Source organism: Girardinichthys multiradiatus, chromosome 18 (genome assembly GCF_021462225.1).
Source record: "Girardinichthys multiradiatus isolate DD_20200921_A chromosome 18, DD_fGirMul_XY1, whole genome shotgun sequence".
NCBI classification, from domain to species: domain Eukaryota; kingdom Metazoa; phylum Chordata; class Actinopteri; order Cyprinodontiformes; family Goodeidae; genus Girardinichthys; species Girardinichthys multiradiatus.
This window is the reverse complement of record NC_061810.1, coordinates 5,846,989-5,986,166: the sequence shown is the minus strand read 5'-3', so window position 1 is coordinate 5,986,166 and position 139,178 is coordinate 5,846,989. Positions and strand designations below refer to the sequence as shown.

Here is a 139,178-nt window from a genome sequence, read left to right as displayed (position 1 = left end):
TTCTCCAATAATCAATAAGAAAACAGAGGACAGGAAGCCAGGAACTGAGCATGCTCGAAGAAACTGGTTCCTACAAGGCAAAACATCAAAGGTAAGTGCGATAACTTCAAGGGGAGCAATGACACAATAAAAGGCCTGATTATCATGCATGTGAGCAAAACAATCTGGCATCTGCCTTTTCTTGTTTGGTGTATTACGGTGTATTGTGTCCACTCTGTTGCATTTTTGCCTCCTTGAGAATGAACCCCGTGCCTACATTTGAAATTTGATGCAATTACCCAGTCATCTTTAAAACCATACAATAACTCTCCACCCTCCTCTTCTCCACACCTCACGATCTTTCCACACCCTTTTATACTTCCCACATCTAATTAATATGTGCTCCACAGTTTCATCCTTGAGACAATACTATAATAACCAGCATTGTTGCTTCCCAGATAAATGCTGAGATACACTACATTGGCAAAAGTATTTGTCTAGTTTTACATGAATTTTGAATACATCATTTTCTTAATCTATAAGGTCCAGTTTGTTGATGGATCCACCTTGCCAGCAGTAGCAACTATTTTGTCTAATCTCCCACAAGAATTGCAGCCTCTGCTCTAACTTGTCTCAAAGGTGTTTAAAAAGGTTGAGGTCAGAACTCTGCAGGCCAGTCAAGTTTCTCTACCAAATTTTATACACCTGCAGCAATGGAAGTGATTGGAACACCAGAATTAATTGATTTGGTGGTTCGACCCAATACTTTTGGCAATATAGTGTATGTTCAGCTGTGTGTGTCTAATTCTTAACCGGCTAAAAGCCAGGGCCAATTCACAAAGATTCCTAAACGTAAAGGTAGAAAAATCTTAGAATTTCTAAGATTTTTCTTAGAATTGTAACTCAGTAAGTTAAAAGTTCTTTACAAAGAACCTTAGGCCTTATAGGCAGCCGTAAGTGGACAAATGTTAAGAGTAGTGAAGATGACTTTTAAGAGTGTCTTAAGCAGGCAATATGGTGGAAAGACCGAGAGAAATGAGAGATATTTTCCGTACAATGAGCAATGAATTAATAAAATGCGACCGGCTCGACCACCCAGGGTTCCACCCCCTAAACAGTCGAATAAATGAGCAAATAAACTTCTATAACAATCATACAATTAATAATATATAGATAAGATTAACCTTATTATCCCCCAATGGTGAACAAAATTACAAACAAACTAGTACAGATTTATTTTAATATTTACACACTATTGTTGGGACCCACAGCCACGGATTACAACATGTGGAACGACCTTTTCTGGAACTTTCAAAATAAATCGCATTAACCTACTTCCAGCCAGCCAGGAAAGGGGATAACAGCAGACTTCCCGTGATGTCACTTGCTGTATAAAAACAACCCCTTTCCAATGAATCGATCTCTTCCACACTGATCTCGAGAGGATCTGGATAGGAGAGACAGCGCGCTAATGTCTCTTTGCTGGCAAATAGACATAACTCTTCAAACTGGATCCACGGGTGTCATACGATAACGCGATCATATGCACTAAGTTAAGAACAAATAAATTGCTGTTTGTGTATCCGGTATTCATTCATTAATGGGGGTAATTAAGGTACAAGCGTGACTTGACTTTTCTCTCTGAGATCTACAGATCAAACTGTGTTAAAGAGAGTTCCCAGCAGAGACCCTGTCTCTACGACACTGAGTGGAGCAGTTTTCCCGGTCTGAAGAAGGACAACGGGGACCGCATCACCATGGCTACAGCTGTAACGTGCAGTTTGGCTGGCCGACAGAACGAGCCGCCCACCCAACAGCTATGGAGATTACCTGACACTAATCTTTTGTTCACAGAGCTTTCTTCAAACTTCGTCGTCGCCCGGACAACTTTTCCTCAGCACGGTTCACATACGAGGTTAGGTTGGGGAGAGAGAGATAGAAGTGATTTAGGATGAAATAATCTAAACGTTTTTCCATTTTATGAAGATTAGTTTTGTTTGTGTAAAACTCAGCTATCTTAGTGCTAGCAGGCTATCTGCTCAGCACGTGCCCGGTTTTGTGTTCGGTGTTTGTGTGTTTTTAAAGTTAAGACAAACTTTTCTTGAAGGGGGATTTTAAACACAGAAGATTGACCATAACGCGCCATCCACGCTTATGCATTTTAACCCTTTTATTAATGGTATTTTAAAGGTGTTTGTTTGATTCTGATGATAAGCTATAAGCTTCTTTTGTTAGCTTTAACTGCTAATAGCTAAGAACACGTGCTTACAGCTAATCTGCTCATTTACCCAAAAAGGTTGCTAGTTTTCAATCCAGTAAAATATTTCCCCAAACATTGTTTTGCTAAACTTGATAACTAAGTAAACACCATTAAGCCCCATTTCTACAGAAAGATTTGGTTCTTTTTCAAAATATTTCCTTAAATATTTTCCTATTTCCTAAATATTTCTTTAAATATTATTTCAATAAATAAAGGCAGCTAATGAGACACCTTTGAGAATTGGTCATCCAGAAGGCTGGTTTTATTCAGCAGACCATTCTTTAAAACATTGTTTTATTAAAATAATATTTTATCTGATCTTGCATTGTGAATTATTGTCTAAAGGTATACTGATTATTGCCTGAGTTGGTTCCAAGACTAACTTAACTTAATTTCCAGACTCTTCAAGATAATCCTTGGTTCTCAAACACAAACATTGCATGGTAATGTTGCATCACTCTTTTAGTCATGGTTTTCAACCATCTTTAATCAACTTGTTTATATTGTACATAGTCCATTAGTCTTCCTTATTCTTTAATTCTGCGTGGTAGTTTAGTTGGATTGTTTTAGCAAGGTGAAGAGTTTGATTGAAATATGTTTGACTTTGAGTTGACTTATTTTTGTTAATAAATTCTTGTATTTTAAGAAATTGTGTGAATTCATTCCTTGTGTGTGCAGAGTTTTGCTGTTCAATAATGTCAGAGCTTTGCTCATCCCTTTTGAATTTGTCCTAATACCACCGCCCTATTGGGCTGGTATTCACAGGGCAACCCTTAACAGACTGAAATATTATTTGATAAAATATTAAAGTATTAATATTAAATAATATATTCATATTCATAATCACAACACTCTAAAACAAACTGTTGCTGATGTTTCTGTGTTATGCAGCAAAGCCTGTCTGACACATGACAGAAGAAGGTTAGCATGCACCTTGCATGACTCGGTCACATTTCTCTGATGGTGACATCACCTGAGTTGAAAAATTGACATGAGCACTTTGAGAACATGGTGTCTGCTCACTCACATTACATTGGTTCTCAGAACAGTGAGGAACATTGACGTTTGGTAGCTGATTTTGGTAGCTGTATTTTTCTGCCTAATACTTCGTTCCTCAAGCTGCAATCTATTTTGTTAAGTGCAACATTCCGTCCTGCAGCAAAACACCGACATAACATGATGCTACCAACCCATTATTGCACTGTTTGGATGTTGTTCCCAGGGTTGCAAGCTTCTCTATTTTTCCTCCAAATGTAACAGTAGTCATTATGGCCAAGCACTTCAATACAGTTTCATCAGACCACAGCACATGCCTCCAAAAATAAAGGAAGAGGCAAGAGTCTTTGCCTCTGCCTTTATGGCTTCTTCTTAATGAGAGGCCTTTGAGGTAATGTTAATTCAGGACTCTTCTCTGTTGATAGTGGCACTCTCAGCATCCTCAAGGTCTTCTGCTTTTGTTCTGGGGTTCATATGAATTGTTGGGACCCAGTTAAGGGTTACAAAATTAAAAGCCAGTAAGAACTTTTCTGGAACTTTCAAAATAAATCACATTAACCTACGTCCAGTTCAGCCAGGAACAGGAACATGAGTAACAGCGGACTTCCCGTGACATCACTGTTTGAATAAAAACAAACAACAAAAACAGATCTTTTTTCATGCGGATTCCAGACGGGAACCGGACAGGAGAGGCATCAAACACCCGTATGTCTCCTTGCTGGCAAGCAGACATAACTCTTCAACTTGGATCCAGAGTGACATACGATCACATGCAACAAAGTTAAGTAATGATTTGCTGCTTGAGTATCTGGCATTCATTCATATAAAGGGTGTAATTAGACAAGCGTGACTTGACTTTTCTTCTGAGGCCTCAAGAAGCAGCCCTAATTGAAGTGGATTTCCCCCACAGCCTGGAAAAGAAGACATCAGAACTGCAGCATCGCACACCTTCCTGCATGTCCAGGTAGCGAGAGCTACCACGCCACATCGCGGCCACTCAAGAAGCCAAACGTGCCATTTTCGTACGGTTCGGCTAGGCCAGCTAAAAGCCCTTTCCCACAGGTACGGAGGTTAGCTGCAGGTTAACCCTTTGTTTACCCACCCTTTGTTTTCTTTAATGCCCAGGACAACTGATCTTCAGCATGGTTCACGTAATAGGAAATGTTTTGGCAGAGCAGATCAGTTAGACACTTTACAGGCTGTGCCAGGACAAAACACTCATGATTTCTCCAGAGAAGAAGTTACATTTGTTTTCTTTAAACAAACATGTCACTGCAAGAAGCATAATTTCCAACCAGGACTCTCATACTGTAGCAGCACCTCTATGGCCAAGTTCTTCTTTACACAGAAAGCAGATGCGGTTTTGACTTTAACATGTATTTCAACCTGGAAAGACTCACACAATGGAGAAACAACAAGAAGACGGTTAAAGAGTTTATTAATGAAAGATTATTTCTTTGGCGCTTGGACCCCTAAGGAAGACGTGAACGCTGAGGATGAAGTGAGTTTGAATAAACATCTTATGATTAGGTACGTCTTCCCCCCTGGGATCTGATCCTAGTGGTGGTGTAGGTCTTGCTATGGAAGAAGTTGGGAGCCTATGGTGGAGAAAGGGGGGAGGAGGGTCGAAGCTCAGCAGAAGAGCGGTGTCTTCCATGCAGATGGTCTTTAAAAGTGATGCCCTGGGAGATGATTGGCCGAGAAGGAGCCTTTGATTGGAGCAGCCAGTGAGGAGTGATTGGACGAGACGGGTTGGTGAGTCTTCCATGTTGAATTTTCATTTAAACTCCATTTGTGAACAAAATAATTATTTAACAAAATCAATTAACCCATGAAAAGTCCTGACTTTTGAAGTCATTTGTGATTGATGTGCATTGATGTGTACCTTATCAAGTAAGGGGTCAATTAAGAGGTCCTGATTTTGAGTTCAGGACATTGCACTATTCATTTTATGATTGTCAGTCTTGGCTAACAGCTCTACATCTAGACTATAATAAAAAATTAAAACCAGACTTTGGGATAGGTAAAAACAATAACCAGTTTTAGCCTGGATGTCTTTAGACCCTTCAGATGGTATCCAGACATACTTTCAATTAAACATGCTCACAGGATATACTCAAACTATTTAAACTGAAGGAGTTCATCACTCTGGTTCAATTATGGCGCCGCAGATGGCCGCTTCGGCATGTTGGTGCGCATTGTTTTGTTTTGTTTTTTGCTTTAAAATGGTCTTCCATGAGCTCTCTCACCAGAGAAGAACTCATGAACATCAGGGCTACTACACCAGAGGAGTTATTTCCCACTTTTCTGCCTACTGCTCTGGAATTTTTGGACATTCTGGTCAAAGGTGCGCTCACCTTTGTTCACGCGGTGAAACGCCAGAAGAGAGGGAAACGGGCTGGGGTGCTAGTACGTCTTCGCCAGCGCTCACTTCCCAACAAAATTGAGGAACTACAACTGCTGTTGGGGAAAAACAGGGACTTTTATTCATCAGATCAGTTTTGTGCTTCACGGAGACGTGGCTGTGTGGATTAATACCGGACTCTGCGCTGCAGCTGGCAGGATTCCAGCTCTACACAGCGGACAGAGACACGGAACTCTCCGGCAAAGCGAAAGGTGGAGGAATCTGTTTCTACCTCAACAGTGGTTGGTGCAACGATGTGACAGTGATTCAGCAGCACTGTTCTCCAGACCTGGAAGCCTTCATCATAAACTGTAAGCCTTTCTATTCCCCCCGTGAGTTCGCTTCGTTCATCCTGGTCGGTGTTTACATCCCGCCGCAAGCTAACGTGCAGGTCGCACAGCGCATGCTCGCCGACCAGATACTGAGTGTGGAGCGGACCAACCCGGACTCCTTAGTTATCGTCGTTGGCGACTTTAACAAAGGTAATCTCACCCACGAACTCCCCAAATATAGACAGTTTATAAAATGTCCAACCAGAGAGGACAACATTCTGGATCACTGTTACAGCACCATCAGAGATGCTTATCACGCCATCCCACGTGCTGCACTGGGCCAATCCGACCACATCATGGTCCACCTGATTCCTGCATACAGGCAGAAACTAAAGCTCTGCAAACCTGTTGTGAGGACGACAAGGAAGTGGAGCAGTGAGGCTGTGGAGAATCTTCAGGCGTGTTTAGGCTGTACAGACTGGGATGTGTTCAGGACTACTACCAACAGTCTGGACGAGTACACAGAGGCCGTGACTTCCTACATCAGCTTCTGTGAGGACAGCTGTGTACCATCATGCACCAGGGTGAGTTACAACAACGACAAACCCTGGTTCACAGCTAAACTCAGAAGGTTAAGACTGGATAAGGAAGAGGCCTTCAGGAGTGGGGACAAAGACATATACAGAGAGGCAAAGTACAAGTTTGGCAAGGCAGTGAAAGAGGCCAAACGACTCTACTCTGAGAAGCTCCAAAACCAGTTCTCAGCCAACGACTCTGCGTCTGTCTGGAAAGGGCTCAAGCAAATCAACAACTACAAGCCGAAAGCCCCCCACTCCATCAACGACCGATGCCTCTCCAACGACCTGAATGAGTTCTACTGCCGCTTTGAAAGACAAAGGGACAGTCCTGCAACCATCCCCCACGACGCCCCCCAACAGCTGCAGCCACAATCCACCACCCCCACCTCCCCAACCTCAAGAGGGGCCTTGGCACCTCCAACCCCCACCCTGAAGTTCCCCCCCACCAGCCCCCTACCCATTCCGAGGACGGCTCTTTCCATCCAGGAGAGGGACGTCAACAAACTCTTCAGGAGACAGAACCCCCGGAAAGCTGCTGGTCCGGATTCTGTCTCACCAGCCAGCCTGAAGCACTGCGCTGATCAGCTGTCTCCAGTCTTCACAGACATTTTTAACACCTCACTGGAGACATGTCATGTGCCAGCCTGCTTCAAGTCCTCCACCATCGTCCCTGTTCCCAAGAAGCCAAGGACCACAGGGCTTAATGACTTCAGACCCGTCGCCCTGACCTCTGTGGTGATGAAGTCCTTTGAGCGCCTTGTGCTCTCACACCTAAAAGACATCACCGACCCCCTCCTGGACCCCCTGCAGTTTGCCTACAGAGCCAACAGGTCTGTAGATGATGCAGTCAACCTAGTCCTTCACTTCATCCTCCGGCACCTGGACTCCACAGGAACCTATGCCAGGATCCTGTTTGTGGATTTCAGCTCTGCCTTCAACACCATCGTCCCAGTTCTGCTACAGGAGAAGCTCTCCCAGCTGAGTGTGCCCGACTCCACCTGCAGGTGGATCACTGACTTCCTGTCTGACAGGAAGCAGCGCGTGAGAGCACGTCTCTGACTCCCTGACCATCAGCACTGGTTCCCCCCAAGGCTGTGTTCTCTCTCCTCTGCTCTTCTCCCTGTACACCAACAGCTGCACCTCCAGTCACCAGTCTGTCAAGCATCTGAAGTTTGCGGACGACACCACCCTGATCGGACTCATCCCTGATGGCGACGAGTCCGCGTACAGATGGGAGGTGGACCATCTGTTGGACTGGTGCAGCCAGAACAACCTTGAGCTCAACGCTCTAAAGACAGTGGAGATGGTTGTGGACTTCAGGCAGAACCCAGCCCCACCTGCCCCCATCACCCTCTGTGACTCCACAATTGACACTGTGGAATCTTTCCGCTTCCTGGGTACCATCATCTCAGGATCTCAAGTGGGAGCCAAACATCAGCTCCCTCATCAAGAAAGCCCAGCAGAGGATGTTCTTCCTGCGGCAGCTGAAGAAATTCAACCTGCCAAAGACTATGATGGTGCACTTCTACACAGCCATCATTGAGTCCATCCTCACCTCCTCCATCACCATCTGGTACGCCGCTGCTACAGCCAAGGATAAGGGCAGGCTGCAGCATGTCATTCGGTCTGCTGAGAAGGTGATTGGCTGCAGTCTACTGTCGCTTCAGGAACTGTACACCTCCAGGGCCCTGAAGCGGGCAGGGAAGATTCTGGCTGATCCCTCCCACCCCGGTCACAGACTCTTTGAGACTCTCCCCTCTGGCAGGAGGCTGCGGTCCATCCGGACCAAAACCTCACGCCACAAGAACAGTTTTTTCCCATCTGCCACCAGCCTGGTTAACAAAGCCCGGAAACCACCCTGACACTCTCTCTCCCTCCCCCACCCCCTTTTTTTTTTGCTGACAGGACACCTGTAACGTGTAACTCTATGTGTTACATTAACGCTCAGCATGGACTCCTGCTTTACTTGCACTGCCATACTTGCACAATGATCACCTGCACTGTTGTATTGCTCTTTCATCTTATACTGCTCTATATTTACTCTCACTCACTTAAAACTGTGCACATATATTTATATTATATTGTAGATATGTTTATACTGTTTAATTTGTACTGTATTGCACCGACTATGCCAAAACAAATTCCTTGCATGTCCAAAAACGTACTTGGCAATAAAGCTTTTCTGATTCTGATTCTGATTCTGATTCTGAAATTACAGCCCAAACAATCCTTAAACTATGACAAAGAAAAATTATTTTTTTGAATATGAGAGTTTTTGGGTGTTCCAGAATTGTAAGTGGACCAGATCCCTTTTTCTAAGAAGGTATGTCTGTTTTAAACTATCGCTATATAATTAAATGGAGTACGCACCTTTCTGTCACAGTTTGTTAAATAATGAAACTCTGCATTTTCCTTTAAACTGAATGAGGAAAAATCTAAAACAAGGCGGCATCATGACATTTTGTTATAAAGCTGCTGCAGTTTTTGCCTTCATCTTCTTCCCTTCAGTTGTCACTCTGGTGTGGAATGTCAGGTTCCAGCATCTGCTCTTCATCACCACCTCCACATTTAAATTTGTAAATCCTCCACTTTTTGCCAGATCATAAAACAACTTTCCATCAGTTCCATGGACCTATCTTCAAGATCCTTCTCATCAGCTTGTTTCAATAAATCTTTTCAAACTGTCAACAAAGTTTGGTTCATTAAACTGAACAGAGATTTTATGGAAATGACTAACCTAAAATATATTGTTTGAAAGGAATTAAACCGACAAGGATTTTGCCATTGTTCTTGGGTGGTATGTGAAAAAAAAATGCAACATTATTATAGAAAACATTTGTGTAGTTTCATTCGCCTCTCTTCTGTTTTTGCACACAGGTGGTTTATCTCTGCTTTGATCAGTAATGGAAAACCCAACCTCAGCAGGAGATGCACGTCAGCAGCATGCATGGCACTGAAACCAGATCAGTCAAGCTCAGGCCTGTTCCTTCAGTTCATCTCCCAGAGAAAAATTGAGGTAAAGTTTATCCTCAAACAGCGAAAGACTGAGATCAAGATAACAAGATGTACTCCAAAGCAGCGCAAATGTTTTTGCTTTTTCCAGTTTCATCATTCCTTTTAACTGTTCTCACATTGTGGATATCTCTACAGTTATCACATTGGAGGCGTCCTATTGCCAAGACAGCTGTAGTGAAATCAAGGAGAAATGAACAACCTTTTCTAATTGAGAAGAATCTGTTTGTATCATGGAAGACAAGTCAAATGCAGTGCCTGTGATCTATTTAATATGCATTTTTACATTCTGTTTCTTGGGATAAACCAACACAAAGTTGCACATGATTGTGACAGGGAAGGAAGTGATTCATTATTTTCACCATTTCTACACTGAATAAGTCTAAGAAGTGTGGAATGTATCAGTATTCAGCCCATTTATTTGAATAAATAAAATCAAGTATAGTCCTAAATGCTTTCAAAAGTCTGTTTTGTGAAGGCCATAGAGGTTTGTTAGAGAACATTAGTGGACAAACAGCATCATGAAGACCAAGGAACACAACAGACACATCAGGAAGAAAGTCGTGGAGAAGTTTAAAGCTGGGTTAGGTTATAATCTATTAATATATTGTCTGGAAATAGAAAGAGTATGACACAACTGCGAACCTACCAACACATGGCAGTCCACTTAAACTGACAAGGAGAGCATTAATTAGCGAAGTGAGGTGATTCTGAAGGAGCTGCAGAGTCCCACTGCTCAGGTACGGATATCAATTAATAGGACAACTATTAGTCATGAATTTCACAAAGCTGACCTTTATGGGTAAACCAGGAATGGGACACAGTCAACATATGTAAGAAGGTGCTCTGGTCACAGATCAAAATGGAACATTTTTGACTGAAAACTAACACTACATCTCCCTGAATACACTACCCCTGCAGTGAAACATCATGGTGGCAATACTGAGGTATTGATTTTTTTCAGAAGGGACAGGAAGCTGGTTAGAAATGATGAAACTAAATACAGACAATCCCAGAAGAAAACCTGTTTGTACCTGAAAAGGGCTTCAGATGTGGATGGAGATTTACCTTCCTGCACGGAAATTACCCTAAACATACAACCAGAGCTATAATGTGTGTGCAGCTGGAGGCGTGGTAAGGCGTATTTGTCACTTTCTGTTTTCACTATTGCACTCGGTGGATTGTTTGGTGTGTGAAGGCTCTCTCGTTTGATCTGATTTCTCTCTACTGTGATATCTCTGACTTGTTCTAAAACATAAGCACGTTAAAACACATACTTTCTGTTGCTGCATTTAACGTTTGGGGACTCTCCGTGTCTTACACGATTTTTCTAGTAGCGGTAAGGGGTCGCTAGCTTAGCGTTAGCTTTAGCTCCACCATGACTACCCGTTCTGCTGTTTCTCTCTCTGAGTCTCCTCCTCTCTCCTGCTCTTTGTGTCAGATGTTCAGTTACCCCTCTGACTCCTTTATTGTTAATGGTACGTGTAATGAATGTAGCATTTTTGTTGCTTTCGAGTCGAGGGTGTTGGAATTGGAGGCACAGCTCCGCGCTGTTGAAAAACCAGCAGATATAGCCGAGGCCCCTTAGCCAGCGCGGAGCCACCGAGGGTAGCTCCCCGTAGCAGTCCTTCAGCAGAGCCCGCGCAGCCGGGGCCTCAGGCCGGCTGGGTGACAGTACGTAGAAAGCATAGTCCTAGATCCCAGCCCACAGGTCACCACCAACCAGTCTGCGTTTCTAACAGATTTTCCCCACTCAGCGACACACCCGCTGAGAAGCCAACTCTGGTAATTGGCAACTCCATAGTCAGAAACTTGGCACCTGAGAAACCAGCGACCTAAGTCAAATGTCTGCCAGGGGCCAGAACCGGCGACATCAAATCCTACCTGAAACTGCTGGCTAAGGATAAGCGTAAATACAGTAAGATTGTTATTCACACTGGCGGTAATGACACCCGGTTACGCCAATCGGAGATCACCAAAGTTAGTGTTGCTTCAATGTGTAAGCTTGCCAAAACAATGTCGGACTCCGTGAATTTCATTATAGTAGATCATTATCAGATAACGCTGTAAGAACCTTTAAAGAATCTGTTCCACTTTCAATTTCCTCATTATCACAGAAAAACACAGTGGAGGGCAATAATTTAGTTTCTTCCCCTTCACAAATTGATTCTCTTGTTCATAGTGTTACTTAATCATTGCGTGGTGCATTAGACAATGCAGCCCCCTTGAAAAAGAAGGTAATTATTCATAGGAGGCTGGCTCCCTGGTTTAATTCAGAGCTGCGTACTTTAAAGCACAATGTTAGTAAACTGGAGAGAAAATAGTGCTCTACACACCTAGAGGATTCCTACTTAATCTGGAAAATAGCCATCTGTTGTATAAAAAGACACTTCGCCAAGCCAGAACCACATATTTCTCATCATTAATAGAAGAGAACAATAATAATCCTAGGTTTCTCTTTAGTACAGTTGCTAAACACAGTCATAGCTCTGTTGAACCATCCATTCCCTTAGCTCTTAGCAGTCATGACTTTATGGGATTCTATTAAAAATAAAATCTTTGACATACTCCCGAAGATAACTACTTCATCCTCAGCAAGAGAGACAACAATGGAAGTAACTGTAGAACCTGATCTGTGTTTGGACTATTTTGATCCTTTGGAGCTTCCCGAGTTATCAGAAATATTAGCTTCATCTAAACCTTCAACTTGAATTTTAGACCCAATGTTCCCTCTGAGAACCAGCCCCATTTTCGATATGATTAATCTATCCTTAGTAAATGGATATGTACCACAAGCTTTTAAGGTAGCTGTAATTAAACCTTTAAAGAAACCAAGAGAAAATTACAGACCTATATCCAATCTTCCATTCTTATCTAAAATTCTTGAGAAAAGAGTTGCTAGTGAAATGTGTGAGCATTTACACAGCAATGACCTGTTTGAAGAGTTTCAGTTAGGTTTCAAAGCTTATCATAGCACTGAAACATATCTGCTGAAAGTCACTACTGATATTCTTATGGCCTCAGATAATGGACTTGTGTCTGTACTTGTCCTGTTGGATCGCAGTGCTGCATTTGATACGGTCGATCACAATATTCTCTTAGAAAGGCTGGAATATGCTGTAGGGATCAGGGGAACAGCACTAGGCTGGTTTAAATCTTATTTGTCTGACAGATTCCAGTTTGTTCATGTACATAATAAATCATCTTTAAACTCCAGGGTTAATTGTGGAGTACCACAGGGTTCAGTGCTTGGGCCAATTCTCTTTACTATATATATGCTTCCAATAGGTAAAATTATCAGGCAGCATAGGATACATTTTCACAGTTACGCTGATGATACTCAGCTTTACTTATCCATAAATCCTGATGAGCCCAACCAGTTAGATAGACTACAAGCATGTCTTGAAGACATTAAAACGAGGATGACTTTACATTTTTTGCTTCTAAATTCAGACAAGACAGAAGCTGTCGTCTGTTGACCGGAGTCTTTGAAAAAGAAACTGCTTAGTCAATCACTTAACCTGGATGGCATTTAATTGACCTGCGGTAATAAAGTAAAAAACCTTGGTGTTATTTTTGACCAGGACATGTCATTTAAATCCCATATTAAACAGGTTTCTAGGATTTCCTTCCTTCATCTCCCAAACATTGCCAAAATTAGAAATATCCTATCCAAGAGTGACGCTGAAAAACTAGTCCATGCATTTGTTACTTCAAGGCTGGACTATTGTAATTCTTTACTATCAGGATGTCCACAAAATGCAATTAAAAGCTTTCAGCTGATTCAAAATGCTGTAGCAAGAGTTCTGATGAAAATTAAAAAGAGAGATCATATTTCTTCTATTGAAGCTTCCCTTCATTGGCTCCCTGTTAAATACAAAATATAATTTAAAATGATCCTCCTCACATATAAAGCCCTTAATGATCAAGTTCCATCATACATCAGAGATCTGATTGTTCCTTATATTCCTAACAGGGCACTTTGTTCTCAGACTGCAGATTTACTGATGGTTCAGAGTCTCTAGAAGTACAATGGGAGGCAGATCCTTTAGTTATCAGGCTCCTCTCCTGTGGAACCAGCACCCAGTTTTAGTCCGTGAGGCAGACACCCTTTCTACTTTTAAGGCTAGGCTTAAAACATTCCTTTTTGACAAAGCTTATGGTTAGAGTGGCTTAGGTTATCGTCTGAGAAGCTGTGACAAGATTGGCTAAATGATCTTCAAAGATTATCTCAATCTAAACAAGCTTGAGACAGATTGCACAGAAGAATGGGCAAAAATGTCATCTCTAGACATGCAAAGCTGGTAGAGACAAACCCCACAATACTTTCACCTGTAACAGCAGCAAATGGTAGTTCTGCAAAATATTGGATCAGGTGGCTGAATTCCTTTGCACCCCACACTTTTCTTGTTTAAAAACACAAAAAACCTTGATACAATACAATGAAGTTTGTGGTTGTGACATGACAAAATATGGCATGGAATATAAATAATTCTGCACAGCACTGTACACAATCAAACACAAGTTCCAAAAGTATTCACTCATCCATCCAAATAATTGAAATCAGGTCAATCGCTTTCATGGCCACAGGTGTATAAAATCCAGCACCTAGGCAAACATTAGTGAAAGAATGGGTCGCTCTCAGGAGCTCAGTGAATTCTAGAGTGATACTGTGATAAAATGCCACCTCTGCAACAAGTCCAGTGGTGAAATTTCCTCGCACCTAAATATCCCGCCGTCAACTATTATAAGAAAGCGGAAGTGAATGGGAACAACAGCAACTTAGTCATGAAGATCATGTAAACTGATGGAGTGGGGGCAGCAGATGCTGAAGCGCATAGTTCACAAAGGTCGCTAACTTTCTGCAGTCATTCGCTACAGACCTCCAAACTTCACATGCTGCTTCTGGACTTTAAAGAAGTGGAGTGACAAATCGCGCTTCTCCATCTCGCAATCTGATGGAATAGTCTGAGTTTGGCAGTTGTCAGGAGAGTGGTACTTGTTTGACTTTAAGTTTGGTGGAGGGGGGGATTGTTATGTGCAGTTGTTTTTCGGAATCTGGGCTTGCCTACTTAGTTCCAGTGAAATAAACTCTGAATGCTTTAGCATACCAATACATTTTGGACAATTCATGCTCCTAACTTTGTTGGGACAGTTTGGAGATAGCCCCTTTCTCTTCCAACATGACTGCGCACCATTGCACAAATCAAGGTTCATAAAGACATGGATGAGAAAGTCTGGTGTAAATTAGCTTGATTGGCCTGCACTGAACCCCAGAAGGGGGAGTCCTGACCTCAACCCAGGACACCTTTGGGATGAATTAGAGCGGAGACTGAGAGCCAGGCCTTCTCGTCCAACATCAGTGTATGACCTCACAAATGTGCTTCAAGAAGAATGGTCATAAATTACCATTAACACGCTAATAAACCATGTGGACAGCCTTTTCACAAGAGCTGAAGTTGTTATAGCTGCAAAGGCTGGACCAACATCATGTTGAACCCTATGCATTGAGAATGGGATGTCATTTAAGTTCATATGTGAGTCAAGGCAGGTCAGGGAATAATTTTGGCCATATAGTGTATCTATAATTAGAAATATTAGTCAAAATGTTTTTCTTGGATGCCGCTCTAACAGCAGCTTTTTGTGGGGTTTTCCAGAGAAATTTCAGACGTAGATCTTTTAAGTGGTGCCTATCATAGATCATCGTTGTCAGAGAATGTTCCTTGGAAATAGAATCCAGACACCATACTACAATAAACAAAATAACGTTTTGACACTTTGCTATTTATATAGCAAATATTTTTGCAAAGAGCAAAAAAGATTAATGGTGCTTGTTGCTCCACTAACAGTGTTTACAGAGCAGTGCTATCTAAAATTAGATGTGTTCAGCCTTTGCTTGTACTGTTTGATGTGTAAATAGTGCTTTTCTGTCACTTTTTAAGACACACTGCATTGTGAATGACCTCTCAGGCTACTGTTTCTGTTAGTAGAGTTCAGTATGTGTTACAATGCTGAAAACAGGAATGCGTGTAAACAGCCCCTGATTTACTCAGTAAAACAACACTTTGGTGTATGACGACACACACATTAAGGCCTTACCTGTGAGTTGTTGCAAAATACTGTGTGATGTTATGTATGCCTCTAAACTACAAACTATTCTGAAGTCGTGTTAAAACTTTATCAAAGGCTGTTATTGTTAATGTTATGGCAACCTTGGAAATGTTTTCATATCTGCTCCATCAGCTGGGGGGCAAGGGGAGGTGACTCAGATCTACCCGTTTAAATATTAACATCTTCAACAAAAGGCATTGTGTCACAACTCAAAGAAGACAGTTTCATAAATCAGATGATAGAACTTCAAAGCAGTGTCATAAATGCGCATGTTCTGTGTTTACAGCTGATGCTTCAAAGGAACCTGCTGTACAATAGTCACAATAAACACTTCCAGTCTTAGAGCACAATGTACAAGAGACAACTTTATTGTATTGCATTACAACATGACCACCTGCTTCATTCTATGTTTGTTTCATTGTTTTGTGAAATCATGAAGCACATTGGTCTACTTTGTTATTTTTAAATGTGCTATAAATGTCACATTGCACTACTCAATATATTGGGTCTCCCTTTGCTAACCCAGCAATTTATAGACTTCACTAGACCCCGAAGGTGGGCTGTTGTATCTGGCACCAAGATGTAAAGCGGCAGATTCTTCAGGTCATGTAAACTGCAAGGTGGGATTCTCCATGAATTACACCTGTTTGTCTAGCACACTCAATGGATGTTGGATTGGATGAAAATCAAGCAACTCTATAATAACAATACATTTATTTAAATTTTATCGCACTTTACATTTTTCAATCTAAAAGTACTACAATATAAAAAGTAGAAGAAAGTGCAAGAACTAAATGCAGCAAAATTAAAAACACATTTGAAGATAATAAAATACTTTCAAGAGAAACATTTATTTTATTGATTTTCTAGTCTGGTTCTGATGCTTGCATGCCCTTTTATGGTCCCTCTAGCAGTGGACAAGTAGCACCATGGCCACCTTTACTGACATTGTTAGCAATACGAAATGCAAAATTTGATGTTGGATCAGATCACATAGTTCAGTTTAATACATCAAGTTTGAGAACAAAATGCTCGCTTCCTCTCTAATATAGAACATCCCACCCACTAACATGTGCCATCAACAAATAATCAGTGTTATGCATTTTAACTGTCAGTGGTCATAATGTTATGCTTGGTTGGTAAAGGTTTAGTTAATGTCCCATCTGTGTGATAGCTTTCAACGTAAAGTATAAATTCATCCTGTCATACATACAAAAAAATAAAGTACTCCCTCCATTAAGTCCAGGATGATCAAGTTGTCTCCAAATTCTAGAATTTATTTAAATGTAACCTTACATGTTCTGTATCACAATGGCAGGGAGGTAAGACATGAGCAATGACCTTAGGGAAGTAGATGTAGCTGCCCATTATCTGCGAAGGTTTATTTCAGTTGAAAAGGCAACACCTTAATGGGTGAAGGAAATGTGACTCACAATAGTATGGGTAATTTGATTCATTTCCAGGGCCATGTTTTCTCATGTATGTTTGCCATGAATTGTTTTCATCCAGTGTTCTTGTCAATAGTCTGTATACAAGCACATCAGAAGATGATAAACAAGTTTTTTTTCACTCAATTCAGAAAGTGAAACTCACAGAATGAAATATATGTAATTTGATGATTATGATTACACATAATGTAAACCCAAAATTCAGTATCTCAGAAAATTAGAATATTGTGAAGAAGTTCAATTTTGAAACTCGTGGTGTCACACACTAATCAGCTAAATTACTGAAAACACCTGCAAAGACTTCCTGAGTGTCTAAATGGACTTTCAGTCTGGGTCAGTACACTAAGCAATTCTGGGGAAGACTGCTGACTTGACAAATGTCTGGAAGATAGTCACTGACACTCTCCACAGGGGAGCAGGAGGGATTGGCATTATAAGGTCAGTGTGCCCCAGACCAGATGGAACCCCTATGGACTCTGACAATATCTTTGGGATGCCAGACACCAGATCATACACCAATCTTCCAAAACAACAGATCTTCTTTCTTAAGCATGAAAAAATAGCATCCAATGGCAGTGTCTGGTTCAAGTTAGATATCATTACATGATAAACAGGAAGTAGAACCAACACGGGTTCTTCATTAGAAGAAAAATGAAACAAATCAGCGATGGACTTCTTGAAAGGATGTAACAATCATTGTGACTTTTTAACCACTGCCCACAGGGATTTTAAAGTAACAGAGAAAAGAACTGACATTTATTAATAGGGTTGGGTATATCGCCTTGCCTTGGGACTAAGGTTAATTAGAAGGGGCAAGGTTTTAAATGGGATTCAGGCTTTTTATTGCCATGGTTCAGCTAACCACTTGAATGGAATGAGAGAATGTCCTTAAATCTCTGACCTTTTGGATGCCATTTTGTTAACCTCAAGCACTGGATTTCACAATAAAACACATTGTACCCATCACTAGTCTGGAGGGGCTGTAGAGTGAGAGAATGGCACACTTAAGCTTAAATTGTCAAAAATGTGTAAGGAGACAGGTCACTCATGGACAAATATTTTGCCCCTCGCACTAATGTATATGAGAATAAGAAAAAGAGGATGGGTAAATCTTAGTTCTTATGAAATATTGTTTGGCAGACCAGCACACATGGGAAGCACCCCGACTAGACCACTGACTGACTTATCTACGCCCCTGTATGTTATGATTTGGGCTTGTTTGGTTTCTGTTTTTTTCTTATATATTCTCACAGTTTTTGAATCATGCTTCTGTTTGTTGTTTTCCTGGTCATGCTTTAGTTTTGTCAAGTTTGGTTTTTGGATCTGGTTATGTTTAGTTTCATGTTTTTCTAGTTTGTATTCAAGAGTCTGTTTTGCTACAGTAACGTTTTGTTCTCTCCTGTCTGTTAATCAACTCTATTCGGTTCACTTGCATCTAGTTAATCTGTCTTGCTTCACCTGGTTCACACTCCATATATACACACCTGTTCTGTTTATTCCTCGCGGAAACATTCTCAAATCATGTCTTGTTTACAGATCATGCTCATGTCTTGCTTTTTGGACCATGCTATGCCTGTCTAGCCAGCCTGTTTCTGTTTTGTTCCTGCCTCATCTGTAAGTGAATTTTTGTTGATTAAATCTTTTTTTTCACTTACCATTACACTGCCTGCTCATTTGCATTCTGGGCTCCTATTTGGTAAGCCATAACACTGTAGGAGCATGATATGTTGGTATATTGTCAGAATCTGTCACGGTCTTTGTGTACTTCTCATCAGAAAATCAGGACCACCCTCCGAGCCCAGCTGAGGGACCATTACATGCGTTCCAGCCCGGACAGTGAGTGCTGATTAAAGATCTCCGAAGGAAGCCTTGGAAGTCCAGAGGGACCAGGGACCTCTCCAGATTTTTCTCATCATTCACACTGTCGTGAAGGTTGCTGAAAGAGCCATCTGGGTCCACACATCGCATTGCAAGCTGTTCAGCGGAGAACCACTAGATGAATCAAATCATGGTTAAAGTTTTCCTCTCCCTGCTGGGATTTATTGCCCTCTTCTTTTTCATGATTACATTTTCTACTGGCCCTGCAATTGGTTGAGTGGAATGAAGACCTTTTCCAAGGCCAGAGCAAAATCCTTGGGTGAAACGGAACTTGTATCAATTTGCAAACTTTTCAGCTAAAACTACAACAGCAGAAAACTGTTTTATCTGCATGTCACACCATCTCCCCTCTACTTATGTTGCTGTACCATGCTGTTCCAAGAGGAAGGAATATTACAGATTGCGTGTCATCCTGTTATAATGCTTCAGATCCCCAGGATATTAATCCCTCTGAGAACATGACCGAGGTTGGATTTCAGATAACTTTTGAGAAGAGTCAACTCACATGTTGTTTGTGCCTTATGATGCGGTCCATTGAGAGTGTACAATATCACATGTTATCTTTCTCTAAACCATCTGCCTATCGGACTTCTGCAGAAAACATTGAAGATGAGGATGATTAATATTACATTGCTTAATGAAACATTGATCTTAAAGTGCTGAAAGCATCTTATCCTTGTGGAGAAGCCTACGTCATGCTGACATGATTTGCATTGTGTTTTTTTGTACAAATGTCTTTTTATGGTTTGTCAATTTTTATTTTGTTTTATTGTGATTAAGGAATAATCAAAAGGGTGGAAATGTAGTGGAAAAATTATCTTATGCTTTAGGTATGAAGAAGTGACTTTGTTTTGACCAACAGTTATAATAGTTGCAAAAGAGTTAATTAAAATGTTCTCATAACCTTGCTGAATCTGTTCTGAGATTTGTAGAGCGAGGGAGTAAAAACTGCCAGAGCAGTTTCAGACAGGAGGTCATGGCCTTGTCAAAAGAAAACTGTACTGTCTCTAACTATTTTTTACTGAATTTGTTTTTTATCTAGCCTTGTAATGTATAAAGGAGCACTGAAGACTGCCTAAGTACGCATTCACTGAACTGTGTTTTGTGCCTTTCAAACGCTGTGAGCCGTTGAAATAAACACTCTGAAGACTAGTCTTGGGAGAAATCAATTTATTGAAGTAGTATCTCACTTTATTGATAATGGATTTCCATGACAACATACAGTAGACTGCCAAGAACTCTCCAGACCTTTGGAATTGGTCTCAGATTCTTTGAAGCTTTGAACAAGAAACGAAGGGATTTCAATGCTATTTAGACCTCCGAATTTGTGATGCATTTTTGAATTTTAAATGATGACACAAAGTAAGGCACAACTGGAAAGTACAATAAAATGATACACAGATCTCATACTTTTTTTTATTCCCAAATCAAGATTTTTAAAGTGTGGTGTACACTTCATCAGCCTCTACTTACCCTGATGTTCCGAAATAAAGACAACCTCTTGTCTTCAGAAGTCACCAAATAGTAAATGAAGTTCACATGTGTGTAAATTATTACCAGTATAAATACAGTTGTTCTGCACTAAGGGTTAGGTTAAAGCTTCATCTCACAGAGCTCAGTTCAGTCCACTATATGAACATAGAAAGGAGTATGATGTAACTGCAAACCTAACAAGACATAGATGTCCATTTGAGCTGACTGTGGTTTAGTAGGTAGAGTAGTTGTCTTGCAATCAGAATTTCAGCTGTCTTTTGTCACATGTTGACGTATCCCTGGGCAAGGCATGCATCAATGTATGAATGTGTGTGCATTAGTGAGTGCAATTTGATGAATGTGGCTATAGTGTAAAGTGCTTTGAGTGGTCAGTATGACTAAAAAAGCGCTATATAAATTTAGACCATTTACCATTTCAACTGACAGGCCAGGCAAGAAAAGTATTAATCTGGGCCCGTATTCACAAAGAATCCTAAGACTAAAAGTAGCTCCTAGTGACGTCATTCTAAGAAAACTCTTAAAGGTTCTCGAATTCTAAGATTTTTCTCAGAATTTTCCCTTTGTAAAATAAAAGTTGTTCATGAAGAATCTTAGACCTTAAGAGAGCTCCTAAAGAAGGAAAATCTTAAGAGGAGTGAGGAGGACTTTTAGAGAACCTAAGAGTGTATTAAGCAGAGAAGATAGAGAGAACGGAGAGATATTCTCCGTACAATGAATAACAAACGCTACAGGCTCAATCGTGCAGGGATCCGCCCCCTAAATAGTCGAATAAATGAGCGCATAGACATCTACAGGTCCTTCTCAAAATATTAGCATATTGTGATAAAGTTCATTATTTTCCATAATGTCATGGTGAAAATTTAACATTCCTATATTTTAGATTCATTGCACACTAACTGAAATATTTCAGGTCTTTTATTGTCTTAATACGGATGATTTTGGCATACAGCTCATGAAAACCCAAAATTCCTATCTCACAAAATTAGCATATTTCATCCGACCAATAAAAGAAAAGTGTTTTTAATACAAAAAACGTCAACCTTCAAATAATCATGTACAGTTATGCACTCAATACTTGGTCGGGAATCCTTTGGCAGAAATTACTGCTTCAATGCGGCGTGGCATGGAGGCAATCAGCCTGTGGCACTGCTGAGGTCTTATGGAGGCCCAGGGTGTTTCGATAGCAGCCTTTAGCTCATCCAGAGTGTTGGGTCTTGAGTCTCTCAACATTCTCTTCACAATATCCCACAGATTCTCTATGGGGTTCAGGTCAGGAGAGTTGGCAGGCCAATTGAGCACAGTGATACCATGGTCAGTAAACCATTTACCAGTGGTTTTGGCACTGTGAGCAGGTGCCAGGTCGTGCTGAAAAATGAAATCTTCATCTCCATAAAGCTTTTCAGCAGATGGAAGCATGAAGTGCTCCAAAATCTCCTGATAGCTAGCTGCATTGACCCTGCCCTTGATAAAACACAGTGGACCAACACCAGCAGCTGACACGGCACCCCGGACCATCACTGACTGTGGGTACTTGACACTGGACTTTTGGCATTTTGGCATTTCCTTCTCCCCAGTCTTCCTCCAGACTCTGGCACCTTGATTTCTGAATGACATGCAGAATTTGCTTTCATCCGAAAAAGGTACTTTGGACCACTGAGCAACAGTCCAGTGCTGCTTCTCTGTAGCCCAGGTCTGGGGAATGCGGCACCTGTAGCCCATTTCCTGCACACGCCTGTGCACGGTGGCTCTGGATGTTTCTACTCCAGACTCAGTCCACTGGTTCCGCAGGTCCCCCAAGGTCTGGATTCGGCCCTTCTCCACAATCTTCCTCAGGGTCCGGTCACCTCTTCTCGTTGTGCAGCGTTTTCTGCCACACTTTTTCCTTCCCACAGACTTCCCACTGAGGTGCCTTGATACAGCACTCTGGGAACAGCCTATTCGTACAGAAATGTCTTTCTGTGTCTTACCCTCTTGCTTGAGGGTGTCAATAGTGGCCTTCTGGACAGCAGTCAGGTCGGCAGTCTTACCCATGATTGGGGTTTTGAGTGATGAACCAGGCTGGGAGTTTTAAAGGCCTCAGGAATCTTTTGCAGGTGTTTAGAGTTAACTCGTTGATTCAGATGATTAGGTTCATAGCTCGTTTAGAGACCCTTTTAATGATATGCTAATTTTGTGAGATAGGAATTTTGGGTTTTCATGAGCTGTATGCCAAAATCATCCATATTAAGACAATAAAAGACCTGAAATATTTCAGTTAGTGTGCAATGAATCTAAAATATATGAATGTTAAATTTTCATCATGACATTATGGAAAATAATGAACTTTATCACAATATGCTAATATTTTGAGAAGGACCAGTATAACAATCATGCAATAATTAATATAGAGATAAGATTAACCTCATCATCGCCCTAGGGCAAAATTAAACAGTTTCAGCAGCAGGACAGGTTAAAGGTGCACCTCTAGCAAGGTGATATTAGGAAGGATAAACTATGAACAAAAGGTGAACAAAATTATAGCAAAATATAGTACAGAATTATTTATATATTCACAGCCTGTAAAACGCTTACAAAAAATAAATTTGAAAAAAAAACTCGATAAAAATAATATATATATATTTATTCAAATAAATACAACATCTAGACAAGCTACAGTTTATTCATCTAAGCACTGCATACAAAGAAAGAAGATGAGGTGAATATGTATTTGCTGTATTGTACATGATGATGTCAGCAGCCTAAGCCTAAATAGTCATCTACAATGCTCCCTGTCTGTGGAGAAGTTCTCTGGTGTGCTGCTATCTCCTTTCTAGCTTCTGAATGCAGCAGGAACCAGAGCTGCTCACATTCCAGGCTGGTGCTGAAAGCAGAGGGAACAACACATTGATCTGCTGGGAATGCCTGTTTGGTGGCACCGTGATCCCAGGACCAAATCTACCTTTCAACACTCCTCTCTTCTCCTCCACCAGCAGGCTCTGCTCCTCTTTTCAGTTCGGTTTTCTCCACCTTTTCTTTTCCGTTTTGTTTTGGTCATTTCACCAAACTACATCTCATTATACAAGAAGACAAACACAGTAAAATGCTGAATATTAATATGAAATGAATTAATATGATATAGATGCAGTATGGAAACAACCAGTGTGGCAAGTAAACATAAGAATAAGCAAATCAAAGTAATGAATATGTACATAAGCTATGTTCAAACATGTTGACGCTGTGTGACAATTTAATCTTTCTAAGTTTTATCATCATACTTAACACATTTCAAAATCCAGTTTAAATTCTATCATCAGTTAATTTCTCTCCATTGATTACTAGGTGTGCATTTGGTTTTATTGTTGTGTGTTTTAACAACCAATCCCAGCTCTTCAAAGACAGCGTCACACCTAGCAACGGGATCAACCACACCTCACTAAGACAGAAAGCTCTGTCGTCTCCTAGCTCAGAGTTGCTCTCAGCAGTGAAATGAATCACTCTTAAGCTTGGAGTCACTTGGCAAGGATTTTTAGCCTAAGATCAGAGCTCTCTGAGAGGACTCTGAGAGTCTTTGTGAAAATGGGCCCTGACCTCTAGGGGACAAAGAAAAATACTGAAGAAGGTGCGTAGGCCAAATATGGCAAAGCTTTAACTATTTCGCCTACACACAAAGTGCAATTTGTGGTTGAAACATAAGACTACATCACTGTTAACACGGTTTCCCTATGATTGTGGCAGTATCATGCTGTGGGGATGCAGTGAAAGAGAAGCTTGTCAGAGTTGATGGGAGGTTACATTTAGCCACAGGGAGGAAATCTTTTTTTAAGCTGAAAAAGCCTTGAGACCCTAACCATACAGCCAGATACAGGGATGTAGTTCAAATCAAATAAGACCTTGGTGTTCGCAGACACTCTCCAACCAATCTTACTGAGCATGAGGTACTCTGTGTCCAGACGTGCAAAGCTGGTTGACATACGAATACTCCAGCAGGATAGTGGTTCTACAAAACTGTTAAATCAGGGGGGTGAATCCAAATGCACACCACATTCTTCAGGATTAAGTAGAATCTTCTTTCCACTTCACAGTTATGAGCTACATTATTTTGACCCATTACATAAAATCCCATTGAAACGTATAATTTGTGGGTGTAATGCGACATAATATGAAAAGTAATTCAGGGTATATGAATAGTTTTGCAAGGCACTTTAAGGTATTAAGCTCTAAAAGTCCTTTAGACTATCATAGAATTCAATAAATTAAAAGCAGCTGCATGAATGTCTACCCATATTGCTTATTTAATACTTTCCATGGAACTGGTATGGAAGCTGACAGAGTTATTTTTCAGTGAGAAGGTTCTCCGTTTGAATCTTGGCTGGGGCCCATCTTAGGCAAATTTGGATCTTTTAATTAGGCCTGGCTTGACTCCACGTGCCGTTTTCCACAAATCAAAACATTTTTGTTTCCATGAGAAAATAAGAGCTGATTACATTATTCTAGTCCCTTGGTAACTGGTAGATATGATGTCATTTTAACCCCCACATTTGTTGTTTTGTTTTTTGGCTTCAGAATGTCCTGTGGTCAGGGCTGACTCCATCGACTGGGACTCGACTACATACTTACTGAGGGGTATGCAGACACATTACAGCCACCCCTGGGACGGGATTTGACTTTTTGTTGATGTTTGCATGTATAAATCTTATTGTGTCCTTCTCTGCTACATCATATGGTCAAACAAGCATTATTTAATAGCATTAAATAAATTACACATCTTTCTAATTCACTTTTCAACATAAATAATATTTGACGTGGTATTAAGTGGCTGTTCCTATATTTCCACCTAATGTCAGACCAACCTGTCGCCTTCCCCTGTCTGTCCTGATTCATTCTCTCTCTTCATCTCTCCATCCTCACAGCTGAGTGACATGAACTGTGTTATGGATGTCTTAAAAATTCTGCAGTCAAACCATATATAAAAAACATTTTAATTTGAAAATATATTCTTGTTGGACATCAGTGACTGGACGCTGCATCTGATCAGACTTATCAGATCACTCCCAAGTTCTGTACTTTATCTGTTTTATGGTTCATCATCTAGTTAAACAAATGAATACAGTCTGAACAACAAAATAACCACAAAAAGTTCCCTTATTTTTCTTGTCATGATCTGTTATACTGTAAATACTGATCAGTACACAGTTGCTAAACAGTCACCTGTCATTTTACTAGTGGTGGCTTTAGCTAACCTAAACTCATCAGCGCCTATAGTGTGTGTGTGTCCAGGACCCCAGGTGGAGCAACTTCTTAACAAATGACTTTACACAAAATAACTGATCAGAATTAGATTTGCTGCTTATTGTTCACTCCCAGACTTGAATTATTTCAGGAAATGTCCCTGTCACAAATATCCTGGAGGCCACCCAGTAAGACCACAGTTTGAGCTGCTAGCCACTGCACTAAAACACTCCTAGATTAAGCAGTCAGGTCTTGCTTGAAGTCACTGTACTAGATAGATGGATAGATAGTTACATGAATGTTTGTGGTTGTAATGTGGCAAAATGTGAAAATCAATTAAAGAATATGAATCATGAATACTTTTTTGCTCATTGAAGAATCAACAAGTCAAGAATAAAACAAACATTCTTTCTAATGTTATAGCTCTTTAATTGTTGCTTAACTTTAATTTGAAAATCATTTAAACCACAACTACTATAACAGTGCAGTTCTGAAAAAAGAAAAAGAAAAGACATCTTCCCAACTTTTGTCATGCCTCCTTTCAACCTTTTGCCAACCTATCAGTATCAAAAGCAATTGCCTGATGGGAAACACGGGCACAGTCAGGTAGAGCATCTTTCGGGTGCTGCGACATGTCATTAAAATGACAAGTTTCATCAAGTTTGGAAAACTGAAGTTCTTAACTGTTTCTTGTGTCAAGTATGTACTTGACCTTTTGGTGTCAGGTAGGCCGGTCTCAGAAACAAAAAGGTTTTTTACCTGGTATTATTTAAATGCCTGAACAAAACAAAAACAAATCTTCAGTGGGTGTGAAATGAGGGTGGGTTTGTTGGTGGTGGGTTAGGGGTAGGGGTTGCTTATGGCTTTCCGTCTGGCTTCATTTCACACCTGTTTCCAGGCTCTGCAACTAAAAGCAGTGTGTTAGATATCCAGGCTCTAAGAGTGTGCATATCATGTGTTCCACAAATCCTGTTGGCAATCGTCCCGTATGCTCCTGCTGAGCCAAAACTTGTGGAAATCCCCCAATGGAGGCTCAGGACTATTGGCTCAGTATGAAGAAACACCCACACCGACAGCGAACAAAGAGGCTCAGTCAGCTTTTATTTTCTGGTTGTGACATTTCAGCAGGCCGACAAAGACAGCAACGTTTTTATGACTTTTTCTCTCCTGCCTTTAAAACGACCTCTCCATAAACTTCAATAATTAATTTGCAGACCAATGTAAAACAGAGCATTGTTTCCTTAGTTACTGATCTGCAGGATCTGTTGTTGTGAAACATTAAAGCAGGACATGTGTCTTAGATTAGGAAAACAGCTCAAAGCAGTGAAAGTGAACAAGATTGCTTAGACTGAGTGACACTCAACTGAAAGAAAAAAACATAACCTCATTTTTTATTTTTTAAATATCATTACATGAATAGAAACTGAAAAACAAATTGAAAATATGTAAGAATATAAGGGTGCAATTACCTGGTTGCAAAGGTTTTTACACCCTTAAACTAATGCTTTGTTGAACCACCTCCAGTCTCCTTTGGGGGGAGTCTATAAGCATCCCACATCTTAACTTGATTATTTATGCTCACTCTCCCCTGTGAAAGTTGTCAACATCTATGGTTTGTGAGGACATATCTTGTCTGCACTCTTCTTTATGTGTTCCCAAAGATTTGCTTTGAATTTAGGTTTGGACTTTGGCCAGGTGATCCCAAAACATTTGTTTCCTGTTATGAAGTCATTATTTTACAGTTGGATATATGCTTTGAATCATAGAGAATCTGAAAAGTAAAACCACTCTTTATCTGAAGGCTTTGAGCCAAAAGTAACTTGTATTTAGAGCTGTTCTCCATTGGCCACCACAGCTCCACACCATGATGCTGCTACAACCATTTTTCACTGTGGGTATTGTGTTCTTTTGATGAGGTGTTGTTTTTATGACAAAAATATCATTCAAAATGGTTGCCAAATGTTTCAGTATGGTATTCTCATCCAATAAACACATTTTTGACAGAGTTGTGAGAAGTCTTTAGCCAAACCTGGATGTTTTCTTTAAAAAATAATCGACATATTATTTATACCATGAGATGTTTCAGATCTTTTCTAACTGCAATCTAACTGGCTGTAACAAAAAATGCTGCAAATGAGGAATCGTCCACAAAATCCTGCTAGCACAGATACCTTATTTCACATTTATCAGATTTACTATACACACATGGACAAAATTGTTGGTACCTCTTGGTTAATGATAGAAAAACCCACAATGGTCACAGAAATAACTTAAAGCTGACAAAGGTAATAATGAACAAAAATTCTATGAAAATGAACAATTGAAAGTCAGACATTGCTTATCAAACAAGCTTCAACAGAATTATTTTAAAAATAATCTCATGAAACTGGCCTGGACAAAAATGATGGTACCTCTGAAAATAATGTGACCAAAGGGACATGTTAAATCAAGGTGTGTCCGTTAATCAGCATCACAGGTGTCTGCATTCTTGTAATCAGTCAGTGGGCCTATATATAGGGCTACAGGTAGTCACTGTGCTGTTTGGTGACATGGTGTGTACCACACTCAACATGGACCAGAGGACGCGAAGGAAAGAGTTGTCTCAGGAGATTAGAAAGAAAATAGACCAGCATGTTAAAGGTTATAAGACCATCTCCAAGCAGCTTCATGTTCATGTGACTACAGTTGCACATATTATTCAGAAATTTAAGATCCATGGAACTGTAGCCAACCTCCCTGGTCGTGGCCGCAGGAGAAAAATTGATGACTAAACAAAGAGACGGATAATATGAACGGCAACAAAAGAGCCCAGAAAAACATCTAAAGAGATTAAAGGTGAACTTCAAGCTCAGGAAACATCAGTGTCAGAACGCACCATCTGACATTGTTTGAGGCAAAGTGGACTTAATGGGAGACGACCAAGGAGAACACCATTGTCGAAAACAAATTATATAAAAGCCAGACTGGAGTTTGCCAAACTACATTTTGACAAGCCACAGAGCTTCTGGGAGAATGTCCTATAGACAGATGAGACAAAAATTAAACTTTTTGGCACAGGGTGTCTTGAATCTGTACAGGGTATAATGAAATCTCAAGACTATCAAGGGATTCTAGAGAGAAATGTGTTGCCCAGTGTCAGAAAGCTTGGTCTCAGTTGCAGGTCATGGGTCTTACAACAGGATAATGACCCAAAACAAACAGCTAAAAACACCCAAGAATGGCTAAGAGGAAAACATTGGACCATTCTGAAGTGGCCTTCTATGAGCCCTGACCTAAATCCTATTGAGCATCTTGGGAAGGAGCTGAAGCATGCCGTCTGGAAAGGCACCCTTCAAACCTGAGACAACTGGAGCAGTTTGCTCATGAGGAGTGGGCCAAAATACCTGCTGAGAGGTGCTGAAGTCTCATTGACAGATATAGGAATCGTTTGATTGCAGTGATTGCCTCAAAAGGTTGTGCAACAAAATATTAAGTTAAGGGTACCATCATTTATGTCTAGTCCTGTTTCATGAGTTTATTTTTTTAAATAATTTTGTTGAAGCATGTTTTAAAAGTAATGTCTGACTTTCATTTGTTCATTTTCATAGAATATTTATTCATTATTACCTTTGTCAGATTCAAGTTATTTCTATGACCATTGTGGGGTTTTCTTTTTTTAATAACCGAGTTGTACCAACAAATTTGTCCACGTGTGTATTTGATGGCAGGTCTTAACATGAAAAGACTAAATCCAGAAAAAGAATCAGAGTGGTGTTACAGCAAAGCGTTAATTATCAGGTGTGCAAACTTATGCGACTGGCCCTTGGAGCTTTATTTTTTCTTGTAACCAATTTATTTAATTTTTTAATTGAAATATCAAAGCATAAATATTATTTTGGGAAACATGTTTGAAATGTTTATGACAACCTTAATTTTATATGTCACAAAAACCTGGCCTTTAACAGCGGTGTGTAGACTTTTGACTGTATCTGGATTTCAGGCGAGTTATCAGACATAGGTTGGTTAGGTTTCTTGGTTCAGTGCCAGTGTTTGTAGCTACTATAGTTTTTCATGAAGCCCTGAGCCAACATGGCTGGATTAATAGGCTGGATTACAAACTTAAAATGCAACTTTTATCAAACTCTGAGGCTGCTCTCAAATGCATCTTTGAGGCCTCTGACTGACTGTCAGATGCTCTGGCAACTGGCTCTACTGCCGCTCACTTTGTGACATCATCACTTGATGCATTCTAGTTCCCATTTGAGACATAAGACAGGTCCCTGCAAACCAAATCGTTTGATACTGGACGGATCACACTAATCCTGCTTTATTCTTTTTGTTAGAGTATACAGTTGAAATCAGTTGAAACCAGATATTTAAATACTCTGCAATAAAAGACAATTTTTTTTTCACAGTTCTAAATTAAATCTAACTCAACTTTTTTTCTGTTAGGTCAGTAAGGACCACCACAATTATTTTTGTTTGCTAAAAACCAGAATCGTAAAAGAGTATGTTTTATTTACCATCTTTTCTAATTCTAAAGTTGACATGCACTAAGATTACTATGCCTTTTAAATAAGTTGGGAAGCCTAGATGATGTCACAGCTTTGTAAGTTTCTGATAAATTAATTTGAGGTAGCTGTAGGTGTGGATGTATTTCAAAGGGTTAGTTTGGAATTTTCTCTTAAAGTGAGGCTCAGTGAGGATATTACCTCTGCCATTACCTTATGGTTTTGTCAGTGTTGGTTTGTCTGTCTGTTTGCAAAATAACTCAAAGTTGTGAACTGATTTGAATGGAATTTTTAGACAAGGTGCCTATTGGGAAAAGGAACAGATGATTATGTTTTTGTGGTGATGTGGAACACCATCCATTCTTTATCACTGTCAGATCATGATGTGACAACTTGGAATTCCTAGTTGATTCCTCACCCTGTCAGCAGCTGATATGCAGTGGCCAGAAGTCATCCAGATCACAGCTCATCAGTATAAAAAAAAGCTGACATGTCAATGAGCCTTTTGCCTTGGCAGAGGCCTGCACTCTGAGTTCTTTTCTTGTTGGTAATAGTTGCTATATCTGTAGTAGAAGGGTTTCATCTCATCACAAGGTTATTGAAAATGGAAATACATTATTATAGTGATGGAAGCTAACAGCTAGTCAGACATCTGTTTTTAAAAGACAAAAGTCAAAGTGAAAATGTTCTTATCAGTAGGATAAAACAATACAATGGAGTATATTAACAATCCACAATTTCACAAGAGACTGACGTTACATTTGGAGCAGTTTTGTTTAGCTGAACAACATCCATATTTCTATATGATGTTATTTTGTTTTATCACTCCAGCTTTATTTTAAAAAGTTGTTTGTCCTATTATTTGTTTTTAGGTCAAGAAATAAAATTAAAACATTGTTCCTTTGTATTTCTATCTAGATATTATATTATTCGAATGAATTTACACTTTACAGTGTTCGTTTTAACAGCAACAGTTTGGAATTGACCTCTTCCTGTTCCAACATGGCTGTGCACCAGTGCCCAAAGCAAGATACATGAAGACATGGGTGAGTGAGTTTGGTTTGAAGGAACCTGACTGGTCTTTATTAAGTCTTGATCCCAACTGCATGAACAACTTTGCCATGAATTTGCAACCCTTGGCCTTCTCGTCCAACATCAAAGTGTGACCTCACAAATACATTTTGGGTGGTCGTAAATTCCCATAAACACACTCATAAGGTTTGTGGAAAACCTACTCTGTAGATTTAAAGCTGCAAAGGGTGGGCCGACATTGTATTAAACCATGTGGATTAAGAATGGGATGACACTCAATATGTGTGTGAGAGGCAGACATGTGGATACTTTTGGGCATGTAGTGTCGATAAAGAATACAAAACACAAAACAGAAGTAATGCACACAATGTTAATTCAATTCAATTCAATTCAAAAATACTTTATTAATCCCAAAGGGAAATTAAATGTTGTAGCTCATTATGAAAGTTTCTTCAAAGAGCCGTTGTAGATGCTGATGGCTGCGGGCAGGAAGGATCTCCTGTAGCTCCGTCTTACAGCAGATCTGAAGAAGCCTCTGACTGAAGACACTGTTGTTGTAGGACAGTCTCATGAAGAGGATGCTCAGGGTTCTCCATAATGTTCTTCATTTTATGAAGAATCCGTCTTTCCACAATGATCTCCAGAGGTTCCAGAGGAGTCCCCAGAACAGAGCCAGCCTTCTTTATCAGCTTGTTGAGCTTTTTTTTAAGTCCCTGGCTCTGATGCTGCTTCCCCAGCAGATGATGGCAGAAGAGATCACACTTTCCACAACAGACTTATAGAAGATATGCAGCATCTTGCTGCAAACACCAAAGGACCTAAGCTTCCTCAAGAAGTACAGTCTGCTCTGTCCCTTCTTGTAGACGGCTTCACAGTTGCATCTCCACTCTAGTCTGTTGTCCAGGTGAACACCAAGGTATTTATACTCCTCCACCACCTCCACTTCTTCTCCCATGATGGAAATAGTGTTTGACTTATTCCTGTTTCTCTTAAAATGTACAATAATCTCCTTTGTTTTAGTCACGTTCAAAATGAGATGATTGTTTCCACACCATGCCACAAAGCGGTCCACCACCCTCCTGTACTCAGCTTCTTGTCCATCTCTGATCCACCCCACGACTGCAGAATCATCCGAGTATTTCTGCAGATGACAGGAGTCTGTCTTGTACTGGAAGTCTGAGGTGTACAGAGTGAAAAGGAATGGTGAGAGTACAGTCCCCTGTGGTGCTCCTGTACTGCTGACTACCTGGTTAGACTCATAACCCTTCAGTCTCACAAACTGTGGTCTGTTTATCAGGTAGTCTTTAATCCAGGAGATTGTTGAGGCCTCCACCTGAGTCTTCTGAAGTTTCTGACAAAGCAAATCAGGTTGGATTGTATTAAATGCACTGGAGAAATCAAAGAACATGATCCTCACAGTGCTGCTGGCTTTGTCCAGATGACAGTGGGTTTGTTGAAGCAGGTGTATGATGGCATCTTCAACCCCAACTCCACAGCGATAAGGAAACTGAAGGGGGTCCTGATAGTTTATTGTTTGCTTACTCAGGTGGGCCAACAGGAGTCTCTCTTCATGATGTGGGATGCCAGGACAACAAGTCTATAGTCATTGAGGACTGATGGAAGAGTTTTCTTTGGTTCTGGAACAAGACAGGAGGTCTTCCACAACACTGGAACCTTCTTCTGGGCCAGGCTAAGGTTGAAGAGGTGCTGCAGAATCCCACAGAGCTGCTCTGCACGGGCCTTCGGGACTCTAGGGCTGACATGACCTGGACCTGCAGCCTTATTCCAATTCAGTCTCTCCAGTTGTATCTTCACTTGACTTCTTGAGACACACAGGTGGAAGGGGGAAGCAAAAGGAAGCATCAGCATCTTCTGATATGGTTGAAGGCAAACATATAGAAGCAGAAGGGTCTAGGGCTGAGGTGGAAGATAAAAATTTGAGGTGTTACTGGACAACTGTGGGTCCTGTGGGTCAAAAGAGGGTGGAATGTCTGTTTGGCTGTGAGCAGGAGAGGAGGATGCAAAGCTTGTTTCTGAACTGAATCTATTGAAGAATGTGTTCAGTTCATTGGCTCTGTCCAGACCTTCATCGGTCTGATCATCCCTCTGCCTGAAGCCCGTGATCTTCTTCATCCCTGTCCACACATCTCTGATATTGTTTTGCTGGAGCTTGCTCTCCAGCTTCTTCTTGTACACCTCCTTGCTGTCTCTTATCTTGACTTTAAGTTGCTTCTGTAAACTCCTCAATAATTCTCTGTCTCCTTCTCTGAAGGCTCTTTTTTTCTACTTAAGCAGGTCCTTTAGGTCACTGGTGATCCAAGGTTTGTTATTGGGGAAGCATCACACGGTTCTGGTAGGGATGATGTTATCCACACAGAAGTTTATATAGTTGGTTACACACTCCGTCATGGCATTGATGTCCTCTCCATGTGGCTGGCAGTGTGTCCCAGTCTGTAGCCTCAAAGCAACCTTGCAGAGCTTCTTCAGATTCCTGTGACCATTTTCTCACAGTCCTCTTTATTACAGGTTGCCTCTGAACAAGGGGCTTATATTTCGAGCAGAGAAAAACAAGATTGTGATCTGATTTGCCTAGAGGAGGTCTTGCTGTAGAGATGTATGAGTCCTTGACATTTGTATAAAACAAATCCAATGTTTTGTTTTCTCTGGTAGAGCAGCTGACAAACTGTTGAAACGTTGGAAGTGTAGCAGAGAGTGAAGCATGGTTAAAATCACCAGAAATTGCCACAAAAGCATTGGGGTTTTGTGTCTGTAGCTTAGCAACAACTGAGCTGATGGCATCACATGCAGTGTCAGCAACAGCGGAAGGTGGAACGTAAACTGTTGCCAAAATAACACTGGTGAACTCTCTGGGTAAATAATATGGACGAAAACTTACTGCCAACAGTTCAATATCTGGACTGCAGAGATGACACTTCACAGTTACATGTCCTGGTTTACACCATCTGTTGTTCACAAGTACTGCCAGTCCACCTCCTTTACATTTGCCGCTCCTCTTTAAATCTCTGTCTGCTCGTATGGTTAAAAAGCCCGGCAAAGAGACGCTGGAGTCGGGGATATGATCCTGCAGCCATGTCTCAGTAAAACACATAATACTGCATGCCCGGTACTCTGGCTGGGTCCTTTGTAGGGCTTGGAGTTCATCCAACTTGTTTCCCAACGATCTCACATTGCCCATCATAATCGACGGAAAAGATGGTTTGAACTTCCTCCTTCTCTCTCTTCTCTTAGCTCCTGCTCTGCATCCACAGCGTCTCCTTTTCAACTCATCAGGGATTTGGGGTTGTAGTTGAAGTATTATTTGAGCTTTTGAGATATTAATCAGCTGCTCTCGGTTGTAAGAAACAACACCGTTGCCATGGCAATGCATCATAACAAATGTCCAAAAATAGAAAGTATTAGGAAAAATCCTCCAAGCTGCACAGCATCTGACACCGAAGAAGACCATTGTCCAAAAAAAATGAAATTAACTGTATCCACCACAAGAGGAATAGTTCCCAAAAAAGAATAAATCAGAATAAAAAAACAGGAGGGCAGTATTTCAACAGCTTGAGGCAGACCACTGTTTGACTGTAGGTCAGACAATGCTGTGGTACTTTTCTCTCTAAAGCTGTTCACAACCCTGAAACACTCCAATGATCTTTTCAGCTCCCCTCACTATCTTCTGCAGGGCCATCTTGTGTGACATATTGAAGCTGGAGTATCACGCTAAAATGTAGTACATAGACACACTCTCCACTCCAGCTCTGTACAATGCTGTGAGGATGCTGGTAGGGAAGGATGTTTGTTTCAGCTTCTTCAGAAAGTGCAGGTTCTGCTTGACCCGTTTCATGATCTCAGCAGAGGTTCTCAACCAGGTGAAATCAGACATTTTTATTTGATGAACATGTTTCTTTCAGGCATAACATTAAGAGGAAGCTGGTTGCATAGATGTGCCAGGGCAATCTTGCTCTACAAAAAAAAATTTTTGGAATTGGTATCCAAGTTTTTTTTATTATTTTTATTTTTTTTTCAGTATGGTGAAGTAGGACCTCTAAATAAAACAGAGTATGAATTGTATGAAGGTCCTAAAAGTTTATCCAAATAACTATAGTCTTACCCCTCCACACACGCACACACACTCCCTGCCAGAGAAATATTACATATCAGATTGTATCAATACATTAACTGGAGTCCATACTGCACATAGCAAGCACATAAAATTTCTGAATTGGCAACACCTTTAATAACATTTTAGCAATTAAAGTGTCTTTTCTGTAGAGAAAAATAACACAAACGTAACTGTTTTCCAATCATATTTATGAAAAGTGGAATTTTTAATCGGTATATTATACAAGCCTGGAAGAATCACATCCTAAGATCGGGAGGGTATTGATTCAAATCAACAACAAATCAAGTTTTTGCAAATTTATGTCTAAAAAGATTTTCTTTCTGGGTCTTTTGGACAAAAAATTGTTTGCCAAATAAATATAATGCATCGCCATTTTTTTTTTATAAAAACTATTTATTATTTCAAATACCATGTAAATGGATTTGTATGTCTGCGATCCTGAGAGTGTCAAAAATAACTGATTCAATTTAATTTAAATTTTTATCTAAACTTTGTGTAAAGTTGTTTGTATGTAATTTTAGAATGCACAGCGGTTAAAATAATTATCAAACACGAACATTTTTCTCACTAAATATATTTCTAATATTTCCTTACACTGGGAATCACAGGGAAAACAGGTCATGGAACACAGACAGTCAAAAGGACAGAATCTGTGTAACAGTGTGGAGTGGAGTGATGGAAAAATCCAGCTATGAAAAATAAAAAACTAGCAGCTTAAATACTGAGGCAGGTGTGGAAAATGACTAAGGAATGAAAGCAGCTGAGTTGAGGAAAGGAGACTAATTAACACAGAGGGAGCTGACCTAAGTCACTAAGAAACTTCTAACCAAGGTAAAAGAGGAACAATGAACTAAGAAAAATAAATCCAAATGCACAAAGATCAGAACACACAAACAAAACTAAGAAACTAAAACCCAGAGGGATCAACTAATATGAAAAACACTAATGGCAAAATACCTAAATATTGCAAGACCTAAAGAGCATACTAAGGGAATAATGAAAGCACAAAAAACAATTGAAACCCAAAACCCAAACATCCAAGGATTGTGTCAGACCTATTCTATTCTTCCTCACAAACCTTCATGAAATCTTGAAGGTTCAGAGGTCTCATTTATAAAACATTGCGTATGATGTATACTAAATGTGTACGCATGCCCAAAATGGCAAATCCAGACCCTGCACACACACAAGGAATTTCCACTTTTTGAATCATAGCTGTACCTCAATGTTTGCGTACAAGGTTCCGGTTCATGTTCTGCCCTGTGCACACCCACATTCCACCATAAATGGTCAATACAAAGTACTTTATGAATGTCAATCTGTATTTAAATGAGCCAGCTGATCAATGTTATTTCATGGTTAACAAGGGAAGAAAGAGCAAAGAAACACATTTTCACCAAGGCAGAAATCAAGGAGTTGGTGAGTGAGGTGGAGGGTAGCCACAGTGTAGGTAAATCTGATGTATCGTCTGGTCATGTTAACAATGCCATCCAGGACAACAGGTATTAATGTGCTTAGAGCTGGCTGAGATATCCCAGATCTATGGATAGTTTTGCAGAATTATGATGTACCTAAAAGTGTCGTCAGGAAGAAATAATTAACTGTTGATGTTAAACACATACCCGATGGCTAACTCATGCAGGTAAAAGCCAGTTGAAAGGAATCCCAGAGTGGTTAACACCTGTAATTGAACAAGGGATGGCATGGTTCCATTGGGTTGGTCTCTCCAATACTGGACCCAATTCAACGCATAGATCCAACAGCACTGAGCTAGAGGGTCTAAATCAGCATATCAGCCAGTCATCAAGAGCCAGGAAATCCTGATGAACCCTGAAAACACGTTCCCTCCTAATTCTCCCATTTGCAAGGTCTTCCAGCAGTGCCAATGCATCCATTGGCAGCATAACACAAAATTGTCATGGCGGTATTTAAAATGTTTACAGCTCTCAGTGTTATTGCCTTAAACCTTGTCAAAATGTATGTGTTAATATGTGGTACACATCACCGTGGTGATTATTGGGGAGAGGAATGTGATGGTGAGAATGCTTTGATGAAATGTTGTGCAGTCTTTGATTTAAGATTTAAGTTGGCTTATAGGCCTTTTTTAAGTTTGATATGGAGTGTATCACGTTTATAAATGACACCCTTGGTCTTTTCTATGTACTCTTATCTTCAGATCTTTCCAATGATATTCTATTAGAAACAAGTCAGCTGAATAACTGGGGCAATCTAGGAGTTTTTTTTTTTCTTTATCTGAAACCAATTAGTAGTTTCCTTGGCTGTGCATTTATGATTATTGCTTGAAATCCACAATTTCATCTTCAGATTCATGTCAAGAGGTCTCATCCTGTCCTCCATTCATTTGCCCGTCAACTATATAAAGTCTGCCAGTGCCATATGCTGTAAGAGAGCCCATACCATGATGTTGCCACCTTTTAAAGGATTCAACATGCTTTTTCAATTCAGCAAGCAAGTCTTGTACAGAAAGTGTGCATCACATTGAGACCATTGTGGTTGAGGGCATAACTTCTTTTAATAAATGCCCTTATTTACCATTGTCCCCAGCCTAGGTTAAAAATATATTCACAAGAATATTGGTAGTACTAGTTTTCAATTAAATATGCTCATTATGCAGATTATTTCTCTGTGCCATTTTTCTCTGCAAAGTTACATTGGTAGTCCAAATAACTGAGACTAACTTACTAATTAAATGGGATACCTGCCTAAATAGGTAGGTTTGAGCTACTTAACAGGCATTTTGTTCATAGCCAATTTGTTTTAAAACAGTGTTACCTTAAGTGTATCGGGTGGTGCTTCTTTAGTTTTCATACCATCACTATTCATGTTATTTGTGACCAGAAATATTTCAAATTAGCCAAATTTGCCCATATTGTAAGCAAAAAATAAAATAAAAACAAAAAGTTAAAAACCTTCCTTCATCCAACTGACTTGCAGTGTGCGGCAACAGATGGGAGAGGGCCATAGAGTTGGAGAACATTCCAATCAATATGGCACATTCTCTGGCTGACTGAGCAGGTTAGGCATGAGGACACTGTGGTAATTTTCCCCAAGAAAAGTGGGTTTCATTTCCCCAAAGTAACAAAATTCAAACAATTAAACAGGGCCCTTAAAAAGAAGTCAAGCTCAAGCCATAACAATACAACTCTAACTTTTCAAACCAATTGAACTGACCTAAAAACAAAGGGGTCTTAAATAGTGGCTAATCAGACCAGACTGACACACTAGGGAGGGGGGAAGGGGACCACCTACTTACTAATTTAACTGACACCAAGGAACTTTTAAGAATAAACTTAAAAGGACATATAACTAAACATTAACTTAACCAAATAGGCAGTTTACAAAACAAAAGGATTTATGCAAGAATTAGAATAAGTGACTCAATAGTCCTCCCCCATGGTGGAGCTCTGCATGGCATTACCCGATCAACACTTGCTGGATCAATGTGCCAGCCCAAGTCCATCTTTTTTGTCCTCCATAGTTTCAGCGCTCAGTCCAAAAAACCCTCCCCACAGTACTGGAAAACAGGAAAACACAACAAATATTAAAAGGTGTTTGTGTTAATCCAGATCCTAACAATGCTCTAGATAATCCCTTTGTAGAATGTGATGAGGACAAGTTGTGGGATATGAGCTCCAGTGATAGATACCGTTCTGCTTACTGGCTAAGAGTGGATAGCGGAACTAACTTTTCGTTCAGCGGATTAGCATTTTTGCTAACTTTGGAAACTGTTAGCAGAACAGTTAGCTTCCACTATGTTGGGTTACACTGACTCTAAATCCACTAGGAACAAAAAGACGTAGCAGCAGCCAGTTAAAGGCGCACTATTGGCTTACTATGCGGGTCAATGTGACACGTCACTGTCTACGTCATCATCCCCATAAAAAAAGAAGAAGACACCATTGTGCGACGTGATTTATTTCAAGCAGCAGCAGCATCTATCTGATAGGCCACATTCTTCTAGTCATGGAGTGTGACTACAGCAATTTTGATTGGCCTGTGGAAGAATCTGCAGTGATTGTGTGTTAGCCAGAGTTTATTCATAGCCTGACTTCTCAGAACCCATGGCCTCAATTGCACAACTGCTTTCAATTTAGTGAAAGGGATCAATCTAACACCAAAAGTGGACACAGCTGGACACTTCTGATGAAATCTCACAGACTGCAGCTTTTGCTCTGTTCCTTCCCACAAATGGCCTACAGCTCAGTCTCCTTGTAACTTTGTCTTACATTTTCTTTTCCACACACACACAGTTATCTTGTACACTTAAGGCCAAAATAATTCATACCCCTGGCAGTTTTTGTTTGTGGCAATGTCTTCCACTACAAAAGTTTGTTTCTGATAGGAAATGGAAAGTTTTGAAAGATATTACAGAAATAGAGCCCTTCTTATAATTGTTCCCACTGGTATTTTGACCATCTTTAGAGAGCTCAAAGTGTCTGAGGTTGGAAGGCTTTTTCATCACCCTAATGTTTAGCTCCCTCCTGAGACAGATTCTTAATCTGGACTCTGGCTGTGTAACTCCTAAATTTCATTACTTCAAGAAGGCAGAAAATAAAGGTAATATTGAAAGATTACTTTAAACCTACAGTGCTCTGTAAAAGATTTAGGTAGGTGTGAAAAAATGCTGTAAACAAAGAATGCTTTCAAAAGTGGAAGTGTTAATCATTAATTTTCATCAATCAATGTAATGCAGTGAATGAACAAAAAAGAAATCTAAATCAAATCAATATTTAGTGCGACCACCCGTTGCCTTCAAAACAGCATGAGTTCATCTAGATACATTTGCACACAGTTTTTGAAGGAACTCAGCTGGTAGGTTGTTTCAAACATCTTAGAGAACTAACCACAGATCTTCTGTTGATGTAGGCTTTCTCACATCCTTCTGTCTCTTCATGTAATCCCAGACACACTCCATGATGTCAAGGTCATGACTCTGAGGAGCCATACCATCACTTCCAGTAAGTCTTGTTCTTCTTTACGCTGAAGATAGTTCTTAATGACTTTGGGTGTATGTTTGGGTTTGCTCACTTAGCATTTTATAAATTGATAAAATTAAACAATCATTTATATTTCTGAAAGCATTCTTTGTTTACAGAATTTTTTCACATCTACCTAAAACCTTTGCACAGAACTGTAAATTTGCCAGGGTATGAATCATACCTATCTGTATTTTGAGAGATAGGAGCCCCGAATGTGCAGACTCAGGATTAATATGCGCAGTATTAATGTATTTTTAAATTGAAATCCCTGGAGTTTTCTGGAAATCTAATCTTTAATGCGGCATTTGTCTTGATTTAGTTTCTCTTTTGTATGATCTTTGGGGATTTCATAAAATGGTCAAATATTGCAACAGTGCCTGAACCAGGACTTTCTCTTCCTCAATGTTTTGCTAGTGTCAAGGGCCCAGACAATGAGTAGTTTCCCACAATACGTTACTCCCCTAAGAAATAGGGTATAAAAATTCTAGTTTAATGTTCTCTTCAGTCATTATGTCAAAACTGATTTTTCTTTGGATGAAAAGCATAATACTGTCATCACTTTCTCATTTTCCATCCGTCTGCCTTCCTTCCAAAGAAAACAGAGTTAAGTCTGCAAACATTTGGTAACAAATTCCAGTGGTTATTAAAAAACTAGGAGTGTGTTATTCTATGTCCATTCATGGAATATCACAGGGCTAACCCTTAAGGTCAATTGTGGCAACCTGATTAAAGATAACAGAGTGTAGAGGAACAGACAATTTAGATGATCACTTTCCCACTGTAGATGCAGAGCCATGACCGTTTAATCTAATCCATTCAAATCCTAATTGAAACAGAGATGTTTTTCTGACCCTAAAGCTTCCTGTGAAAAAAAAAAAAAAAAAAAAAAAAGGACAAAGTGTACTTACAAGAAAACATAGAAATCAAAAGGCAATACCTAAATATGCAACTGCAGAAAAAGCTAATCAAAATACAACTACTGGAGCCTCAGTTAAATGTGGGTGAGGGGACCACAGAGGTGGAGGATTTTATGTTTGAACAAAATATCGATTACATTTAGGTATTTTCACTTGCGGGCAATGAAGAACACTATTGAGACTTGAACTCAGGGTAATGGCTACCTCACTTTCTGAAACCGAAAACACAGGGTATGCACATACTTCACTCAGAACTTAAGATATCACTAACCCTACTCTCTGAAAGGGCCCTGGCATCCAAACTAAAATACCACAGTGACAAAGAATGACATAAGCCATTATAAATGGAGGTAAAGCAGGCTATTGCAAGTTTCAGTACATGTATGAATACACAGAACTCATGTTGAACCTATAGGTCAACATAACTTCCAAAGTCAGAGAGCAAGTTATAATCATCCCCCTGAACTTTCACATTTTGTTGTATTACAACCACAACTTTCCATGTGAAATGAGACCTGGTTTTCAAAAGCAAATCTGATAAGGTATGCATTTGTACTCAACCATCTTCACCTAGATGCCCCAAAATAAAATCCAGTGCAATCAGTTGCACTTTAAAAGTAATCCATATTAATGAATAGAGTCCACCTGTGTGTAATTTAACCTTGGTTTAAATGCAGGTGTTCTGTGAAGGCCTAAGACGTTTGTTAAAGGAACAAACACCATCATGACGACTAAGGAACACAGCAGACAGGCCAGGGAGAAAGTTAGGTTAGGAGGGCTGAAAATATCCCAAGCTTTGAACACCTCACAGAGCTCTGTTCAGTCCATCGGCCATCCACCTCAACTGAAAAGAACATTATAGGGATCTACAGCTCAGGGAGGACATTCTATTGACAAGACAACAATAAGTCAATATTAGTTACACGTCTAGCCTTTCTGGGAGAGTGGCAAAAACAAGAACTGTTAAAAGAAAAACCACAAGTCCAGATTAAAATTTACTGTAAGCCATGTGGGGAACACTGCAAACATGTGAATGAAGATGCTCTGGTAAGATAAGACCAGAAGCTAACTGTTTTACTCACCTGCAAAACCCGTGTGTGGGGAAAAAAAAAAAAAAGATCATCAAGTCACACCATGAAACATGGTGGTGACATGAGAAGACAGATGGAACTAAATGCAGGGCAGTCATGCAGGAGGACCTTGGAGAGGGTGCAAGAGACCCGAGTCTGGGATGGGGGTTCACCTTTCAGAAGGTAAATGACCCTGAACGCACAGCCAGGGCTGCGATAGAATGTTTTAGTTTAGAGCATTTTCATGTTTTAGAATGGCCTTGTCAAAGTCCAGACAAAATTGACAAAAGGCTTGCAGCTTTAACCGTGGTGAAAGTTCGTTCTAAAAAGGAAAAAATGTATATAAAAAAAAGATAATAATTAAACCTAAGATGATTATTCTCATAGCGTGGTAGCTTCTCTATGCAAATCCTCTGAAAAAGACGATCGAGAGGAGAAGCTCCTCATTTTGTTTGTCATGTTGGGGTTGAGGAAGGACCCCAGTCCAGAGCATATCTGAAGTAAATAAAGCATTTAGTAATAAAAGTAACTTACTGGGAAAACCAGGACAGAAAGCATAGAGCAGAAAAGCAGGCAATGACCCTCAGCATATGGCATGAAGCGGAGTAGGAACATGGAACAGACAGATAAACAGAAAAATCCAGCGGTGAACAAAGGTAAACAAGGAGCTTAAATACACTGAGGCAGGGTAGGAGAAATGGCAAGGAAACCAGAATAACCAATCAGGTGGAATGAGCTGCAGCCAAGGAGAGACGGGGAGCACAGCTAAAGGAGGGGAAACTAATTAACCAGATAGGGCAACCCAAGGAAAAGTCTAAGAGGAAATAACTCTAGAAGTAGACAGAACAGTAACAAAAGAATAAGGAAAACACTTAAGAGTACAGAGAAATAAACTATAGAAAGTAAAACATAAAGAACATAAACAGCTAAGAAATAATGAAAATACACACAAAAGAAAATCAAAATCCAAACACCTTAGGATTGTAGCAGCTTAACCTTTCGTTGCACCTATCATGACAAAGACTTGGCAGTTTAAAAGTTAAAAGCATTAATTTATTTAGATGTACTATGCATGATTAGGAGTTATGTTGGTTTAATAAATTCCCTCCAAAATTTAGAAAAATAATATGAAAAACAAAATTTTAAGAGCTTAATTTTTATGAGTACATTTTTGTCTTCAAAAAATATCTCTGGGGTATTTTTTGAAAACAAATTAAAGTATTATTTCACAGCTGCAAAAGGTAACATTGATTTTATTAAGTTGGAAAGAATGAACGTTTCACTTGATAAAAGGGCTGATAGCATCTTTACTAAAGCCATCCATAAATCTACCACTCCTTATTTTCTTAATGTTCCATTCTCCAAAGGGTATTTGTAGAAATTCTTCAAATTTTTTGTTAGGGGATCTTCCAAGATGATATAGTTTTGACAAATGCATTTAGGCCTTCATTTTACAACAATCTCATACTTTAGCTAACATGTAAAAGTCAATTTAATGTAAGAAAAATGGCCACAGTAAAGATGTCAACAATCACATGTACAGCAGAGAAAATAATCACCCAGGGTCACACAAAACCCACGTATGGTTTTAAAACATTTTACATTTGTCATAATGTGGGTTTCTGTTGGACCAATACGTGGGGAAGATCTCCTGAAGTTCGAAGTTTGCAGGTAAGACGACACTTTATTGCTCATGGCTGGACACAGACAGGATACCAGGCAAGTGCACAAAACACAAACAACACATAAGGACCCAGTGGGGAACAAAGGAAACAAACGGACTTAAATACAAAACTGGCCCGCAGGGGGAACCAATGACACACGTGACCAGACAATCAGGGGAAAACACAGAACAGGTGTGGGTTTGGGGTGCAGGGAGACAGAAAATAAAGGACTAGACCAGGTAAAACAACAAAACACAAACTCAAGAACACAAGCAGGTATGACAACATTTTAATCTTTTTCAATGTGCATTTTATTATGGTTCTCTAACAAACCTGCAGCACTGTTAATGGCACAAATTAGAGAATTGAGAAATGAGGGAAATTATTACAGGGTTAACTGTCTGTAGGTGAAGTAAAACTTTTCAACATGTTTTTCTATTTGCATTCTTAAAAAACCCTCTTTTTAATCCTGAGTGGGATTAAAAAGACTAAAGCTATATTCAACAAAATTAAGATGTTGGCTCATTGGAATTCAGGCTGAAGCTAGCTGTGTTTCTCTCCTAGATGAGGCCACTGAAGGAGCTGCCAAAATTAATGTTTTATGACGTGTGTTGTGAATTGGCGCTATATAAATAAAACTGAACTGAGAACTTATTTAAGTGGATGGAAAAAACCCCATGACAATACAACATGCTGTCTTTCGCCACCCATCAGAGTTTTACAGTGTCTCTAAACCTCATTTACTTGTCAGATCACGTCTGTCCCCACTGAGAAACAGGCTTCGATTTTTCTTTTTGTTTTGATGATTTTATCTCAAGAAATAAAATTTAAAGGCCTAAATAAGATTACAATAAAGTTCTATGCACATATACAGCACCTTGCACAACTTTAATTTATGCCACTTAAATGTTTTCACATTTTGTCATATTTTAGCTGTGAAGTGGAAGGAAAGTGATACAGTGCAAGGTTTTGAAATCTTTTTATAAATAAAAATCTGAAAAGTGGGATATTCATTTGTATTCAGCCCCCCTACGCCAATACTTTGTACAACTACTTTTCAATTTATTTTCCTCTTTGGTCCAGACTTTGACTGGGCCGTGCTGACACATAAATATCTGTTAAATCCATCATCTGAACATGGAAAGAGCATGGCACAACCAATTAAGCCTACAGGCAAGGTAAGAGGATCATTAACCAGAGAACCAACCAAGAGCCCCATAGTCTCTGGAGGAGCTGCAGAAGAGCTCCATGGAGCAGCTTGGAGAATCTGTTTACAGGACACCTTTTAGTCTTGCACTCCACAAAGCTGGCCCTTCTGGAGGAGCAAGAAGAAAGTAATTGTTGAAAAAAAAACATATGAAGTTCTGTTTGCAGTTTGCTACATGCTGTGTAAAAGAACTTCCTCTGTGCAACTGAGACGTTTTGTTCCACATGGAAATGCTATGCAAGGAGGAAAACCAACACTGCGGTTCAACCTGAACATACCATCACCATGGTAAAACATGGTGGTGGCAGCATCATGCTGTGGGAATGCTTTTGCTCAGCAGGGACAGGGAAGTTGGTCAGAGTTGAGAGAAAGATAAAAGAAGCTAACTACTAGACAATCCTGAAGGAAACCACTTGAAGATTGCAAACAACTTGACACTGGGCGCAAGTTCACCTTCCAGCAGGTCAATGACCCTAAACATGCAGCCAGATATGTCAAATAGTGGTTAATGGTTTATTTCTGTTAGAATGGCCCAGTCAAAGTCCAGGCCTTAACCCAGTTGAGAATCTGTGGATATGGTTCTGACACTCCTTGATCAGGGGTGTGTAGTTTAAAATCTTTAAAGTTCAGTGCAACCTTTTCATAAAGGTAAGTGGATTATGTTTCAGATAGTGTGTACTTTCAGGAAATATTTCTCACTAATCCATCTGGTTGGGATGGAATATAAATTATGGGCTGATGATTTAGATAACAGTCCAGGTTTTAAAAAGGACACATCAAAGGTGGAATTAGGATTTGGTTTGTCTGACTCTTTCTTTTCAGCCTGCTCTGTACTCGACCTTTTTCTGTTTTCATTGTTCTTCGCTAATAAAACAAAAATCAACTCTATACACTTTAGTGACTTTGACCTTTTTTTTAATTTTGTACAACAGCGCATTATGTGTATAAAAATAAATCACGGTTGTAAAGAAAATTATACAAAAATATCTGTGCATCCATTGAACATTCATCTGTCACTCCACTGCTGCAAAGGCTAGCCAGAGTCCAAACTGAAATGCAAAGCAGACCATGAAAACAAACAGTCCTGCTAAGAACACAAGGAGAGTCATATTTACAGTCAGGATCCAATGTAATACTGCAGAAACTCTTATCATAGAACATTGTAACATATTTCAGAGTCCAGAGGAAAATCCTTCCTAAAGCAGATCTCCCCCACAGGCTGGACATAGGGATAGTCTGTAAGGTTGTAGTAAGGCATGTATTCAGGGAAATAGATGCCCTCCTGTTGGGCCGGAAAGGAGCCGGGTACACAATCCTGATGGGGGCTGCAGTGCTGGTAGGGGTAGTTTTCCGAGGGGAAGCTATGCAAGCTGGACTCCATCCTGGTGGGCGAGTCGTAGCAAGACGAGGAGGAAGAGGAGAAGGAGTCCTGTGGGGAGTAGCTGTTGTTATCCAGGGGGTTGCAGGGCATCAGGGACTCCAATGAGGAGTAGGCAGCCTTAAAGAGAGGAACAGCAATTAAATACAGAGGGTTACTCCTATCAGGAGTGTCTAGGAAACCGAACACAGTCAAAAAGCTTGCCAGGGACACCAATAAGTGTTGCTGTGTTCTGTATGGGAATCAGTCTTTACTGGAGGGGCAATTTAACTCTTAGTAAGTCAGAAAACATTTGGTCCTAGTGTGAAATTTACCCTGCGGCCAGCTTCACCTTTACTTTGGTCATTTAAATCAGTTTATTGTCAGACAAAAAAATAATCAGCACACAGTGGAGCTGAATTTTTTATGTTCCCTTTAAGAAATATGACTTCTGAAAATGGTTAAAAAGTGAAAGAGTTCAAAGATGTCAGCATGGAGACATCTGCTAAAGTCCAAGTTTTTGACGACTAAGCTCACTGATGTTTTACTTTATTATTGTATTTTCTTTCTCTGGTTAAGCTGGCTGTTTGTGATTAAAATGACACCCTCTTGCATATTCTGACATTCGATTTGCTAAAAATTAAGAGATGCCTTTCCCTAACGAAGCTTCCGAGACTCACCGTTTCTTGGCCGTAGAAGTCCACGTCTGAGGAGAATGTGTGGCTCCAGGGCAGCGGCGAGGACTTGGGAAGGGGAGAGTTGTAGTCCACGGCTCGCCTGGGACTGAAGCTGTAGCCGTTGCTGGGTAACATCCCATTCCCGAACTGATGCTGGTGCTGCTGAGGGTCGCTGAACTCGCTCGCCTGCACGTGCTGGCTGCACGCGCTGTCAGGGACAGGGAAGGAGGTCGCGCGCAGCTGCGGGGCTCGCGAGCCCATGTCGACTGGAGGGGCAGCAGGAGGATGGTCCTCGTGACGACCTGATAGAATCAGATTCAAAACATCGGATTAGCGCAATGCTGATAAAAAAAAAAAAAAAGAAGCAAAAACACAGAAAAGTGCGAAGGGCTTGCGCCAGTAGCTGCGCAAATAACAGAGAACGGTCTGCAGTTTGTTTCCTAAATCACACTGGCTTGGTTTTCTTTGAGGAAGAGGAAACATCTTCATTGGAATATGCATGCTCTCTGCTCTAACAGATACTCTATTAGGTTTTTAAAGTCAGAGTAGTGTCATGCCAGCAGCAAGTAGGGACCATCTGCAGCGCTTTAGGCTCAGAGCTGACAATAATTTACACCTGCATTACAACAGGCCTTTGTTTCTGAGTTGGCCATGCAAGGCTGAGGCTTTCATCGGAGAGTTCTGTTCTGTTCTAGCTCTGTGGGGTCAGGGCAGGTTGCTGCCTGCCAGCACCATGGAATTTATCCGAGGTGCGCTGAGAGGTACTGCAGTGTTGCTACATTTATAGCAGGGACGATGCATGCCTGCAGATTTTACAGAGATCCCTGAATAAATGCATGAAACTCTAACATGGGTTTTGCAAACTGCACCTTTATACTGATAAGGTTTTGGGCTCGAATGTTTCACTTACTTGAAGAGATGGACGCGCAAAGCTCCTTTTGCTCCAAGTAAACCTGGAGGAGCAGTCGGTCAGGAGGATGGATCATGAGAAAAGGAGGAGGAAAACGGATAATTAGAATTGTGTTTTTTGCAGGAGCATATTTATTAGGCTACTGTTAAACACTTGCGAGACTTTAAGATGTGCTAATTGCCACAAGAGCAGTGGGTAATTTACTCTGTCAGGTCCCTGTAGGCGCAGCAGAAGCATAGGAACTGTTAAAAAAGGATGGGGGTAGTGGTGTTTACCGTTTGGAGTTTCTTACTGCTGGCCTCCCGAGCTCTGTGCCTCTGCAGCAGCTCTTTGACCGTGGTCTTTACCCGGACGCCTTGGTACACCCTTGGCTTTTCTGCACAAAAAGACCACCTGCATGCGTCAGTCCAGTTTACCAAACACTCCCCACTGAGCACACATCCGCACACCCAGCCTTCTATCTCTCACCACCCCCCAAGCAAAGTAAGCCTAGTCCCTAATGAGATTAAACAATTATATAATCTTTTATTTGGTAGTGTAAAAATATGTTTGAAAACCATATTTAAATTATTCGTTCATTTTAAAGTTTTCTTTGTGTAAAAACGCATTCAGCCTGCTCGATGCGCGCTCTGCACGCTGAACCTCCCCTCTGCGCTCCCGGCTCACAGCTCAGGTTGTCGGCGTTTCTTCCTCTACGCCCCTCTTCCGAGTCTCAGACCTCATGCGCTTTTCTGATCTTTCGAATTGCCCAATCCGCGCAGGAAGAAAAGAAAGGAATATAAATCGGCCCTAAATGCTGCAAAAGTAAGTACTTTTTTCAACGATAAACGCGAGCGGAAAGTAATAATAACTGGCAGAAACACACCTACTCTGAAACGCGCCGCCGATCGTTTTGTTAATTTGAATAACAGACCAAACAAAGCTTTGGCGAGTCAGTGAAGCGATCAATGAACAAGAAAATTAAGGAAAATACTATTAATATGTGCCAGAGGAGCCTATAGCGCATTTCATGCACAGTGTGTATCGATAACAATACTCTACAACTTTCTTTTTTTCTGTCTCTATGGTGATCAAATAGTGTTGTCTAGAGGAAAATGTTGCAGTAATTTTAAGTACGGGCTTGCTTATAATCCAAACCCCCCCAAAAGCTATTCTCCTATCTCTGTTATTCAAATTACCCCTGCCCCCTTCTTTGAATGCGTGACAGTGTAAACGTTTCCACACAGTATAATTTGCAGGATTTCTAAATAATAATAATAATAATAATAATTAAAATAATAATAATTATATATATATATATATATATATATATATATATATATATATATATATATAGTTTGAGAGAAAGATTAAAAGAACGCAATGTATAGGTGTGCGTAATTTGATCCCTTTAGGCGCAATTTAATGGACTTCGGATTGGCGAGGAGATTTGATAAGACAAGAAAGGTTCGGCTGCAAAACCTCCTCTGATAAATATTCATATAGTTAAATGCTTCTCTTTGATTTGTTTTAAATGTGCGAAAATAGTGGGCTAAAACAGACACATCCCACTCAAACGCCCTGTTACGCACAAGGAACCCGGGCAGAGCGCCTAAGTCTTAAATCTTAGCTCCACTGTCAAATTACCTTGATCAAAAAACGAACATCTACATGTCCTGAAGTGCATCAACACATACTCAGCGTGATCTAAACGTCCTGTAAATTCATAAAAGTTGGTAAAGCTCACAAGAGTTTAAAGTGTGCAGGACACATATAGCTTTCACAGAGAGGCAGGTGGCATTAAAATATAACATTACCCAATAAAGTTTCATAAAACTGTTTTCACATTTAGGAATTATTTTAAAAGTGCATAAAAGTGAGTATCTGAAAGGTAAAAGAGCCCTCCACATTTTTTCCTTACTCAAACATGTTTTTAGTTTTACACATAAAAGCTTTATATCCATAATCAAGATTAACATTTCTTTTTTTTTTTTTTGCTTGGTAACAGGACAAAAGCTGAAAAGCGAATATCCCAACAGAAATCTAAGGCACAACTCACCAGACATGATGGCTGAGATGAGGAGATGATCCCTGGAGAAGACCTTTGGATCTCCACAACGTTACGTTCTGCCTCAGCAAAATGGCCAAGAACGAAATTTCTACAAAAGTCTCTAAAAACAACAAGTCAAATGTGTTCCACTGGGCTCAGAGCATACAACAATATTGTAATAAAGCTGGGGAAATATTAGTTTGAGATTTTCTCCCTCCATGCCTACTATTTAAAACCCCTAGAACTCAATGATTTGACAATGATTTGATTGCGCGTTACTTACAATTTGAATATTCAGAAGCAACGCTCTCAAATCGATTTTTCAATACAAATAACTTGTGAATGTCTTTATAAAAGCCTTACTTTAATCTAATATATTAGTATTTTATACATTGCTGCTAAAAAAGCATTATTTTATCAATTTTAAGCTCCTTTTGACATATCAGAGCACATCAGCCCTCATTACACACATCAGCTCTAAATGTTGCTTTTTACGCACTTTTAAAAGCGAATTCTACCCCAAATCTGATCTCACACGTCCACGAATGGACCATACACATCAGAAATGTGTGAAATTTTATTAAAAATGTTTTTTGGGGAAAAAAAAACGCTTAAAAGTGGGAAAGAAGGGGGCGTGGCAAAGGGCAGCAGCCATCTTTGCCATCACAGGCCTTGAGCTGCTGCAGCCAGTGGTCCCAGTGTTCTCACCTGCTGCAGGAGGGAACACTCAGCAGCTCTGCGTTTCAATGAAATATTTTATTTTTATTTTAGTGAAAAACAATATTAAATCTGTATATTTATCTCGTGGAGACACTACGGCAACGCTTTCCTTATTTTGCAACAAATTCCTTCCTTGATCATATATTAGGTGATTTATAATTGAAATATTGATCTTATAAAATCGCAAATAAAATGGTAAAAATAAATAAAAATAAATCCAAAACAATTTACCTTTTGTTTGTTCATTTCATAATTCTTTATGTGTTTAAAATTAAGAGCCTGTTGTTTGCATTTATATAAATTAATTTAACAAATATTATGACTAATTTATTATAGTTTTAATGGTTTACAATAATTTCCCAAAATTCCCTAAGCTGGTCAAAATTAAACTCTGATTTCTTTTATATTATAAATATTGTAATCATCATAACTGTTGCCATAGCAAATCTTTCATTAAAATACTAGTTATTATTTCTCTTTATTAATTATGAAGAAATTTCAAATGACAGAAAAATATTTTTTATCGTTTAAATGCCATCTTTTTTTGTCTCCAGTCCTCATCATAAAGTCCCCTCCTCACTCTGCTCCAAACAGCGTCCCAGCTCTCTCCAGCTCTGCACAACCCGTCTTGATTCCTCTGGTGGCACAGTAGCCCCACCTAGTGGGCACATATCTGAACTCTAGCAGGGTTTTTCCCAGAGCATAAATGCAGAGACTAAAATCTTTTTTTCCCTGTTACATTTGAATCATGAAGTGAATCGTGATAATGGCACCTCTTAGTTGGGTATATTAGGAGACAAGAGAATACAAGTTGAAGTTTTATAAGCAGAATGATGTGCACAAGAGTTTGAGCAAGTTTGATGAAGACCCTATATGAATGGGTTGAAACATCCCCAAAACTGTGGCTCTTTTGGGGTTTTCCCAGGCTTCAGAGGTCAGAATCTCTCAAAAGTGGTACACGGAAGGAACAGAGTTAAATCAGCAACAGACCAAGTGTGTGGTCCAGTCTAATAGACGAGCTATGTGAAGCTGCTAAGTTCATGCTTTTCCTGACAGCAAGTTGTCAGAATACACAGTTAAATAATGGCTGGGGGCCTGTGGGGAGCACATGGTACCAAGATGCACTGTGTGAAGAAAGCAAGCAGCTAAAGCACTGTGATTCTTTTGGCAATGTGCCGCTGGGAAACTGTGGGTCCTCGCATCCGTGTTGATGTTATTTTGACACATATCCCATAGCTAAGCATTGTTGCCAACCATGTGCACCTTTTCATGGAAATGCGTTTCCTGATGGCTGTGGCCTCCTTCAGCAGGATGATACACCGTACCATGAAGCAAAAATGGTTCAGGGTATGGTTTAAGAAGCAGAACAATGAGTTTGAGGTGTTGACTTGCAATCCAAATGTTCCACACTTCATTCCACACTCAAACAATTCTAAACCATGGAGGCTCGACCTCCCAATTTATGGGACTTAAAAGGTATGCTGCAAACATCTTGGTGCCAAAGTGAACATTCAGGGTTTCTGTGTCCTGAGACGTTGGGCTGCTTTGGCAGCAAAAGGGAGACAGCAAACTATTAGGCATGTTGCCATAATACTATGTCTAATCTGTTTAAATATAGGATGCAATTTTATTAACATGTAGACAGTCAGAGAGTTGAGATGTACATCACTTCATAAAAGAAAAACAACTCCTACAAAAACATTCAGGTGGCTTGGATCAACAGGTGGTACCTGTGTGACCATGTTCAGGACAAACTCCATGTTTTAAAAAAAGTATCTATTGTGTGAGGTCAGTTAGTGAGACTGCAGAGAACTCTGTAGTGTGAACATGTCACAAAAAACGTTCCTACAACTGTTCTGTTACAGCATCTTCTTCTGATTTCAGAACAGTCATGACAGGTGGGGCTGATTAAGGACGCATGCTTCCATATTCTGGCAAACTGTTCAGAATATCTAAGGAATGCCAGGAGAAATTTCAGACAATAGGAATAAAACGTGTAACAAACTGCACAAAGACTTGAGAGAAGAATACTGATAAAACAAGAATAAACCAAGAGGCAGAAAAACGACTAATAAAAAAGCAGGAAACATTATCGCATTCTGTACCAGCAAAGCCGACCTAAGGTCAGAGTGATGTGAGCTGTTACTGAGGAACCACCTAAAGGCACTTGGCACCTAAAAAGGATACATATCTAAAGTTTTTTAAATTGTAGTTACGTTTCTTAAAATTTAAGCAACTTTCAAACTCGGTCAGTTGTTTGTCCATATAAGGACATTCTTCATAGCTTCACAGTTTTGTCAAATATCATAATTCAGAATTGCTATTTTAATCATTTCTGCTGTTTGTGTCTGCACATGAAAACTGATCAATAAATAAATGGCAATGTTCCACTTGTTCTTGCAGGTATACCTAAATTAATTGCCCTCTCCTTCTCAATTCTGAGGAGTCTGCACTGAACAGCTGAAGTCCTGACATAGACTACCAGACCAAATTGGTAAGTCAGACAAATAGCCTTATTTCTACTGTTTATTTAATACATTTGCTGTATTTAATTTAATGTAAATTAATATAATTTAACGTGAAGTGAACAATTTGAGGGCCAAGCAAAAAAACATTCTGCCATATAATCAAACCTATTGTTGTCTTGCTAGTTAACAGTAAAAGTTTAATGTAAAACACATAATCAAGCTGGGGAGTTTTAAAAGCTATATTACAGGTGCTTTGGTGGCTGTTGGATGAGAGGCTTAACACTAAAGAAGGACCCCAAACCAATAATTGCCCAGTGCCTCATACAATCATGGGCTGACTTTGTGTATGATATTAAAAGATGGTTGAACTGCTCTGGTTTAAAGCTGCGGACATCAACTATCTTGTGACGGTTAGCCATGGAAGTGATAACATCTTCAGATGTAATTAATGTTGGCTAAAACTTAATCAGTACAGTTCAACATGGTTTCAATAGTAAAAAAAACAATATATGTAGAACATACACAGCATTAATGCAAATACAGGCAATTTGCTTTTGATAACATATTTACTAGATTAAAGGATGTTCAGCACACAAAAATATTACAGCTCTTTATATGAATATGTCTAACCTGACATCAGAGTGACATAATTCTGCTGGAAGTCAGAGAAACAATGACAGAGGATACATCAAGCTGTAATCCGACAAAAAAAGAGACATAAAAACGAAGACGTTCTAAAATCTGTTCAAACTCCAACAGTGCAAAGATTTTTGGGACATCCCTGCAGAATGTACCTTGTAACTGATTCAAGAGCTGGGTCGTCGGTTTGCTTCCAAATATAAGTGGCAGCAAAAGGCTGCTGAATCCCAACTTGTATAAAGATGCTGTTTCTATTCTGGCTACCTCTTCCTTATCTGAGCTCTGTGAAAGGGTATTTTCTAAAGCAGGCAAAATCATCTAAAAAATGAGAAACCACCTGAAGTCCAGCACAGTGGAAAAGTAGCAATTTTAAATAAAAATAAATAAAATGTTGTCCCTAGGAACATAATAGTGCAAACAAAGTAACACCAGCACATTCACATCACTTTCCGTTTGATTTAGCCTTTGTATCGTAATGACAGATAAAGATCTTATTCAGACGATATTCAAAATGTATGTATTGGCATCACAAAAAATTATTTATTTAATTTAAAGCTTCACACACTAAAGTTGTGTCAATATAATCACTGCCTGTTTTACATTTATTGTCCACTTGATGGCACAGTAAAGGAAATAAAGCATCATGAACCTTTGGCCTATGAGCTGACCAATTGGATGGAAAGCTTCAGTGCTTGACGAAGCTTCATTTTTCCTTCACTAATATGAAGTCCTGTTTGTAATTTTGCACAAGCAATTTGAAATCCATTTGCACCACATTCATTAAATCCAATTAAGAATCAGTGGCATTAATTGAAAAATTGATGGAAGCTCCCCATCCAATCTAACTAAAGAAGAATGGGAAAAATGTGATTTCCCTAGAATTATAAAGCAAACTAACTACAATGAAAGTTGGTTCTACAAGTATGGACTCGGGGGATATAAACACAGAGCACCCAACACTTTTGAGATTTTTACAAATATTAAAAAATATGTATCATATGTATGTATTTTCTTTTCACATCACAGTTATGCACTATTTGTGTTGGCCTATCTCATAAAATCCAAAGGAAGGAAAAAAATGGGGAAAGGTTTGACAGAAATGGAAACTTTTAGAAGGCTGTGAAGTATGATTTACATCCAAAAATGTCTTCCTCTTTCCTAGATCAGGTTGAAGAGAGATTTGAAAACAATCAGTCAAAGATAAACAAAACAGCAAGCCCAGTCCTCATTAAGTCAGTCTGTTCTCTGTTTGGAGACAGTGGAACTAGTTTTAAGATATTACATGTACTGCATATAGGGAAATTCTCAGTTTAAACACTACAAAAAGAGAACAATTTACTTTATTTGTAGATGTATTTCATTGATGTCAGTTTAAGTAACTGTTGCCATCCTCTCCAATTTTTTTTTTTTTACATATAATACAACCTTGAAAAACAGACTAAAGTAAAAAAAAGAAAAATAATAAATGCCTTAATGTTTGTTTCCTTTCAGTAAATAAATGTGATTCATGCACCACATAATCTTGGCCAAGTTAGTCAACCATTGCTACCATGTTGCTAATAAAGGTACAAATATGAATTAAAATGAGAAAATAAGAAAATGATGACGAATAGATGTAAACGATCTCCAAAAAACACCTCTTCAACAATTTACTTCAAGCTCAGTCTTTGGTGGATTAATTCCTGGAAAAAGTCTGTGAAATTCCATTCACTTGGACATTTGAACCCTCAGTCTTAGCTAGACTCTCTGGTCAGTAGGCCCTCCTGATCTCGTAGGGTGACCATGAGCTCACCCCGTCTTCCTTAGCCCATGAGGAGTGGGCTTCGGTGCCGGCCGGGAGGCTGCCGTGACCCTCGGTCACCTCTTCTGTCACCATCTTGGACACCAGATCGCTGACAGGACTGCTCATGTATGGGGGGCAGGAAAAGGAGGAAGGCACAGCGTAGGTGCTGCTAGTGGTTAAAGGGTGGTAGTGGGCATCCTCCAGTGAATGCAGGGTGTACAGCTGGCTGCTGGAGACGGGGCCCATGGAGGAGCCGCGGCTGGGGGAGCGGTACTGGGGAGGGCTCCCTGGAGGCTCTGGACTAGGCATTGAGGGTGGGACACTGACAGAGCCCAGGCTCTCCGGACAGAGGCCCTCCACCTGGGATACTGGCTCCTGGCCTGACTGGTCCCATGAGTCACGCTAAAGCAAAAAAACATGTACAAACAGGAAGAATATTTCAGTTATTCATTTCCTCATCAGATAGTGACATGATCTACTTCCATCACAAAAGGTCTTAGTAATGGCAATATTTACTTAGTGAGATAATTTTCATTTCGTCTACTTTTATGGAAGGTACTGTGTTTTCAAAAACACATTTTACCACTTCTAAAGAGAATATATTGATGCTGCTTTTGATAATATCTGAAATTTGGAGCTTTCATCACAGTAACCATTAACATGGTGCAGAAACACACCACCCTCAAGAGAGGTTTGACACGTGGAAAAGGCTGCATAAAAATCTACATCAGAGTGTTATCAATAAATAATGACAGCATGTTGTTAACATAAAAGTATCTGACTGGAACATCTTCAAGCCAACTAAGTGACAACACTGCAGTTCTTGTAATGTCCTCTAGGGCAGTCGACATTAGCGAAGCGAATTAAATTTATCTCAGAAGTTGAATGAGATCATACCCAACTTAGCTCTGTTCTAGATGGAAGTCAGAAAACCAGTGGAAGTTGCTAATTGTTGTGCAGTTGGGTTTGGGGAACTAAAGGGGCGTGGCTTACAACTTGCAACATACACCTGAGAAAGATGTTTCCTCTGGAGCTGGGGGAGTGTATTAAAATTTGGGGAGGTCCAATCCGAGAAAGGTTCTTGAAGGTAAAGTTTGCAAGATTATAGTAACCATCCATCCATTTATTTTTTATACCTGCTTCTTCCGTACAGGGTTACATGGGAGCTGGTGCCCATTTCCAGCAGTCTATGGGCGAGAGGTGGGGTACAACCTAGACAGGTCGCCAGTCTACCGCAGGGCACATCGACGTTGATTTGACAATCAAATCAAATGAATTCAGTCTGATTTAAATACTTTCTGACAATATTAATTGTCCCGTAACAAAAACCTGAGTATGTTTGATTTATGAAATGTATATCCCATTTACTGAATAAAAGTAAGATTACATGTCGAAAAATAAAATAAATAAACATGACAACTGTGAATGTTCACATAAAGTGCTTAACTTCCAAAAAAATAAATGGAGGAAATTTTTGATTTTTCCATTTTTCTGTTTCAAATTCAATTCAATTCAATTCAGTTTATTTATATAGCGCAAATTCACAACACATGTTGTCTCAAGGCACTTCACAACAGTCAGGTACATACATTCCAATTAATACTAACAATTGAACAGTGCAGTCGGAGTTAGCTTTTTATTCAAATTGGATAAAAAGTGTTTCTATCTAAGGAAACCCAGCAGATTGCATCCAGTCAGTGACTTGCAGCATTCCCTCCTCCCGGATGAGCATGTAGAGACAGTGGACAGTCACTGGCGTTGACTTTGCAGCAATCCCTCATACTAAGCATGCATGTAGCGACAGCGGAGAGGAAAAACTCCTTTTTAACAGGAAGAAACCTCCAGCAGAACCAGGCTCAGTATGAGCGGCCATCTGCCACGACCGACTGGGGGTTTGAGAGAACAGAGCAGAGACACAAAAAGAACACAGAAGCACTGATCCAGGAGTATGTTCTATGGGAAGGAAAAGTAAATGTTAATGGATGTAGCTCCTTTAGTCGTTTCACCTAGAAAGAAAGAACAGATAAACTCTGAGCCAGTTTTTAAGGTTAGAGTCTGAAAGAGAGCAACTAGAGTTTGTTACAGTAGAAGCTCAGTCAATCGCCATGTCTAGGAGAGAGAAAGGGTTAAACACTAAAAGACAGGGCTATGTGGATCATTGGTAGAGGGTGAGCATTAAGTTGTTGCCAGCAGAAGCTTGGACGATTCCCCTCTCCAGAAAGGTGTCACAGGTAGACACAGAGCCAGGCCAGGTGTAGCTCCTAGGAAGAGAATAGAGAGAACAAGGTTAAAAGCTGAAATAACAGCAAATAATGCAAAATTGGAGAGTAGTGTGAGAATGTAGCGAAGAGGGTGAAAGTGGTCATTATGTCCTCCAGCAGCCTAAGCCTATAGCAGCATAACTACACAGATAGTTTCAGTTCAGATTATTTAGTTAAACGGCGCTTATTTACAACAATGTCGTCTCAAGGCACCTCACAAAGGGTCCCACTGATGATCATTGTTATACTAAAAACCACAAGGATTGGGATACCTCTCTCTGTCAGACTGATCACAACCATCGGAAAAGAGAAGGGGTCATACAGGTAGCAGAAATGGAGGGTGTGTTTGCACCTCAACCATAACTGAGCTGATTTATGCTAAACCTGACTCCCCCTTACTCCAACCAACAGGGAGGGAGGAAGGCTCCCTCCCAGATAAACTAAGCCACTCTAACTATAAGCTTTATCAAAAAGGAAAGTTTTAAGCCTAGCCTTAAAAGTAGACAGGGTGTCTGCCTCACGGACTAAAGCTGGGAGCTGGTTCCACAGGAGAGGAGCCGGATAACTAAAGGATCTGCCTCCCATTCTACTTCTAGAGACTCTAGGAACCACCAGTAAACCTGCAGTCTGAGAACGAAGGGCCCTGTTAGGAACATATGGAACCCTCAGATCGCTGATGTATGATGGAGCTAGATCATTAAGGGCTTTATATGTGAGTAGGAGAATTTTAAATTCTATTCTGGATTTAACAGGGAGCCAATGAAGGGAAGCTAAAATAGGAGAAATATGATCTCTATTTTTAATTTTCATCAGAACTCTTGCTGCAGCATTTTGAATCAGCTGAAGGCTTTTAATTGCATTTTGTGGACATCCTGATAGTAAAGAATTACAATAGTCTTGACTCAGCTGTCTCAAACTTTTTAAGATAAGTTAAATCTCAAAACATCTTAATAACTGAAAATTTCTATGGAATCGCTTTCTTCTGGTGTGCTCAGTGAGAGAAGTGAGCTTGGGCTTGAATTGGGTCAAGATAATTCATACATGTTTGGGGTTTTCTCATTGCCTGGAACGATATTCAATCTTGATTATGTTCATTGTGGAGAAAGCTGCCTCACTGTTGTGTGTGGAGCAAAACATGGTCAAGATATGCAGGGCTGCTTTCTTCAGACATGGAAAACTGTCTCGGGAACCATTTGGAGCCAGAAAGTGAAAGGGTCAGTTCTGGCAAACTCCTCTATCAGGGCCAAATCTCCTAGGAGGTCAACCAACTGCATTGGGAGAGGGGTGACTCCCTTTGTGAAGCTCCTGATATCTGTGATGAGAATTGGATTCTGAATGAACATGGTGAGCTGTTTATTGCTGGAGTTATCAAGACAATTGCTGAAGTTTACAATGAACTTATCAATAAAGTTGAAAGAAGAACACACATCTTGTGTCCTTACACCTGTCCCTGCACCGGGAGATGGACACTGCCTTTGTTGATCTATCTCACATTGTTGTACAGCACAACATCATCAGCATTGGCATCAATGTCTCTGACAAATTCCCTAAGCATGCGATACTGGTAGGAAGAGGATGTTCTGAGAAAATTGATCATTTCCATCATTGTTTTCATTGCTTCAGAATGGTCATCTGACAGGGAGCCACAGATGACAGATTAATGATGCATGTTAAGTTAGGAGCTCAGGATGTTCCTTTTTTCCAGATTCTGCTGACCAACATATTTCTCAGACCAGACAGACGCTGGATCATTTTGTCTCTGCTCTGTGCAAATCCTCAGATTGTGCTGTTGTCTGATTTGTACTTTGTCACACATATTTCACAACCCTCCATTACAGGTCACAGTGGTCACAGGTGTGTGAAGCCTGACAAACCTGCCAGCAGGTTGAGCTGTGTGCGATGTGTTTGATTATTTATTTGTTTAATCACAAATAAATCAGACATAGTAACAGTTGCAACGGTGCTTCCACTTGAAAAACATTCTTGTGCGTCTTACCTTTACACAGGTACCAGAAGTATTTAACTGTGGAGCTATACTCAATTTATTTCAGGTATGTAATTTCAGGCGGAACCCTGTTAAGTCCTAAAACCATTAGGGCTTAAGAGGTTGTCCTGAGGTGGATCGTATATTAATGCATTGACCTCCCCATATTCCAAGTGGGAATCTTTCAGTGATGACGCGTGATAAACACATGCAAATCACAAAATCTAAAATAATCTGAAAGGGGCTTAACACTGCCTTTATTGATACACTTGGCAGACATATTGGATTTCTGAGTTTGGAGTTTGAAGTTATGCTGCTATAGGCTTAGGCTGCTGGAGGACATAACGGCCACTGTCACCCTCTTCGCTACATTCTCCCTCTACTCTCCAATTTTGCATTATTTGCTATTATTTCAGCTTTTAACCTTGTTCTCTCTTTTCTCTTCCTAGAAGCTACACCTGGCCTGACTCTGTGTCTACCTGTGACACCTTTCTGGAGAGCGGCATCGTCCAAGCTTCTGCTGACAACAACTTAATGCTCACCCTCTACCGATAATCCACATGGCCCTGTCTTTCAATGTTTAACCCTTTCTCTCTCTTAGACATTGTGATTGATTGAGCTTAACTGTAACAAACTCTATGTGCTCTCTTTTAGACTCTAACCTTGAAAACTGGCTCAGAGTTTATCTGTTCTTTCTTTCTAGGTGAAACGACTAAAGGAGCTACATCCATTAACATCTACTTTTCCTTCCCATAGAAATGACTCCTGGATCAGTGCTTCTTTGTTCTCTTTGTGTATCTGCTCTGTTCTCTCAAACCCCCAGTCGGTCGTGGCAGATGGCCGCTCATACTGAACCTGGTTCTGCTGGAGGTTTCTTCCTGTTAAAAGGGAGTTTTTCCTCTCCGCTGTCGCTACATGTATGCTCAGTATGAGGGATTGCTGCAAAGTTAACGCCAGTGACTGTTCACTGTCTCTACATGCTCATCCAGGAGGAGTGAATGCTGCAAGTCACTGACTGGATGCAATCTGCTGGGTTTCCTTAGATAGAAACACTTTTTATCCAATTTGAATAAAAAGCTAACTCTGACTGCACTGTTCAATGGTTAGGATTAATTGGAATGTATGAACCTGACTGTTGTGAAGTGCCTTGAGACGACATGTGTTGTGAATTGGCGCTATATAAATAAAACTGAATTGAATTGAATTGAAGGGGTTCTTCAACTTTCCAAATCAGACCTCTAACATTCAAGGTTCTGATTAGATCTTTTAACTTCACGAGGAGCATTTCCACAACAAGAACCCTTTCCAGGAACCAGTCTAGTTTTCTGGGGCCAATTATTATCCCACTGCAACTCCTCCATATTTACCAGGGTAAAACCCAGGAACAGATGGCTGAAGCTATATCTTTTAAAACCGTGGTATCCTCCAACATCTTGTCATGTTTGATTGGTCAACTCTAAATAAAGCTTCTCTACCTATGTTTTGGCAAATTACGACATTAATGTAGTACTGTGAGGCTAAAATAACCCTAAATCAAAATAGATATAGTTTAAAGGACTTTGTTCTCTATTCAAAAACCCAAAATATTTTTCTAAAAACTGCCTCAATATAATCTCTAGGATTTCTCACAGACTTCAGATAGAGATATTTACCAGGGAATGGTTTTAAAGACCCAAATTAAAACATCCCAGTTTCCATCCAGGACCTTCCTTGAAACTCTCTGTAGCTGTTAAAAATGCCCACATTTCACTCCTGCCTCATACAGATACACAACACAGTGTGTGTATCCATTTAAGGTATGACGGTGGATGTAGACACGTGCAGTTAACAAATCTACTATACAGTCACAGTGCAGTGCTGTAGTCTTTTGAATATGCTGTTGCTAGGGAAGAGAGGGAAGTACCTGCCACCAAAACCAGATAATTACCATTAATGTGTAATTAAAAACGATCTGTTGAGTAATATACGAGGGACAAAATATTAAAAATGAAATCCTTAGTTTTAATCCAGACATTGTGTGTTGTATCAGCCTTCTGGAGGGGCTTTTGTAAATAGACTCACTGTGTTTTCCTTGATCATTTCTTCATTAAGCAGCAACATGAGTAAACTGGTGGCCTTCAAGTACAATTTATAATTTTTCTTATAAAAGCTTTTGTGATTACAAATGAAAAACAAAATGTATCATATTTTTTTTAATATCCAAAATTGAACAAATTATGGGTTAACAGTTTAAAAGTTCTTTATATGAGCCTTTTAGTTATATGTCTATGACATTGGTTAAGCAGACTAACAGACCTTTATGTCCTTTATATTCATTTTACTGGAACAGAAACACCTGCAGTCCACTGTAAAGTATTTTTATCCCTGTAGGTTTCCACAGTTTGTCATACTACAACCACGAAAGTTAATGTATTTTAGACCAACACAAGAGTGGAAGGAAACGTATAAATTTTTTTTCCATTGTTTTTTACAAATAGAAACCTATAAAGTGTGGCATGCACTTATATTGAGCCTCTCTGAGTCAAAGTTCTGTAGAACCACCGTTCACAGCAATTACAGCTTCTAGTCTTTTGGGGCATATCTTTACCAGCTTTGGGCATCTAATGACTCCATTTGTTTCTATTCTTTACATGATAACACACGCTCAGTCAGATTGGATAAAGACCATTGGTGAACATTAAATTTCAATTCTTACCTCAGATTCTCAAATGGATTTAAGTCTGGCCTTTGCCTAGGACATTCAAACATAAGAATATGCTTTACCTAAACCGGTGGTGTCCAAACTACATACCATGTGGTCCGACATCCTCAAGGTGAAAGCACTCTCGGGCCACAAACATAAAAAATTTAATGAAACAAACATCATCTTGTAGAAACGGGATCATTAATTCACTGTAGATCTAAATGATGAAAAGCATTTTGTAGGTTTGCCTTATTAAAACAATGGCATACAGTTATTTTGGCTCGATTGCTTTCTGTTTTGGTTTAGAAATAAAAGTCCTTGTTGCAATGCACAAGAACTGATATGGGACACTCGTAGAAAACACTTGTATTCAACCAAGTTTAAGAAACGAGTGCACCCGAGCCTGCTTTTGAGTAAATGATGTTCAAAGATTTTGGTGCTTTTTATGATCAAATTAGAATAAAAGCAAAAAATGGGGTTAATAACAGATAAATACTTTGTGTCTCCATTTTAACATTTTAATTTATCATAAAAAATCTGGTTCTAACAGAATTGAAGAAGTATAAAGCATCAATCGCCTTTGCTGGAATTTAGATTTGTGGAGTGTGCAACTGATAATTTAGCTGTCAACTGACTCTGCCATCTGAGCTGTGGATTTCTGCAGCACCTCCAGAGTTACAATTGGCCTCTCGACTGCTTCTCTGATTAATGCTCTCCTTTCAGTTTCGGTGCACGGACATGTCTTTGTAAGTAATCAGTTCCGTTTTTGGTTGATGGATTAAATAGAGCTCTGTGAGATGTGAAAATCTTGGAATATGCTTTTATAACAAATATCTGAGACCTTCACAAAACAGCTATGTTTATACTACTATGTTGCACACATGGATTCTGTTTACTAGTGAGGTGACGTCTGAACAAATAGGTTGCATTCGGTTTTAGTCAGAGTGATTGGGGCTGAATTCAAATGCCCACCACACTTGTAAACAAAATTAGAACCATGTACTATTTTCCTTCCACTTCACAATTATTAAAGTGTGTCAGCTCATGTAAAAAAGTTCAAGGGACATGAATGCTTTGCAAAGCACTGTAGTACTGTAGCTCTGATTCAGAATCCTACCAAAAACAGATGTGGCGATTCTCCGCTGAAAGGTGGCAACAGGGATGAAATGGCTGTCGAGGGCAGGAAGGAACTTCCAGAGCTGGAGAAGGTGGCGGCGCTGCGGTAGTCACCAAAGGTTTCTGGGTAGTAGCTGTCAATAAGGGAGGAGTAGCTGGTCATAGTGGAAGGTGATGTGGAAGAATAGACATCAGGAGGGAACTGCTTGGTGGATGTACAAAAGTCTGAGTCGGATATGAAAGGACGTCTCATGCTGTAGTAGCTGGGCAGCATGTGTGACCCTGTATGAGGACAAGAAAGTGTTTATCATTACTGATGTCACAACAGCAGTGATTGTAGGAGAACTGGTGTTTAACAAACAATTTATTCATTTTGCAAAAGCTCAACATGTGCAGAAAAATAACACTGCGGTTTTAGGGGCCAAAAGTGTGGTAACAGTAAAGGTCTACAGATGTATCTCCCCGGTAGCTGTGAATGAATGCTGAGGATCTTTGCTCTTCTGAGACATACCTGGCATCTGGACAAATGAAGGTGGAGTAGTCGATCCTCCCTGTGAGAAACAAATAGTACTTTAGTTTAGAATACAACATATTTGAACTATGTATGTATATTTGGTTGAAATCATCTGATTTTGCCAATAAATGCTTTGAGCAAAAGGAAGCACAATAAAATGTCTGCAGAATGGAAATGCAGGCTGCACAGCTGTTGATTTTTCTTCCGATAGTCTATTTGGAAAACAGTTCCTGGATTTCATATTACCACACAGCAATTCAGACTCCACTTTGCTAACTCCCTAAGACCAGTCCAAAGCCCCCCATAGAGTCAACTCAGCATCTAAAACAATGTCAGCCATCCAGCGCCCCTGTGCTTTGGATACCAAACATAGATGTGCTTGGCATTTAGCCTTTACTCTGATTGTTCTCAAGGAGTCAACCTCCTGTCACAAGACAGGAGGTTGTCAAGACAGTGTCTAAAGAAACATGCAGAGAGTTGGGTCTCACTAAGCAATTCGGATACATTAAAATGGAGTCTGTTAAAGACAGCATATGAAGAACTGCCACTTTCCATGCAATATCAACCATAGAATACATTTTATGAGTAAGCGTCCAAACTTTCATTGACATAGTATTCACTCCATTGCCTAGAATCATAGCTTGCTTGCCAATCCAGAGCCTAGTTTAGAGTTAAAATGAATACAGCAATAGCTGGCAGGCCAGTACTGCGAACACAGGTTTTTATATCTCTAGCCCAGATGTCATGATGTTGTCAAATGTGATGACTAACAATCATATCATAAGCAAAAGCCTAAACGAGACAGCCACCACCCAAATGGCAGTACCAATAATCATCTTGTGTGATGAGTTGCAGGTTATGAGTTGCAGCCATTGCCTTAAGGTTGTGAACTAGAGCCCAAATGTTGTCAATTAAAACCGATGTTTCATCAACCAGTTATCTCATGAATGAAGCATCAGTCTTTATAGTTGTAGTCTCTTGTAACCTAAAAGTTTGGCGCTGAACCTTCTATGTTATGAGCTTAAACCCAAATGTCTTTGGACAAGGTCAAATCTCAAGCCCGAAGGGTTAAAGTTGGAGCCTGCTTGTTGTGAGCTGGAGCTCAAAATGTCTATGCTAACAGCCTCCATGTGAAGAGCTGGGACTCAAAGTTCTATAGCTGTGGCCTGTGTGTTGTGATCCAGGGCTCAAACTTTTAGAGCAGTAACCTATGGATTCAAAGCCCAAATTTCCACAGCAGTTGCCTGATGTTGTTAGCTGAAGCTGTTGTCGTGAACCACAGCATGGATGTCGTAAGTTGGAACCAAGAGGCTTTGATCAGTAGCATGAGCTAAAGTTACAGTGAGCTAAAGCTAAAGTTTCAGTGTCTATGATCATATTTTCTTTCATGAGCTGAGGCCCAAATGTCAACAGCAGCTGCTTGATATTGTGTTCTGCAGGCCAGGTATCCTCGGCCATATCAAATATGTTACGAGCTACAACCCAGATGACTTGAGCTACAGTATCCTAAGTTAAAAGAAATATTTATGACTGCAACCCACAGGTTATGAGCCTTTGATTTTAAGCTATTTCCTATATTTTTCTGATTTTAAATTCATATATTTTTCTTTGCTTGGAGATTTGCCAGCATCTAATCTGTGTTTGCTTTTGAAGCAATCATAGATTATATTACAGTTGATTCTTTCACAACATAAATGAGACTGGGATTCACTTTTCTTACTTACATAACAAACCAGTCAGTCAGCGGAAGAAAATGACTGATTGACCGACTGATAACAAGCAATGCTGTGTCTAAAACAAATGATCCCAAATCATCTTAATTTTCAAATATGCGTCCTTCTTTCTCGTCTCTCAGATCTTTCAGTCTAGTTAGCAGGAATCTCGGCAGCCTATCAAATAAAATGACCTGACAGCTAGGAATCGTGTGTTATTTTGAACAACCAAATATACACACTCATGACCGCTGAGATATAAAGATTGCTACCTGCAAACAACTTGATGAGATATGATGATCAGACTTTTCGGAGCTCCAAATTCATGATTATTCTATAACAATGACTTGACTAAATTTGTCTATTCCATTCTTGTGAGGTATTTGTAACACTGCTAAGTCGAGTGCTTTTCTTGACATCCTGAACCACAAAGTTGTAGCTCCCTTTAACCCCTAAAACCATAAAACATTGAAAGTTGGATACAATTTACAAATAATACAAGAATATTTAAAATGCAAAACAACTATATATCCAATTACACTCGACATGTGTCAAAACTGTGACACCCTTTTCAAGGTCTGATTTTTCAACTCAAGTTCTAAACAAGCACCAGATGTTAAAACCACATTATGTTGCTTTGTAAGAAGTGCTTCATTTATATGATTCTATTTGGTTTTCCTATCAATGCAAGCCTATCAAGACATAGCCAAAAAAATGTCATCATAAGGAAAACTTATTACAGAAAGTGAAACTCATATACTATATAAATTCAGTACAAGCAGAGTAAAATATTTCAAGCCTTATTGTAATATGGATAATTATGACTTACTCGTAATAAAAACTCAAAATTCAGGGTCTCAGAAATTTTGAGTATTACATGATTTTAATATAAAATATGATTTAAACAGAAAAGGCTTTTAAGAAGTAAGTCCAATTTTTTGCAATCAATACTTGGTTAGGGCTCCTTTGCATAAATTACTGCATCAACACAGCGAGGCATGGGGGCAGTCTGCCTGTGGTTCTGCTCAGGTGTTTAGGAAGCTCAGGATGCTTGATAGCCGTCTTCAGGTCATTTGCATTGTTGGGTCTGGTGTCTGTCATCTTCCTATTGACAATACTCCATAGATTCTCTATGGGGTTCAGGTCAGGTCAGCTTGCTAGCCAATCAAGCAGTATCACCATGACCATTGAAGCAGCTTTTGGTGCCAAGTCCTGCTGAAAAATGAAATCAGCATCTTCATACAGCTTATCAGCATAAGGAAGTATGAAATGCTCTAAACCTCACTGATAGATGGCTACGATGACTGTGGACTTTTGAAAACCCAGGGGACCAACACCAGCAGATGACATGACGCCCCAAATCATCACTGAATGGAAACTTCACACTGGACTTCAGCAATGTGGATTCTCTTCCTCCAGACTCTGGGATCTTGGTTTCCAAATGAAATGCAAACTTGACTTTCATGTGAAAAGGGAACTTTGGACCACTGAGCAACAGTCCAGTTCTTTTTCTCCTTAGCCCAGGTTAGACACTTCTGACGTTGTCTCTGGTCCAGGACAGGCGTAAACTTAGAAGAAACATAGAAGAGAAATATCCTTTAATGTCCCTCAGTGGGGATATTCAGGTGCGCCAGCAGCAAAGTGAAAGGAAAATGGAAGCATGCAGATTCACACAAAGGTAAAAATATAAAAACAAAAAATAAGAATAAGAGACTGTACAGTAAAGGCAAATTTACAACATCAAAAATAATAATGAGAATGCAACATTTGTAGCTCATGTGTTGGATTTATCTGTACATAGTGGCTCTTGACGCACCGACTCCAGACTCAATCCACTCCTTGTGAAACTCCCCCAAATTCTTGGATGGATTTTGCTTGACAGTCAAGTTTGAGATTACCCCCTGTTGCTGGAGCACTTCTTAAAGCCACACCTTTCCTTCCATTCAACTTTTGAGGTAGATAAAAATGCAACTGTTGTTGTTTCCATATGTGAAAGAGAGTTTGGCATAAATTGTTCTGGGAATGAGGACAAAGTAATTCCAAAGCAGCACACAAGCCCAGTTCAAGAACAGCTTAGATAAGGTCATGTTCTTGGCTTGTGAAAAGACTAAAGGGTTGTGATTTCAAATGAGCAGATAGGCCTGTTCAGAAACAGTCCAGCTGTGGAAATAATTATTACATCCTGCCGCTTTCCAGGTCACCTTGACATTGAAGTCCAGAGTGCCAGAAACTTTTACATAAGTTACAAGATGAGAGTAGATTGGTTGGAATTTTCACGAACACACCAATAAAATGACTTTATATATATACACCCTTCTTTGTATCAAATGTTAGGATTCCTGGGGATACTTTGGTGACATGCATCCAGTGTTGTTATGTATAGAGGGCCCCCACGTCGCTTTTAAAGAGGGAACCATTTGTCTTTTCATGATTTTATTTAAGATTCTGATGCCATTCCTGAAGTTTAGTAATATTTTCTCTATTGTAACACCATGGGTTTAGTAACATGATTACACTGAGTGTGATTCATAGCTTCTTTTTTTACAGTTTACTTTTAAGCTAAATGTATGACCTAAAACCATGTTTATTGACAGAACATCCGTAAATTAAGAAGTACAAATCTATCCAAACTTAAAGTAGCTGTCAGAGGAAAACAAATGAGAAAAGCACAGCAAGTAAATCTGGAAAAGAAATTGAACATGAAATAGCTATAAAGAGGATAAAACAAGGAGAATGATGAAGAAGAAGAGGCAGAAGCACAAGAGCACTCAATCAAATCTCATCCTACACCAGATCTTCAGCTGGAAAGTTTGCAGCCTGGTGAAATGGAGAGGCAGGCCACCTGAGCTAAATCCCAATCAGAAAACAAATATAGTAAAGCAGACTCCTGCAATAAACAGAAACTTCAGCAGCACTGGGCAACACAAGGGAAGAAAAAGAAGGGCTGACTAGATATTCTGTATGTAATGAAATGTATTATCTAATTTCCAGAGATTCCGAAAACATAATACAGTTTCCCCTACACTAGATGAACACCTTTGGATTGAATCTGCTGCATCCTCTGCTCAGACAAAAACAACCTTTAGCTGGTGACCTGTTGATGCTGCAGTGTTGCTGTAATGTTATCGATTTAAATGTTTATACTTAGATGGCTGCAGTTCTGTAGAAATAAGTGATGAATGCGCTCTAACACTTACATTTCATTTTTTAACACTTTTAGTCAAAAAGGACTGATAATTTGTTGAATTTCTGTTTCGCCTCTTAAAGCAGTCACATTCGTGCAGAGTTAAAGATATGCGGACAGTGCAGACGTCCATAGCCGCTCACACAGTACAGAAAATGACAGAGGCTATTGTTTTGCATACTGCTAACATGAAAGAGTTGATATTAGGCCCACGTTGCTGGGACACACGCAAATTTTGAGGGCAGAATTTGAATGTGATTCACCAGTGCCAAGACTTCCTCATGTGCCCCAGGTACGGCTCACTGCATCTCTGAAGGCTGTGTATGGAAATGAACTCGCCCAAGCTAAGTCAGATAATGTGTTTCAATGTGGATGCATGGGGGGGAGGGCTTCAAAAAAATCTTCCTTCCTATGCAAACTAGTAGTTGTATTATGTTACACAATTACATTTTGCAAAATTTCAACGTGTGATTTTATTATTTCATAAAGTGTCATTTGAACATTTTTTTCTATATAATTTTTTAAGTGTTAATAAAGTTTTAGTACTTCAGCAAATTTCATTCATTTTAATTGATACTCCAAATTTTCTCTTAATTGTTTTTTAAATAGTGATGACCAATTACATCTTAAAATATTCTTGTTTACTAGTTATTCTTTGCCTACGTTGCTAATGTTTTAAATTGTAAATGTAAATTCCCTGAATCTGTTTTTTTTATTTAGTTTTGCTTCAGCTCTCAAATGTAATGTAACAGCGGAATGTCTCAGCACACCTGGCCAGAAATTGTCAGATGGGTGTCAGCTACTTAAGTGGGACAGTGTGAGATCTGTTTGATTCTACTGTACCGGTGCATGTTCCAGCATGAGCAGGATTACTCTGTGGTCAGAGCTGACTCTGCTCTCTCAATGGCCTTTTTATTTTCCGAGATAAAACGTGGCCTTAGTTAACATAGGATGAGAACGGCTATAGTTACTATGTGCCTATGGTCATTATTAGCTCCCCAGGCTTCATTCAAAAATATACATGCAAATGATGCATTAAAAGCACACAAAATGTTTGCAAACATTGCAAATAACAGTTGATGTTGTCTGCGAACTGTATACTGTTTGATTTAAACAGGGTTACATTAGAGTACAGTAGATTTTTCCAAGCGATTTTTTATTGAAGCATAAAAATATAACACTGGGCTCCTACATTGTAATGTACCAAAACAGTCTCAAAGTGAGACCCTTGTTTACTGATTAATTTTCAGATGAAGCAGTTAACTAGGAGAAACAGAAAACAAAATGTAAAAGCGATAGAAACAGACAACTTAAGAAACTGCCAGCCTGTTTTATGTAATTTCTTGCAGACCGCTGCCCCTGTAGAGCAGTACATAGAGCAGCTGAAACACTAGTCATTAAATTTTACAGCATTCAAAGCAAAGTGAAAAGTCTGAAACAGAAAAACAACATTTTCAGTACGTTTTCCCCACATTCCAATACCAGGAACTGGATTTGTTAAATACTAAATTGACACTGAGTCATATCAAAGCAAACATGTTAAGGATGGCCTAGCATTATCTGCAGCTAGTCCTTTAGTGTGAAAAATAAACTACGAAAGTGTTTTAGGTAAAGTATAGTTGGAACATTGTAGCAACTTTGTAAAACCCAGCTTGAGCTGGAGCAGATGAGACTGATTAGAAACTCTGAAGCAAGGGTGGAAAGTGACTTTAATTTTTAGAGGGGACAATAAACAGAGATTTCTCAAAAGCAATTTTTTGGGGGGATGCCAAAGGTACAGTGAAATGTACAGAAGGAAGCTTGTCAGTACCATTACAGTATACTTGAAGAATAATCTGGCTGAAATTGCATGGCCAAATATACACTGCTCAAAAAAATAAAGGGAACACTTAAACAACACAATATAAGTCAGGCCAAATAATAACAGGGAGTTGATTGTCAATAGTTGTTTCACCTTTAAATTGATCTAGATATCAGATTTTTACCTTTGAACCTTTTAGAACTCCTGGTGTAGGGCCTACTTGTCAAGTTATCACTAAATGAGCAATGAAGATTAGAAGGTTCCTGCAGTCTTTCCAAGGGCTCTGGTTTATTTTGCTCCTCCTTTGGTTCCCCATGTCACAACAAACTGGTACCATTTTCCTTTTTGTCTCCACAAGAGTGTGAGGTGTTTACACCCAAACTTTAAATGTACCCACCTGCACCCATTTACAGGTGTGGCTGTATCTTCACCTATTTATTTGTTGCAATGTGTTGGAACTTTTCTCATTTGTGTGCTATACAGATGAGGTAGGTAACCTTTAAAAGGACTTGAAAAGTATTTTTAAATACTTTGAAGTGATATCAGTTATTTCATATTTCTACTCACTTCTCATTTCTTGCCACTCTTTTTCACTATTTATATCAGCCAAGAGCAGCATGTTAATATTTACAGCTAAAGAGCAAATAACTACTTGACACATGATTTAGATGCACAACGTCTACATATTTCACATAAAATCATTTTTAAAAAAGTGTATACCTGTGTGGTTGTAATTCTGACCAATAGGAGTTGTTAAATTAGTTCAGTTTATCTTGCAGCCATGAAAATACAAAAGCTTCACACTAAGCGTATAGGGATTGAAACAAGAATTAGAAAGAAGTCTTTGTCTTGCTGAGTGATCTTTAGTTTGAAAAACAAATTAAAATCAATCAATTAATAAAGGCTATAAGTTCATTAAAGTGAGTTTTTATATACCAAAAGTTGGATTTGCTGTCTATTAGATTCAAATTGTAATGCTTCTGAATCTGGAAATAATATTTCAGCTGTTTAAGGTTGTTGCCACCATCAGAAAACTGACAACATTCTTCAGCAACAGGTCATGTTTCATCTGTTAACCCACTGACCCTCTGACTGACACATTTGGTCTCCCCTTCAGCCTACTGACTTGTGTCATTTAGCTTTAGGCTTGAATCTATCTTTGAACATGGAGTTCTGCCCACAGTCATGGTAAAAAAAGAGGACCCTACTATGTCATTAATTATTAAAAGAAAATCAAACAAAATTTGAAAATCTAATTAAAAACTAAATCTGTCCCCTAAAACATAAAAATATAAACTATGCATCAGAATATAAAGGGGGTATACTTTCTTTTTCCTAAGAAAATATGCAACGTAGAACAGTTTTTTTTAAACACAAAAAGGTTTTGCAGCAGATGACCTGCATCCTTTCAACCTCAACGGTCTGCATGACATGATCAACATCAGGCTGAGTGGCTTAAGAGGTAAATGTCTAACAAACAGGATCATTACAAAAATGTTGACACTTCCCTTAACCTGGTTACAAATATACTTCCATGTTAAGAGGATAAAGGAAATAATATAATTGCTTATTACAATAGAAGTGTTGTTTTTTTTGACATAAAAATGTTCATGAGAAACACAAAAAATGCCTGCTAATGTTAACTTGACACTTTAATATTGGGTGTTTTAAAAGGGAAAACTGAGGTTTGTGAAGTGAGGTTATATTGAAAGGTTATAAACAGTTAATCTTACCTGCACTAGATACTCTTTCCTCTCTTTGTTTGGTATAAATCTAGGTATGTTGGTGATGAAGTCTGAAGCTAGTGGCTTGTCTGAAAGGGCCAAGACCTATGGGGACTTCTACCACTTTAAAACAACTTTAGTCTCAGAAATATCACAGATTTATTTGAAAACTGTTTTATGAACCTTTCAGTTGTTGTCAACTTTTGCATTGGGCGGTTATTTACATGAAAGTTGCTAATTACCTACACAGGAAATGGATGTAGGAGTGTCATAAAGTGGGTTTTTGATGGACCAAAATGCAGGGAAGAACTCCTGAAACTCGAGGTTTTCAGGTGAGATGAGTCTTTATTATCCATGGCAGGACACAGACAGCGTAGCCAACACACGAGATCGCACATATACATAACATAAGGAACCAGCGAGGAACAACGGAAACAAACGGGCTTAAATGCAAAAACTAAACAGCAGGGGGAAGCAATGACAAACGTGACAAGACAATCAGGGGAAAACACAGAACAGGTGTGGGCTTGGGGTGCAGGGAGACAGAAAACAAAGGACCAGACCAGGTAATATTACAAAAACACAAGCAGGTATGACAAGGAGGCAGTGTCAGGCAGGGAAAAAATCAATATCTTAAACCACTGCTTTAATTTTCATAAGCTACTTACTAAAATTGTCACTTGGATTTTACCTGTTCTCAGTATGGACCATTGGTGGCCCATTAACTCTAGCCTCCATTTCCTGGGTAAATAATTATCAGCTGAATGCTGAGAGAGCAATGGTTTAGAGGTTCATAAAATAGGGTTCCCATGACAATTTGAAACTGGAGATGGTGGAAGTCTTTAGTCTTGGCCACATCATCTAGTCGGAAGATGCATAGGCTTCTTTGCATCTTTGTAATGTGTGTTTGCATAAAACCTTTTTAGCTCTGGCACACCAGAGTTTGTTGTGTTTTCTTCATGGAGAACTCCAACATTCTGCTGAAGTTATGAACTTCTACATATATTTCCAGAAAATTAAATTACATTTTTGTCTACAGTCCTTATGGTATCACAATTTTGTTGTCTTGTTGTATCCCACATTACCTAACTGGGGAGTGGTGAGCAACCTGCATATCTTTAGAGTGGACATGCCAGCATTAGACAGAGACCAATGTGTAAATACTGTCCCATAAAAGCCTTTAGACAGGCAGTTTGTGGTAATGAAAAGCCAGTCTTGCTTGTGCATGCAAGACACAGCCAGATCTGTCTGAATGTACTTGCTAGTGTGTGTGTGGATATGGGTGTTTGTGTGTGTGTGTGTGTGTGTGGGTGTGTGCGTGTGTGTTTGACAACAAGAGGAGGTTTGTCTAGAGCCTGTTCATGGGAGAGGACAATATCTACTGGCAGGTGTGTGTTAATCAAACTTTGCATAGGCAGCCTCCATGCATCGGCCCTTTTTCTGCCTCACCTACGCTCCCTATCCTCCCACCCTCCAGCTCCAGGGACTTTTTGGAAGATCACGGCCATTGCCTTTGCACGCATTGTGTCAATGTTCTTTTGTGAGGTCAGGATTGGACTCTGCGCTTTGTCCTTATCTACACACACTGTGCTCAGCTATTTACAGATGGGCTTTATGAGTGCTTGAGGGCAGCCAAAACAGAGGGGGAGGCAGGTACAGGGGGTCAGTGGATCAACCATTGGCTCATTAGTGCACAAAACAATACTAAATGTAAACAGGAAGATTATACTATTCAAAGACAATGCCATAATTGTGTCATCAACTGAATGTCAACTGTGGCTACAGTGTTTGGTTTGGGTTAAAGATTACGAGGGGACAGACAGCACAGGAGCGTACAATAGCAAAACGGTCGGCCTTACGTTATATCTGGACCCGTTTGTCTGTCGGGATCGCTTCTCAGCCAGCAGGTCTTTCACTGTGTGCTTGACCCGAACGCCCTGGTACACTCGCTTGGAATATTCTGGCGAGCAGAGGAAAAAAAGCAACTGAGAGGACATCTGATACACATTTAGAAACAGTTCATCCTCCAACACAACTTCATCCAAATTTTCATCATCCCCACAAATGTGCGTTGATTTGAATGCTTCACAGTTTTATGGATAGAGATGAATGAGTCTTCGGGATGGTGTGTGTAAATGTCATGGAAATTGCCCTTGGTCTGGTCTATGCAACTGGACAGCTAAAAAGAAGAAATTAACTAGAAATACTCGATTTAAACAAGGTAGCAAGAAAAGCTTGGAAGGGATGGGCGTTATATGAAAAGAAAACATTAATGAAAACCAGGTATTATAATAAAAAGGAGAAATCCCATTTATTTAATAACCAGGTCATTTGGCATTGGTTTTTATAAATCTCACATTGATGCTGGTGTGATTTAGGGACAGTCCTGGGAAGCAAAGGTCTAAACTCAATGAAAATGCAAACTTTATTATGCAAAAGGAAATTGCATGCAAAAAACTGTATGTAAAAGACCCCAGCTTTTTGAATGGATGTTTTAGATAAGCTCTAAATTTGCCCAGCAACGAGATTCTTGAAAATTTGAAATCTTTTCTGGATTTTGAATGACTGTATGTTTTTTGCATTCCTCTTTGTGGAAGTCATCGCAAATGGTTTTACTCAATTTCCAAACAAACACAACAAGTAATAAGATTAGATTTACATTTATACAATTATACAGTTAAAATAATTTCTAACATTAGGATCTTTGCTCATATAGTTATTGTAATTATGGCTCTATGCAGGAGATAAACATCTAACAAGTTTCAAGGTACAAACTGTCACACAGAAAGCAGATCCTACCAATTTCTTTCTCATAAGATCTTTAAAATTAAAGCATGCTGGCATAAGAGAATTGTCATATCATAACACTGACATTAGTAACCTTTCTATTACGAAAATGAAAAAGGGTTTGTATATGAATGAGAAAGTCTTACCTGTATCCATGATGCTGCTGAACAGTGCAACACACACTCATACACACTCATACACACACCCACAGAGGACGCTCTGTTCTCCCTCAGCTGTATTTGCCTACAGTGGCTCAATCCAGGAGTGCAGCACCATACTTAGGGAGCTTTAACCACACTGTCAGGAGGGCAGGGACACATGGAGCATGCCACCTCACACTGCAGTCATGAGGAGGCAGCTTTTCAAAATGACCTTTTATCTATTTGTTTAAATGCAAATATTTGGTGGGGACGTTTTTTAGACTATTTGCATCTGCAGTCAAGATTAGGGGTTGGAAGCATCAGGAAAAATGAAAGAGATCGGGTAGCCGCTCGTCACTCCTCCTTTGGCTCGTACTCCTTGTCTGAATTCAGAAGGATATATTGTTTCTGTGTTTTCTGATTTATAAGTGCAGGAGCATCTGAGCACTGCAGGTTTTGTGGGATGTAACTTGTTTTTCTTTTAGTTTGAGATTTGGCATCTGTGGAGCACATAAATAAATACTCTGTGCAGCCAAAGCTGAGAATGCTAATCTTCTGTTGTCGCAGACTGAGTCGTGACAACTCAATTTATACTTTTAATAAAAACCTTGTTCCTGGAAAACACATACATTTTTAGTATTAAGCAATTTTTTTGCATAAAAGAACATTATTATCTAATTTTCCTCTCAAATGAGGTTTTTAGGATTTGTTTAAAACACTTTGAGCAAAGTAAAAAACAAATGAGTCATTCCAAGCTTGTGTTTAAAAGAGTGGCTGGAATAGCTGGGGGCATCCTTCACTAAACAGTTTATGTCTGCTGCTCAACGAACTTCCCAAAGGACTTTTTGATTGTTTAGTGACTCAAACCTCAGAGCTTTGCCTTAAGATAAAAACTCACACAGTCTGTTAAACTGTGAAACATGTCAAAGAACATTTACATGAGTTTCGCATTGCTGAGTCTGGTTAAAGCTTTACTCACATAATTTTGGAACAACAGAGAAACCAGTGAGACAAACTAGGTGAACATCAAAGTGAAATTATGTATTCTTGCTTGGATTTGCATGGTGTCTGCTGCAGTGCAGGATAAAGGACAAAAATGACATTACTGAGAAGTCAGCTGTTGATCTGGTCAAAGATAAATCAGGACTGGTGGTTAAAGAGGCTTCCAGTAGAGTGGCTAGTAGCCTAGCACCCAACGGAAACAGTGCAGATCTTATTAGTTATTAGTACAATAAAGCTAACAACCTGGGTCTGAAAGGTCAGCACACCTTTACATCTCAGAGGTCAAAGCAGCTTTCTTTGAATTTAAGGTGTATGTTTATTATTTGTCATAAAGCTATTGCATAGTCTGTGATGGACTGGCAACCTGTCCAGGGTGTACCCCGTCTCCCGCCCAAAGACTACTGGAGATAGGCACCAGCTTCCCCGCAACACACTATGGAAGAAGCAGTAGAAAATTACTGACTGATTGACTGTCTATTGCATAGTGTAACTTCCTTGTTTAGCATTTAGCGTTTCTTCTGAAGCGAATGGATAGGGATAATATCTAACAAAGCTGCACTGGTAGAATCAGCATGTAGTGAAGTGATAAGCCTTATAAACAGTGGATCATTAACTCTAGCAGTTGAATGACAACTTAATTTCCGTCTGCTAATCCAAAAGAAAAAGGCAAATACTAACATATTGTTAAACCGCCTTCAGCTCGGATTGCCTCACTCATTTGCCTTCACATTGTTTCAATAAGTTTTGACAATGTCACAACATTGCATTCATTGTTTTGCCAACATCTTGTAGAGATGATGGGGAAGTCTGCCACTGCACTTATTCTTTTCTAGCACCTCCCAAAGATTCCCAATGGGGTCATGATCAGGACTCTGTGGTGGTCAATCCCTGGTAAAATTATGTTGTACCACTCTTGCACAATTTGAATCCTGGCATTGTCCTGTTGGAAAATGTCTGTGCCATCACGGAAAAAGACATTCACTGATGGAGGATCCTGGTCAGTCAGTATATTCATGTAGTTTGGTCCCATAATGTTGCTGAAACTAGACCTGACCAACTGCAGCTACCCCAGATCACAGCACAGCTGCCACAGACTAGTACACTAGACACTAGACTATTACGGTTTCAATAATTTGTGAAAACTTGTTGGATTTTACTGGGAAATTCACTTCCACCAAAGCTCAGATCTGATCTTTTGGTCATGGTCCCTCAGTTTCAGTGCCCTGCTCTGCTATTTTTAACAGCTTTGAACCTGTGACTCTGTCTTCTCTGTTGTAAGGTCTTTCTCTTTTGAATAGCAGTCTGTTCTCTGGTGTGGTTCCTGAAAACATGCAGCTGTCCAGCCTCTGATTAAGAAGCCCACTCTTGACCCCAGCTCTGCTCCAGGAGAAACTCTCCCAGCTGAGTGTGCCCGACTCCACCTGTAGGTGGATAACTGACTTCCTGTCTGACAGGAAGCAGCGCGTGAGGCTGGGGAAGCACGTCTCTGACTCCCTGACCATCAGCACCGGTTCCCCCCAAGGCTGTGTTCTCTCTCCTCTGCTCTTCTCCCTGTACACCAACAGCTGCACCTCCAGTCACCAGTCTGTCAAGCTTCTGAAGTTTGCGGACGACACCACCCTGATCGGACTCATCTCTGATGGTGACGAGTCCGCGTATAAATGGGAGGTGGACCATCTGTTGGACTGGTGCAGCCAGAACAACCTTGAGCTCAACGCTCTAAAGACAGTGGAGATGGTTGTGGACTTCAGGCAGAACCCAGCCCCACCTGCCCCCATCACCCTCTGTGACTCCACAATTGACACTGTGGAATCTTTCCGCTTCCTGGGAACCATCATCTCCCAGGATCTCAAGTGGGAGCCAAACATCAGCTCCCTCATCAAGAAAGCCCAGCAGAGGATGTTCTTCCTGCGGCAGCTGAAAAAATTCAACCCCCCTCCCCCCCCTCTTTTTGCTGACAGGACAGTTATCAGCAGTACAACTCTAGACTGGTTTAGGTCCTACTTAGGCAAGCGTACTTTCTGTGTCTGCCATGTGTCTTCCTCTGCTCCTCTCTTGTGTGGAGTTCTGCAGGGCTTAGTTTTAGGCCTCCTCTTCTTCATGCTGTACCTGCTTCCTCTTGGCACTATTTTTAGAAAATATGAGATCTCCTTCTATTATTATGCAGATGATACCCAAATAATGTCCTGTTAAAGAAAAAGGACTCCAACTCTTTAAGCCCACTGTTTTCATGTCTGGATGACATAATTAGATCATGGACGGTGTAAGAATTATGATTATTGATTAATTAATATTTATCAAGAATTATAATTTAAAATCATAATTTGAATTTTTTTTATTTCTCAACCAAAAATCATTACTTACGAATCGAAATCAGAGATGTCCTCTGGTGTTGTAATTATAGCTCAAGGCCCTTGATAATTACAATTATTAAATTCTCTGTAATAATTGATAACTATTACTAGATGGCACTGTTTAATCAACTGCTTCACCGAAAGTAGGGGAACTTTGACCTTATTTTGACAGACAAATCACTCTTGCTCAAAATAAACACAAACTCTTTCTCTTTCTCTACATGAATATTTATTAAATCAACAGCCCTGTTGCACCTCGCTATTCTGATTCTATAATCTTCACCTAATCAAACATGCAAAAGTTCTACACAAAAGGGGTAAAATATCTAACTACACAAGATAAAACAACATTGAGTGTGTATGAAAGTCAAACCAGCAGTTATGGCAAAAACAAGAGAAAATCTAGTACTGAGCAAAGCTTTGGGAGCAGCCTCCACCAGGCTGCAGTCATAAAACCCCCAATGTTGGATTTCAGTGAAGCACAATTCTAAATCGCCCTAAAATCCTACTCTATCCTGCCCAAGCTATTTCTGATAGAAATAAAAACAAAACGGGATTACTTGGTGTTGTCTTCTCTGGAGCAGGGGGAGAAGGGGAAGTTAGTTACGCGTCTGTAACAAACTCAAAGACGGCCTGCCTTCCTCCATCGGCAAAAGGGGAAAAATATGACGGACCGTCAGCAGTCGACTGGAAGAAAAACAAAGAGGAAAATTTCGTCTCCTTGGAAAACCTCTGTGGGTTTTTCTCGGGTTGCTTGTTAAATCCACGCCTTCGATCAGTAAAGTAAAACTCACATATCTTCATATCCCTGCAAGCTTAGCTCGTTGAGCTTCTCATGAGTTTGGCCAGTGGGGAGAATTATTGAAAACCCACATGTGGTTTCTTCTCCAGAAGGATGCGCCTCCGTTACATGGTAACCGCGTCTCGGTTTCCAGTGGGAGAAAAAGCAAAGGTGGGACGTCTCCCGTGTCCTTATATAGCCCACTGTAACATCAGAGCTGCGATGCCCCTTCTTATCAGCTACAATTCCTGCTGGGAGTTGTGGTAGCAGATCATACTGGGGTATATGGTAGCAGATGACACTGGGAGGTATAGTAGCAAACAAATGGTCCAACAATCACCCCTAGGTTCAAAGGGTTTGATAAATTGCAGTCTTTGAAGCTATTGGGACCATTCTGTCCTTAGCTGAAAAATCAGTGATGGCGAAGCAAAAACAAACAGCAAAACTGTCTCTGTGTTCCTGTTGGCAGGAATGGAGGTTCACAACTTAATTCATTCTTCAAAAGCCTATGATTGGGCAGGATAGAGGTTAGCCTGGGCAGGACTAAACTCTGACTAACTCATACCTGTCTATGTCATTCAATGAGAAAATACAAAAATAATACATTCACATCATCATCACATTATTTTGGTCATTAGCTTTGGTAGCCCTGAGACAAAGTGAAACAACAATAAAAAGGAAACACAAAAAAAACAAACAAGATAACCAAATACTGGGGTCATAGCTTTGTCATCCAATTCCAGTCAGGCATAGGAATCAGCCTGTGTCATTGGCATAGGTGGTGCTATGAACCATTGGAAAATAAATGTGAGGGAGTCAATCCTGGTTTGATACAGTGTGTTATCTGAACAAAAACCAATGTTTAAACAGGTTTAGGCTTATACACATTAGCTCTTTCAAATGATGATGGGGTTTAACATAACTCCTGTTGCTAAACTATCTAGATGCGAAAAGAGAGAGAAAAAAAACAAAAAAACAATTGAATTGCACTACTTAGACTATAAGCCAGGTGTGTTTGTGGAGGTTGCAAGGTGTCTGCCGTGGTGGACTTAGGATTTTCTCTACTAAGTTTAGAAGAACTAGGCAAGTAGGTATCTGTGCCTCGGTGGGACAGTCTACAGATTAACCAACCTCTCTTAATAAGATTTTGCATGAAATCTCTGGCAACGAGTTTGTCCATTAAATCATTCTTAGTCACTTCTGTGAGGGTCTGCTGTGCATGCAGAGTGTTAATGGAAAAGTATCGTGCCAACTTACAATTTAACACTGTGTAGTTATATTTTTAACTGTTTCTGTTGAAGAAAGTTGTTAGTGATTAGTGCATGTTAGTGTGGTTTATTTTAAAACATGCACCTATCTGGCTGACCCTATGCACTAATCTCTCCTTCCTCCTGTCCGGAGGGGAATCCTGTTCCTGTGGAGGAGAGTTTGTTGTAGGGTTTGATCTGGTTTGCATGAACCCATTTGTACACCTGGACCTGTTTGGATTTTGAGATCCTTATCCTGTAGGCCACTGGGGAGAGTTTTCCCACAATTTCGAAGGGGCCTGCCCAGCTTGGGAGGAATTTCCTGGAACGCCTGGTTGGTTGAGCAAATCTGAAATAGAAAGCTTTTTGGCCGACTTTGTATTCACGGTGGGCTGCTTTCCAGTCATAATATGCTTTTGCGCCCTCTACGCTGGCTTCCAGGTTCTTTTGTGCCCATGCAAAAGTGGATCTGAGGTGCTCCTTCAAGTCTGTGACATTTTAATGTGCTGTGTAGGGAGTTGTCACACTCACATCTTCTGGATGGTACAGCAGATGGAGTGGGAGGGTCATTTACCTTCCAGTCATCATCTCAAAGGGGTTTATCCCTGTGGACCATTGGGGGGTGGACCGAATGGCCATCAGGACCAAAGGGAGTTTAATGTCCCAGTCTTTTTCATTGCTGCTAACATACTTCTTTAGCATGGCCACTATGGTACGGTTCATCTGCTCCACCTGACCCGATGATTGTGGGTGGTAGGGAATGTGAAATTTTACTTCCACTCCCAGAATGTCAAAAAGCGCTGTCATGACACTTGAGGTGAGATATCATCGATGTGAATAAGGTTTACCCAGGCTGCAACATCAGACATGGCCTTGTGAAGGAAAATGTTAAATTCAGCCGGAGTACCCAAAGGGGCACCTGTTCCAGGTATATTGGCAGTTCCAGAAGGAAAACGCCAACGTCCAGAAGCCATTCGCCACATCCACTGTGGAGAAAAAGCGAGCATCTCTCACCTTAGCCAGCTCCTGGTCCATGTGAATCATGGGCCAGCATGAGAGGGGTACCTGCTGTTCAGTGAATGGTAGTCGATTGTCAGGCACCACTTTCCGGTTGGTTTTAACACCGGCCAAATCGGAGAGTTATACGTGGAGTTGCATTCACGAATGACCTGTTTCTCCAACAGCTTATTGAGGATCTCCTGGATCGACTCGTAAGCGGCCAGAGGGATCTTATATTGGCGCACAAAACCAGGGTAAGACTCGCTGGAGTAGTCCCGGGTCCCTGTGTTGCCAGTGCGTACACCACCAGGTTGCCTTCAGCCCCCAGGGTAGCGCCACAGGTGGATTTGGCTGTTAAAACTTCATGTCTCTCAACTGTGATCATGTCTGACGGAAACGTGAACAAAATGTCTGGAGAGTCCTGTCTACCAGACACGAATAACGGCAGGTCTCCAATGACGGGGATGGTTAGCTCGAGGTCATGAAAAGAGCTGTCTATGAGCAACCCCAGGGGTTTTCTTGTGGTTACCTGGATAGGCACTTGGGTTGGATTTTCCACCAAAAGAAAAGTTAAACGGTTGCTCAGCTCAAGCATGGGTGTGCCACGGACTACCGGGTTCAGTTCCCGGAAGTAGGAAAGAGGTTGAAAGAAAATACGGGTGCTCTGAAGCTTCTCTCCCTTTTTGACTATCAGGCGGATCGGTACACCTGCTGTTCGCTGCTGTATTAGTGAATTGGTCTCACTAATGACCTGGCAGACCAGAGGAATGGTTTGTCCTGACAGCATGACCTCAGGGGTTCCCAAGAAGGGACTCGAGGGAGCGTTGGCTCGGACCCAAACAACCTGGTTGAAGGTGTCTAACTGGGCACCCAGCCGAACCAGCAGGTCTGCCCCGATGAAAACTGGAGGGTGCAGGTGTTGAACAATACTAAAAGAGAGCTGCCTCTTGCCAACCTGCACATTGAGGGTGCAGACTCCGGTTACTTTCAGAAGGCAGCGTGGCCAGTCTGCTAAAAGCAGACAGTGGCTGCGTTATGCCTCAATTAGGAGTGGGTTTTCTCGGCACAAACGGTCATATAGCTCCCTCCTGATTGCGGACTTCTCCAACCAAATTGCTAAGATCACTTCAGGTACGAAGGTGTTTTCTAGGTGGACACCTTCCACTATTTTGGGGTTGAGTCATGACTGTGGAGCAGAGTTCCCTGGGTGGTTGGGTGCAGTTGTGCACCAGGGGAGCCCGAGATTGTCTCTGTCGAAGGCATGAGCTTCGCTAGAGGTTGTTTGGGCCCCTCCAAGCTGGAAACTTGGTTGGTCACAAAGGGTGGTTTACTGCTTGCACCCAGAGGTTTTGGCACCTCCACATGGGCCCAGAGTTGGCCCTGGTGGCAGTCAATTAGCTGGGTCAGCCTGTCCAGCAAGTCCTGGCCGACAAGGAGAGGCTCTGTGTCCTATGTGCAAATGTAAATGGGGTGCACCAAAGTCATGTCTTGGAATGTAACATCCAACCAGACCCAACTGGTTATACAGGTCCTTCTCAAAAAATTAGCATATTGTGATAAAGTTCATTATTTTCCATAATGTCATGATGAAAATTTAACATTCATATATTTTAGATTCATTGCACACTAACTGAAATATTTCAGGTCTTTCTTTGTCTTAATACGGATGATTTTGGCATACAGCTCATGAAAACCCAAAATTCCTATCTCACAAAATTAGCATATCATTAAAAGGCTCTCTAAACGAGCTATGAACCTCATCATCTGAATCAACGAGTTAACTCTAAACACCTGCAAAAGATTCCTGAGGCCTTTAAAACTCCCAGCCTGGTTCATCACTCAAAACCCCAATCATGGGTAAGACTGCCGACCTGACTGCTGTCCAGAAGGCCACTATTGACACCTTCAAGCAAGAGGGTAAGACACAGAAAGAAATTTCTGAACGAATAGGCTGTTCCCAGAGTGCTGTATCAAGGCACCTCAGTGGGAAGTCTGTGGGAAGGAAAAAGTGTGGCAGAAAACGCTGCACAATGAGAAGAGGTGACCGGACCCTGAGGAAGATTGTGGAGAAGGGCCGATTCCAGACCTTGGGGGACCTGCGGAACCAGTGGACTGAGTCTGGAGTAGAAACATCCAGAGCCACCGTGCACAGGCGTGTGCAGGAATGGGCTACAGGTGCCGCATTCCCCAGTCCTGGGCTACAGAGAAGCAGCACTGGACTGTTGCTCAGTGGTCCAAAGTACTTTTTTCGGATGAAAGCAAATTCTGCATGTCATTCGGAAATCAAGGTGCCAGAGTCTAGAGGAAGACTGGGGAGAAGGAAATGCCAAAATGCCAGAAGTCCAGTGTCAAGTACCCACAGTCAGTGATGGTCTGGGGTGCCGTGTCAGCTGCTGGTGTTGGTCCACTGTGTTTTATCAAGGGCAGGGTCAATGCAGCTAGCTATCAGGAGATTTTGGAGCACTTCATGCTTCCATCTGCTGAAAAGCTTTATGGAGATGAAGATTTCATTTTTCAGCACGACCTGGCACCTGCTTACAGTGCCAAAACCACTGGTAAATGGTTTACTGACCATGGTATCACTGTGTTCAATTGGCCTGCCAACTCTCCTGACCGGAACCCCATAGAGAATCTGTGGGATATTGTGAAGAGAACGTTGAGAGACTCAAGACCCAACACTCTGGATGAGCTAAAGGCCGCTATCGAAGCATCCTGGGCCTCCATAAGACCTCAGTGCCACAGGCTGATTGCCTCCATGACACGCCGCATGGAAGCAGTCATTTCTGCAAAAGGATTCCCGACCAAGTATTGAGTGCATAACTGTACATGATTATTTGAAGGTTGACGTTTTTTTGTATTAAAAACACTTTTCTTTTATTGGTCGGATGAAATATGCTAATTTTGTGAGATAGGAATTTTGGGTTTTCATGAGCTGTATGCCAAAATCATCCATATTAAGACAATAAAAGACCTGAAATATTTCAGTTAGTGTGCAATGAATCTAAAATATATGAATGTTAAATTTTCATCATTACATTATAGAAAATAATGAACTTTATCACAATATGCTAATTTTTTGAGAAGGACCTGTATATGAACGGTCTTGGGTGTAGCTGGTGATGCTTACATCACAACCCTCAACTTGAAATGGTTTACCAAGGGCGAGCACGGCTCTACTCACTTCCTCAAACAGGGTTGAGCACATCAGGCTAATTTTTGATCCTGTATCCAGGAGTGCGTTCGCCTTAACACTCCCCCATAATGGTCAGACAGTGTTGACAACAGGCATGTTTGTTGTGGGTTAGTTCGCCCAAGAATTTTAGGAGTCCACGCCTAGTCATGCTGATGGAGATTTCAGGTCTGGTTGAACTGGAGGGTCAGCTTCTTGTTTCAAGGGTTGTGGTGGCCTGGTGACCATCTTGCGTAAGGCATCCTCCATCTCTTTCCCCATAATCTCTTCTGCGTGCCGGTTCCACCCTTTTCCATCAGTTTTACCTTTAGGCCTTGCTTGATGGTCAGGGCGTCTGCTCAACCAGAAGTTATTCGGTTTACCAGACTTCGGTTGCCGTTCATTAGCAACCCCCCGGTCCTGATGACCGAACCTGTTCTTAAAATGGGTTCTGGTTGAAGGCATTTCCTGACCTTCCAACGCAAGGCTGTTTCTTTCTGTCTGTACCTGTAAATGTCACAGTGGGGTTTTGGGGTGGACCGAAGCCCAGACAAGAGATAGGGCGCAGCATTTCAATCAGTCGTGATGCAGGCGATCAGGAGACCTGCTGCGAAGTAGCCAGTGGCGGTGATGCAGGCAATCAGGAGACCTGCTGCCAAGTAGCCAGCGGCGGAGATGCAGGCGGTCTGGAGGCCTGCTGTGGAGTAGCCAGCGGCAGGGCAGCAGGCATTTAGGAGGCCGGTGGTGACAGAGATGCAGGCGTCTTGGAGGCTGGCAATGAGGATGCAGGCGTCTTGGAGGCCGGCGACGAGGATGCAGGCATCTTGGAGGCCGGTGACGAGGCCAGAGGAACCCACAAAGTGAGGTCCTTTGTGGTCTGCGGTGTGGCCAGAACCGTGGCAGAAACTTGGACCCAGGCGGGGCCCGCAGAGGCTTGGACCCGGCGGGAGATCTGGAGGTCGGCCAAGCAGGGTGGATGACCTCCCAGGAACTGTGTCGGGCTCTGGTGTGTCTGGGTGTGTGTCAGGCTCTGGTGTGTCTGGGTGTGTATCAGGCTCTGGTGTGTCATGTGGTGTGTCAGGCTCTGGTGTGTCTGGGTGTGTGTCAGGCTCTGGTGTGTCGTGGTGTGTGTCTGGCTCTGGTGTATCGTGGTGTGTGTCAGGCTCTGGTGGGTCATGGTGTGTGTCAGGCTTGGAGACAAGCTGTGGTGTGTCATGCTTGGAGACAAGCTCTGGTGTGTCAGGCTTGGAGACAAGCTGAGGTGTGTCAGGCTTGGAGACATGCATGAGTTCCATGAGCACCCCCCAGAAGAAACCAAGGAGGTGCTCAGGACCTGGTCGTGGAGGTAGCCCGCCCACGGGCTCCTCCAGAACTAGACGAGGAAGTGGAGGCAGCCCGCCCACGGGCTCCTCTGGAATCAGGCGAGGTTCAGATGACCCTGAAGCAACCGGCTGTGGTTCTGAAGACCCTGAAGAGGCTAGCTGTGGCTCTGAAGACCCTGAAGAGGCCGGCTGTGGCTCAGAAGACCCTGAAGACCCGGCGGCGGCCGGCTGGGGCCCTGTAGACCTGGCGACAGCACTCACGGCCTCGAGAAGGGTCGCGAAGGGACCTCCAGCTGAGAGTGGTGCTGGAGCGCCAAGCCACCCCCTTCCCAGGAACTCCGCCTCCAGAATGAGGTGCACAAAGTCCAAGTCATCGGGGAAGATCCTCAGGTACTCAGCGAAGCCCATCACCCGCAGCCTCATGAGCTCCGACTGTGGCGTCTCCGGTCCGGACTGGACCCATGCCGGAGAAAACAGCCGCGAGGAAGCCGTGGCGGGTGGACCCACCATGGAAGCATAGGAGGCATCCACCCAAACCTTTCCGGTGGTGGCTGCCCTCCGGCGACGACGTCGTCCCGGGCAGGAGGAAAACCCAGCCGGAAACTCTGCTGCGGCTAGTGGAAGTGAGGAAAGCTCAGCTGAGGCCGCTGTGAGCGTGAGCTGAGGCGAAGCTGCTGTGGGCGTGACAAGCTCGGCTGGAGCTGCTGCAGCCAAGAGCAGAGGCGAAACTGCTGTGGGCGTGACGATCTCGGTCGGAGCTGTCACAGTGGCGTTTTGGGGTGGACCGAAGCACAGACAAGAGCTCGGGCGCAGCATTTCAATCAGTCTTCAGTTTATTCAAAATATCCAAACCGTAACAAAAACACATGGCTGGTACTGACCAGAGACTGAATCCAAAACAACTTACTGACACTGCAGGAACATGGCAAGATTGAGGGTTGTGTGCGTGAATGAACAGGCAGAACAGAGTGTGAACAAACAGAGGAACCAGCAGGGAACAAAGAGCACAGACCAACTAATATACCGGGAGACGTGAGAGGAGAACAAGGGGCAGATAATCAAAGAGACACAGAACAGGTGTGGCAAGGAGACAGGGAGGCTGAAGGGACAGGTGGAACTGATTAACCAATAAAGAGAAGCTAAGACCTAAGCAGAACAATAGACTAAACCAAAACATAGGAAATCTAGAATAACCAAGAGGTAAATGAAACAGAGGAACTGGAAGGAACAGAAGAATAACAAGAACCTAAGGCCTAAGCAAAAGGAAACCATAAAGAAACCCTGACTACAAGTAAACAAACAAACACTGAAAGAACAAACTGAGAATGAAGTAGAGGACTAGAATAAAAGTAAAAATTAACTCAAACTGACCTAACAGGAAGAAGAACTGGAACACTAGAAACTAAACATAAAGAACTAAGCTAGACAGAACAGAATAAAAACACAGAAAGGGAATAACAACGAGGAGGAACAGAAAACATAGACTAGAAAAACAAGAAGAGTGTAAGGTGAAAAACTACCAAACATAAATCAACACAGAGATACTAAAAGAGGAGCTAAAGAATCCAGGACATCAAAGAACCATAATATAGAGACTAATCATACTAATAGAACCATAAGGAAAACTTAGTAAGGGAGGAGAACAACAAAACACCAGGAGGCGGTAGCGGGAGCAAAACCGACTAATAAACATAATAGAAACATCTAGACAAAATAAACCATCACAGAAACCATAAGACAAACTCCAAAATGTCACTCCGTGACAGTAAAACCCTAGCCTCGCCCTCTGATCCCTGGGTCAGGCAAGCACGTGTTTCCCACGACATCTGGGAATACTTCCGGATCTCTTGCATGCTAAGGGTCTTTGTTCTACAATACATAGTAACATCGTACTGCAAACTTTCATGAAGGTTGTGGAGGAATAGGGATTTAAAAGCATGCTCCTCCTCGATGCCGGGAGCCTTGCGTCCTTGGAAGTAAGCAGCTCCCAGGCGGTGGTAATACTCGCTGGGTGCTTTGCTTTTCTTTTGCTGGATAGCAAAAGCACCAAGGGTTGCGGAAGCCCAGCCTGTGTATACCAAATATTCTCCCCTTAAAGCTTCACAGAGTGTCGAATAACGGTCTCGGACTCCAGGGGAAAGGGTCTCCATGAATACATGGACGCTCGTGGATGTTGTCTTCCAGATGAGCTTCATCTTTTCCCGTGCTGATGGGCAGTACAAATCTGAAAGACAGCGTTCAACTTCTCTAAGATAATCATCAATGTTTGACTCTGCATTATCAGGGTCCTAACGCTCTATGTCCTTGGCAAGAAACTCAAGCTGGCAGGTGTGCAATCCACTCTCAGGGATTGGTGCTGGCCCATCTGAATCATCATCTGAGAGTGAACTTATATAGCACTTTTCCAGTCATACAGACCACTCAAAACACTTTACACTAGTGCCACATTCACCCAATTGCACTCACTAACGCTCACACATTCATACACAGATCGGTAGGCAACTTGAGGTTAAGTGCCTTGCCCAGGGGCACATTGAGATATGGCAGGAGGAAGCTGGAATCGAACCCACAACCTTCTGATTGCAAGACGACTACGCTTCCTACTGAGCCACAGTCGCCTCCTGCTACATCCATGGTGTGTCAGTGCATCACACTTCACCCTCGGAGCCACTGGATGCTGCTCAGGGAACAACGGTGGGCCCTGTGCTCCCTGGACTCGGGTCCTGGGCAGTGGTTGTGAACCACCGGAGTCCCAGGGCCGGCTCTCCTGTCGCCTTGGCGGAGGTGAGGGATCATAGAGGACGGTACTGCAAGTCAAGTTTGAAGGCTGCTCGCCTCTAAACCTTGAACTATTTACTTCTACTGAATCCGCAGCCAGGTATTTTTCATGGCTGCCTACTACAGTGGGGTGGGACACCGCACCACTGAAGCCAGTCTGACTATTCAGACCTGCTCTGTGCGTGTTTTGCCACCTGAGAGTCAACGCAGGTGCGCGGTAAGACTGGACTGTTAAAATAACCTCATGGTGAAATTCCCCATTTTCCTTTGTCTCCAATCTCACTGCTCGCTAGCTTGCTGCCAAAAGTTTTATAACTCTTTGTCTGTTCAGGAGTTGGGGGAAGTTTTATGACTCTGAGTTTATAACTGAGTTACAGTTGGAGCTGCGCCCCCCACTCTCCACTAACCACCACACCCCTTTTCAATATTCTCTTTCCTTCTTTTTGCCATAACTGCTGGTTGATTCAATACACACCCACTGCTGTTTGCTTTATTTGCTTAGTTAGACGTGTTACACTTGTTATGTAGAATTTTGCATGTTGAGTAGGTGAAGATTAATAAATATTCACATAGATAAAAAGAGAGCGTTTTGTGTTCATTGTGTGCAAAAGTGATTCGTCAGTCAAGATAAGGTTAAAGTCCCACACGTTTCGGCAGAAACGGTCGATTAAACAGTGACATCTCCGGCAATAGTTTATTACAGAGTATTTTACAGTTGTAATTGTCAAAGGCGTTGAGCCACAATTACAACACCAGAAACATCTCTGGTCTCGATTCATAAATGAGGATTTTGGTTAAGAAGTTAATTTTGTCAAATTATGATTTTTGATTATAATTATTGATCAAGGTTAGTCAATCAATAATCATAATCCCCAACAACCAAGAAGGACAAACCACATCCAACAGGATTAACTGTGGACGCAAGAGGAAGCTGTCTGAAACGGATGTTCAGGTGCTAACCCGGATTGTATCCAAAAAACATAAAACCACGGCTGCCGAAATCACGGCAGAATTAAATGTGCACCTCAACTCTCCTGTTTCCACCAGAACTGTGCGTCGGGAGCTCCACAGGGTCAATATACACGGCCAGGCTGCTATAGCCAAACCTTTGGTCACTCATGCCAATGCCAAACGTTGGTTTTGATGGTGCAAGGAGCACAAATCTTGGGCTGTGGACAATGTGAAACATGCATTGTTCTCTGATGAGTCCACCTTTACTGTTTTCCCCACATCCGGGAGAGTTACGGTGTGGCGAAGCCCCAAAGAAGCGTACCACCCAGAATGTTGCATGCCCAGAGTGAAGCATGGGGGTGGATCAGTAATGATATGGGCTGCCATATCATGGCATTCCCTTGGTTCAATACTTGTGCTAGATGGGCGCGTCATCACTGCCAAGGACTACCGAACCATTCCTGAGGACCATGTGCATCCAATGGTTCAAACATTGTATCCTGAAGGCGGAAACGTTTTCCTCCACCAGTATCACGTAGTGACCTGGCCACTATCCTGCAAGAGGAATGGCTTAAAATCCCTCTGACCACTGTGCAGGACTTGTATATGTCATTCCCAAGACGAATTGATGCTGTATTGGCCGCAAAAGGAGGCCCTACACCATACTAATAAATTATTGTGGTCTAAAACCAGGTGTTTCAGTTTCAATGTCCAACCCCTGTAAGTGTTGCTCTCTACATGACTGAGAAAGTGTTTTGGTCACAGCTGTAGTTACAACCAACGGACACCCGAGGCAGGTAGGAAGCCTCTAACTGTGGCAGGAATTTGGTTGCTGTGGTAACAGCTGATTGCAACTAACAGACACTAGAGGCAGATGGGATGCCTCCTACCCTTACGGGAATTTAATTGCTATGCATATCACAGCTGGTTTCATGATGTTCCACGCATAGCAGGGCTGGCCAGCTGGAAATTAACTTTAAGTCTCACACCATAAGCTATAACAAACTTTCACCTTGCGTCCACAAAAGCACCTCTGAAAGATTATTATTACTATTACTCCTCTACAGTAGAATTGAGCAAATTCTAGTCAAGATACCCTACTTCCTAGGGCGGGACTTCCGGTGGCAGAATTTCCTAGGGCGGGACTTCCGGTGGCGAGACTTCCAGTGGCGTAACTGTATGTCGTCATTAACCGGATGTTGTCATCACAAGGCGACGAATCCTAAAATGGATTCTTCAGCTAAAAGTCTTTGTTTGTTTGAGAAATTACATTTGGTAAAATGGATGATAATTTTAGTTACCTTAAGCTTTTCTTTTTTCATCTTAGAGCAATAGTTATTGAGGATTTAGAGAAAACAGTCTAATTGTATTATTTTACTGTATTATGTAATTGTATGTTTTTAGATGTTTTTACATCTAAAAAAAACATGCAGTTTCCCCACTTTAAAGGTATGCTCACTTAATGCATGGACGTCACACGAAATTCTGATAAAAAGAGAGAACCTGACAGGATTGTAAATTCTGTGCTCAGTATGCTGTTTCCAAATTAGAAATGGATTCTACAGCTAAAAGTCTTTGATGGAATCATGAGAGACTCCATTTGGTAAAATGGATGATAATTTTAGTTACCTTAAGCTTTTCTTTTTTCATCTTAGAGCAATAGTTATGGAAGATTTAGAGAAAACAGTCATCCTGTAACTGCTGCCTCGTCCTTCAGATTCAAAGTCTTCTTCTCATCCCACGTGGGAGGCGCAGGTTGTATCCTGTAGGTGTGGTCTATGTTAAACGTCATAGAAAACTGAAAAATAAAAAAACGTCCTCAGACATGTCACTGTTTATTGAATTAAGGCAGACATCGACATTCTTGTGGATTGTCTCAGACAAAGTCTTCACACCGACTGTATTCATAAAGTAATTAATACGTCCATGCTCCTTCCTGGCCCAAAGTGTTGAGCATTGTCTCAGACAATCCACATCCACTGTTTATTGAATTAAGGCATCTGCGGCTTTGCTGAGGTGTCTCGGGGGTGTGACCAAGGGGCGTAACCCTGCACGCTGATCGGTTGTCGTCATTAGGGGGCGAATCTAGAATCAACTAATTAAAAACAGAGGGATGTGCTTCAGTGTTTGTTTTAAATACTAGCAGAAAATGCTGCAATTTACTTGCAACATTCGCTGGAAAAGAACACTCATTGAGCAATGGTTAGAGTTAAGAGAGTTTTTCATCAAACCGGGAGAAATGCAAGGTGTGCCGAGATGATGAACAACCATCTACATCATCTACTTCCTCATCTGAGATACCTATCAGAATTCCTATCATAACATACTCTGCAGATGATGATCCAACTTCACCAATAACAATTGATGAAAAACAGGCCTCAGGTCAGCTAAAACGTACGTCTCTTCTGTGTGAAATCCCATTAACCGTCTACCGGCATACACGCTGTGAATTGGATGCCCCGAAGAAATCAACATATTACCTATGCAAGGTACAAAGGCCTCCGCTCGATACTCTGCAGGAAGAGTGGTCTTTGGAACCATATGGACTGAGTATATATTATATGTGTATTTTCATGTATGAAATAGGGGAGCTCTGCCTGTATCAATTGGATCAAGACGAGGTATTTAACGGGTCATTGGCTCTATGTACTCTCACCCACAATGACTGGGATGTGTTACGGTTGGCGATCCCACACCTTAACGATAACCCTGAATCAGTCTCAGTGTACGAGAGGGGGGAGGAAGATGAATCCTCTCCTCGACTAGCAAAAAGGGTGAGAATGTGTCCTCCTTCCGATTTTGAAATAGCTGCGAGAGAACCTCTCTTTAGTGCAGTGTGGGGATCAAAAACCACAGCAAATGGTCACTGGTCTTTTCAGGCAAGCAAACGCAAGACCAACCACACGATCCCCTCAGATCTGTTTGTTTTGGAGTCATTCAGTCAGAACTGCGGTGTATTCAAGACAGTGCTGGCTCTGCCGTAATGATGCTTTGGCTGAGAAGATGAATGAAATTGGCCAGCGTCTTTCCAACCTTTTCCGAAACTCAAGCTGATGGGCTGATGTCATGTCAGTGAAAAGAATGCTGATGTTCCCTGTTGTGGATTTAAAGCCCACCCTCTTTTGAGGACCCACCCTTTTTTGAGGACCCACCCCCCTTTTTGAGCACCCTCCCCCTTCCTGCGTTATATATCAGGGTCTAACTGCGAGCTCACAGACTCTTCTTCACAATGGAGGGCAGCAAACCTTGAGAATGTATGGAGAGTACGGGAAACACCATACTGGGACCCTTATAACCAGCAAGCAGAGACCCTCTTTTCTCCTGAGCATGATGAAAGCTTCAACACCAGACTGTATCATCCACCTTCTCCAGACCTCTACTCACCAACCACCTCATCGTCGCAGCTCTCTGAGTCCTTCTTCAGTCCAGACACACCTACAGGATACAACTTCAGATCGTTTGATTTGCCTTCTCCCGACCTCTATTCACCGCTATGCGTGGCTGAGTTTGTACACACAGATATCCAACCTGAAGACAAGAGGGTGGTCGTGGAGGACGAGGCAACCACCAGCTGCTCACCCTCCCCACAAACTCCAGACCCGATACCTGCCCCTCAGCCTTCACCGGAGGAGAAGGAGAGTAATCAGGGTGATGAAATTGACGGCTGGATCTCAACTGCTCTCATCAATATGGTGAAAACAGTGATACTTCATTTATTCAACATAACCTGTTTGAACTATCTCAAAGAAACCTGTTACGGGTGCATAACGAACCACCCGAGCCAACGACAGCATCAGTGCCTGGAGATATTGGAGGAGGAGTATTACCAAATCAACTTTCAACGTATCGTGCGACAACTCATAAACCCCAAGCTTCTTTCTGCTATTCAGAATCTTCTGACACTTCGACGCATACAAGCAGATGACTTCAGAGTGAAAAATTGGAGAGACGGTTTTATATGAAATGAAATTGGTACAAGGCTTCCATAGTGCAATCATGGACATGTACGATAAGATTAGCGGTAATGACTGTCTGAAGGAGCTTAACTCTGTTTCAGATTGCTACGATCCGATCCCAGATGTTTGATGGCCTGTTTTGTCTTTTCTGTGTTCTCTCTCGGCTTTCTACTGGTATACATATATAACTGTTTCTTTTTTGTTTTGTTTTGTGTGTTTGTTTTAAAGATTGCAGTGTTTGAATTGTTCTTTATTATCTGAATGGGTTTTTTCTGTTTCTCTATTAAATATGGGTAAAAATAAAAAAGAAGTATAAATATACCCTCCGGTGTTTGTTTTATTATTTAACAAGTAGTCAGCAGAGTGAGCATAAGACTGGGATGGCTGAAAGAAGGTTGATGAAGAATGTATATTACAACCCATCAAATCCAGGAAGTTTAGGGGATATAGAAAAGTTGAGGATGGTTTTGCAAGATGAAACGGAGAAGAAGGTAGTAGTTGAAAAAGTTAAAGATTTTTTATCGGGAGAAGATATCTATACTCTTCATAAACCTACAAGAATAAAGTTCCCGAGAAACAGAGTTTTTGTCACCAGACCATTGAGACAGTTCCAACCCGATCTCTGTGACATGCAAGCTCTGGCCAAGGAAAATGATGGTTACAATTATTTATTAACAATCATTGACATCTTTTCAAAGATGTCAATGATGTACGGGTTTTGAAGAGGAAAACTGTTGCAGAGGTGTTAAAGGCTTTTGAATAAGTTTTTAAAGAAAGTCAGGTCCCCAAAAAACGTCAGCCTGATGCAGGTAAAGAATTGTTTAACAAGAAATTTAATCTTCTAATGGAGAAACACGGTATTGAACATTTTGCCACAGCGAGTGAAGCAAAAGCCTCTGTGGTTGAGAGGTTTAACCACACGTTAAAAACAAGGATGTGGAGGTATTTCACTGCCAACAACACCCGGCGGTACATTGATGTCCTGCAAAACCTAGCTAGGAGCTACAACCACAGCTACCACACCAGCATTTAGGTCAACGATATGGACGGAGAACCTATCAAGGGATCTTTTTACGCAGAGGAACTTAAATATTTAAGGACAAGATGTATCAAGTGGAGAAAATATTAAATCAACGCACCGTCAAGGGTGTCAAACAGGCTTTTGTACGCTGGAAAAATTGGCCTGAGAAATTCAACAGTTGGATCAGGTTTGATGAACTTCGAGACGTATAAAATAGGTGCACGCTAAAACCTTATGATTCATACAGCATCATGGACAGCAAGGTAGAGGATGCCGGTTTTTACGTTACCCTTCCCTCTAACGCTAACAAGGAAGTGTTTAAAAATAATACCAGTTCAAGTTTCCGTGTAAATTTAGCTCAACATATTGATTTAGAAGGCCAATGGTTGGTTGCATTAGCAGAGATTTCATATCCCCATGCATGGTATGATTTACCGAATAATGTAGCCTGCTTTGAATGGAGGAAGGTTGGTGATGTGAAGATCCATACGCAAAGGATTAGAGGTCGCTACTATAAGAGCGTTACTCAACTTGAGACAGAGATGGAAATGTTTTTAAAAAAAATTTACTCGTGTCTCCGCATTAAATTCTGCAAAGTTCAAAAGAGATTTGCATTTCAAGCAAGCGGTCAGTATGAAATATGCTTCTTCAGTACTCCAGCTTATATGCTGGGTGTGAAACCAGGGGAATGGATTCATGTAGCTGAACCAACACTGGCTCCTTTTCCGGTGGATATAAAGGCTGGTTTCTATCACCTATACTGCTACAGCGATGTGGTCAGCCCGCAAATAGTAGGCGACACTTTTGCACCTTTACTGAGGACCATCAAAGTACCAGGCAAATTCAGTGATATGGCTACTCTGACGTTTAACCCCACCCACTACTTTCCAGTTTCCAGAAAACATATTGAAAATATCCATATAGAAATTAATTCGGATCAAAACGTTGGATAATTATTTTCAAAATTATTTCGCTTCGTATCCCCTCTAGTTAAAAAAGGATTTGCTATTGCAAAACCCCATCTTAAAACGGCTGCATCAAATATCGCTTCGGATGTCATCGGTAGAGCCGTGAGTAAAATTAGTGGTTCTACACGCGCCGAAGGTCAAGAAGGTTCAGGAATTATGGTTTTATCCAAAAGACCCAAAACAAGACCCTTCAGTAAGTATTTAAGAATGGTTAAAAAACAATGACAAGCACACAAAAAAGGAGATCAGACAAACGAAGCAGACAAACGAAGAGGAAGGAAGTCTTCCGCAAGTTTTGATATATTCAAATAATGGCTCTTTTACACAACAAATCATCAGAGTGCACGCTGGCAGAGTTGGACTTATTTTCTGCCCCGAGGACGCAGCTATCGATCGAAGATAAAATTTACACCTTTATCAGAATCACTGATGGAGGCCCGATTGAGTTTTTCATTCCGGGAGACGGAGAAAAGTATCTACATCTCAATGCTGTTGCATCTCAGAGTGAAAATTACTAACGAGGATGGAACAAACCTGCCGAATGATGCACCTGTAGGGCTCATCAACTATCCATTAAACACCATCTTCAGTCAGTGTGATGTCACTCTCGCAGATTGATTGATTTTACAATCCAGCGCCACAGATCCATATAGAGCCATGATTGAGACATTGTTAAACTTTTCTGAGGATTCTTTAAAATGCCAGTTTAGCTCTGGTCTTTTTTTCAAAGACACTGCAGGGGCTCTGAACTCTATTGTTACAACTAACGGCCCTAACCAAGGTCTTAACAGCAGAGCAGGCTTTATGGCAAATTCCAGGGAGGTACATCTTCTAGGCCCCCTGCATGCAGACATATTTTTCTGCAAGAGACTTATTTTAAACTCTGTTGACCTCAAAATTAAACTTACAAGAGCCAACGATTCTTTTTGTCTGATGGTGCAAGAGACTCCACTTTCAAACACAGGATATTAGGAGCATCTCTTTTCATCGAAAAAGTTACCGTCTCTCCAGTTGTCACACTACAGCTTTAATGAAAGCAAATGCTCTGTATCCACTTTCACGTGTGAATGTAAAAACATATTCCATCCCTGAAAATTCAAGATAATCTTTTCTTAGGTGTCTTTCCCAAGTATGTGGTGATTGCTTTACTGGATCATAACGCTTTTACAGGAATACGCGATCTCAATCCGTTTGACTTTAGATTTAGAGATTTGTTTTACGGTCTACCCGTCAAGCATCGTAACATTTTTGAAAGACAGATCATCAAAAATATTGTATCACAATAACCAGCTTCAAAACACTCTGTCCACAGTGTGCGGTCACCATTGTATGTATTATCTATGTCATAGAGCATTTGGTCTAGCACTGCAGCAAGTATTGTCTAAATACAGCGGAGATGTGTTTAAGAATGATTTAATGGTATCTAACTTTGTAAAAAAAATACCAGAAATGTGTGTGTGTGTTGTGTGTGAAGTAGAACATGTGTTGTAAAATGGGAGTTTTCTCTTTCCTCCCTGTACACCACCGGGTCCGTTCCTCTCCAGTTCCGAGACCCAACCAGTAAAACCAACAAAGTATTTACCTTGTGAAATAATGGGAAATGGTTAAGTATAAAATCAAGATTTAATGCCAAAATGATCAGTGTACAGAGTATACAAATGAACAGATACAGAATGACATTCACCTTCGGTACCGGGCCCCCCTCAGCCCATCTTAGGGATGAACCGAGAGGAGCAAAGGATGGAGCGTGAGTCCTGCTTTTATCCATGCCTGTTCTTAACACTCCTAAAGAGTGTCATCCTCTTGTATCAGTTTATTCTTGACTATGTGTTGCATCTTATGTGAAATCAACAGTTATGTTGTGTAAACTGTAGCAATGAGCGGTGCAGCAGATAAGCAACAAGGGAAGATATATTTAATTAAGGCAGCAAAGAGATGATTAGAAAAGGCCACAGAATCATACATCCATAACAATCCCCCTGTTGAGGTGGGGAAAACCCACCTCACATCAATCAATGTGTCTGGTGCATATGGACCTAAGCTAGAATATGGCAGGCAGTTCCTTCCGGCCGTCGCATAACTCCACCTCCCCAAACGGAGTGCCATCTCTCCGGTTACTGCCTGCAGTCCTCAGTCCTCAGTGTGTGCAACTCCTCTATTTCCCATAGAACAGACCTATGCTGATGTATGTCTGAAATTTAAATGATTAAAACATCGCAAATAGATAATAATGCCCTGTTGAAAAATGAAAAACAACAAAAATAAAAACCTAAAAGCACAGCGGAAATGAGCAGCACAATGGGTATCAGTATATTGTAGACCCTAAATCGTAGATCCTGTTCAATTATCTATTGCAGTTGTCTGGTCCGGTCCCCCTCCAGGCCGCAGGAAAGGGTTGGTCATCCTCCTGGTGTGGCATCCTTGGTTTATGGCTGTGATTGGATTTTGCTCCCATTTTCAGGCTGGCTCTGAGCAATGGGTTTCGACCTCCTCACAGCACAGTATTATAATTTCTCCAACACTTTGGTTTGGTTCTAAGGGATCCACATCATCACTTGTGCTCAAATATTCAGTGGACAACATCAGTGCGTGCTCTGGCACCACATCCATTTGATATTCTCAGAATCTCAAACCTCTGGTATCAGTGGAACCAATCGCACAATCAATACACCTGAGTATGAGAGCTCGAATACATGTTGCACAATAGCAAACACAACCTGCGATCACCTCAACAGTCAATGAAGTGAATATACTCACCAGTAGGTTTCCCCATTTTCCAAACCACGTCTCAAACATGTTTGTGAATTGTTCTTTGATTCCTGAGTGCGATTTTAATTTAATGGATAGTGATTGCAATCCTTTTAGGGCCTTCGTTAGAGATCCATCAGGTGCTGTAATTGTTGGGAATAAAAGAACAACACGCCTCTCCAGAAACACCACACAACCTTCTTCTTTTTGCTAGGATCATATCCAAAGCTATTCTAATTTGACAAGAAATAATTTCAACATCCTGGTTACACAGCCTTCAGCTGTCCTGTATTGCCATGGTGTCATTTAAAAGATTAGGATCGGTTCTAACAGGAAGCAGTTTGTATTCTAGCAGAACTATCAAATTCAAAAACACATTTTCTGAAAGGTTCCCTCTGACAAAGTAGGCCAATCGGTGTCAGGGCATCCTGGATGGAGAGGGTAACCAGGGCACATCTTTACTGTCCAGTCAATAGGTAGTCACCCCCAAAGCAATTATTACCCATAAATCAGTTCTGTTCAGCAGCAAGTAAAAGTTCAAGGCCTTGTATCAAGTTAATTTACAATCTAAGTTACAAACAACATCATCTATAAATAAATAACTCAGAAGCACATGGGAAGTTATAATTTCTATTCATGAAGTTATTCAAATTGATTAAATGGTTGAACACTCCTTTAACCCTTTATGCAATTTATTCCACAATTTCCCACATTCACAGAAGTAAACATTTGTTTATTGACTCTTCACACAGTTTTACTTTAGAAATCCTTCTCCCCTCTGTGATTTTTGATTTTGTGACTTCCTTTCAAATTTACTGGGACATACTCCCTCAAGCTTTAACCCAACAAGTAGAATTTTTATTCTTTATTTCTTTATCACATTCCCTCTGTTGAAGTAACCCAGCCCACTCAGAAATTCATGAAACAGGTTCCACATAATTGTATTTTGTTAGTTGAAAGCAAAGAGATGAGTTAATTTTACCTTTTGACCTTATGGTTACTGGAATATATTAATTTAGTTTCACAAGCATATTTATGATGTGTTAGCTGGAAATGAAATGTTAAGTCAAAAGATATACAATCGCATTTATTCGTATGTTCTTCCTCAGGTGCTTTCTGATTTCTCTGAGGTTTCCTTCGGAGGATGGCTCTCCCTTCCTGCTATATGATCTGCTTACCTTAGTTTTGCCCTCATCCAGAGCTCCATTTGTTTCTCCTGTTGGTTCTTTGGTTAGAGCCTCCTGTGTGTTATGAGACAAAAACTTCACACCAGATTAAAATCTTTGAACATGTCAGTTGCTCTCTCTGTGAATCCAGACTGAGTGCACACCCTGACTGAAGAGAGGAGGTGAAAGGTTAGGGCATGGTTCTTCCAGTCAGCAGCTCATGGGGAGTTAATCCCATGAGCTCAGTGGGTGATGATCTGATGTAAAACAACACCAAGGGCAGCGCATCCACCCACTTCATTTTTGTATCAGCACAAACTTTAGCCAATCGTTTCTTTGATTGTGTGATTAACTCTCTCAGCCGACCTGGTGAAAGTGTGAAGAACATCTCTACATCCTTTCACTTGGTTGTCAGTACCCATAAAATCAATAACAGTTTCCTTTAGGGCTTGCTGGGTAACAGGAAATGCTCCAGTACCTGTTTTCATGAGAATCTTATATGTATATAATATGATAGTCATCTTCTCACCTTTAACCCCAAAATCATATTTATATTGTAACCCAGTTAGTTGCTACTTTATTGTCCGTTAACTAGTAGCCAAAGTTAGATTTGTTCAAACCGTTATTTTCCAAAGTAATTTTTTGAAATCATCCCCAGAACAAAATATTTATATCATTTACCATGAAGGTGTCCAGTGTTTTGGACAACCTACTTTTCAAGCGCATTGATAATTTGATTATATCTACCTAAATTAGACCTTTAGGGTCCATCCCTGTAACCTCTACCCCCAATACTAGATAAAAGTAATTTGCATATTCTGTACACCCTTAATCATACCATTATTTAGTTATTCATTCCTGTTAAATATGTGATAACTATTAACAGTCATTTTTTCCCCGATATATCCATTTCCAATTTTTCAATGCTATGATTAATATTATCATTATTATTTCTTTTTGTTTTCTCTGAAGTCTAAAGGTTAGTCAGACAAACATTTAAGACAAACATTGAAACAGAAACTTAGACAAACACTTAAGACACACAACACATGCCGGCTTCAGCCTCCCCTCTTAAAGAAGATTGGGCAGCCAAATCTTTAACCGTCAAATTATTCAACCAGAACCCTATGGCATTATGACAGGTTCTATTTCAATCTGTTTCCATCCCAAAGAGAATTTAGATCCAATTTCACCTCAAGAAAATTCAGAAGAAATTTGAGTTTTCACCCTCTGAAACTAAAACCCAGAAAATTGTTCCAACTTGCGAGCATCTGAACACATATAGGGAACACTGACATTAGAGAAAAACTAATGAAAAAGAACACTTGGTGCACTCTAAAACGTTCATTAGTTATCCGAACACAACTATGAATCAAAACCCAAAACAAAAAATGAGCTCAAAGAAACTAAAACATACCATTCGATTCATGAACCTTTCACTCATGTGGCCCACATCATTCATCATTCATACCTTGGGCCTTCATTCATTCCTGTCACACTCTTCTCAAATACACGTTTTCAACCCTCAAACATAATCTTTGGATTCCTATTGTTCCTGAACCCCAGAGATCTCATGTTCTAAGTAATAATATCTCAATGGACCCATTTGTTAGGCTGGACCCAGCCACCTTTTCAGGCCTTCTTCACCTAGGAGAAAAAATATGTTTAGAGTTATCGCTCACGTCATCAGGCAATATAGTGGGATGACTCTTCATCAACCATCCCAGAGAAATCATGAGTATTGTGCCTGAAAACAATTTGATCACACAGTCATCCCAGTACAACAAATTAACACAAACAAGAAATCACAAACTTGGGTGGTGAAATCAGCATTTTTCTTTCTTTCACCATCTTCATTTCACAACATATAATTATATGTTTACATTGTTATTTCCATTATTATTATATACAAAGAAGACAAAAATAAACGACATTGCAGTCTTGCTGTGTACCAGATTATTAAGGAGTAAACGAAGATAAACAGCAAATAGATTAGTTATAAACAGAATCATTTTGTTCAGAAAAAGGAAAGTATAGCCTGCCTTTGTAGCACCTGGTGGTCTGACACAAAAACTATAGATACTTGGCCTCTTGTTACCCTTTTTGCAGCATCAAGTAGTGAAAGTTGAAAATTAATTTGTACTTCTGCCTACCTCAATAAAACTATTTATGCATAAATCGGTATGTATAATCCGCCAGGGATTTTATTGTTTTTAATTCCATCAATTAAATCAACTGTATCATTTAATGCAACTACCACTTATATGAACATGAACTCTGCATCTGTGTGTGTTGTCTTATTTTGTGCCTTGATGTTAAGTGTATGTGCCATGCAGTTGCTATGCTGGTGGTTGTGAGAGTGTGTGTTTGTGGGTCCTTGAGAATGTTGTGGGTATTTCTGTGTGATTTTTTTAATATTTGGCTGATTCATATTACTGCTGTTTATCTTTCTGTTCTGCAAGGACCCTCTCATAAATGAGACGGTACATCTCAAGGGGTTACCCTTAAAATAATCAATTCAATTCAGTTTATTTATATAGAGCCAATTCACAACACATTTTGTCTCAAGGCACTTTACAAAAGTCAGGTACATTCATTCCAATTAATCCTTATCATTGAACAGTGCAGTCAGATTCAGTTATTTATTCAAATTGGAAAAAAGGTTTTTCTGTCTAAGGAAACCCAGCAGATGGCATCCAGTGAGTGACTTGCAGCATCCATTCCTTCTGGATGAGCATGTAGAGTCAGTGGACAGTCGCTTGCATTGATTTTGCAGCAATCCCTCTTACTCAGCATGCATGTAGCAAATGTTGAAAAGAAACCTCCAGCAGAACCAGGCTCAGTGTGAGTGGCCATCTGCCATGACCGACTCGGGGTTTGAGAGAACAGAGCAGCGACAGAAAAAGAACACAGAACCACTGATCAAGGAGTACATTCTATGTGAAAGAAAAGTGTTAAGGTCAGTAGTAGCTCCTTTAGTGGCTTCATCTAGGAGATGTTGGACCACATGTTTGCTGAATATTGGACCATTTGCACGTTGCTGGACACCACCAGGCCTTCCGGTGTTTCGGCCGTTTTGTATCCAGGACAGTCTGTTACTACAAATCCCATCGGCCATATGCGGCTGATATGACGGGGGCGTCCCACGTCTGGCGTCACAGGAGATTATAAAGGAAGGTGACCCCCTTTAAAGAACGCTTTTCAGCTGGAGACCGGACCAGCAACTGAAGCCCATCACTTCTGGAGAAGAGTCCCAAGTGGATTTAATTTATTCTCCTTCGTTGGCCAATGGAAAATTCATGAAAGAAGTTTCTGGAATAAGAAGGCCAGAAATTTCACTTTGCCCATCGAAGATGTGAGTTAACACGTAACCAAAAAAACCACGGAGTTTCAAGGAGACGCAACTTTCCCTTGTTTTTGTACCAGTCGACTAGTGACGGTCCGTCATTATTTTTCTACCTTCCTGCCACGGAGGCCACCAAGGAAGAAAATGGACTGTTTTGCTTAGTTACCCATGGACGCGTGGACCTCTTCAACTCCCCCTTTTTTTTCTCTCTCACTCGCCGCCCCAGAAGGAAGACATCAACAAGTAAAATCCACCCTTTTATTTTTATTTATTTATTAGAAATAGTCTGGGCAGGGTAGAGGAGGTTTTAGTGTGATTAGATTCACTATTTAATCTAATGTGTTCTGAATTATATGTGCATGCAACCTTTTATTGAAATGTTTATGTGCTGTGTTGGATATCTGGAAGCCGCTGTGCTACCCAGCTTTGTATGTGTTTTGCGGGGTCGTTTAACACCTGAGAGCAAGCGCAGGCGCGCTGTGGAACTGAACTGTTATAATAACCTCATGGGGAAATTTACCATTTTCTTTGTCTTCAACCTTACTGCTTACTAGCTTGCCGCCAAAAGTTTTATAACTCTTTGTGTGCTCACCCCCGCCCAGAGTTGGGGGATGTTTAATGACTTAGTATAACTGAGTTACAGTTTGGGCTACGCTCCCAAACTTCGTTCACCACCACATCCCTTTGTCATATTATCATATTTGCCATAACTGCTGGTTTGATCCCATACACACCCACTGCTGTTTTGCTTTATTTTGTTTAGTTAGACATTTTACCCCTTTTGTGTAGAACTTTGCATGTTTGAGTAGGTGAAGATTATTAAATCGGAAGAGCGGATTGTATCAGGCTGTGATTTAATAAATATTCACACAGATAAAGAGAAGTCGTGGGTGTTTATTTTGTGCAACAGTGATTCGTCAGTCAAAATAAGGTTAAAAGTTCCACATGTTTCGGCAGAAACGGTTGATTAAACAGTGACATCTCTGGTAATAGTTATCAATTATTACTGAGTATTTAACGGTTGTAATTATCAAAGGCATTGAGCCACAGTTACAACACCAGAAGACATCTCTGGTCTTGATTCATAAATGAGGATTTTGGTTAAGAAATTAATTTGGTCAAATTATGATTGTTAATTATAATTCTTGATAAATATTAATTAATCAATAATCATAATTCCAACATAGAGAAACACAACTAAGCAGATGAACATTGACACAGTTTTCAAGTCCAGAGGATGAAAGAGAGCAAATACAGTTGGCCAATTAAACAATGTAAACATGTTATTACAGGTTTTTTTCCTTTTATTAAAAAAATTACATATCAACAATGATGTACAGGTCCTTCTCAAACAATTAGCATATTGTGATAAAGTTCATTATTTTCCATAATGTCATGATGAAAATTTAACATTCATATATTTTAGATTCATTGCACACTAACTGAAATATTTCAGGTCTTTTATTGTCTTAATACGGATGATTTTGGCATACAGCTCATGAAAACCCAAAATTCCTATCTTACAAAATTAGCATATTTCATCCGACCAATAAAAGAAAAGTGTTTTTAATACAAAAAACGTCAACCTTCAAATAATCATGTACAGTTATGCACTCAATACTTGGTCGGGAATCCTTTTGCTGAAATGACTGCTTCAATGCGGCGTGGCATGGAGGCAATCAGCCTGTGGCACTGCTGAGGTCTTATGGAGGCCCAGGATGCTTCGATAGCGGCATTTAGCTCATCCAGAGTGTTGGATCTTGAGTCTCTCAACGTTCTCTTCACAATATCTCACAGATTATCTATGGGGTTCAGGTCAGGAGAGTTGGCAGGCCAATTGAGCACAGTGATACCATGATCAGTAAACCATTTACCAGTGGTTTTGGCACTGTGAGCAGGTGCCAGGTTGTGCTGAAAAATGAAATCTTCATCTCCATAAAGCTTTTCAGCAGATGGAAGCATGAAGTGCTCCAAAATCTCCTGATAGCTAGCTGCATTGACCCTGCCCTTGATAAAACACAGTGGACCAACACCAGCAGCTGACACGGCACCCCAGACCATCACTGACTGTGGGTACTTGACACTGGACTTGCTTTCATCCGAAAAAAGTACTTTGGGCCACTGAGCAACAGTCCAGTGCTGCTTCTCTGTAGCCCAGGTCAGGTGCTTCTGCCGCTGTTTCTGGTTCAAAAGTGTCTTGACCTGGGGAATGTGGCACCTGTAGCCCATTTCCTGCACACGCCTGTGCACGGTGGCTCTGGATGTTTTTACTCCAGACTCAGTCCACTGCTTCCGCAGGTCCCCAAGGTCTGGAATCGGCCCTTCTCCACAATCTTCCTCAGGGTCCGGTCACCTCTTCTCGTTGTGCAGCGTTTTCTGCCACACTTTTTCCTTCCCACAGACTTCCCACTGAGGTGCCTTGATACAGCACTCTGGGAACAGCCTATTCGTTCAGAAATGTCTTTCTGTGTCTTACCCTCTTGCTTGAGGGTGTCAATAGTGGCCTTCTGGACAGCAGTCAGGTCGGCAGTCTTACCCATGATTGGGGTTTTGAGTGATGAACCAGGCTGGGAGTTTTAAAGGCCTCAGGAATCTTTTGCAGGTGTTTAGAGTTAACTTGTTGATTCAGATGATTAGGTTCATAGCTCCTTTAGAGACCCTTTTAATGATATGCTAATTTTGTGAGATAGGAATTTTGGGTTTTCATGAGCTGTATGCCAAAATAATCCGTATTAAGACAATAAAAGACCTGAAATATTTCAGTTAGTGTGCAATGAATCTAAAATATATGAATGTTAAATTTTCATCATGACATTATGGAAAATAATGAACTTTATCACAATATGCAAATTTTTTGAGAAGGACCTGTATACCCTTCTTAGTGTTAAGGAGGAAGAATCTTTATTGGCATCACAGCAATCAGACATTTCTTCTTATTTTGTTTTTGCTGATTCTCTATGAGATTCAAGTCAAGAATCTGGGTGGGCCACTCCATCCATAATGTTATGAAAGTTCAAAGATGACTTCAAAAATGTACAAGAAGTCCAATAACTGCTGTTTACTAAACTATGCTGAACTGCCTAATCTCTGTCTGGTGAGCATTACATATGGCACCCTGAGCATTAATACCATTTCTAGGGTTTTTACAAGCAGTGAGCACCTTTTAGTAAATGATTACTTTGAATGATTACAGTCTGCAGCCAAAGCACACAATGCATATGGTATTCAGGCTGTTGTTATTTTTATAAGCAGAGAAGACATCATAAGCTGTAAGACTTATTGTGGAGGTTAGATGGAAGTCCTGTCTTAATTCATTTGCCTTCAGTGACAATCTGTCTAAAAGTGAACATTTTTAGCATTAGCCATGGTTGCTGCTGGAAAGGAGGACTTCTTGGCTAGTTTTCTTCTCCACACAGTAAAAAGCCTTCCTTGCACAGTTAGAAAATTCTAAATGCTGCCCAGTGCTCGTTGGTGGTTAAAATATTCATACCCAGTAACAATTTCCTACCTTTAATGAAAAAATCTTCCAGCAGAAGGAGGCCCAGTATCAGCAACCACTTGTTCAGCTGGCTGAGGCTGAGAGGACAGGAAACAGAATGAAAAACACAGGTGCACTGTTCATGTTTTGACATAAGACCAAGAGAACATCACACCTCACTAAGGAAAGCAGCTATTGGCTGACCACAAAGTCTATAGATGATGCTAAATGATTTCATTGCCTAATTTTCATATTTAGTCTTCTGCACGTATTTGTAATTATGAGAGGGTAATTATGTCAAAGGCCCCTGGAAGCACATGGTGAGCTGCTCGCATTTTTTTTAACAGATTGGCAAACTTTTTCTGCTCCCCTTTTCTTTTGCCCAAATAAATCAGATCATTCCCTGAAGTCAGACAAATTTACAAACTCTCCTTTAATTCTCATTATACTTGTTTAAGCTACCAAGCAAAAAATACATTTTAGAAATATTTGCCAAATTGTTTGGCCCGCGCTCCTTCCCCATTGAGTTATTTAAATCAACTGTTGCCACAGTCTGATTTGAAAGTAAAGGTCGCTCTGGTAGAAGAGATCTGAACATAATTCAGTGGAATAGTTTACAGCCTTAGAGAGCCTTGAAAAGTATCTGAATCAATGTTTTAAGTGTTGTAACAGTGCTACATCTCTCACACTCACCATTAATCATAGAAATACAGTAGAAAATGTTCTCACAGCATTGCAGTTGCCAGCTGCTCATAACAGTGACCAACCTTCAACAGAGACACCTGCAGCAGAGACTTGCGAACACCCATGGGCATCTGTTGCTGCCCTCAACTCATAGAAACTACCCAAGGACCATTTTTACCAAGATCACGTTGTCTACTCTCTAAATGCCAATAATTATCAGCATATACCCGACATAGTAGGAAAGATAAAAATTATTTTTATGAACTTTTACAAAATTTTCTCTGCAAGACTTGTCAAAGCAAAATAGTTCCCATTTCATATGATATTTTTTTATGGGAGGGTGCAGTGTTAATGTTTTTTGTTTTTTTATATACAGGGGTTGGACAATGAAACTGAAACACCTGTCATTTTAGTGTGGGAGGTTTCATGGCTAAATTGGACCAGCCTGGTAGCCAGTCTTCATTGATTGCACATTGCACCAGTAAGAGCAGAGTGTGAAGGTTCAATTAGCAGGGTAAGAGCACAGTTTTGCTCAAAATATTGAAATGCACACAACATTATGGGTGACATACCAGAGTTCAAAAGAGGACAAATTGTTGGTGCACGTCTTGCTGGCGCATCTGTGACCAAGACAGCAAGTCTTTGTGATGTATCAAGAGCCACGGTATCCAGGGTAATGTCAGCATACCACCAAGAAGGACAAACCACATCCAACAGGATTAACTGTGGACGCAAGAGGAAGCTGTCTGAAAGGAATGTTCGGGTGCTGACCCGGATTGTATCCAAAAAACATAAAACCACGGCTGCCCAAATAACGGCAGAATTAAATGTACACCTCATCTCTCCTGTTTCCACCAGAACTGTCCGTCGGGAGCTCCACAGGGTCAATATACACGGCCGGGCTGCTATAGCCAAAACTTTGGTCACTCATGCCAATGCCAAACGTCGGTTTCAATGGTGCAAGGAGCGCAAATCTTGGGCTGTGGACAATGTGAAACATGTATTGTTCTCTGATGAGTCCACCTTTACTGTTTTCCCCACATCTGGGAGAGTCACGGTGTGGAGAAGCCCCAAAGAAGCGTACCACCCAGACTACTGCATGCCCAGAGTGAAGCATGGGGGTGGATCAGTGATGGTTTGGGCTGCCATATCATGGCATTCCCTTGGCCCAATACTTGTGCTAGATGGGCGCGTCACTGCCAAGGACTACCGAACCATTCTTGAGGACCATGTGCATCCAATGGTTCAAACATTGTATCCTGAAGGCGGTGCCGTGTATCAGGATGACAATGCACCAATACACACAGCAAGACTGGTGAAAGATTGGTTTGATGAACATGAAAGTGAAGTTTAACATCTCCCATGGCCTGAACAGTCACCAGATCTAAATATTATTGAGCCACTTTGGGGTGTTTTGGAGGAGCGAATCAGGAAGCGTTTTCCTCCACCAGTATCATGTAGTGACCTGGCCACTATCCTGCAAGAAGAATGGCTTAAAATCCCTCTGACCACTGTGCAGGACTTGTATATGTCATGCCCAAGATGAATTGACGCTGTATTGGCCGCAAAAGAAGGCCCTACACCATACTAATAAATTATTGTGGTCTAAAACCAGGTGTTTCAGTTTCATTGTCCAACCCCTGTATATATATTTGTTTGAAGTATGCAGCTGTGGTTGAGAGAACATGGTTAGGGACAGGGGTCTAACAGGGGAAGCAGATTGGAGAAAGTGCAGATCACTCTCTCTTAGATTCTTGTCACCTTTACAGACTGGGATACAGTATGTCATGGTAGAATGGGATGAGAGAACAAACATGGTGAGGCAGAGGTTATATAATATAAAAGCTAATACTGCTGTCGACATGTTTGTGGCGGAGCCTCATTCACTGGTAAATAACGGCAAAGTCATAATAAAGCCAGCTTACATGAGCCTTTTAAAAAGAGAAGCTCCAAAAAGACTTTTGTTAAGTCGACAAAAGACTGTGCTCAGTGCGTTATTCTAAAGAAAAAAAAAAATGGGTGTATGAACCAGGTTTTAAAGGCAGAGCTGGTTCAATGTTTACATCTATGACCATAAAGTTAGTGGCTCTGTGTGGTTGCATTTGGTTTTAGTGGAGAGAAAGCTCCACAAGCCTTTTCACTTCAGCACACAAAAGTACAATCCAAAGAAAAAGAAAAGGCAAACAAAAATGGCCAAAGAACCACACTGTTGACCAAACATACACTTAGCAAAGCCTGAACCACAAAAGAAATCTAACAGTGCTGTCATAGTCATGCAGCTACTATGTTAGATGGTAAAAAGGGAGATTTTGTAAATGTTCCTCTTCCAACTTTAACAGTTTCCTTGTGTCTTCTGAAACTTTAGTCTGGCCTTGACGTTTCTTTTTTCAAAGGGCATATGCATAGATAAGCAGATACAGGGTAAATGAAGAAATTTCCGTTTTGTTTCAGTACATGGCCTGGACAAAAACAAGTTATATTTTTCCGATGTTTTATTAGTGTGTGTGAATGTGTTTTATTAAGTTTTGTATTTTTATTACTAAAGCATTTTTGTAAGGTCAGACAATAGATTAAGATTAATATTATCTCGTGTCCTTTACACATAATCAACCACACCTCACCTAAATATCTTTGACTCAATATAGGTGAGTTACTTTGTACTTTTACATGAGTGAGGTTTCAACCAGTTAACCTGAATAAAAGTTCCCAATAGCAACTTTACTTTTACTGAAGTACTTTATTAAAGTGAGCTATTCTAGTATAGAGTAACATTTTCATTCCACTTCATCAATATGGACTACTTTGTGTTGCCATTATAAATTACATTAAAATACATGGGTTTCTTTGGCTGTAATGTTTAACAAAAGAACATGTTCCAAAGGTATCAATACTTTAAAAACCCTTTCAAATTACTTTAAAATCTTGCGATCAAGCCTGAAGCACTGCAACTCATTTTCTGTTGATACTCTTTTTCTTTTCTTTTTTTTTTTTGTAGTTTTCATTTCCAATCAAAACGTCTGACAAAAATCTGCTTGTCTAGTCCATTCAAGCCAAGTCCAGTCAAGTTGGGTCAGATTAATTTAAGACTATTTGGTTCAGGTCAACTAAAGGTTCGTTTAACCATGCTTGATTTTGTGTTTTAGGTTTCTAGACTCCGGACCTTCTGCAGAGCCTTGTGCTTCACTCTGTGAGCTGCTTTTGGGTCCTCCGGCTCTGCTTTCACAAAGCTCGTCTGACTGTCCAAACATGGCAAAAATAGTCATTCATAGTATTTGCTGCCAAGATGTGCCTGTCTCAAATGTATTCACTAAACAGCATTTCAACATCCATAATTCAAATGTAAATGATGAAAAAGTCGTTGGGAGCAATGACAACTAAGACTGGAAAATGGAGTACAGGTTCTTTGTAAATAAGAGATGTGAATAGCCATTCTTTTTCTTATTGGTGTGTGTATGTGAGTGAGTTGTGTGGTGAGAACTCTGCTGCTGTGGAGGAGATTCACTGGTGGGCGTGGCGGCCAGCTGATGCAGCGCACCTGCTGGCTTTTTTGATAGAGCGTTTATAAGGAGCTGTGAGACAATTACTCTTTGCCTGATGGTCCACAACTGTGTGGTAAACTCAAGCCTCTGAGCCCTAGTCTGCTGCTCTGTTTTGTGCCCTGAAGTTCTTGTTCGTGTTTTCTAAAGTCAGCCTGTTTGCTCCACAGATCCAAATTTGCTGAACCCCGGAAACCTCTTACCAAGCTTCTGATGACAGTTACTCTACACTGGACAAACTACTGTCAAGTTGCCTCACCTCCCTAACAAGGTTTGAAACTGCCTGGCCGCTCTCCAACATTCTACGGATCCTGTACTTCGACCTTGTCACCGTCAAACTCACCACACGGACCACTCCCCTCAAACCAAGGCAAGAAACCACACCGACAAACCGTAAGCTCTAACCAGCTCAACTCAAGATCTCAAACAATTCCATACTGACCACATGAACTAAGCCTTCTCTCACAAAACACCTGATTCCCATTTCCAGAATTGAGTGATTTTCCCGTCATTCTCAATAAACCTTGTTTGAAAACGTTTCCCAACTGTCTCTGACTGGGTTTCTGCATGTGGGTCAGAAAACTTCCGCCCATCATGTCATTCTTATTATTTTACTTTACCTTATTCTTTCCCACCACCTACAAGGATTGGACAATGAAACTGAAACACCTGTCATTTTAGTGTGGGAGGTTTCATGGCTAAATTGGACCAGTCTTCATTGATTGCACATTGCACCAGTGTGTGAAGTGTGAAGGTTCAATTAGCAGGGTAAGAGCACAGTTTTGCTCAAAATATTTAAATGTACACAACATTATGGGTGACATACCAGAGTTCAAAAGAGGACAAATTGTTGGGGCACGTCTTGCTGGCGCATCTTTGACCAAGACAGCAAGTCTTTGTGATGTATCAAGAGCCACGGTATCAGAATCAGAATCAGAATCAGAAAAGCTTTATTGCCAAGTACGTTTTTGGACATACAAGGAATGGTAATGTCAGCATACCACCAAGAAGGACAAACCACATCCAACAGGATTAACTGTGGACGCAAGAGGAAGCTGTCTGAAAGGAATGTTCGGGTGCTGACCTGGATTGTATCCAAAAAACATAAAACCACGGCTGCCCAAATAACGGCAGAATTAAATGTACACCTCATCTCTCCTGTTTCCACCAGAACTGTCCGTCGGGAGCTCCACAGGGTCAATATACACGGCCGGGCTGCTATAGCCAAACCTTTGGTCACTCATGCCAATGCCAAACGTTGGTTTCAATGGTGCAAGGAGCGCAAATCTTCGGCTGTGGACAATGTGAAACATGTATTGTTCTCTGATGAATCCACCTTTACTGTTTTCCCCACATCCGGGAGAGTTACGGTGTGGCGAAGCCCCAAAGAAGCGTACCACCCAGAATGTTGCATGCCCAGAGTGAAGCATGGGGGTGGATCAGTGATGGTTTGGGCTGCCATATCATGGCATTCCCCTGGCCCAATACTTGTACTAGATGGGCGCGTCACTGCCAAGGACTACCGAACCATTCTAGAGGACCATGTGCATCCAATGGTTCAAATATTGTATCCTGAAGGCGGTGCTGTGTATCAGGATGACAATGCACCAATACACACAGCACAACTGGTGAAAGATTGGTTTGATGAACATGAAAGTGAAGTTGAACATCTCCCATGGCCTGCACAGTCACCAGATCTAAATATTATTGAGCCACTTTGGGGTGTTTTGGAGGAGCGAGTCAGGAAGCGTTTTCCTCCACCAGTATCATGTAGTGACCTGGCCACTATCCTGCAAGAAGAATGGCTTAAAATCCCTCTGACCACTGTGCAGGACTTGTATATGTCATTCCCAAGACGAATTGACGTTGTATTGGCCGCAATAGGAGGCCCTACACCATACTAATAAATTATTGTGGTCTAAAAAGGTGTTTCAGTTTCATTGTCGAACCCCTGTATTTTAATGCTGCATTAAACAAGTTTGTTCACAATAATGAATCAGCCAATCAATCCAGGCCTGGGCTTTTCCTGTATGGAGTTTGCATGTTCTCCCTGTGCATGCGCGCGTTCCCACCGGGTCCCTCAGCTTCCTCCAGTAGTTAGAAAACATAAGTGTAAGGTTAGTTTGTTGACCTAAATTGCCCTTAGGTATGAGTGTGCATGGTTTTATGTCCTGTGTGTCTATTTGTTGCCCTGTGATTGACTGGCAACTTATCCAGGGTGTATCCTGCATCTCTGCTGGAGAAAAGCACCAGCCTCCCATGAACCTGCAAAGACCAGCAGGTATGGAGATTAGATGGATGTATGATTGTTGGTGATAGACAGAAACAATTAGAAAAAGAAAGTATCCAGTGTGTGGCTGTTATATGAATTTAGATGCATTGTTGATGTCAAAGGTCAGAAAGGAATGGGCAGACTGGTTCAACATAACCACTAGGCTACAGAAGCTCAAATGACTACTCGTTCAAACTAAGGTATACAGAATAGCGTCTCTGAATGCACGACATTTTGAACCTTGAAACTAACGAACTACAGTTGCAGATCATATCTAGTGCCACTCCTGTCAGCTAAGATCAGGAAACTGAGGGTACAATTCTCACTGACTCACCAAAACTGGACAGTAACAGATTAGAAAAGCATTGTCCGGTCTGATGAGCCTAGATATCAGCTGCAACATTATGAAGGTAGGGTCAGAATTTGGCTTAACAAACATGAAAGGATGGTTGAATCCTGCCATGTAGCAAATGGTGGTGGTGGTGAAGTAGTGTGAGTACAAAAGGGGACACTTTGGCTCCCTTTGTACTAGCTGAGCATCGTTAAAACCCCAGAGTATTGTTGCTGACTATGTCCAACCATTTATGGCTACAGTGTACCTATCTTTTTACGGTTACTTCTGGCAGGATAATGCATCATGTCACAGATTTGCATCATGAATGTAAGCCAACAAATCTGCAACAACTGTGTGATGCTGTCATTGCAAGATGGACCAAAATTTCTGAGGAATTTTTCCAGCACCTTGATTAATCTATGCTACACCTAATAACCTAATAATGGCCAATGGGTGTATGTGCCACATAACCACGATGTGGGTTTCGCAGAAGTGTTTGCTTTGTCACCTTCACAAATTTGTAACACCGCTAGTTCAGTAATCCAGCTGGACTCAAAGATGTTGCTATAGAGCCGGTCAAAACAACAACACAACAATCACTTACTTGCAGGTTATCATGCCATGTCTGTACCTGCAGCTGTAAATATTGTGTCAGGATACCCAGGAGATGAACATTTCATCTAAAGTGATTTCATGTAGTTCAGATCTAAACTGTGCTCAGCTAAGAGCTCAGCTAAGAGCTCTGCTGGACAGCCTCTGTATTCTACCATGCCACATTCTCATTGTACCCATTCAGTGTAGTCAACAACGCAACTTTGATTTATGACAAATTTTCAATTTTCTTCAAAACATCACAATTGATTATCTATAGGTGTGAACAGGTTAGCTTGGAAACAGGTGAGTCTCATGACTGGGTATAAAAGGAGCATCCAGGGAAGGCTCAGTCGTTCACAAGCAAGGATGGGGTGAGGTTCACCACTCTGTGAACAACTGTGTGAGGAAATATTATTACAGTTTAAGAACCTTTTCTCAGTTGCAAAAAATTTAGGGATTTCATCATCTACAGTTCATAATATGATCAAAAGATTTGGAGAATCTGGAGAAATCAGCAAAGCCGAAAAACAACACTGAATGCTCATGACCTTCGGCCCTTCAGAAGGCACTGCATTAAAAATTGTCATCATTCTGTAACAGATGTTATCACGTGGGCTCAGGAACACTTGAGAAAACCATTGACAGTTAACACAGCTAGTTAAAACTCTACCATGCAAAGCCAAAGCCACATATCAACAACATGCAGAAACACCTCCCGCCTCTCTGGGCTCGAGCTCATCTGAGATGGACTGAAGCAAAGTGGAAAAGTGGTCTCACGAGTCTACACTTCAAATAGTTTTTGGAAATCATGAACATCGCTTCCTCAGGGTGAAAGAGAAAAAGGATTGTTATCAGCGCAAAGTTTAAAACCAGCATCTATGATGGTATGGTGGTGTTAGTGCTCATTGCAGGTATAACTTGCACATCTGTGAAGGCAACATTATTGCTGAAAGGTACATACAGGTTTTGGAGCAATGTCTGCTGCCATCCAAGCAACGTCTTTTTCAGGGACGTTCCTGCTTATTTCAGCAAGACAATGATAAGATTCATTTGCACATGTTACAACAGCGTGGCTTCAGAGTAAAAGAGTGCAGGTACTAGACTGGCCTGTCTGCAATCCAGATCTGTCTACCACTGAAAATGTGTGGAGCATTATTAGGAGCAAAATATGACAATGGAGACCCCGACTGCTGAGTAACTAAAGTTGTGCATCAGTCTAAAATGAGAAAGAATTCCACCTTAAAAGTTTCAAAATTTAGTGTCCTCAGTTCCCAAACGCTTATTGTATTTGGTAAAAGGAAATGTGATGCAACTCAGTACAAAAACATACACAATATGCTACTGTCCCAGCTTCTTTGGAACGTGTTGCAAGCATCAAATTCAAAATGAGTGAATATTTGCAAAAAACATTCAAGTTTACCTATATTGTCTTTGTAGTTTATTCAGTTGCATATTGGTTGAGCAGGACTTGCAAATCATTGCATTCCATTTTTATTTACTTTTTACACAGTGTCCCAGTTTCAATGAAACTGGGGTTGTACGAGCATTTCATTATACAAAGAAAGAAGCTGTGTTGTACAGGCTGTTTTAATACAAATCACAAAGAATATGTAAATGACTTACAATACATTAATTATTTAAAAGTGTGTAAAAAAAAAAAAACCAAGAAAGCAGCCGCAATGATTTTAGGTTTTTTTTTTTCCCTTATGGCTTTCGAGTTAAAGGGATAGTTTAGGTTTGTTGTTGCATGGTTCTGTTTGGAAGTTAGGTCAAATAATCCTTACATAACTTTGGTGAGAATTTCGCAAGTTTTTAATGGGAGTAACCCACACACTCAATGTTGCTGCTCAACACACACATGCATTTTCTTTACAAGTGTGGCACCATTTAGGGAAAAATAAACTGGTTTTCCCCACGGTATAGGACTTATTGCAAAAAAGCATCATTTCAACAAACAAATAATGGACCAAACACAAATTTCCTTAGTTTTTTAAAGTTATACATTTTATAGTTTTTTAATAAATTAATAAGGTTGCCAACATAGAATTAGTTCTAACATGTACCAGATAAAACCGTTTTTTAAAAAAACTATATATTTTTATATACCTTTCTGTATATAAAAATATATAGCTTTTAATAGCAATACTTTCCAAAACAAAATGTGCTTTCCAAAACAAGCCGACACATGTTTGTCATACCTGGAGCTTCTAGTGAATTACAGCAGCTCACTTCCTGGTCAGTCCCTGTACTCACACTACCTAAATGTTTTTTATAACAAGGTAATGTTATGTGTGCTGACTGTAGTGTGGGGTTTTTATCAGTTAATGACTCAGAGATAAGAGGGATGCAGCTCTCCTGTACAACGGACATATGAGGCAGAAGAGGAAGGACGAGATCCAACTGTGCTGTATCCACCTGTTTCTGATTGGGACTGGAAAGGCTCGCCGCTTGTGTGTGTTCTTGTGTTATATATCCAATATTTGTATGAGTACGGCCAAGAGAAGACAGTTGTTCAACCGTGAAAGTCTTCATGTTCATTTGATCACAAAATTCAGTCTCTGTACTGTTTTTTTCCTGGGAAATTTCTTTTCAGCTGATCAGCTTATCTGATTTTTCCTGCCTGAAATGAAGCATGCACATGTCTCTCTTGTAGTTGAGGCAATTAAAGGAAATGAATATAAAAGCAAAGAAAAATGTCAACAAAAATGGGCCACAAACAGGTACATTAATAAAGATGATTTAAGTTGCAGAGACTGAAAGGGATAGGGTACATTCTTTGAGACTGGGTTCTGTTGAGTTGATAGGGGAGGTCAACATCTTGCTTACAATGAAGTGCTGTCTGAGCAACTTCTCTGGCTAAAACCAATTATAATTTTCAAGTAAAAGGGTAGTCAAAATGGGACCAAGACAGAAGTGGTTTTCCAGCAACCCAAAACAATTAAATCATAAACCTTTCAGTTGTTTTCCCATTTGCATTAGAAGGCTATTTACACAGGACCATGTTGGTATTTACTACAGAGACTGTAGGGGAACATTCCACAACAAGACCTTGCATATCCAGAAGTGTAAATGTCAGTAAAATAGCATCTATGAATGTGATCTAATTGACCTTGTTTTTTTTACTGCTTTTTTTTCTAACTACATTTCTTTTTCCAAGGATCCCAACTTCAAAAAAAAAAAGTGAACTATTCCTTTAGGAAATTCAACATAAACACACTGAAAAACATTGCACAAAAGTTTCAGTTTGGTACAAATGCAGACCAGCAATGGGTCTGTAAATAATTCAGTTTAGAAGGATTTGATACATCTAGAACAGACGCTGTTGAGGGCCATCAAATTCCATTATGCTCAAAGTCAGAAGTGTGTCCGCATTCTTGGCATAAATTAGGGCTTGTTCCCAGTATGGATGGGACTCCACCAGGACTGTTGGCATTTTAAAGCCACAACCTTTAGAGTACACTGGAGCAGTTTGCCACTGATGGCTAGGATGAGAATCAGCTCCTCTAAGTTTGAGGTCATGTTTCTTGAAGTGAAAACTATTGACTGCTTCCTTTAGGTTGGAGGTCAGTCTGTGCCTCAAGAAGAGGAGTTTTAGTATCCAGGTGTCTTGTTCATGACTGACAGTAGGATGGAGCAGGAGATGGACAAACGGATGTGCAGTAATGAGGGCGTTGCTCCCATCTATTGTAGTAAAGAAAGAGCTGAATCTAAAAGGGAAACCCTCAATTTACCGGTCCGTCTATGTTCTGACCCTCAATTAAGATGGTTAGGGCAGAACGCCTTATAAGCACCTACCCATTGGAAGTTTTCAAGATACATGCTTCTGGGAGTATAACCTCGGGAAGACCCAGAACTCACTGGATCAAACTACTAGGTATCCCTTAGAATGAGCTGGAGGGTATTGCCAGGGATAAGGGTTGCCGGGTTTCCCACCTGGACCTGTTACCCTGTGACCCAATCTTAGGTGGCTGGGTGGAAGGAAGAAAGGAAGGATTCCAATTTTTCTTTAGCAAATACAATTAATAGTGATCAGAATATTTTTATTTTACTCTTTCTACTGTGAAAAGTTATGGCTCATTCATATTAGAAGCAGGGTTGACGTCAAATGATTTATGTGAGAGATAAGTGTGTTGAAAGGGGTTTTCCGCTTCAATTAATAACAATATGATGGTGGACTTGCCATTGTAAACTTTCTTTAGCATCTTATATTAGTGATTAGCAGAAATCATGGTGTTAGCTTCTATCTTTAAACAGCAGTCTCTATGTGCATTGCACATTGAACAGGGATCCATACATTAACTTTGAGATTCCCAAAAGGCTGCCAGCAGTTTCAGGCCCATCACATTCCATGAAATTTAGAGGTTCAAAGCTCAAAACAGAGAAACTTTGATGTAATACATTCAGCCTTCCTGACATCTAAAAAAAAATCAACTCTGGGTTGAGTCTCTCCTTTGCCAATTTGATGGAATGTCCATTTCAATCCTGTAAGACTCACAATGAAAAGACACGTGTGGTGATTAGAGAAGTTTATTTACAAATATTTATGTGGCGCTCGGACCCCGGAGGAAGACATGACGCTGAGAATGACATGAGCTTGAATGAACAAATTATGAATAGAATTAAAGATGTCTTCTGCCTGGGATCCGACTGGTGGTGGAGTGTAGGACTGAGGAAGTAGGGAAATCGGTAGGAGCTAGGGAGCCAGATGGTGGAGGTGGGGAAGAGGAGGGTCGCAGCTCAGCTTGAATAGCGACGAAGTCCGTGAGTGTAGATCTTTAAAGCAGCACCTTGGACGGTGATTGGCTGAAAAAGAAATGCGGACTCGAGGCTGATTGGCTGGAGTGGGGATGCATGGTGGAGTCATTGGACAGAGCAGAAGAGGGGGTGAGTCTTCCAGATTGAATTTTCGTCAAAAATCCATTTCTGCAGCAAGCCTCTTAAGAAAATTCAGTTTCCCTGTTGGGATCTTCTCACGTTTCTTCTTTGGTTTCCTCAAACTTCATTTTTTAACATCACTGATACTGAAACTGGCTAACTTTGTAATAACTTCCACACCCTACAATGTTGTTGTCATCGCAACCTAGTCGCACTTATGTATGGTGCAGTCAATGATTGGCAAAATATCATATTATTTAGTTTGGCTGCTCTCTGGCCAAAGCTGATCAAACTTAAAATCAGCCAATTTCTTGGCTGTATCTTACAATGTTGAGCCTGGAAAACCAATAAAAAATATATTTGTCGGCTTGCTGTCTAAAGTTTACGCAGTTCTTATTATTCTGATTTGATGGCTGGTTACGTTGACGGTTGTGATTAGTTTTTGCTCAGAACGTCATCTGCAGCAGTGAATTGTGGGTAATATACTTCGGCGAAGTCCGCTTAGGTGCGGGCTTCGCTGAAGGGCGGATGTGGGGCACAAAGGGGGCGGGGCTAAGGACGACACACTACGCACTCGAACCCATCAACGGGAACACGCAATTCAGGTACACAAGGGTGGAAGTGCGGGTATTGGGACAGGTCCCATGACTACATTTACAAACACAGGTGCCGCTTCCTCATCACTTCCTGCTTCAACTTCATCACAGTTTTTTTTTTTTTTTACAAAATCCTCCGCTATGTGCAATGTGTGTATTTAAATATGCAAATGGAATGGGAGCATCCTAACTGAGCTTAACCCCAGGAACACGGACAATAATTCAAAACTTAAAATTGTTTCCCAAATGTGGAAAAAGAATAATAATTGTTTAAATGTAAACGGATTACCATGTAGTCTGAAAACATTTTAAGAGAGGTAAAACCTAGGCAAGAAAAATGCTTTAACTTTTGGAACTGAACAATAATTATATTCAGTTCAGTTTATTTAAATAGCGCAAATTCACAACACATGTCGTCTCAAGGCACTTCACAAAGTCAGGTACATACATTCCAATTAATCCTAATCATTGAACAGTGTAGTCAGATTCAGTTATTTATTCAAATTGGATAAAAAGTTTTTGTGTCTAAGGAAACCCAGCAGATTGCATACAGTCAGTGACTTGCAGCATTCCCTCCTCCTAGATGAGCATGTAGAGACATTGGACAGTCACTGGCGTTGACTTTGCAGCAATCCCTCATACTGAGCATGCATGTAGCAACAGTGGAGAGGAAAAGCTCCCTTTTAACAGGAAGAAATCTCCAGGAGAACCAGGCTCAGTGTGAGCGGCCATCTGTCACGACTGACTGGGGGTTTGAAAGAACAGAGCAGAGACACAAAGAGAACAAAGAAGCACTGATCCAGGAGTCATTTCTATGGAAAGGAAAAGTAGATGTTAATGGATGTAGCTCCTTTAGTCATTTCACCCAGAAAGAAAGAACAGATAAACACTGAGCCGGTTTTCAAGGTTAGAGTCTGAAAGAGAGCACATAGTTAGTCACAGTAAAAGCTCAGTCAATTGCCATGTCTAGGAGAGAGAAAGGGTTAAACACTGAAAGACAGGGCCAGGCCATGTGGATCATTGGTAGAGGTGAGCATTAAGTTGTTGCCAGCAGAAGCTTGGACGATCCCCCTCTCCAGAAAGGTGTCACAGGTAGACACAGAGTCAGGCGAGGTGTAGCTTCTAGGAAGAGAAAAGAGAGAGAACAAAGTTAAAAGCTGAAATACCAGCAAATAATGCAAAGAGAGTAGTGCAAATTGGAGAGTAGTGTGAGAATGTAGGGAAGAGGGTGAAAGTGGTCATTATGTCCTCCAGCAGCCTAAAGCTCAGGGTAACCTAAGCCACTCTACCTATAAGCTTTATCAAAAAGGAAGTTTTAAGCCTAGCCTTAAAAGTAGACAGTTTGTCCATCTAGAGCACACAGATGGCCATTGTTATACTAAAAACAATAACGATCGGGATACCTCTCTCTGTCAGATTGACCATAACCATTGGAATAGAGAAGGGCTCATACAGGTAGCAGAAATGGAGGGTGTGTTTGCACCTCAACCATAACTGAGCCGGTTTAGGCTAAACCTGACTCCCCCTTACTACATCCAACAGAGAGGGAAGACGACAGAGGTAAAAAATAAGGAAGATAGCTCAGGATAACCTAAGCAACTCTAGCTATAAGCTTTATCAAAAAGGAAAGTTTTAAGCCCAGCCTTAAAAGTAGACAGGGTGTCTGCCTCACGGACTAAAACTGGGAGCTGGTTCCACAGGAGAAGAACCTGATGACTAAAGGATCTGCCTCCCATTCTACTTCTAGAGACTCTAGGAACCACCAGTAAACCTGCAGTCTGAGAACGAAGTGCTCTGTTAGGAGCATTTGGAACAATCAGATCTCTGATGTATGATGGAGCTAGATCATTAAGGGCTTTATATGTGAGGAGGATAATTTTAAATTATATTCTGGATTTAACAGGGAGCCAATGAAGGGAAGCTAAAATAGGAGAAATATGACCTCTCTTTTTAATTTTCATCAGAACTCTTGCTGCAGCATTTTGAATCAGCTGAAGGCTTTTAACTGCATTCTGTGGACATCCTGATAGTAAAGAATTACAGTAGTCCAGCCTTGAAGTAACAAATGCATGGACTAGTTTTTCAGCGTCACTCCTGGACATATTTCTAATTTTGGCAATGTTCCGGAGATGAAAGAAGGAAATCCTAGAAACCTGTTTAAGATGAGATTTAAATGACATGTCCTGGTCAAAAATAACTCCAAGGTTTTTTACTTTATTATCAGAGGTCAATTTAATGCCATCCAGGTTAAGTAATTGACTAAGCAGTTTTTTTTTAAAACTCCGGTCCAAAGACGACAACCTCTGTGTTGTCTGAATTTAGAAGCAAAAAATTTAAAGTCATCCAAGTTTTTATGTCTTCAGGACATGCTTGTAGTCTATCTAACTGGTTGGGCTAATCAGAATTTATGGATAAGTATAGCTGAGTATCATCAGCGTAACAGTGAAAATTTATTCTATGCTGCCTGATAATTTTACCTATTGGAAACATATATACAGTAAAGATGATTTATCATTTACATGAACAAACTGGAATCTGTCAGACAGAAAAGATTTAAACCAGCCTAGCGCTGTTCCCCTGATCCCTACAGCATATTCCAGCCTTTCTAAGAGAATATTATGATCGACTGGATCAAATGCAGCACTGAGATCTAACAGAACCAGTACAGACACAAGTCCATTATCTGAGGCCATAAGAACATCATTAGTGACTTTCAGCAGAGCTGTTTCAGTGCTATGATGAGCTCTGAAACCTGACTGAAACTCTTCAAACAGGTCATTGCTGTGTAAATGCTCACACATTTGATTAGCAACTATTTTCTCAAGAATTTTAGATAAGAATGGAAGATTGGATATAGGTCTGTAATTTATTAAATCATTTTTATCAAGTGAAGGTTTCTTAAGTAAAGGTTTAATTACAGCTAACTTAAAAGCTTGTGGTACAGATCCATTTACTAAGGATAAATTAATCATATCTAAAATGGGGCTGGTAATCAGAGGGAACATTTCCTTAAATAATTTGGTTGGGATTGGGTCTAATATACAAATTGAAGGTTTAGATGAAGCTAATATTTCTAATAACTCAGGAAGCTCCACATGATCAAAACAGTCCAAACACAGATCAGGTTCTACAGTTACTTCCAATGTTGTCTCACTTGCTGAGGATGAAGTAATCATCTTCAGTAGTATGTCAAAGATTTTCTTTTTAATAGAATCAATTTTATTTTGGAAGAATCACATAAACTCATGACTGCTGAGAGCTAAGGGAATGGATGGCTCAACAGAGCTATGACTCTATGTATGTTTAGCAACTGTACTAAAGAGAAACCTAGGATTATTCTTGTTCTCTTCTATTAATGATGAGAAATAAGCTGTTCTAGCTTGGTGAAGTGTCTTTTTATACAACAGTAGGCTATTTTGCCAGATTAAGTAGGAATCCTCTAGGTGTGTAGAGCGCCATTTTCTCTCCAATTTTCTAACATTGTGCTTTAAAGTACATAGCTCTGAATTAAACCAAGGAGCTAGCCTCCTATGAATAATTACCTTCTTTTTCAAAAGGGCTGTATTGTCTAATGCACCACGCAATGATGAAGTAAAACTTTGAACAAGAGAATCAATTTGTGAAGGGGAAGAAACTAAATTATTGCCCTCCACTGTGTTTTTCTGTGATAATGAGGAAATCAAAAGTGGAACAGATTCTTTAAAGGTTGTTACTGCATTGTCTGATAATGATCTACTATAATGAAATTTTCTTTCAGGTGTGGAGTACTCGGTTCAGCATCCGCCAAGAGCACAATAACACATGCCAAGCTACTTTTAGACGTCCTCCAGAGCAAAGGTTAGGGATAGGGCCAGGGTAGGGTTAGGTTATACCAGCACCAACAGAGACTCAAGCAAGCATGTTTTAAGATGGAGGCAGGAACCTGGAGTACCTGTGGAAAACCCCAAAATGCACAGGAAAGACAGATAAACTCCAGACCACAGAGAATTTAACAAAGAATGAGTCAGAGACTTAAAAATGGAGGATAAATAGAATTTATATTTAGATTAGAGAAAGCTGCATCACAATGTAGTTGCAGAGTGCAGACTAAATGCTGAAAAGCTGCATGGAATTTAGACAGAGTTGGTTGCACAGGTTTGCAGTTCCATAGATGCATCCATAGATAGTTAATATAGATGTAGACTGCACAAGAAAATAAAATAGATGTCTGCTTTCTGACAGAATATGCAACACTCAATCGGAGAGCTTATGCATAAACTTGCCAAGAGTTTTCATACACTGCTCTTCAAACAGGATCACAGGAACAGCAATAATTTGACTGATACTAATGTTAAGAAGGTAGAAATATTGGTCACTTTTCACCCATGTTCTATTTCATGTAGGCTTTGCTCTTTAAGGTTATTGCTAGTGGGGTCCATTTGTGCGCAGCCATGAGCACTGATTCTTATAAAACTCTTAAAAGCAAGAAGAATGGCTAGTGGTAACACCATCCACCTTTGTCCAACATAAGCAGTTATGACCTGCATGCCATCTGCGAGGGTTGCCTCAGACCTGACCTCATGGGTCTGGCCCTATCCTCGCAGCCCTCCCTACCTTCCTGCCCTTCCTGCAGGCACCTCCCTGTGGAGGAGAAGGTGGCCATCTTCTTTCCGCTAGAAGGAGAATTCTCCATAGGGGACCGCTAGAAGTTAACAAAGCACTAGATATCTTCTATGCTGGTCAAGAACTAGATGATTTTGCCTCTGAGGCAAGAACTAGTAGCACCTCTTCTCCTCTCCTGGAGAGGACCTGGAGATAGGTAAGAACCCACTTCGCTTTTTAGTGTGCTGCTGGACATCATAGCAAATGTGTGCCACATATGTGACCTGTCAGGGAAATTCACCTCCCAGCTGACCCTCCTGTCTGGCCGCTCATATTGGGAGTGGCGACCAAGTCCCTGCAGCAGAAGGCACCAGTCTCCACTTTCTCATCCATCACAAGGGTGGAGTCCCTCTCGCATCAGGGCTTCCTTTTGGGTCCTACACTGGGGCCCAGTCTGATGTTTGGGGTCAGGTTGGACCGCCACATCGGAAGACGGTTGGTGAACCCTCTCCCCCAGCGATCAGATCACAGCTAGGCTCACTGATTCCTCCCATCAGTGTTCCAGTCTCACCATGTGTGGAGGATGTGGGTGAGCAGATTAGAGCACAGCAGGGATGAGGATCCTCTTTTATCTGGACGACATGCTTCTGCTACTTTGACCCGGGGGGGGAAGCAGCTGCGCAGACGAGGACACTGATGGGACATCTAGCAAACTTTGGCTCTTCCATAAACTGGGAAAAGAGTTGGGTTCTCCCATCCCAGATCATTATTTATGTTGGGTTGGAGTAAAACTCAGCTACAATGACAGCCCAACTCTCATTGCCGAGAGCAGACTTTCTGTTAGCACTTCTCCACCGTGTCAGACCTCATATGGTGATAGCCCTGTCAGTTAGGAGTTTACTGGGAGTGATGTCAGAAGCTCATGTGGTTGTTCTGTTAGATCTGCTTCATATGAGATGCCTTCAAAGATTGTTCACCCGCCTGCGCATAGATCGTGTGCGCCACAAGAGGCAAAGAATTCTGTCCCATCTTCAGTGGGACCAGTGGGCTTGGTTCTGCATGCACTGGTTAAAGCCCCATTTGAGCCATTAGATCAGCTTCAATTACATTTCTGTCATTTAAAACAGCTCTACTGTTAGCAATGACATCTGCAATGAGAGTGAGTGATTTATCTGCTCTCTCTGTTCTTCGTTCCTGTCCCAAAATACTGAGCTGTGCTGTGTCCTAATCCTGCTTTTACAAGCACAATGTGAAGGTGTGCCAATACTCATAGAATCTGGAAATACGTTACCAACGTTTCTAGGTTAACGTGCAATCCGCTGGGTTTCCTTATTTAGAAAAACTTTAACCAATTTGAATAAAGATGTCCCCGGAAATGTCCCCGATTTTAGCGTTTTGTGAATGAGAAATGTTGTGTGTAGACTTACTATGGTGGCCGGGGGGATAGAAAGCCCGAGTGAGCATACAACTGCTGTGGCTGGTTGCGCTGTTAATGTTACAGGCAGAGTAGAAGAAGAAGAGCTGAGTGCGCCGCCTTGGACTGGGATGATCCTGGCCGTGATGAAGGTTTGTTTCATGGTAGGAAACGTTACTAGTGTTGTCAACATTCAAAAAAATTGTAAAAAAAAACAAACATATGGTTTGGATGTGTTTTGTTTTACTATAGGTGAGGACACAAATGCTAATAAACCAAGTTTTTATGAACAAACAGAACAGCAAATAGGAAAACAAGAGCATAACTCCCTTATTTGGGAAATTCGAGCTACAGTGTCAACAACGATTCATCCAAAGTATGATGTTTTAGAATTAATTGGTGACCTTCAGTTAATATTTCCTGAGTTAGTTATTAGTTGTTTTGCGAATCTATTATAGTGATTTGTGCACTCAGGCTGAGAGGTGTTTTCCACTCAGTTTGGACATATGAAAGTCACTGAAAGGAGTCACAAACAGGGAATAAGTGAATGAGGCAAGAACTGCATGAACTGAGAATGATGAGAAGGGAGAGAGAATCACATGGTTAAATGTGCATTTCTTCTGTTGTATGAGCCTGTAGCTCCAAGTAAAAATTGTTGTTTTTTTTCTTTTTGCTAAATATGGCAGTTTTGGTATTTCATCAACTGAGGAAAATAGTTAAATAATTAAAGAAAAGTTAATATTTAAAGGATTATCCTAGTTTCCTACTATATGAAAATATCCAACTACTAAAGGGTACCTGAAACAAAAATCCTATTTTATTGGTTAAATTGTAATTTTTCAGTATGTTATATGCTCTAATGTTTTTGGAGAGTATTGTAATTATAGTATGTCTCTTTTAGAATAGTGAACATCTGATACAAGAGGAGAGAGGAAGAACATAGAAATAGTGATAGAAAGGAGAGTAAATCTAAGAGCAGGGAAAGAACAAATGAGTGTTAGAAAAAGGAGGAGAGTAAAGAAGACAGACATTACTACTGCTATTTATTTGTTTTGCTATTACAGTTGATTTTTATAGTTTAATTTTGAATAAATATTTTAAAATAAATGAAACTAACTGTACCAATGTTTTTATTATATCTTGATAACATTTATTTCTTTTAATCTCTGAGCTGGAAATGTCTCCGGATTTGATTTCAGAAAAAAGACTAAAACTATAACTGAAACTAATAAAAACTAAACTGAAACTAAGCATTTTCAAAAAATAAAACCTAAACTAAACTAGCAAATAAATGCTAAAAACTAATTAAAACTAAAATAGAATGGAAAATGTCAAAACTAAATGAAAATAAAAACTAATGAAAATTGCAAAACTATTAAAACCTTGGTTTTAACTCTTTGTAACTCTTACTAAACTGGTAGATGTCAATGATTTTTTTCTTATATGTTCTTAACTAGCACTGTTGCCTTGCAGGAAGAAGGTCCTGAGTTCGATTCTCGGCCGGGGGTCTTTCTGCATGGAGTTTGCATGTTCTCCCCGTGCATGCGTGGGTTCTCACCGGGTACTCCGGCTTCCTCCCACAGTCCAAAGACATGCCTGTTAGGTTAATTGGTTAATCTAAATTGCCCTTAGGTGTATGAATGAGTGTGTGCGTGGTTGTTTGTGTGTTGCCCTGCGATGGACTGGCGACCTGTCCAGGGTGTACCCCGCCTCTCGCCCATAGACTGCTGGAGATAGGCACCAGCTCCCCCGTGACCCACTATGGAATAAGCGGTAGAAAATGACTGACTGATTGATGTTCTTGACTTTATTTAGATCAGGGCACGATGTGTTGCTATTTAAAATTTCTTACCCTACTTCAAGTTGTCAGCCAGGTTATAATTAAGTATTTTCTTGATCTTGTAGGTCTAAGACGTTTCAGAGCCGGGTGTAGCTGGTGAAAGTGAACCAAAGACATGTAATTAGGTTAACTGATGATTGATGTGGGGCAGGTTGGTAGGTTTGGATAGCTTAATCCTTTAATAAATGAAATTGGCAGTTCTAATCTACTTTTTATATTCACTCACATTATCATTGTATGATAATAATAGTAAGTCAGAAGATGTGAGATACAAGCAAAAACAGACAACATCTGTAAGGGGCAAGACCCTCCACCTGTTGCTGTAAATTACCCATCAGATGGCTAAAAGAAGGCTCCTACATTTTTCTCTTATTAACAAAAAAAGACCAATCACAGGCAGGCACATAGTGTGGAAACTAATGGGGTGCCACCCATCATCTTTATAAAGCTGAATGATAAACCTAACCTGACTGCATTTTTTGATAACTAGGATACATTGGACTGTATGTACTTAATGAGGCATATACGATTAAATTGACGTTTTTTTGTAAAGTGCCTTGAGACAATATGTGTTGTGAATTCGCGCTACATAAATAAACTGAATTGATTTCAATAAAATTGAACTGAATTAGTTACAAGGGGCCTATGGTCATCTATTTAGCAGCTAGCTGCAGGCTGGCCTGTGTTTATTCTTTATTTTTGCTAAGCCTCTAAATAAAAACTTTTTATCACAGCTGTATGATGTTTACACCATGATCTCTACATGGCAGCAAAATGCTTTCAATATAATGCTTGGACTGCATAGAACATGCATAAAGAGGCATCTTGGGCCTCTTAAGACCCAAAGTACTTTGAGCCCATTTTAACAACAGTCTAGAAGGGGTTAATATTTAAAATAATGGATTTTTACAAGCACCTGTGGGTGGATGAACTGGATATGCACAGCTAAGCTTTTTGGTTCTTTCCTGGTGAGATTAAAGCTTCTGGTGATGCTCAGGTTAAGTGGTTATGGTTATCGGGTCTAAATTTCCTTAGATGGACTGATGGATGGAACCCTCCTACTGTGTCGAATAAATCTTTTAAGACCTTACAATTCTCCTTAATCTTTATGTGGGATGCTTCATTTTTCTTACTTTAATGACTTCGTGTCTGATATAAGGATCTTTCTGGGTGAGTATAGGAAGTTTGTTGCACTGCAAAAGCCTGTTCCTGATTTGCTCCAAAACTACAGAACTCTTTGGGTATCATTACATAGCTCTAAAGTGACCTCTAGTGGGATTATTTAGTTAAAGCAACTGAGTCCTCCATCCATGAATTCCATTTAACCACTAGAGGGCAGTAAACGACAAGTGAATAAAAAGACTCGACAGTGAAAAGATATAATCATGAATGAGCAAAGAGAAATCTAGACATCCAAGGATATAAACAATGAACACACGCATGACCTCAGCAGGTTATCAGAGACAAACAACGAGCAGACTGTAGGGAGAAGTGTCCCTCATCTGTCTGCCATGCAGGGCTTGTTCAGACACCTTTAGCATATCAGTCATGATTCATCGTAGGCTCAGAATGATCACACATTTTCCCTCCTGCTGTATGTCTCCGTCATCAACAAAGAACATACTGTGCTCGGGTCAGGGTGATATATATTACTCAGCTGGATATAAACCAGTCATTGTCTACTGATACAATTGATCTCACCCATGGTGCTACTGCTTAATAACTGCTGCTTCCAAAAAATGGTAAATGGCCTGAACTTTTATAGCGCTTTATCAAGTCCCCAGAGACCCCAAAGCGCTTTTCACTACAATCAGTCATTCACCCATTAATACACACATTAATACACTGACAGTGGTAAGTTACAATGTAGCCACAGCTGCAGACAGACAGTAGTGAGGCTGCCATACACATGCGGCACAGAGCCCTCTGACCACCATCAGCAGGCAATTCAGGTGAAGTCATTTGCCCACAGACAGAGCAGGGGTTCAAATCCGCAACCCACCGGTAACAGGACCTCTGCCTCTTTAAGATCTTAATAAGATCAATATGATATTTCCTTTTCCTCTACTGCCACTAACATACTAACGTCAATATGTGCATGAAGAATTTATTTTATTTTAATGCCACTACATTAGCAGATTAAAATCAATTCCACTGGTCATGTGTGTTCTGTTTTCTTCCCATCTTGCAAACTATTCATCATCCATTCATACATTGTATTTCACATCAGCGAGCAGGTCATGGCAGCAACAGGTCCAGGAGAGAAACAAACACCCCATTCCCCCAGTGAAACTCTCCGGCTTATTCTAAAAGTTCCTACAACATTCCCAAGCCAGAAGGGATCTATACTGTGGTCCTTCAGTGAGTTCTCTGCGTTCTCCTCCCAGGACACATTTGCAAACTTTTTAACAGGAGACGCACAGGAGCCATCCTGATCACATGCACAAAAACCCTCAACTGACTCGTTTTTATGTAGAGGAACAGCAGCTCCCAGCTCCACCCAGATGGTTTAGCTCTTTAACTTGTTTCCAATGAAGGGCTAACATGTGGCGGAAGCTCATTTTGACTGCTTGTATCTGGGATCCCGTTTGAGAGGTGAGGTTTGGACTGTAGCCAGACTGGTAAATAAACAACTTCCCCTTTTTGTTGAGCTCTCTCTTCACCTTTAAAGTTCAGATTAGCACCTCCATTACTGTTGACATGGCCCCCAATTTTCATCAGTGCATTTCCTGCTCCATCCTACTAAATGTTAGGATAGCAAATGAGCTAAAAACTCAAATAAATTTAGTCATAACTCATGAGCATTTATTAGCTCTTCAAAAACGTCTGTATTTCCCCTCTTATTTGTTTTTATTTTTTATTTATTTATTTAATCAGTTGACCAGTGGACAGAATCAGTGGTATTTACAGTATCCCGTGCTTAGAATTGTGCAGGTACCTAAAAGGTCTTTCTATAGCATAGAAAAAGTCAAAGAAAAAATATGAACCTTTTGTGCCTTTGACCCATTTCAGGTGCCTGCATTTGAGAGAATGTGCCAGTAAAATAAACCAAACTGACTGTACTTTCCATACATGGGAGTCATGGTGAATGTAAGCTTTATTTTTTTTAACCAATAACAGGCTGACAAGAAGTTCTATAAACAGGTTTGCAGAATTTCATTTTTAAAACAATCTTTTAAGAAGACTGAGACACTGAAATAAAATCCTCTTCCTCAGTTCAGGGCATATATAGTGAATCTGTCAGTCAGGCACAAGTAACGCAGAAGCAGAACGTAATCTGCATTTTAGTAATGACAACTTAGGCAGTCGGTCTTTCTTTAAATAACTGGCACAAATTTTAATATTGTATTGGGCATTGTAACTTTCAGAAATTTTAGCATTACTTTTTTTTATCTATACTTTAAGAGTAAAATGGCTGAATGCAAAATAAATTAATTTACTTAGCATTAATTCGGGTGGATTTAGAGATACCGAATTCGGTACTTTTATAGGTACCAACCAAATTCCGTCGCTACTACCAAGTACTGATTTGCCTAAAATCAAACGGTACCATGTTTCGGTACCTTAACACATCATTGTGATACTGAGGGAGTGGAAGAGTGGGTGATTTTCCATGTTGGACATGAACACAGCATTGCCCAACCCTTGTGGTTTTTAGTATAACAATGGACACCAGTGGGCTGGGCTCTAGATGGACAACCTTTATCAATTTATTATTATACTTAGTACCCCTATACATAGCCCATTCTAAAATGGCCAAACTCTAACACTCAGTAGTTTATTCTAACCTCCCCAACAACCCCGCACCATTCCAAACCCTTTGTGAAGAGCCTTGAGACGACATATGTTGTGAATTGGCGCTATATAAATAAAAACTGAATGTAATGAGGTCATTGACAAAGTAGAAAAAGCTAGTAGTAAAGTTGCAAATTAGGCTATTATTCACAGCTTACCAAAATGTTTTTAGGCCTGTTGAAAATGACCAAGAACAATAATAGAGAAGATGTCTTAACTGTTGAACGATGATCAGGTAAATGTGAACAAAAAGTTGGTTTTAAGATTATTATTACATCTCATAATAAACAAACATAGGTTTTAAGTAACACCATAAAACACTTAAGCACAAAGTGTTTATTGGTTTGATTGATAGATAGATTGATAGATTTTGATGTTTTTGTCTGAAAATAGATTTCTCAAGAGCAATTTTTAGGTGGACGCCAAAGGTACAGTCAAATGTACTGTTGCAAAATGTACAGATGGAACCTAATCAATACTGAGTATACTGAATAGATGGTAACTAACCTAGTTGAAATGGCATGGCCAAATGTATTTAATATTCATAGTAATAGTACTATTGAAATTCACAACTCGTAAAACCACACATCATAGAGGGTAATTATTACCATCTAAATCAGAATCTGCAAATATCAAGTGAAGTATTTCAGTCACTGTCAAAAGTAGTTTTGACATTTTGTGTGCTCTTGCTGTTTGTCGCCCTCTATCTTTCTCTGTCTTGTGTCACTTGCTCTGCTATCTCCTTTCTCTCCACTCATTCTCAGCTTTCTCAGACTCCATGCAGAGCTCAGCCACTCATAATTCTTTGCCCCTCCCTCCCGTTTCAAACTCTTCTCTTAAAAATTTTGGAAAATGTATTGCTTAGAGGATTAAATATTATAGAAATATTTGTTACCATAAACAAAAAAGCTAATATCTATAAAAAAAAATGTAGCCAGTTTTGCTAGTTTGGATTTCCATGTCATTACACTGAAGTCTATCACAAGATTTAATCAAAGTAACGAGGTGAACAAACTGCCATCTCATTCCAAACGTTAATGTGTTTCATTCTATTGAGAAGGGAAAGTTAATCAAATGTGTTGTATGTCTTTTGTTTTAAGCAGCTGCTTACTGGAGGTCAGTTATTTGCTATTATTATTATTTGTTATTTGCTTTATAGACACAGCTCCTCTGCTCCTCAGATGGCGTGTCTGTTTGATGGTGTTTACTTACTCAGGACAGTAAGTAAGGATATTGTTTTTAGTCTATAATTTCTTTGTTGTAAAAATGCTTGTAGGCAATAATTATAATAGGACTGATAGGACTGTTTACGTCCCTTAAATAGTCTCTCATTTGTAAACAAAAATTGTATTTGTGGGTTTAGTAGCAACGTTTAGCTCACAAAAAACATGCCAAATCCTTTGCTAAGAAGATATAGCTGTGGCAAAGTGAACAAGTGAACAAGGAAACATTTAGAACACAACATATCTGAGGATATGGCACTAACTAAGAAATTCCTAGGAGCAAATTGGGAGGAGTTCTTAGATAAAAAGATGCAGTGAGAAACAGATGGTAACACAGTAAACTATCAACACCTGGTGGTAATAACTTGTAACAGTTAAAACCAAACTCAGCTAATAACCAGAGACAAGAAGCAAGATGCAATGCTCCACAAATCATGTTCTGGTTCCCACCCAGATCTAATAAAATATAAAGACGATCAGTAGGCCAGATATAAAACCAACATAGCGACAAAAGATTCCCCATACCTTGTCATAAAGGAATTAAATCTTTACATCTCAGTTACATGTACTCCACCTGACACTGCAGATCTACTTCCTCCTCAACATCAAACTGCTCAAGAACATGTGAATGTTTACAATTTTATGTGATAAATTCCTTAATGCTCTTATTTGTTTTTTACAATTGTATTAAGAAACACACATTAAACAGCAATATTTTTCTACTTAAAATATTACATCACCTTGAAATGTTATTGAGTTTTATTCAGTTCATACTTTGCTCCCTTGTCAGGAAACAGTGCTCCTCTTAATTCACACTATTCAACAAACTGTTACATAGAACGCAATTGATGTTAAGACCCATTTAACCGAGTTCTATCCTAAAACAACATGTATTTCTTTTACTGTTAAATTTGTTTTCCACATGTCCTCTGTAAGAAACACTCAAGACCAAACCGGACTAGACATAAAGGGTCCTATAATAACTTTATTATAAGTCTGAAAAGTCAAACCAGTTCAGATATTACAGTCACATTTAACAAGAAAAGCAAAAGGGCCTCATAAACTATCTGACTCATTTTGGATTTTCAACCTCTTAAAGAAAATTCTAATTTTTTATTTTCTCTTGTACCATCAGGAATAATACACTGCTTATCTCAGAACAGGTCTTTGACAGTCAAGTAGAATTTTCCAGAGGAAAAAGTATTCAGTCTCTGCTGAAGGAGGAAGCTTCATTGGACTGGATTCTTGTTGGGTTCCTTCTGTGTATCATGCACATATAGGGATTATCCTCATAAAACTAACCTCTAGCTTGTAAAAGCTTTGGTATGCCTCCGATCCTCGGCCACTGGCTCTTTGTTGGAATTTATAGTGCTTCGTCACACTTGAGAGAAGTTCTTCAGATTCTTCAGAAAGTCTGGAAAGACGTATTTTGCTGAGTGAGGTAATATAAATGTTTATTCAAGCCCTGACTGCACAGATTCAGATCGATTTAGTACAAGGAGTACAACTCACATGAACCAGTTCTTCAGAGGAAAACTTTATCCTAGAGCACAATATTATTTCCATTCTGACTAGGTTTAAAGATTAGCATCATATTTTGTTTTTGATTCATTTATTTCAGCTCAGTACCTCAAAAAATGGATCTGAATGCACTTCTAAGCCAACAACAAATTTAATCATCTTTATAAACTAAAGGAACCAAAACCTATAAACTAGCAGTGTGTTCTTACTTTAAAATGATTAATTATTGTGGCTAACCTTTGGATGAGCACGTAGAAGCACAGAGCCTTGCAAAAAGTATTCACACCGATTGAACCTTGTAACATTTTATCACGTTACAACCACAAACAATCACAATAAATGAGACAGGATTTATAAATACAGATAATGAACCCCATAACAAGTGTGATGTGCTTTCATTTTGAGTTCCCTTTACTCTGACACCCCTACATAAAATCCAGTGCAAGCCTTCAGAAGTCATCTCATTTGTAAATAGAGTCCATCTGTGTGTGTCAGGATCTGTGTGCGGTTTTTGTTGTTGCTCTGTGCTTGCCCTCTAGGTGGCTCTGGGGTCGTCAGGAATGGTGGCAGGTGTTCCATGTCCCATTAATCATCCCTGGAGGGTAATTAATATGGTTGCTGCCAGCAGTTCAGCGCCAGAGTGTTGCCCTCAGTGGTATTGACTCCAGCCATAGTTTGTCTACGCTTGTCTTTGTACCTTTTGGGAATTTTGTATTTGCCTCTGGCAGACTGGATTACTATACCAGACCTAACCTTTGAAGAATCCTAATCTACCTGGATGTTCTGCTACTGGAGAAAGGGTTTCCTAGCCACGAGGATTGTATTCGGCTTACCAACACTTTGCTTCCTAAGGGACTGCTGGCGGCCAATCCGACGGAGCTTTTCCTGGATCAACTACGAACCACCACAAATTCAATTCAAATTCAATTCAAAAATACTTTATTAATCCCAAAGGGAAATGAAATGTTGTTGTAGCTCATTATGAGGGTTTCCTCAAAGAGCCGTTGTAGATGCTGATGGCTGTGGGCAGGAAGGATCTCCTGTAGCGCGCCGTCTTACAACAGATTTGAAGAAGCCTCTGACTGAAGACACTCTGTTGTTGTAGGACAGTCTCATGAAGAGGATGCTCAGGGTTCTCCATAATATTCTTCATTTTATGAAGAATCTGTCTTTCCACAATGATCTCCAGAGGTTCCAGAGGAGTTCCCAGAACAGAGGCAGCCTTTTTTATCAGCTTGTTGAGCTTTTTTAAGTCCCTGGCTCTGATGCTGCTTCCCCAGCAGATGATGGCAGAAGAGATCAAACTCTCCTCAACAGACTTATAGAAGATATGCAGCATCTTGCTGCAAACACCAAAGGACCTAAGCTTCCTCAGGAAGTACAGTCTGCTTTGTCCCTTCTTGTAGATGGCTTCACAGTTGCATCTCCACTCTAGTCTGTTGTCCAGGTGAACACCGAGGTATTTATTCTACTCCACCACCTCCACTTCTTCTCCCATGATAGAAATAGTTTTTGACTTATTCCTGTTTCTCTTAAAATCTACAATCATCTCATTTGTTTTAGTCACGTTCAAAATGAGATGATTGTTTCCACACCATGCCACAAAGCAGTCCACCACCTTCCAGTACTCAGCTTCTTGTCCATCTCTGATCCACCCCACGACTGCAAAATCTTTCTGCATGTGGGTCAAATCTATCCATAAAACCATGACAGTGTGTAATTTCAATCTCAGCTGTTCTGTGAAGGTGTTACCGGTGCCAGATTTAGGGGTAATCTGGACCGGCAACAAGCTGTGGATCATAGATAGGAGACTAGTTTTAGTGTGTTGCCCAGGCCAGAGTTCGTTTATTCTGACCAATATTCTAGATTCTAGTCGCTAGATAACTGTGTCTCTGTTTTCAAACTACAAAAATGGCCGAATAGGGTAGAGTGAAACACTCTTTGACCTGGAAGGGCCCCATCCCCTTCTTCCTCTATAGCATTTAAGGAGATCGCACCAAACATGTTGCTCTAAGACGCACCTCAGAACAGGAGTAAAATAGTAGCCTGTGGAGCTACAATAAGAAGGAATGAAGACCAAAGCATTCTAAGTCTAATGTGAGTCTAATGTGAATATTTGACCTTCTTGGCGCTACAATTAGCAGTTTCAGATAACACAGGAAAGTAGCTTATTTTAGAAACCCTTTAGTATCACATGTGCTTGAAATACCATTAATACAAATGCCAATGTGTGTACGGTTGCTGACAGTGCATTATCTAACGATTACAGAGTGAATGAAATAAGCTCTGCTGTAAACAAATTGCCCATTTAGCATGAATGCTAGATGCTTGAACAGCAACCTTTGGTTATTCTTTGATCGATGGGTAAACAAACACCAGATCGTAGTCAACTTTGGATCCAAGGGTTCTTCGAAGCAGTAGAGTCTTCAAAATGTTTCATTGAGTTTCAAAGACCTTCAGTTTTGCACACTGCACCCGAATGTGACAGCAGCACTGGCACGGGTCAATAAGGAAGAGTTCAGGCTGGTGTATTGTTAGTGACTCCATGACATCACAGGGATTCCAGCTGTGACTCTTTTTTAGTGGACTGGACCAAAAGGAAGGTTAATGTATGAGTTTCCTACTGCTTGTTTGATTGAATGCATTTCAGTCCAGGTTTTATCCCAAAGCTGGGGCACAACAGTGAAGGTAATAATGAACATTAAAGGTATGTTGCTTTGTTTGGCTAGTTAACAGTTTAAAATTAATAAAGAACAGTAGGAATTTAACTAATACATCCAGCATTGCATTTTCAATGTCATTAAAGGATTAGGCTTTTCAAAAACATAAAGTTGCTTGCAAAGCAAGCTGTCACCCAATAAAACTGATGGACTATACCAGCTTAACCCTGCTTAGAATGACCTTGGGGCTGGTGACTATCCAAGCAGTCAGCCATAGAGAGGCGGGTACACCCTGAGCAGGTTGCCATTTTATCAACTTGACAGAAACAAATCAGACAAACAACAATACACACATGAAGGGTTTCTCCTAAGGACATTTTACTGTTTCCATGCTGTCATGCAACAGTGCAAACTGCAGGAGCAAGTAACTATTCAAAATCATACTGTGATTCAAAAAAACACCAATTCCCTCAAGCAGAGGGCAGTTTTGGCAAAATAAGGCTGTTTATCTTACATCACTTGTTCCGTACTTTTTCAAACCAAACTCAACAACAAGTTTCCTATTGCTACATCACTAATGACTCCCTAACACTGTGTGATTTCAAATCATTTACATTTAAAGCCATAAAGGACTTATCACATCACCAAAAACACTGAACCCACATGAAACATTGGTGCTAGTTACTTTTCTTCAGATTATAGGCGGATGAAATTATGAATGGTATTAAATACCAGTGAGTTTTGACCCTAAACTTTCATGTGTCTGCTAGAAGGGTGGGGATGTTATTTTTCAGTATCATAGTGAATTTAAGCTTGCATCTTAAGTTTTGGAAAGGTCTAGAGTCCTGAACCTAATCGGACAGAAAATATATGGAGTCACCTGACCAGGGCTTTGGACTAGAGATGCCCTCACAATCTGCTATATTTGGAAAATGTTTGCAGGTAGGGTAGAGGAGGTAAATATTATCAAGTCCAAATGAGGGATGCTGACAGAATGAAAGTTAAAATTAAATCAAAAGATGCTTCAACAAAATTTTTGTTTGAGGTAAAAAGGATATTTTTCACTTTATATTAATTTCTGTCAGATTTGTCTTTTTTTCAGATAAATTGTAGAGGATATTTGTCACAATAATGGTGAAAAAACATCTGAAATGATTTTTCCTTATCTCGATTTCAGTCTCAAAAGCCTGGCATTTTACCTGGGATGTTTAGACTTTGAATAGCCACTGTTACGACAAGTTGATAATGACATGACAAACATTGTGTGATGCAAGATTTGATAGATGCTAGGCAAGCATTCAACAGAGACACTAGTCCAAAAATAAACAATGCAAGCACTGAAATTAGTGGTTTCATCATTAGGCTCTAAAAGGAGGGGGAGGACGATGAGGATCACCTAACAGTCAAAGATTTTCTTCACAATTCTTTCCTCACAAAAACGTTTTAACTGTGGTAGCTGAAAAACGCCAATAAGAAGCTCCATCAGAGTGGTTGTAACACCATTTAACCCACCATTTAAACCAGTGTCCACTGCACTGGTTTCATACTGCACTTGTAGCCCTAATATAGGGAAAGCGTAAATCAAATTGTTGTTTCTGTTGTTCATGAGTCTGCGCAAAAGAGCCTAGGCTTTGACAGCAAATAAAGGAAGGCAAGCTAAACAGACAGTTGATGCTAATAGAAAAAAGCTGGACAGAGCAAGCCCTGACCTTTAAACATTAATGAATCATAAAGCAGCTATGAATGCCTACAAGAGAAAACAAATATGGAGTGGTGGACAGATTTGGAAGAGTTTTTTTGCTCTGATGCCAGACCATAGATAACTTTATATTGCGTGGTGGTCAATTTAGTAATTACCCCAGTTATACAAATGAAAGAAAAGACAATTGTTCACAATTATCCTGTAACACCTTTTCACTAAATTGCCCTTAGGTGTATGAATGAGTGTGTGCGTGGTTGTTTGTGTGTTGCCCTGCGATGGACTGGCGACCTGTCCAGGGTGTACCCTGCCTCTCGCCCATAGAAGATTGGAAGATTGGTTGAATCTGAATACAGTACTTTTGTTGTAATGAAGAGACGATCACAATGTTTTCCTTCCATTGTTCATGAGATTTCTGAAGTAGATAATCATTTGTAGAGACATTTGTAGAAGTTTCTTTTTTGATAGCAATCATTTTCACTCACTTGTTCAAAAATCTTGATGTTTATCAGTTACATTCTTACAAGAGCTTATTCACAGGAGGAGTAATTTTCCACAGCATTAGGACCCCCCTTAAGACGTAAAAAGATCATTTTTGGGGGTCTTAGCGAGGCCCTCAGAAAAATACAG

The 139,178-nt window shown here is 40.5% G+C and overlaps 2 protein-coding genes and 2 long non-coding RNA genes across 4 annotated transcripts; 2 read left to right on the top strand and 2 right to left on the bottom strand.

The window, feature by feature from the left end:
- Positions 1-18,364: 18,364 nt before the first annotated feature.
- On the top strand, positions 18,365-20,090 carry LOC124884479. The gene is made up of 2 exons (XR_007042447.1): positions 18,365-18,674; positions 18,836-20,090. It is a non-coding gene; the product is annotated as an uncharacterized LOC124884479 (long non-coding RNA).
- A 25,957-nt stretch (positions 20,091-46,047) lies between these two features.
- linc.pou2af1 (lnc RNA pou2af1) lies at positions 46,048-50,270 on the bottom strand. The gene is made up of 5 exons (XM_047392370.1): positions 50,132-50,270; positions 48,369-48,469; positions 48,094-48,136; positions 47,187-47,485; positions 46,048-46,647 (listed from the first exon to the last, which is right to left on the bottom strand). Exons 1-5 carry the CDS (start codon positions 50,136-50,138, stop codon positions 46,300-46,302), a joined length of 798 nt encoding a protein of 265 aa, XP_047248326.1. The 5' UTR covers positions 50,139-50,270; the 3' UTR covers positions 46,048-46,299.
- LOC124884447 lies at positions 48,369-111,684 on the top strand. Its single transcript, XR_007042438.1, has 3 exons — positions 48,369-48,897; positions 50,081-53,336; positions 111,315-111,684. It is a non-coding gene; the product is annotated as an uncharacterized LOC124884447 (long non-coding RNA).
- On the bottom strand, positions 53,978-75,823 carry LOC124884445 (uncharacterized protein C11orf53 homolog). The gene is made up of 5 exons (XM_047392369.1): positions 75,645-75,823; positions 74,571-74,671; positions 64,288-64,327; positions 63,778-64,058; positions 53,978-56,134 (listed from the first exon to the last, which is right to left on the bottom strand). The coding sequence occupies exons 1-5, from the start codon at positions 75,652-75,654 to the stop codon at positions 55,700-55,702; spliced, it is 867 nt and encodes a 288-aa protein (XP_047248325.1). The 5' UTR covers positions 75,655-75,823; the 3' UTR covers positions 53,978-55,699.
- Positions 111,685-139,178: the final 27,494 nt, after the last annotated feature.

Coding starts and splice junctions, on each gene's coding strand:
- LOC124884445 (XM_047392369.1), bottom strand. Junction 64,328..74,570: donor CAAACGGGTCCAGATATAAC/GTAAGGCCGACC, acceptor TGTTTCTCACAG/GGAGGATCGACTACTCCACC. Junction 64,059..64,287: donor TTCATTTGTCCAGATGCCAG/GTATGTCTCAGA, acceptor GTCCTCATACAG/GGTCACACATGCTGCCCAGC.
- linc.pou2af1 (XM_047392370.1), bottom strand. Junction 47,486..48,093: donor TTGCGCGTCCATCTCTTCAA/GTAAGTGAAACA, acceptor TGATTCTATCAG/GTCGTCACGAGGACCATCCT. Junction 46,648..47,186: donor ACTTCTACGGCCAAGAAACG/GTGAGTCTCGGA, acceptor CCTCTCTTTAAG/GCTGCCTACTCCTCATTGGA.